The following is a 130,320-nucleotide window of genomic DNA, read 5'->3' on the forward strand; positions in this document are numbered from 1 at the left end:
CCTCCTCGTTGTCCATATAAAGGCGCCACATTTCTTTTATCCGTTGTATACCTTTGATTCGTTCTGCAGGGACCTTGACACCTATTGCATTATATATCTCGACATTGGTGAGCCAAAGAGACTTCGGGGGTTTCCCTGAGCCATGGACATCTTCGTCCTTAAGACAAATGGGCTTTACAAAGTTTCCTGGCTCATTGTCAGTGTTTTGAGATGTTTCATTTGGAATGATTTGATGATTAGTTACCACCTCAGAAAAAGACGCCATTTTTCTTTGTTTTGACTTTGTTGGTCCACTTCATCACTGATAATTTCACTTTCTTCACCTGGTAGAACATTTAACAGACGTTTTATATGACCAGCTGTCAAAAGTTGACACATAGATTCAATTTCTGAATCCATTTTACCTTAACTTCGCTATTTTATCAACTTTTTAAGCGGAGTGCTATCTCAACGAACCGTAGCAGCAAGGGACATCACTCTGTTCATATACTATTACATAAACGATTCATATCTTGTTCTATCTCAATACGGGTTAAAAGTAACCACGAAGACAAAAACTGTTGTATACAATATAGATAAAACAAAAGCTTTATTTATCATCCTTATTTTCGTTGGTCTTTGTATAAACCACGGAGTTCGAATAATGTCCTAGGGTTTTGTGGCATAGATTCTAGCTTATTGTTTTCTAAAGATCATAATGTAGTCCATTAAATCCATACTCAACCTCGAGTTGTAAATCTTATTTATCTAGCAAATACTGTTATTATGTTATCGTCCTGAATATGCGTGTAATATTTTACGCTGAACGTTAGGCATGTATCATTATCCTCTTTCTTCTATAAGTTCCACCCATTAAATTGTTGAAGAATCTACATCCTCTTTAGTATGTATGTTAAAAGGATTTATATTTCGTCCTCTTGGTCCTTCAATGTAAAGTAACTGACCTGGTAACTGCTCTTTTTCGTGTCCTTAATCTAAATAATATGCTTGTTTGTCTATCCTCAACATAGTTCATGGGAAGAGATATGTGTGCTGTTTGCATCGATGGCGAAATTGACGTCTTCAACAACTTTCAACATGTGTGAAGAGTTCAGTATAAGAATAACCACTTCTGCTTATGCCAGGTCAATGGAATTAGGTTACAAGTTGTATTTCCTAGTATCTATGGTGAGTTTAAATGATAATGACAATAACGTCATTAACATACATTACACTGTACATGTTTAAGAAAGTTGAAGTTTACACCATACACCCTGTGGCATTACACCATACACGTTACACCTTTGCACCATACACCTTACACATTACACCATAATGCAATTTAATTTCAAAGATAGCGTGCGACTACAAAATTATTTATTTATTTTAAAAAATGAATTTTGATCACAATATTGTAAATTAATGTATAAAATTAAAAATCATTTCACCATACACGTTTTTTTGGGAAGTTTACACCATCCAAGTGTAGTCCTGTAACGTTTTCTGGAATAACGATAATATTACAAATATTTTATAGGAAATCTTGAGTAGTTGACGATGAAACAGCAACCCAAAAACGAAATAGATATCTCGACCAAGTATTAGCAATTCTAGGATTACCGACATTGTTTTGCATAATATACTTGTATTTTTGTTGTGAAAAACAAAGTTCAACTGATTTAAAAAATAATAAATGAAATATGGAGCAATATTACATTACTAATAAAGGCATAATTAGAACAGATAATAAAATTGAGAATGGAAATGGGGAATGTGTCAAAGAGACAACAACCCGACCACAGAACAGACAACAGCAGAAGGCCACCAACAGGTCTTCAATGCAGCGAGAAATTCCCGCACCCGGAGGCGTCCTTCAGCTGGCCCCTAAACAAATATATATACTAGTTCAGTGATAATGAACGCCATACTAAACTCCAAATTGTACCCAAGAAACTAAAATTAAAAATAATACAAGACTAACAAAGGCTAGAGGCTCCTGACTTGGGACAGGCGCAAAAATGCGGCGGGGTTAAACATGTTTATGAGATAAAAATACATCACGACTAGTTGAAGTTCATGGTAAGGTTTTGTGATAGAATTGTACAAGATGATTTTGGAAACAAATAGAAAAAAAAAGAATATTATCATAAGTTATGAACATGTTTTGCATTAATTTCTACTTTGCTGAATATGTTAAAATTACATGAAACAAAATCCTTACAACCACTTCATAAAGCTATAAATCATTAACATGTAGTATACGTCTCTACTGACCGGTGTATCAATCAAAATATTCGGACACGGTTTTTTTAATATTTTATGTTAATAAAAAATAGTCAGTTCAAACGATACTAAAAAAATATTTTTTGGTTAAAGAATAGTTAATTCATAAATGTCGAGAAATGATATTATGAATCTTTAAAATAGAAATAACTCGAATATTAAAACCTAAATCTAACTCTTTCTTATGTCACATTGTGATTAACAGTTTTTGATAACATTTATGTTTGCCCTAACTATGATACATGTACTATAGTTTAAAAGGCTCTTGGTTAACATATAGGAACAAATTAAATAGTGTGTAAGAAATCAAGTTTAACATTTCTCAAAATAAGCCACTTGTAAACTAAGCTACATCGTACCCTGAAAAGGTGCTCGCTACTGATAGAACCAGAAATTGAAAATATATTTTGAAAAAGCAATATTTTCATTATTTTCTTTGCCCATATCGTAAACCATATATCGATGTTTGGTATCGAAGCTGAACTCTTATTTCACAATATACCGACTCCTTAGGGATCCGTCAACATGTGTTGACACGAATTTTCACACATAGTTGACGATGAAACAGCAACCCAAAAACGAAATAGATATATCAACAAGGTATTAGCAATTCTAGGATTACCGAAATTATTTTTTGTTGTGAAAAACAAAATTCAACTGATATAAAATTCTTTGAAATAAATTACATGACAAATGAAATACAAAATGCAAAATTCTCTGTTTCTTCACAGTGAAACGAAATGTAAAACCATCTTACTATATACCAGGCGCGGATCCAGCCATTTTTAGAGGGATGGTTCCAACACATGCGAGTCTTATAAACATGGAGGGGACCAAACATTTGTTCCAATAAAAAGCCTTAGCTGTCAAACAAAAAGACTGGTTGTAAAGCCCCCCCCCCCCTTTAGTTGATCCGCCAATGCTATAGACAGGGAATATACAGTAACATGGAGCAATATTACATTACTAATAAAGGCATAATTAGAACAGATAAAAATAGATCACGACTAGTTGAAGTTCATGGTTAGGTTTTGTGTTAGAATTGTACAAGATGATTTTGGAAACAAATAGAAAAAAAAGGAATATTATCATAAGTTATGAACATGTTTTGCATTAATTTCTACTTTTCTGAATAATTATGTTAATATTACATGAAACAAAAGCCTTACAACCACTTCATAAAGCTATAAATCATTAACATGTAGTATACGTCATTACTGACCTGTGTATCAATAAAAATATTAGGACACGGTTTTTTGTAATATATTATGTTAATAAAGCATGGCCAGTTCAAACGAAGCTAAAATATATATTTTGATCAAAGAAAAGTTTATTCATAAACGGTCGAGAAATAATACTTAATAGATTATTAATACGAGTATATTACTTTTCTTTGAAATAAAAATCTAACTTTTTCCTTGCTTTTGTGAAATCGTCATAAAACAGTTTTGGATAAATTTAAGGTTTACTATAAAAGAATGACGAAAGATACCAGAGGGACAGTCAATCTCATAGATCGAAAACAAACAAACTGACAACGCCATGGCCAAAAATAAAAAGACAGACAGATAAATAATAGTACAGATGACACAACATAGAAAACTATAATATGACATCATGGTTAAATAAGTCTCTGGGTTAACATACATGGTCCGAGGACACAGTTATCGTCCTCTACGAATATAGTTCCTAGTGTGAACAGTGTATAACTTGCAATTTTTTTTCATACACTTTCCCAATTTATTTCTTGTTATTTTATGCATGAACAATTAAGTAAGGGGATGAAATTACATTTTCAAAAAACTTGGGTGCTGAATCATTATGTTAAGTAGTGATTTCGTCCAGTTAAAAAAAGATCAACAATTAGTATGTCTGAAGCTGTCAAACTGAGTTTTAGACCCCTTAACATAGAATTGTCCATATTTTGGGTTAGAGCTGGTAGACTTTTCTATAATGTTGGTAATATTTCTTCCAATAGTAGTACACTACACTGTAAAAATCTTTTTGAGATAGAGCAGGTGCGATATTTTTAATTTGACTTTATTGTTTACAAAAAATGCACTAAATAACTGTGTTCTCGGGCCACATGAACAAATGTGATGCAACATTTCTCAAAATAAGCAACTTGTATACCAGGCTTCATTTATGGCAAGCCGCTTAACTATTTATTCGAGCTTCAAGATATCTCATATAAATATAATATATTTTATATAATATATAATATGGAACATTGTAGCTGTCTTATGTGTGAAATGTTTTGCCCATATTGATGATACTTTGTTATTATATACTGATACCCTATCATTATATGCTGATAATTTGTCATTATATGCTGAAACTTTATCATAATATGCTGATACTTTGTCATTATAATACTAAATAATTGTCGTTATGATATTTTGTCATAATGATACTTTGTCGTTATGATAATTTGCTATTATATGCTGATACATTGTTGGTATTGATGGTTTCAGTAGACTGATAATATTTCTAAAATGTTCCGACAACAACACATCCGAGATGGTTTTAGACTGTAACTTGTGTCTGGTGTTGCTTATTACGGTATTCCTCTTAGAGTAAGATCTGAGTAAGGACTAGAAAACATGTCTTTTGCAGACTATATATTTTACAAAAGGGACAAAGGAAGCAAAAGTAACCACATCCAAATGATAAAAAGACCTTGGAGAGACATTTTTTATGGCGTTCTGTGTTATTTTTACAATCTGTTTTTCCTATGGAAGATAAAAGTGTTATAGATCAATTAAAATGAAAACACTTAGAATTGTTCCTAATGTCGTAACTACAGTCCCGTCCCTTTTCCCGAATGTGATCTACCAAATTAGACTTATTACAGGGTGTGTACAAACATGAGCAACACGACGGGTGCCACATGTGGAGCTGGATCTGCTTACCTTTCCGCAGCAACTGAGATCACCTCCAGTTTTTAGTGGGGTTTGTTTTGCTAAGTCTTTAGTTTTCTTTGTTGTGTTTTGTGACCTTATATTTGTCTGTTTGTCTTTTGTTTTTCAACTGGCGTTGTCAGTTTATTTTCGACTTATGAGTTTGAATGTCCTTCCGGTATCTTTTGCCTCTCTTTTAGAAGCTCTACATTACATTTTTTAGGACGAGATAAACAGGAGGCTACAATTTTGAGCTTGTCACATAATCGGAACAGTACATTTATCTCCTCTGAACTTGTGGACATCTGGTCAATTGTAGAACACTTTATAAATTTCCCTCATTCAAATAGATGCAAGATCATGGTGCTGAAGATGGAAACATACCAATATTCGAGCCCCTTACACAAATATTTGAGAACAATGCAGACAGGCATTATTGAAGAATTAATTAGAACCAATACTAATTTTGGAATTAATGATTATAAAAGGTGTTTAGAGATCATAAATAGAACTTAGGTTTTCCTTTTATTATTACATTTGTTTTAGTATCAAAAATGATTAAACTGCAGTTATGATTTCAGCTACCACTTACAGTCAATTCTTTCTGAAACTTGTGTAGGAGCCTCCGTGACCGAGTGGTCTAAGTAGTTGAACTACTGTATGACTAGCCTGTCAACACTGAGGTTGTCAGTTCGAATCCCCCACTAGGGAGGTGCACTTAACTCTAATCTTAATTGGCTATGATTGTCAGTTTTCCTACCGAAGGTCGGTGGTTCACTCCTAGCGGGTATTCCGGCTACCTCCACCAATATAAATTGACCGCCATTAAATATAATGACACATCCCAATCCCATGATTCAACTGCATACCAAGTTTGGTTAACCTAAGTTTTAAAGCGCAAAAGTTATGAGCTGGACACGAATTGGATAAAGTTTTACTATCATAGTGGTCAAAAGTCTCAATTAAGTTCAGAATGACCGTACTTTAGTATGAGGAACATCCCTAGCTTGAAAGCAAAGTAGTACATGACCGACATACTTCATTGACTTTTACTAAGATTCAGATAAAAAAAAATAATTTTGTCTTTGCCTTCATTATAAGGGAAAATAATGTGAATCTTTGGGCAAGCAGACGTTTCCAATCACCCAATGACTCGTTCTATTTTTTATCTGAATCTGTCACGTGTTGTTCATGTTAGTACAAACCCAGTTATAATTCTGATTCGGTAGGTCACATTCAGGGAAAGGAGACTGGATTGTAGAAACGACATTAAGAAAATATCTAAGTGTTTTCAATTTAATGGATCTATAATACCTGTATCTTCCGTATGAAAAAAACACATTGTAAAAATAACACAGAACGCCTTGAGAAATGTCTTTCCAAAGTCGTTCTATCATTTGTTTGTGGGTACTTTTGCCTCTTTCGTCCATTTTGTAAAAGACACGTTTTCTAGTCCTTACTCAGATCTTACTCTAAGAGGAATATAGTAATTAGCAACACCAGACAAGTGACAGTCTAAAGCGATCTCGGATGTGTTGCTGACGGCACATTTTAGAAACAATACCAGTCTACTGAAACCATCAACACCAACAATGTATCAGGCTATAATAACAAAGTATCATATGACAAAGTATCATAACGACAAAATATCATAATGACAAAGTATCATAATGACAAAGTATCAGCATATAATGACAAAGTATCAGCAAATAATGAAAATATCAGTATATAATGACAAACTATCAGCATATAATGACAAACTATCAGCATATAATGATAAAGTATCAGCATATAATAACAAAGTATCATCATACCATAAAATTTTACACGTAAGACAGCTTCGGATTTCCATAATATAAGATATCTCATATACTTTATAAAAGAGGGACGAAAGATACCAGAGGGACAGTCAAACTCATAGATCGAAAACAAACTGACAACGTCATGGCCAAAAATAAAAAGACAATCAGACAAATAATAGTACAGATGACACAACATAGAAAACTAAAGACTAAGCAACACGAACCCCACCAAAAACTGGGGGTGATCTCAGGTGCTCCTAAGTCAATAAGATATATATGATATACTTCATTATAAATCTTCTAAAGTGTAAAGGATATCTTATATACGTGATAATATATATTATATATTGATTTCTATAAGATATCTTATAATAGTTTATTCATATAGTTTACAAGAGATCTCATTTAATTTATAAGACATCTTATAATATATAAAATATTTATGCCCCCGCCGTAGCGAAAGGGGCATTAAGTTTTACCCTTGTCCGTCTGTACGTCCGTCCTTACGTCCCAAAGTTGGTTTCCGTTCTCTAACTTTAGTTTGCCTCAACCAAATGTTGTGAAACGTATACACAATGCTTATTACCCGAAACACAGATCAAGTTTAAATTTTAGAGGAGTTTCTTAAACCGTTCTAGAGTAATGCCTCTTTACAAATGGAAAAATTGCTGAATTTTTTGTTTCCATTCTCTAACTTAGGTTTGCCTTAACTTAATGTTATGAAACTTACGCACAATGCGTATTACCACAAAATACAGATCAAGTTTGAATTTTGGGGGGTGTCACTTTTATTGTTCCATAGTTATGCCCCTTTAAAAATGGAAACATTGCTAAATTTTTCGTTTCCGTTCTTTAACTTAAGCTTGCTTCAACCAGATTTTATGAATCTTATACGCAATACTTATTACCACAAAACTCAGATCAAGTACAATTTTGGGTAGCATCACTTATACCGTTCTTCAATTATGTCCCTTTACAACTTTATATGATATACAAGCGCGGGCATCATCTGTGTCCCATGGACACATTACCCATTTATTTATATAATATATAAGAAATCTTATATGATATATGAAATATCTTATATAATCTAGTTTTTATAAGGTATATTATAAACTTTATAAGATATTTCATATACTTTATGAGATATCTTATAAACTTTATAAGATATCTTATATACTATATAAGATATCTTATAAACTATATGAGAAATCTTATAAACTATATAAGATATCTTATAAGCTATATAAGATATATTATAAACCATATGAGGTATCTTATAAAGTTTGTTAGATATCTTGAAGTTAAAATGAATAGTAAAAAGGCTTGCCATATTCATCGTACCTGGGGAAAAAAACCAAGAAATTGAAAATGTTTTTTGAAAAAGCAATATTTCCGTTAATCAAAAACCATATAACGATGTTTGGTATCGAAGCTGAACTATTATTTCACAATATACCGACTCCTAAGGGGTTTGTCAACATGCGTTGCCGCCTATTCAGTTCACGTTCTAAAATTATGTTGTTTGCAAAGATTTGAAAACTTCAAATGACATTTTTATTATATCAACCTCTACACTTTACAACAACCAGAATTTTATCTGTGAATTCTTTGAAACAGCAACATCTCCCAGTAATATTAGAACATTATTTAATTAGACACCCTTTTTAGAAATAGATTGAAATAAAGGTACTGTTAAATTTTTAATCCATTTGCTACGTAAAATTAAAAGTAAATTTGATATACTTACCTTTCCTAATAATTTAAGCAGAAGTTTTCATTTTGTTTCACTCTCGGGTCTTAATCAAATCGCATTGTAGAAATGAAGTGTATGAAGAATAGAAATGAAAAAAAAATCCGTATCATTTAGGTTTAGATGAAAAAAGAAATATGCTTCATGTGATCAAAATTAAGTTTACTACCAAATATAATATGCATAAATGTAGCCTTTGTTTTTTGTATTTAAGCATTTCTACTTTTTATGCTCCAGAACTAAACAACTTTTAATTTTAGGACTGAACGGTCAACCAAATCATAATCAAAACTATAAAAGGGATGACTTCCACTTTACAATTTGGAACCTTTGATTATATGTTTTTTTCTTTCTGTCAGTAGCAATTTCTTATCCACAAAATCATGACAGGAAACCCAAGCCTTTGAATATATTTTCACCAATAGTTTCCGGATAGTCAAAACTGAGATGACAAATTTTGAAAACATTTACTTGAACAAGTTTAAAAAATTAATTATCTAGACATCGCTAAGTTCTAACGTAGTATTTACTCCATAAACTGAGCAGATGTACAGATTTGATAATATCTATAACCAGGATTTATTTAACTTTAAAAGTTTTGAACTGCTTTGGTGCTTTTATCATGAATACGAATTTGGTTATATCTTTACTCGACAAGGATATGAAATATTTTTAGCCCTGTATTAACTTTTAGTGTTGAAGATTATTTAAAGGCTTCTGAGGCCCGCTTCCATGGAAGTCGCCCATTAAGCAAGAATGTCGCTTTGTACTGAAAAATATTAAGTTTTGAACATATATTTTTTTTAACATATGTAGAAAATATTGCATATATATTTGTATGTTTTGAACATAATTTATTTTTCAATTATTTGTTTTTTTTAATATTGAAACGTTTGACGTGCCATATGTACAACACAAATTAGATATATAGCATAGTGATTCTTGTATTGGAGGACATTGTTGAATCATTATGTATAAACTTGAAAAAAATGTTTCATGTCACACCAACTTCAAAATTGCAATGACAAACATTTTACAAAAACACCATTTAAACAAAGAAACAATAAAATGTCTTTAAGGCTTATTTTTGGTTACAATTAGGAAATCAAATAAAAATGTCAATGTTTAACCTACCAGCTGTAGTTTTTTAAAGCAACATAAAACGTCATTATCTCCAAATAACATATTTCTGTTATTCTGTATTAGAATAAATAATATCGTAGTTCAAAATGAGTTCCTGTTACTTGTCTTAGAAAAATAAGGAAACTAACTGCTGAGAAATATGCTGAGATCCAAAGAAATGTTTGAGATCCATGAGACAAGGGAAATACAGAAAGAAGTAGAATTATAAGCTCAGCCAAATTATTTTTTTTGCATAATTTTTATGCTTATTATTCATATACTATTACATAAACGATTCGTATTTTGTTCTATCTTAATACAGATTTAGTAAACCACGAAAACAAAACCTGTTGTTACCAATATAGATAAAACAAAAGCTTGATTGATCTTCCTTGTTTACGTTGGTCTGTGTATATACCACGGAGTTAAAATAATGTGCCAGGGCGTTGTGGCATATATTCAAGCTTATTGTTTTCTGAAGATCACAATGCAGTCCATTTAATCCATACTCAGCCTCGAGTTGTAAATCTTATTTATTTAGCAAATACTGTTAACATGTTATCGTCCTGAATATGCGTGTAATATTTTACGCTGAACGTTAGGCATGTATCATTATCCTCTTTCATCTATAATTTCCACCCATTAAATTGTTGATGGATCTACATCCTCTTTAGTATGGATAATAAAAGGATTTATATTTCGTCCTGTTGGTCCTTCAATGCAAAGTAATTGACCTAGTAACAGCTCTTTTTAGTGCCTTTAATCTAAATAATATGCTTGTTTGTCTACCCTCCACACAGTTTCTGGGAAGAGATATGTGTGCTGTTTGCACCTATGGCGACATTGACGGCTTCAACAATTATTATCATTTGTAAATAGGTCAGTGTAAGAATATCCACTTACGATTATGACAGGTCATTGAAATTTTGTAGAAAGTTGTATTTTCATCGGCACATCTAATTTCCGCAGTGATCATTTGACGCAGTCCCATTATTTATTTTTCATTGACATTAAATGACATTTTCCATAGCTTAGATGTAAACAAATTTTGTCTTTAGATTTCAAAGTTTGAAGTATACTATCGGAATTTTACACATACGAGCCATATCTCTACGTCAACATTACATCTTATAATCAGCAAATACTTCTCTTATGAATGCGATTAATGGAAAAGAACTTATTTTTACCTTTTCATCATATTCATTGTATTGGCCGACTTATCCATTATATAACATTTATGGTACCAATTTCACGGCACCAAATGTTCATTTCAACAATCAATGTCTCTTCAATGATGCTCGAGGCAAACGTATTTGAAAATCCAAAACCTAATATAGTTGATACAACCTACAACCAAAATGGTTCCAAAGTTTAGCCAAATTCAGATAATGAATCAGAGCTTTGCACGAGGAGAAATATTTCAAAACAAGTCTAAGGCGAACTTATTTCTGATTATTGGTGAAAATAAGATGAAGTAAAAATCTTCTTCTTACATATTACTTTATCTTCAGTCATAAACCAGAGGTCTAACATGGAAATATCACATATTCTTAACTTTAACGGGGAAGAACAAAGTATGCTGACACTTTTTATGTTTTAGAACTATGCAAGAAAAATAATAAGAACACAATAAGACAATTTTGATAAAATAACTTCATCCCCTGTACAGCGCGTCATGAATAAGAAAAGACAAAATCGACTCTTTCAAAGATTGTTTACGAATCATGATAAGGAAATTAACCCAAATGTCTTTCGTTTTATGTTTATGATATCGAAAATCGAATACTTTTTCGTCTTTCGTTTTAAGTTTTGGATTTATCAACACGAAACCCGAAAGGACGCAAACTATATACAATGACCTTCCACGTTATCTAAACAATTTAATGTCAATTACAGCAATAGTATCGGCAATGTTGAAGAAAGAAAGGTAACTCTCCTTTTTTTAAGATAAGTAATTTTCTTTACCTCACATACTCTGTAACATGTTATGTACTCTCTCATGTGAACGGAATATTGCTTTGTCGCTTGTATGTTTTTCTCTGAATAAAAGTAACTATTTAAAGGTACAATGCCAGAGTGAATATCATCGATATGGGTAACCTAATTTAAAGGTGAGTGAAAGTTCTAAATTAGGAAAAACGTTTTTGTTAGTTATATTGAGACAATTGAGTTATTCCAATAAATTAGTTTAGAATCCAAATGAATAATTGATATTTATTTGAAATGTCAGGGAACCTAACACTTTCATAACTAAAAGACCAACGTATGATACACATGCATGTGCTATATTCCAGTTGTGCTCTATTTTTTATGAAGATATATCTTATACTTTGTACCATTGGCTAAAGTGTCCAACTGAGAAAAATGTCAAACTAATCAAGACCTCTGTGAGCTGTATTTAGTTTTATTAAACAGTTAATGGTAATATACTTACCAACATCAACTTTTATTTATAGCGTAGCACAATTAAAAAAATATAAAACAAGGATTCTTTGTTACAGATTTTAAATTTTAACGGTATTTACTATATTCATCTTTCACTCACATCCATCGATCATCACCTCTTCTGTACTTTGACTATTCAATTCAAAGTTATCAATGGATTTTAATGCCTCTACTTTATAAGCTGTGAGTCTCAGAGTAAATTGAAGTACAGATTATTATAACTCTTTAACAATAATGCCAGTAAAACAAAGGCATTGTTTACTTTGAATTGCCCATTTGTTTATAAGACTTTAAACCCTACATGTAAAATACAAATGCCTGATATAAATTTAAAACAAATCGACACAGTTCTTGTCGAGATCAGGTATCAATGAACTTTAGATTGAACCGGACTTCTCCTCTCCGACTAAGTAAACCATTATAAAAAGGGAATCACGTTTGCATGGTTTGGTTGCGACAAGTTATAACACGATGCCATATCCGGTTGAGTTTGCGTTGAGGGCAATTTCAAAGAGGGTATATTTGCTTTATCTCTCAATATTGTCAATTTTGTCTTCGTATTCTCTTGTCTAGCATATATCATACATATACGGAGTTGTTGCGTGTTCCTGTGCTCCATACAGCTAGTAGAAACATAAAGTGTAGTTGGAACGTTTGAAATTTGTCAAAAATATTTCAAACTCATTTTTAATTACACAAATCTTCTATACCACGTTGTCCAGGAAAGTAATTCTACATGATAAACTTCTTTTAAAGGTTATTTGTTATAATTGTTACTATTTAGCAATGTTTTGTTCATTTGCAATGGCATTATTTGTTTTTGCTTTACTTCTATTTCTAATGCATACAATATATGAATTAATACGGAATCTATAAAACAGTGAAAGAATAATTTATTTTAATGATATAGTGTGAATATATATATATAAATTTTCAGTTGATCGGAAGACCACCAATCTCTACAATAATTGGATTTTTTTGTTTTTTTAAGTAAATGAGAGACAATTCTAGCGGAGAATTAATCTACCTGTGTACAAGTTCACTCTATTTAAGGTGGATGGGGTGTCTGAATTAAAATCCATAGAATTTTTATTAATATGTCAAAATTTAGTTTTTCTTATGCTTTTATCCAAAATATAATAGAAAGCATGGGTCACCGGACTTTTTTTCACGCTAAAGGTTGTTCAAAATCGTCAGATTTTGTATAGATTATGCATGGAAAATCCAATTTTGTGTGATAAAAATAACTTTATCTGAGTTATCTCCCCTTATGTGGCAAAGTTGAAAAAAAATGATTCAAACAACAATATCGTGTTTTTTTAGAAAATACAACCGTAATTTTATAATAAAAAAACATAATTTTCTATATCAACATGAAAAGTCTTACACGTGAATTACATACTACTCTCAAAATTTGCACATTTCCTTAAAGATCTAGACTGGTATCTGCTACTTCAAAATCCAAGATGGAGAAGACACCCCAGCCACCTTAAACATGTCTAATGTAAACAAAATTGAATAGGTTTAATCGCTTTTTTATGAGTATTTTTATATTGGTAAAATATGATCAACATAGGAAGATTGGATTTGATTTATTCGTCTTAGTTTTGTTTATCATTTATGTAAATCTAATTTATTTAAAATCATCGCATTCGATTACGCTCATTATTTTTGTGTGCATATGCTGTGCATTCGGTTTCGTACGTGGCTAAACTTTTGAAGTTATTGATTTAGTAGTTACTATTTTAGTTTTTGATTTCTTGGTGTTATGGACAAATTAACAGAGACCAGTAGCACTTCCACTGGGACCATCCCCTCTGCCAATAATTGGAAATATTCTTCAGTTAGGCGATGGTTAACAAACTGTGGACGTATTCCTTTCTTTCCGAAAGAAACGCGGTGACATTTTTAGTCTATCTCTTGGACCGTACTGGGTAGTAGTAGTCAATGGAAAGGAATGTCTTAGAGAAATATTTGTTAAGAATGGAGAATTTACTTCCGCTTTACTTCATGAATATGTTTCAGAATAAAGGTAGGATATTCATATGAATAGCTATGGTAGTATATGTATCAATAAAAACGAAAGGGCATTCACCTTTATTATTCACGAATACTCTATTCAAGATATTATACTATGAATCATAATTCAAAATAATACGGTTATCACATATAATGGTAAATTAACATACAATCAGAAAGACATATAAGTAACAACGGACATATTTTATGTTAAGAACATTAACGGTACCAATATGACTGCATCAGATTTTGACAAATTATGTCGTCTCTTCAGTTAGTGTCGTAATGCGTATCTGGTGCACCACGGGCGCATTTGTGGAGCATAAACTGGTGATCTTTCCGATTCATCATGAATTTAATCACTTCGATAGTGTCTGCAGTATTTACGTTTCACATATCCTCACATGCATTTTGGTGAATTTAATAACATTTTAAGTTTTCCAAACCTTTAAAACGTCCACTGTCACTGGGATCTGTGTCATATTTTTGCTTCCTATACAGGTAAAGATTTATCGAAGATACTAGGCACAACTCACTAGCTTTATAATTTGCATTTAATAACAGATTGTGTCATATGCCTATTTACTACATTTTGACTGAGTCTGGATTTGCATAGATTCATCTGAAGTAGACGCTTTACCTGTCGACACACAAGATCTCGCTCCTTTTGAAATTATTTGAAATTTCATAGTTTATTAATGAGATTCAAATGTAGGTAAACTACTGTTGCCTCTAACATATAATTTGACACAACAGAAACGCATTCCGTTTTTTTCACAAGACACAAAGTGGCGATCGAATCACGACATTCTATAGAGTTAGTAATTTGGACCCTTTGATATTGAAAGCTTACCATATTCTAATTTTTTATCATGACCTGTCGATTGAAACATAGTCAGGGGAAGTTTGACATATCTCGATGTATTGGACGATTAAGAGAAAATTTGATCGCACTCTTCAATAATAAATCAAATTAGCCAGAAATATTGGCCAGTACCACAGTCCACAACAACCATTAACACATGCATCTTACATAAAAAGATGTACTGACAATGAAAAACAACATCTAACAAGACTTGGTCCAGGAAACTTTGGACATGTACAAATTATGGTGCAGTTTAACCACGTATATGCATGCAAACAAAAACCCTGTTTTACCGGGCAAGACCATATGTCGTAATGTTAAATTACAAAATATACCTTGCACAGTTCAGCAACCAACCTGACTATCACTTATTTGAACAAACAGGGGAATGAAAGATTGTACATAAATTAGAATGTAAGATGTAACGTAGCAGACAGTGATCTACAACAATCCCCGAATTATAATAAGTTAATTTTCATGTGTCCAGATATTTATTGGGACTCAACGCTCAAAGCAACATATTTGAAAGGCAAGGATGTATTAATACGTAAAAACGCTAGTCTCTATTTCACCAAAGTAGAAATAAACAGATCATCCACATTCAGCTAAAGTCAACGTCGTATGAGGGAGATGGAACCTTGGTTTCTTAATATTTTCATAGTTTATCAACAGAGAATTTAAAAATCATTTCAGTACCTATTAGCACTGACCTCTGAGCTGATGATACCTTTAAGGACTAACTGCCCACCAGCAGTGCTAATACACAGAAACAGAAAATGATGATAAATTTCGTGGGTCCGAAGCCCTTTTCTAGGTTTTACTTCATCAGTTAATAACATTTGACATTCGTATGTTGGAATAAACACATCTCAAGCGTATATTTAACTTTGACTCACGATAATATTGTTCGAATGTATTGTCATCACCAAATGCCTACTTACTAAATATAATATATAATAATTTCCAATTCGTTTTATATGTCCAAAAAAAAAACCAGTTATGTTTTGCTATCATTTCTTTCGTATTAAGGGGGAAATCATAAACAAACTTGCAAAAAAAATCAACGAAATATCTCAGGAGAAAAAACGAACACAGGCAATCATTTTTTCTACAGCGTTCTCAAATTATTGCCAGTTTATTAGTTAAGTAGTTAATCTTTTATTTGTTTGTTACATTTTTTACGGAATTGTAAGTTCTAATGATTCAAACCGGAAGGCACAACGAACTTTTACCATATCCAAATTACGAGAATTCGGTTTTTGGAAAAGGAGTTTTGAATCGAGCATTATGGAAGAATTAAAACCATTTTTAAATTTGATACAAAATTAAAATGGACAAGCACTTACTCTTGCTTTCTCACGTCAAACAACGCGATTCTACGTCAGAGTTAATGTTAAAATTACGATTCGGTCCCAGTGCTTCAAATCCCTCGATCCTTTATTGGTTGATTTGGCATACATAAATAAAATACAAAAATAAGTAAGCAATGAACGAGGTTGTTAAATGTGATATATGCTTTTTTGTGCTTCTTTGTTAAATATTTGTTTGTTTTTTTTGTGATTAAGATTGTGACACGGTGTTGACTGCTGTACCCCTATTTTGACATTTTTGCCTTTTATGTCTGTTTGTTTTATTCACGCATCGTTGTCAATATAATGGAATTTGATGCGACTGTCATACAAGTGAGAGGTTTAGCTCTATAAAACCCGGTTCAATCCACCATTTTCAACATGAGAAAATGCCTGTACCAAGTCAGGAATATGACAGTTGTAATCCATTCGTTTGATGTGTTTGAGCTTTTGATTTTGCCATTTGATTATGACTTATATCTAGAAATTGACTATGAGGGTCGGTTGAAAACAAAACTTTACAACAAAAGAGATGATTTCAGCTTCCCAATTGTGACCTTTTCATTTCTAAACCAAAAGTTCCAAATGGTGAAGTTGAAATCATCACTTCGTAAATTTTACGAACGCAATCACGAGTTAGTTGACCGTTATGGAAAATCCGTTATACAGATGATATCGGATATGTTCCTCATGTCGTAACTACAATCCCGTTCCCTTTTCACGAATGTGACCTACCGAATTAGACTATTTACCGGCTTTGTAATAACATGAACACTACGGGTGCCACATGTGGAGCAGGATCTGCTTACCCTTCCAGAGAACCTGAAATTAACCCCAGTTTTGGTTGGGTTCGTGTTGTTGTTGTACCCCTATTTGTGATATTATGTTCACGCATCGTTGTCAATATAATGAAAGTTGATGTGACTGTCGTACAAGTGATAAGTTTAGCGATATAAAACCAGGTTCAATCCACCATTTTCTACATAAGAAAATGCCTGTACCAAGGAATATGACAGTTGTTGTCCATTCGTTTGATGTGTTTGTGCTTTTGATTTTGTCATTTGATTAGGGACTTTCCGTTTTGAATTTTCCTCGGAGTTCGGTGTTTTTGTGATTTAACTTTTTGCTCTTGAAGGAATATTGAATACAAGCACAGTTAATAGTTTAATGCAAATTATTGTTGGAAAACGTTTCGAATACAATGATGCAAAATATTTTTCAAAATTATTGATGAGATAGCGACGAGTCCTGCCAAGTTATTTTTTTGCAGTGGCTGACAAAACTGTCAGGAGATATTTTGGGAATAAAAGCTGATACTGTAAAATTTGATAAGCTAATCGATTACTTTTAAAACGAAGTTGAGAGCACAAGCAAACCTTTGACCAAGGCAATATCCGAGATTTCATAGTTGTGTACTTGATCATGAGAGAGATGCAGATTCAAAACCAAAACACAAGTAATATGTTGAAATGTATGTTAAATTTCATACTGTTAATGCAAGATAAGTACACAAAAAGAACATACATAGTGCGTTACCACAACTGATGTGTTTAAATGTATGTTATTAAAATTTACAACTTTTGAATGCTAGAATAGATCACAAAAAGAACAGATGTGTGTTTTCGTAGTCCGCTAGGGGTTACAAACTCAATTATGAGGTCAATTTGCCGTTCACTGGTTATCTCATGATCTAAATACATTAATGCTTTGTTGGATTACTTCTCACACAAAGATTACCATACAGAATGGACTCGAGGTCTAATGACAAGTCTAATGTAGACGAAACGCACATCTTTCGTATTAACTACAGTGTGCTACATTTATTAACTTTCGTATGACGTATAAATCATTATACAATTCGATTGTTTTGCTGCATTAGGCACAATACGTTATTTACCCTCGATAGACAACTCACTGTTTTAAATGAAGCTTGATAAACACTCAATTTTATTAAGTTTTCGATAGATTTCTAGGAATTAATAGAAAGAGAGTTAAATGTGCATATGTTCATAATTAAAGTTATCTCCCCTGACATAACCATAGATGGATTTGAGAATTACTTTCCTTTAGGTCCCTTGAGGTTACTTAGCTCTTCACGTGTTTCTGTTGTTTTACATCTTTGGCCTTCAAATATTTTGTTTTGAGCATTCCTATTGAAGGTACATGTTTTAAACAAGAGCGTCTATCTACAAAAAAAATCTAATATTTAAAACTAAGAAAAAGCTTTCGTCTTCTTAATGTATCCTATAAATCACACTTTAATTAACTATACGGAGAATAAGAATTACGGTATAGTATATTATCTACAGTAAATATTATTATTTTCATATGATTATATTAATTTCTAGTGAAGTTTAACAATAAATCAAATAAATCAGTACATTCGCATCAGTTGCAATGAATAAAATTGCAATAAAGGAAAAAAACATTCCATTTCAACCATGTGTAAAACCCAAACCGCAAAGCAATAAATACAAAGCCTTGACATGACAAATGTAAAACTAGTATCGAGAAAACTAACGACTGGATTTATGTACAAAAATGTAAACGACAAACAAATATTAATATACAGCAACAAACGACAAACAAGTATTAATATAGCGCAACAAACGACAAACAAATATTAATATACAACAACAAACGGCAACCACCTAATTACAGACTCCTGACTTAGGACCGACACAAACATAATCGGGCGGGGTTAAACAAGTTTGCTTGCGCCCTACCTGAACATTTTTTCTTGTGATAGTGGTGCAGTACCAGATACAAATTGACATTTACTTTTGGGCAATAAAAGCAATCGTCTTACAAAATACAACACGAATTTACAACGAAATGGCAAAAATTCATTAAATATAACTTCCTACTCGTTTGTATGTAGTTACAGATATATCTATTTCAGAAGTCAAGTTCAGTTTATAAAATTTTCTTGAAACACATGATAATATAATATATTTTCCTGCATTTTAGAGGACCAGCTAGCTTGTATAGTGAATGATTTAATAAGCACAGGAACCGAGACTACGGCAACAACGCTAAGATGGGCGATTTTATTGTTACTTAACAATATTACTGTTCAAAATAAAATGCGAAAAGAAATAGACGTTGCAGTTGGTACTGGGCGAGTACTAACACTTGCCGACCGACAAAATATGCCATATTGTAAGCGCTCATCTTTGAAACTTTGAGATTTGTTAATATTGGACCATTGGCCTTTCCTCATCTTGTTACAGAAGAACTTATTTACAAAGATTTGTATATCATTCCAAAGGGCAGTGTTGTCATACCATGTTTGGATTCCGTTGCTTTTGATCAAACGTGGTTTCCAGAAAGTCATGTATTCAAACCTGAACGCTTCATAGATGAGAAAGGAAAACTGTGTAATCAAGACAAAATTGCTACTTTTTCATTAGGTATGTAAACATATAGTTTGAATGTTCCTTAGGTATCTTCAGCATCTCTTTTATTGTATTAAAAATTTGACAATACTTATAACCTTACAACAGGTATCGTCTTTAATAAGTTAATCGATTTGACCGAAGCAATGTTTATAGTTTGATGCACGACCATTTGAGTCGCATCGCTGCTATTGGATGCGTAGGATTTTTAGACTTGAGGATATATTTCATCAACTTGTAGGCTGTGCTCCACCACTACAATGATAATGTTTATATAAATATTGAAAATTGATTGTAGGTTTTGTGTATTCTATGGCGTGTTCCACGTTCACCAAAAACTCTTTAAATATTTCATTGTATTTCTTTTGACAATAAACAGGGAACACCTAAAAAGAAACAATCCAACAGACACAAATGATAGTGTTAAATTTTAAAAAAGTATTTCACATCCCGTTTGTAATAAGGCTTTTCACATGTACAACCTATCTTAAAATAAAATATACGTATATATTAACGATTTGAGCAATGGTTATATGTTTGTTGTAACGGAATCGTGTATTTCTTTGATATTGACATGGACAACTTAAAACTAGAATCTATGACAAACGTGCTGATTTCAACTTTCCATTTGTTAACCTCCCATTTCTCAGCAGTAACATCCCCTCTGCTCCATCGCATGGCGTTTACATATTTCAATCATTACGTTACGCTCGTGCATTTTCACACTATTTGGACTCCATTAACAGGGGTGTGCTCCTTACACAAAACCTGTTTCAACAGAGTAATGAGGAAAACCGACAATAAATCGACACAACATACGTTTGATAGTCACCATCATCACGGATTGGTTCATCGATACGATGTGTCGGTGTCTTAACTCACTTACGACATGTTTTAGCGAGTTTTACATGTCAGTTTATAGTCGTCTTTTCTGTTATTTTATCGATTGTGTTCTATTCCCAATTATGACATTTTGACTTAGTGTGTATTCCCCTGTCGACGCAACTGATCTCGCTACTTTTGGAGTTCTTTTGATTCCCTCGGTATTTGTCTGCTACGTGATTTGGTTCTTTCTTCCTGATCGATGTACGAAATTTGAACATCGGTAAACTGCTGTCGCCTTAATTACAAAAAAAACTCTGAAACTTACATTATCAAGATGTTTGATTTCTTGATTGACAACACATTTATTACGTTTGTTTGGAGGACGTGTTTTTCAACAGCACCCGACATTTCCATGGGATCTTACTATGCTCCTCTACTGCCGACTTGTTCTGTTCCTTTATTCAAATGCGGCAGACTTAATACAGGAGCTTCTTAGCAGGAATGAAAAGAAGCTAGTATTACCAGTTAACTTCACATTCCGCTATATAGATGATTTCCTCTCACTTTATAATTCAAAGTTTGGTGACTTTGTTGAACGGACTTGAAATACATGATACAATAGATACAGTTAGGTCTGTCTCATAACTTGCATTGTTGACAATGAGGGTTGGTCGTGAACAAAACTTAAAGATAAAAAATAAAGAGATGATTTCAGCTTCCCAGTTGTCAACTTTTCTTTTCTATGTAGTAACATGCCAACAGCGCTTGCATATGGAGTTATATCTCCCAGTTGATACGATATTCCAAAGCGTGCGTTTCATACCATGATTTCCTTGATAGAGGGTTGCTGCTAACGAGGAAGCTACTAAACCAAGCATTCCATAACGATTAGGTTGAAGTCATCCCTCCGTACATATTACGGACGCCATCACGAGATGGCTGACCGTTATTAAATATCTGTTTTACAGATGACGACGAATATGTTCCAATAGTCCTGTTTTCTATTCCTCGAATGTGATTTATCATCGAGTTTGTACTTACATGAGCAACATGTTTGGTGCCAAATTTGAAGTACGATCTGCTTACCCTTCCGGAGCACATGCAATCACCTCCGGCTTTGAGCGAGGTTTGTTCTGCTCAATCTTTAGTTTTGTATACTGTTGTTTGATTTTGGTCGTTTTTAGTTTTTTCGTTTGTTGCCATGGCGTTGTCAGTTTGTCCTTTGTAATCTCAAACCACCTCTTTCTTTTAATCGATCGATTTCAACCAAAGATGAAGAACTGAATCTTCCATCACTGTATTGGATACCTAAACTACATAAGTGTCCTTACAAACAACGGTATATTGCTGGGTCTTCCAAGTGCTCCACGAAACCTCTTTCTAAATTAGTAACATCAATTTTATCAGCAATCAAAGCCGGGCTTCAAAGTTATTGTGAAATTACATATTCTACAGGTGGCGTGAATCATATGTGGATACTAAAAAAATCCAAAGATCTTTTAGAGTACATACAATCTAAGATTCTTTCATCTTGCAATAGTATTAAAACCTTTGACTTTTTTACACTTTACACAAGTATTCCCCATTCCAAACTAAAAGAAAAATTGAAAGAGTTGGTCCTGCATTGTTTCATTATAAAGAATAGCCAACGTAGATACAAGTATCTTGTCTTAGAAGGGATAAATCCTACTTTGTTAAAAATCACTCTGATTCCAACAAAAAGTTTTCTGAAACTGACATTATCAAGATGCTTGATTTCTTGATTGACAACATATTTGATACGTTTGGAGGCCGTGTTTTTCAGCAAACAATCGGCATTCCCATGGGAAAAAACTGTGCCCCTCTTCTTGCCGACTTGTTCCTTTATTCACATGATACTGACTTCATACAGGAACTTCTTAGGAAGAAAGAAAAGAAGTTAGCAGTATCCCTTAACTCTACTTTCCGCTATATAGATGATGTTCTCTCACTAAATAATTCAAAATTTGGTGACTATGTTGAACGCATCTATTACATCGAACTTGAGATAAAGGATACAACAGGTACAGTTAAGTCTGCATAATATCTTGACTTACATCTAGAAATTGACAATGAGGGTCGGTTTAAATAAAACTTTACGACAAAAGAGATGATTTCAGTTTCCCAATTGTGAACTTTCCATTTCTATGTAACAACATTCCAGCAGCGCCTGCATACGGAGTATATTTCTACCAGTTGTTACGATATTCCAGGGCTTGTATTTCCTAGCATCATTTCCTGTATAGAGGGTTGCTGCTCACAAGGAAGCTATTAAACCAAGAGTTCCAAGTGGTGAAGTTGAAATCAGCCTTTCGTAAGTTTTACGGACGCCATCACGAGTTGGTTGACCATTATGGAATATCCGTTTTACAGATGATAGCGGATATGTTCCTAATGTCGTAACTACAATCCCGTCTCCGCCTCTCCCGAATGTAACCTACCAAACTAGAATTATTACCGGGTTTGTACTAACATGCCACATGTGGAGCAGGATTTGCTTATCCTTCCGGAGCACCTGAGATCACCCCCAGTTTTTGGTGGGGTTCGTGTTGCTCAGTTTTTAGTTTTCTATGTTGTGTTTTGTGTGCAATTGTTTGTCTGTTGATCTTTTTCTTTTTTAGCCATGGCGTTGTCAGTTTATTTTCGACTTATGAGTTTGAATGTCCCTCTGGTATCTTTCGCCTCTCTTTTGGAAAGGACATTAACGCTTGATATGAATTGTAGGAAGACGTGTGTGTCCAGGAGAAGCTTTGGCTAAAATGGAGCTTTTTCTATATCTAACATCAATGGTTCACAGATTTGAATTTTTACCAGTGGAAGGGGAAGACCCACCCTCTCTTGAAGGAACCAAGAGCTTAGCAAAACAGTCCTCTGCCATTCAAGTTCAGAGCTATTCCAAGAGAATTATAATGTCCACTGATATGTACTCGTAATTTTTTGATAAGAAAAGGAAACAAAGGAGAAGGATTTATAAGAAAGACTTTATCAATAGGCATTCTTAGTTCTTTTGGCAACACTTAATATTATATAATACTCTTGTAAAATATTGTAGATATTTAATAATAAAAGATGTTGCAAGAACAAGGTAAATGCAAATAAATTGAAAGCCATCGTATAACTGTGAGGTATGAATTCAATTAGGGTATTAAAAAAAATATATCATTGGAAAGATACTATATATTTATTTTCATCTTCTTCGTATATTTTATCTTTTTTCGGTATCGTTGAACAAATCTTAAATTTTCTATAATTTTCCTGTGTTTGTGGCACGTCGTCGATCCGGTAAATTTTCTGGTTGATTGTTTTTCTATAAACTCATATATAGTTATTAATGTTTACTTCGTCTCATATTTGGCACAAGAATGTAAGATCTGCGGAGAGCAAATTTTACTCTTCCCTCAGCGGGATTTCAACCCATACTTCAGTGATATTGTGGCAGTCTGTAGCGACCGACTAGGCTGTAATTAGATGTAGCTTTCGTTAGTATAGTGATGTCTTTCCTCGTCGGCCTTATGTATGTTTCGAACACACAGTACATTATGTATGGTGACATCTAGATGGAATATCTTGTGGATCAGGCATTTTCGTAAAGGATGATAAATACTTAACAAACATTCATTAAAAAATTGTTTTGAATAAACATTGAATGACAAAATTTCTTCTTATGTGACGTTTACATTTTCTGACGTCAGACACGCGAAGCAATGAATGTGGTTTTTAATTTGATAGACGCTTTTGTTCTTTTTTGTAAATAATTGTTTGTTTTGACATTGTAACACAGTGATGACTGCTGTACCCATATTTTGACTATTTTATTTATAATGTCTGTTTTGTTCACGCATCGTTGTGAATATAACGGAATTTGATAAGACTGTCGTACAAGTGAGAGGTTTAGCGCTATAAAACCAGGTTCAATCCAACATTTTCTACATTTGGAAATGCCTGTACCAAGTCAGGAATATGACAGTTGTTGTCCATTCGTTTGATGTGTTTTGTCATTTGATTTTGCCATGTGATTAGGGACTTTCCGATTGAATTTTCCTCGGAGTTCAGTATTTTTGTGATTTTACTTTTCACATCAACATGTTTTCATGCGTCTAGATTTGTGTGACAACTCTACGACTGACTTTTTTCATATATACATATGTGAGTGAAATAACAAATTGTCCAGTGACTATCAAATTCTCTCAATAACAACAAAATAATTACGATTTGAAAATTATAATCTTGACGTGGTTCCTAATTTTGGACAGACACCTGTACATTTTGCAGGTTAATTCTATTTCGGAGATTTCAACCTCTCACACACCTCTTAATAAGCGTACTTATTAGAAGATACAATGAAAATCAGTATATAAAAAGCACTTGACACAATAATAATGGATATGAAAGATTACAAAACCAAAGGTCCAAACCATTCAATAATATTTAATGCAGTATGATTGAAAATACGCAGATACTGAAAGCAAGATTAAAGTACACAGGCTGCTGATAAGAAATCATGTCGTCCTACTCTCAAATCGATTGTTGAAATTTAGAGGAGATTTGATACGGTAACATCATAAAGAATGCAGGAAGATTCGAAATTCTACAAAGCTCAGAACAAACATGGGCGGAATTTCAATGTTGAAAAACATACGGAACATTTAAGACTTTCCTCAAACTTTAAATTTGCCAAATCACGTTCACACTCAAAACATACAGAAGCAATTATCAAACAACGGTATAATTGCATAAATATAACATTTATCAATAAGTCTACAAAACCACAAAAACCGAAGAGAAAAAAGCTAAAGGACAACCTCTTAAATGTAAGCCTTATAAATCAGATCATTGTAAAAAGCTGTTTGTGTTGTAATTTAAAGCAGCTAACGCCATGACAAACATGCAAGTGATCTCAATACCTCTTATTTCTTGCTGTAGTTTGTTCCTATTTAATGCATCTACCATACACATACAATGCGATATCATACACGATTTAAACAGTTTATCATCTATAATGTCTGGCGTGTTTTTTTTCCTTGTCGGTAACAATCAATTAAGTTTTGCCCAAAAAGAAAGCTGAGTTCTGAGAAATTAATATTGTGTTTGTATTATTAGTATTCTATATTATTCATATACTATTATATCAACGATACTAAATTTTATGTAAAATGTATATATCTCAGCAAGGTTTCTGTGAAATTCACGATAACATACATTTGTTTATTGCAATTTGAATTCTCTTTTGAATCGAATATTTACATATACTTTGTGTTGAACGCTGAAGCGTTCCAGCTGAGAAGTAATTCATGGAGTATTAGACTTTGAAACCTAATATACAAACGCCTTTCACAAATTTAAAAGACGACGAAATTCTAGTCGAGATCAAGTATCATTACGATATAGTGTTTATGTAGGAATTCGTCAGCATATTGACATTTCAAACTTACTTTACATAACTCATATATCCTACTGCTAATATACTAATAAGATGCTGTGGAATAATTGTCAATGACACAATTGTCCACAAGAGACCAATTAACAAGGATGTAAGCAACTATAGATGACCGTACTTTCTTCAACAATCCAATCGAGAAAACCAACGGCATCATTTTTGTTTAAATAATAATACTTCTGTAAAAAAACGGTAAAAGAGTGGTGAAAACAAAGAAGGTAAAATGGTTCAGTTCTAGCCGGTAGTCTGTACTAAACTTAACTTCCCTGTGTGTTTTTGGTGTACAAATGCATACAGAATTATTCTAAATGTGATCGGAAAAACTATCCGAGTACGAGCTTATGCTAACAGATAATCATCATTAGCACAAAAATACCTGATATTTAGATAAGATTGTCTGTTTATTCGAGGGAATATTGAATGTAAAGTCTGGCATTGTTGTTTTGAAGGGGACTTCGTAATCTTTGGAGAAAAACCAAGCTGTCATTCATTCCAACAACTTTTTAACTCTTGGCTACATTGTCAATCCAATTGTAAGATCTCAATCTCTGCAAGAGCTCACCAAGAGATATTACAGAGACAAAGCTAACACCATAAGACCGTTCATGATTTCATCAGTTTTAAGTGGCACCGTTGTTTGGAACCTTTATATATCACAAATTTTAATTAAATTTAATTCTTCCGTTTTGGACTTGAGCACCAGTAACCAAGGCGGAAGATAGCAAAGGGATATATAAACTCATAAGTCGATGCAAAACTAACAACGCCATGAAAATAAAAAAAATAAAAATGATCAAAAGACACACAACAGTATACAAAACACAACATAGAGAACTAGAGACTGAGCAAAACGAACCCCATCAAAAATAAGGTATGATCTCATGTGCTCCGGAAGGGTAAGCAGATACTGCTCCAGATGTGGAACCCATCGTTTTGCTCATGCAAGTACAAAGTCGGTGAAAAGTCTAATTCAGTGCTGTCACATTCGAGTGAAAGAGGACAGGATTATCGTTACGACAATTGGAAAATATCCACCGTCATCTGTAAAACAGATATTCCATAACAATCAACCTGTTCATGATGGTTTCCATAAAATTTTCGAATGAATGACTTTAACTTCACCACTTGAAGCCCTTGTTTGTTATAACTTGTAAGCAGCAACCCTTTATCAAGGAAATCATGACGGTATAATACTTAGTTTTGAAACCTGGAGTGTATTTGGAAGAAGGCGAAGAAGAAGAACAACCTTATGTAAGAAGAAGAAGAAGAAGAAGACCCTTCTGTATGGTAAATGTAGATATGTAGAATCAGCCCAAGGGTAATCATCCCTTAATGCATATTACCATATTTCCAATATAAATTTGACTGCAGTTGTAATTTAGACAATTTCCACTTACAAAAATATACTGCAATATGAGACCGTAGACGGTTTGATAGAAAATAAATCTGAATTTTGTTCAAAGATAGTTTCTTTTTTTTTCTAATGTGATCAGTTTGGTCTTCTGACCGGCATTTCAAAAGTGGGGCGTTCAGTTCATTTGGCTGTGCGGGATTTATAAATTCGCAGCCATGTCCGGTCAGAAATGGGACGTTAAATCTGAGAGAGAGAGTGCCAAGTTTTTTATACGATAAAGAATCTTTGCAAAAATTTTGCCACTATCCAGCATATATTAAATTCAAACCGCCTAACTAGTTAGATGATATTCGGTAGCTTTTAAAAAAGATTAAATTTTCATTGTCTGATAAAAGACGATGATACTTTGACATCATTTACTATGTGAAGGAGGATCTGCTAACCTTCCAGTTCTTGAACACCTGAACCCACCCACTGTTTATGTGGGGTTCATGTTAAAATGAAAACTTTTTCAATCTGTGAAAATCAGTTGGAAATGGGTTTTTATTTTGGTTTAATGTAAAACACCGGGTTTTGATTGTTTTTTTGTTTAATGTAAAACACCGGGTTTCGATTGTTTTTTTTTTTGGTTTAATGTAAAACACCGGGTTTCGATTGTTTTGTTTTTTTTTTCTTTTGGTTTAATGTAAAACACCGGGTTTCGATTGTTTTTTGGTTTAATGTAAAACACCGGGTTTCGATTGTTGTTTTTTTTTTGTTTAATGTAAAACCGCGTGTGTCGATTGTTTTTTTTAAGTAAATAGATTTGATTTGAAAACCAATGAGCCAATTATCAACCAGAGAACACTTGAAGTAGATGAAGCAACTATAGGACACCGTAATTATGCAAAATTTGATACATGGGTGAAAAGTTTGCAAATGTTTTTGTTTTGGTCTTAATAAGGATATAAAAGTATTTTGAAACTCGAGAATAATTTGTATATGGGTTCTTATCAGAATGATGAGATTTAAGTTAGAATGCATTATAAAACTCACGCATATAATTTATCCTATATAATCTCTGGTATAAGGTATGTCAATTATCTATCCTAGTAAGGCAGTAAATTGAAAATATTACGCATTCCTCTCATCTGTAACTGTACATAAATATTTCAATTTTGCTCAATTCTCATGCAGACTATTACTTTGACTTTCGCCTATTTGAAGTGTTTATGCATATCTCATCTTTTATTTAATCACATTGATGTAAACAGCGTCATGAATTGAATTCAGGTCTTTCCTTTCACTATAAGGAAAGACCTTACTGTATTTCTTCTTCTGTTTATTATTAAGGTCTTTCCTTTGAGTTTCACTATAAGGATCTGTTGATTTTAATAGTAGTTATCTCCCCTTGAATATTTGACGTAAGTGGTGTGTTTTTAAATCTCATAAACCGTTAGTTGTAAAGGCCTAGGACCTTTTGATTTGAGGTCCTTGATGCTTGACCTTTAAATTGAGGTCAGGTTCAAAGGTCAAGGTCATAATTGGTACTATAGGGTTCAATTGCTCAATTCGCCAATAAAGGTTTAGATGCTATCAATATTAGCAATATTTTCCACCAGAAATCTGTACAAAAAACTAAACCTGATTACTTCAAAAATAAAGCTTCACCTGTAATTTCATATACTTACACCAAGCCTATTGCATCAAAGATTTTCAACCACTAGAGGGTTTTAGAGGCCTTTAACCTCAAAGATGTGAAATCCAAACCTCCGGATTGCTCATGTGCATCGTCAAAATACAATTATAGTCCAGCTGGTCATGTTATTACTGGCGACCTTGGCATCTTAGCCAATGAATTACTAAGAGAGTTGTTAGCCAAGGGACCAAAATATAGAATTCCCCAGCCCATCAACTGGAAAAAGAATTTCAGTCTACTAATGAATGCAGTTGAGGACTATGCCAGAAAATGGGTAAAGCGCGAACCTGATGAACCAGAAAATGTCACTTTCTGTAAATTGATCAAAGCTATTCGATCAAGCATTCAGAACCGCATTCAAAAACGACGATGTACTATGAGCACAAGGGTTTCTAACCCATTCAAGAACCCGGAGGTTGTGGATGCTTTATCCTCTCTGCATGACAAATATGTCAGTGTTCCAGCAGATAAAGCCTCCAATAATATAGTCTTTATATGTAGCCATTACTTGGAATGTCTCACAAAAGAGCTTAAAATAAACAGCAAAACTGGTAATCCTACATATTTTTAACATCATTTACCATTTTTAAAAAGGATGAAATTTTAGAAAATCACAAATCTGTCCTTCTTTCTTTTGGTATTGTAATCAAAGAAAACGAAGAAAATCTACCGTCATTATACTGGATACCTAAACTTCACAAAACTTATAAAGAAGGATACATACGACTAAACATCTTTCTAAAGTGCTGACTACTATTCTTTCTACAGTAAAAGAAGGCCTTCAAAAATATTGTGATGAGATATATTCAACCAGTGTCAAACAGATGTTGATTCTTAAAATTCTACAGATCTGCTCCTAAATCTTAGATCACAAATTCCGCAATTTTGCAGCACCATTAAGACTTTTGATTTTTCTACGCTTTACACTACTATTCCACATGCTTAATTGAAAGATGACTTCACCATCTCACTAAACAGAGTTTGTTCTATAAAAAAGGAAATTGTAGATATAAATTTCTTGTTTTGGGTTATAATAATTCTTATTTTGTGAAGAACAACACTGATTCTATCAGAAAATACACTGAAGATGATGTTACCAAAATGCTGGACTTTTTGATCAACAATATATTTGTTGAGTTTGGAGGATTGATATTTCAACAGACAGTCCGTTTTCCAATGGGTACTAATTGTGCACCCCTTCTGGCCGATTTGTTTTTGAACTCGTATGAAGCAGAGTTCATTCAGAACCTTCTAAAAGACAAAAAGAAAAAGCACCTTGCGAAATTATTTAATTTTACTTTCAGATATTTTGATGATGTCCCATCACTGAATAATCCATATTTCAGTCAGTACTTACTTCTCATATATCACAGTGAACTTATAATTAAGGATACTACTGATACAAGAAGGACTTCTTCATACTGTGATCTTTACACAATAGTGACACAGATGGACGACTTCACACTAAAATCTATGACAAGCGGGATAATTTGTCACGGATCAATTGTGAAGCTATACAAACATAATCTATAATCATGTTAAATGTATCCTTACACAAGCGTTTTTTTAATAATTATTATTTGTATGATAGATATATTAAGTTTTAGAGTATTCCTCTTCTGTATATCAATATGTTTTAAATAGAATAAGCATCTGCTGTAACCCTCATGCAAAGTTGACTTTAGATGATTTTGATTAATCTTTAATGTCCCTTTTGATTATATAGCTCTACACATGCTTAGGTAGTTAGACATCCTTGGCTACCAATTTTTTTGGGAATGACCGTTCTTGCTGGAAGTAAATCAAGAAATGCACATGGGATGCAACAAATTTAAAGTTTTATTTTCATTCAACTATTCTCAGTTTTGTCGGTTTTATTTATTGTAGAATTGAAAATAATGAATAGAAAAGTATGATACTGATTTCTGTGTGAAATATCGAGACTATCGAGAACTAGATTTTTCAAATTTAAAACGAAAGGCTTGTTGAGTGTTTTAAATAATTGAAATTTTAACTGCCGAGAGTGAAGAAATATTTTATCGCACGAAATATCGTAATAAAATATTTTTCTCTTATGATTTTTAGACAAATTGAATAGGCAAATGTATCTTCCTTTTTCAATTATCTACAAAACTATCAGTGTTTCTTTTAAGAGGTATGGTCTATTGTTTAAGTGACGTCACGATTGCGAATTAAGAGTAAAGTAACATTTGATGTCATAGTTGAATTTTTGATTAATGAAGAATTGACATCGAAAGAACCAAGCATTGTTTATAAAAAAAAATATCGACCAGTTTGGGAAAGTATAAAACGGCTAAGAATTTAAAATAAGTCTCTTATCATACCTACCCGTGATATGCAAAAATAATAATCATCCACTGTAAACAGTGGTCAAAGAAATTTTTAAACTAGAATTTTCAGAAAATATCGATGCTGAAAACCCGTGTGAACGCCGTTTGTCTATGGTTATTTATATTATGTACGCATATTCTCAACTTTTCAATAGCAAATGATCTCGAAAAGCTTTGATTTCATGAAAAAAAACGGATGTTACCAGGGGGCAATTAACAAATTAAAAACTTTGATTTGAAACATAAAAGGACTTCTTTAGATATTGCAGGAAATATCAGATTTAATAAGCTTAAGTCTGTATTAAATCGTCAGATAACTGTCATTTCAACCGTCATTAGAATAAAGCTCTGTTTAGTGCACTATACATAAATATTACGTATAGATGATGCTGCAAGGATAAAATTATGTATTGCACAAACAATTGATATTCTACAATATTTACAAATATTTGTGCAATATATTGTAGGATATATCTTACATATTTAAATATAACAGCATAATGTTCATATATCTCACAATATACCAGCGATATTATAAACAAGTTTGCATATAAGTTTGACAGTAATTTCTGTTAGGTTTTATATGTACAGTATTTAAATTCTAGCACTTCTATGTTGGATTTTTTTTTACCAAATTCATAGAAAATAATTCATACAAACTTTTATATATTACATTTGTTTCAATTGACATTCATGTTTTTGTTATGTTACAATGAAAGATATGTGTGTTCAAGACGCTTTATCCTCTACGATTAAGTCTTGTTTTGGAATTCAAAAATAAATAGTGCTTACACTAAAAGATGATGTCCTATTCGTAGCTAGTTTGACATAAGACATAAATATTTTGTGCTCCATTTAGAGATCATCAGCACTCACTAAGTAGATAACTTAAATAATAAAAAATAACTTATAACATTTGAATGCAACAAATTTACCAGTTTTAATGTTATACACACAATGCTTGTAGAACACTTGATATGATAAATACGCACAGCAAAGTACATATCGAAAGTTTTACGTTTTACCCGGAACTGGTTGGGTTTTTAGAATGTTACGTCACAGATGGTAGAACCGATTTAGTTGGTGTAGTCTTTATCTCTGTTTTCATCGTCGTCGACGTTGTTGTCGTTATAACTTTGATAACGTTATTTGGATGTCGGAATGTACGTGAAATCCAGAATTCAGAGGTTATATCGATATCGATTCATTTATAATTTTGAAATATACATTTGCTGCTTCCAGAGAACATAACAACACTGTCACTGTAAATTTACATCCAACATATTCATTTGTCACCATGTAAATGATAGATAATTGTATTATCTATATCCCTATAAATTAACTCATCATATATACCGTGATTAAAATTTGTGTATGCCAGACGCGCGTTTCGTTTACAAAAGTCTTATCAGTGACGCTCGAATCTAAAATGTTAAAAAGGGCCAAATAAAGTACGAAGTTGCAGAGCATTGAAAACACAACATGTCAAAAAGATTTTGGAACTGTAATTAATGTTTTGAAAAATTGCTTCCGATGCACGTGACATATTTATATAACAAATCATTGTTCAAATGATCTTTTAAAATAGAATATTGGTATTAATCTTACTCCCTAAATAAACTAGAATCAAGTGATTTAATTATCACAAATACCCCCTTTTATAGAAAAACTCTTAAATAGGTAAATGAAAAAACAAAAATTGAACTTCAATTTGACCTGTATTTTATGATCATAGCATTGTGTTAAAATATATTTATAAGATGGTACTTTCATTATCACCTTGAAGTAAAAAATATATCAAGTGTTCAGGTAACTGAGGAGAAAACCTCATGAACGGTAATTGTCAAAATCATTAAAATTAAACTTGACCTGTATTTTATTGTACATGCCATTGTATTCTGATTTTAAAAGATTTGATGTTGTGGTACTTTAATAATCATCCAGAAATTTAAAAAAATAAACATATACTGTTAAGTTACTTAATGGGCAACGAAGTTAAATATCTGATCGATGACATCGCGTTCAAATTTCAAAGGCGAATATGAAGTGCTACTTTAATTATCATCCGGAAACCAAAGAAATCTAATGTTTGAAGGTAACTTGTATAACTCTTAAACAGTACATGTGAACATCATCAAAATCGTAATTGAGTTACATTTTATTGTCCATGACATTGTTAGAATTTCAAAAGATTTAACGGTATTTAAAATATCACCCGGAAATTCAACTTGTGACGGATAGACGAATATCATCAAAGGCAATAAACAAAAAAAAAAACAGTGTTACAGTATGTGTAAATCATTTCAACATGGCAGACACTTGGGGAAAAGCAGTCAAATTGATAACTATTATATATTTTCAATGTATTAAATGAATTAGCATAAAAGGCTTACGCCTAAAGATCTTTAGGAAAACTTGTACATACAGATCTGTATTGAAATACTGCAGTGCAAATCTGTTTTCGTAAAATCAGTGTGTTACAATTCGATATGAAATTTGTAACTCAGAATACCAGAATGCGCTTTATGTGATTTTCGGTCAACATCAGTAGTAGTTATACAAGTACAAACTTGGAAACAGTAAAGAAATGAAGGTGTTTTATGTTTGAGAAGGATATTTACACAAGTTTCAAATACAGTCTGAGAGGACGATCAGAAATCTGTCAGAAGTTATGAAGGGTGATATTTTCCTTATCGGTTACGTCATGATTGATCTAACGCGAAGTTATTATTTATATATATTAACGATGTCTTTTTTGTGTATTACGACAGTATCATGGCGCATCATCAAGATCAAAGGCAAAAATGTTAAGTTATCGATAAAAAAAAAATTCATTTATTTCCAGAAAATATAAATTAAAATGTTTCAATCTTGTTTACAATCTCAATGTAATATTTTACTTCAATATGTCTACAGCAAATGTAAATGGCCAAAAAAAGGACATAAAAGAAATACATTTGTGAATTGTGAATTTGTCTAATATTGTATTTCATAATGATTATAAAAATCGCAACGAGATTACATTCATTTAGTGTACTAGTATATGAAAATGAAAATTCTTAAGTAAGAGGTTAACAACTATGTTTAGATTCTTAGAACATATCCCGACTGCATCAAATAAGGAAACAGAACACTAGCCTGTAACTTGTTATTGCAAATGAAAATGATTTAATATCAAGCCGCATTGAAAATAGTCAGATAATCCTATTATGAAATGAAATCGCAGGATCGTGTGTCTGTTCAATTTCTAAATAACAGCCAAAAATCTAGATCCTCTAGAATATTTTTCAGTTTGTGTAAATTTTTGTTAAGTTTTAACTATTTAACATATCAATACATGTTTTGGTTGGACTGTTAAATATTTTTTTTTCTGATCCTCATACTTGTTTGCACTTGTATATAAAAAATTAATTTAGAAGATTTGAACAACGGTAAACCACAGCTTCTATTTTTAATGATCCAATCTTTGTACATTCATTTTTCGTCGTTGAACATAACTGATATGCAGGTGTTGTGCACAAGTATATTGTAACATTTGATTTATTGTACGTAAATGTATGTAAACTTTGTCATCTTTATCCCCCCTTTTTTTCTCCGAATGCGACCCACCGATTTAGACTTATCGCCCGGTTTGTAATCACATGAGCAACACGAAGGGTGCATCACCCTTCCGGAGCTTCTGAGATCACACGGGTCTTTGGTGGGGTTCGCGTTGCTCAGTCTTTAGTATTCTGTGTTGTGTTTTGTATACTGTTGTTTGTCTTTTTGTCTTTTTTCGTTTTTTGCCATGGCGCAGTCAGTTAATTTTCGACTTATGAGTTTGAATGTCCCTTTTGTATCTTTTGTCTTTCTTTTTTCATACTCATTATCCTAATACACATCATTAAATTGATGTACGTTGTTAAACTAGTACCGTATCTATTTGTTACCAATATCCATAAAACATGTATAAAAAACGTATGTGTATCTTTTTTAATTGGATTTATTACATAATTGGTATCTCTTGTGTACATTTTGTCATTTTCACTCACTCCGTTGTTTTCTTGTTATATAATCAGTTTTTTTTTTTCAATTATATTTTCAAGTATTGCTGGTATAAAATTGAATGCCAACGGTATTTCATATCTCGTTCTTTTCTTTATTTAAAACAAGATAAATCCCAAATGACCAAAAAAAATATTTCTCATTTAGTTTCTAATTATATTTTGATGAATGTGCCTTGCAAAACGCTGTTATTGGCTTGTAAAGTTTGCAATGAGATGATTTATTTGTCTGTATTTTATACGTGCAAGCTGTGAAATTATTCAAAAGTACTACTTGTATTCTACACATAATGCCGACATGTTACGAATAGACTATCATAATGTTACTCTTCTTCCATATCAGTTATTGCTTGATTGATTCAAATGATTGTACAAATCTCAGACATCAACAGTTCTAAACGATATTCTGTCGGGAAATTACTCACTAATAAATAAATGTTAGCTCTAAAAGGTCACTTTGATCTTTACTTCATCTGAAAAGTCTAAACAATAATTCAGTCATGTTCAGTCCTTCTATTAAATTCCAGACTTATCCACTGCGGTAAATTCAGTACTGTTCAGACAATTCGCTGGCAGTCATTTCAGTACTGTTTAGTAACTTTTCAGACAATTTAGTATGGTGTTAAAACATTTCCCTATAGTTTTTCCTATACACAATAATAAAACCTTACTAAACATTCATAGACAATAAACAATTAATTTAATGAGAAAGCTAAAAACAACAAAAACTGAAAACTATTTATGGGACAAGCTCATTTTTTAATTGATTAAATGCAGGTAAAACAATCTATAAATATAACAAAATCACTGTTAATGATTCGATATTTGGATTTCTTAAATTCTTAAGGGTTAAATATCGCTGCAAGTTTTGTTATCCGACATCGATTTTCGGATTGAAAAATACAGATTCAAGTTCGGCCCAACATATGGACTTTTAAACCAAATGAATGCCATCAAATCGTACCAGAAAAGCAATTTTTTGGCCGAAAGTATTGAGGCGAAATTAATTATAGTATCTATGTCGTTCAAACGCTTTATTGATCGTGAATTTTGAATGATATGAAACCATATACAGATCATCACAGATTGTTTTGGTCCAGGCATGCAACTTCCGAAGCAATTTTGTCGGCTCTCAGCACTTTCCCGAAGTCCTGCGTTTAATTGCCGAGTTTATGAGCTTCGGTCCTTGCTTGGAAGTTGCCAGGCAAGGTGGAATTCTAAAAACAAACTATAAAATTTTCTTTAATAGACCAGTTTCACATAAGCGACTTATCAACGCTGATCTAGAAATCCTATGCGCGTTTGAGTTTAAATCCCGCGATAATTAACGATATCATACATGACAGGGGGCTACATCAAATTGACTCTGATATTTAGCAACACAAAAATAAATCAACTAATAATACACATCTCTCTATCATGGGGTATGCTTGAGATTATTTAAGTTTAAGATATTAATAATCGTTTATTTGATTAACAAATTTAAAATAAAAAGATGTGGCATGATTGCAAACGAGACAACTATCCACCAGACCCAAATGACAGATGAAAGCAACTATATATCACCATACAGCCCTCGACAATGAAAAAATCCATACCGAATAGTAAGCTCTAAAAGGTCTCGACACAAAACAATTCAAACCTGAAAATAAGTCATCTTGTTGCTAACAGTTGTGTTTTAATATTAGTAAAATGGTTTTTAAAACAGTATTAATCTTGTAATTGCTTTCTTGTGCCTACTGCGCTATGTACATTGCAGTTTATCAGTTTGATTTTTCTTGAAAAGAGAAAAGTATTTGATAAAAAGAAAATACATTTAATTTCAGTTCTGTTCCAGTATCAATTCGCAGTTTTTCTGAAATATTTTTTTGCATCTTCGGCTTGTGACATGCATGTACAGGGGTTACGGCCTACATATAGGTTAAGTATCATAGACTCGACTTTTAATTTTCTTTCAAAAAAAACAGGTTACTATTATGGTGACTTTTACGTGAAATTTTATGGGTACAAGGACAAGTTACCGGCATTACTAAATAATCGAAATTTCCACTAATAGTAGTATGGAAGTGTAAACCAAAATTGATAGAATTTGTCCTTATATCCTTTGTCAAAGATGTAGTATGTATTGTGATATGTTAAAAATATGAAAAACACAATGATAGGTCACCGAGTTTTGTTTTTAAGCTACAGGCTGTAAAAATATGAAGCATTTTGTATGAACTATACAGAGAAAAATCTTAAGTTATCATTATATGAATATTTGAAGGTAAAATGAATGATAGAATATCAAAATAGAATGTGGGAAGATATAGCTCTTATACAATACTTTCAGAATACCAACCGAAAAAATTGACATGTAGTAGACAGGGCCTCGGCTCCGTGTTGAAACCCGTACTGTGACCTATAATTGTTAACTTCTTATACATTGTGACTTGGATTGAGAGTTGTCTCATTGGCACTCATACCACATCCTCTTATTTGAATGTACATTTGTTTCAAATATTTCTGCGTCAGTGATATTTTAAACGGCCATGATAATGAAGAGAGATATAAAAGCAGTTTTAAAATACGTATCAGAAATACAGGTTTATCTTTAATTTCAAACATCAGACTATAATACAATGCATTCAATACCATTTTAATTTCTAAGCTATGTTCATGATCGACTTCGTCTATGCAGAAGTTCAGTCCCAGCAACCAGAGTAATTTTCTACATATTTTCAACTTTATCATTTTTCATGCCATTAAAATTAATTGAATATCCTATATTTACCACGCTTTGCCATAAAAAAAGATCAAATTGCTGAATGACCTCCCTCCTAAATTATTAAAATATTCCCAGTGGCATTAAGGTCCGTACTGGCCATGATAAATAAGTATAAATTAGGTACTAGGGTTAACATTTTAAATATCTGTATAAGGGGTTGACCATTTGATTTTTTGCGCGAATTTGTGACAATTAAAGTTACAATTAAAGCCAGGCGGCATATCAGGTCGCATATTACCGCAACCAACAACACAGCAGTAGTCCGTTTTAAAATCTTTAAATATGCCATTGTTAATAGAGTTGTCTCGTCAATATAATTTTTATATTTTGATTCAAATGATGCTCATGTTGCTTTGACATGAAAACGCAAACATTTAATCAGATGATTTTTTTTCCAAGTCTGCATGGTCACTGCTTATCAACCGTTAGCCCCTAGTTGATGAACTCTCGGAAATTATCGCGTGATTTCATAGTTTGGCTAATTAGATTAGACATGCGCAGTTAAATGTGAAACTGGTGTATTATTTAATTATTAAAATGAAAACTGAAGTATAAATTCAAATACAATTTTGAGATAGTAGAAAAATATGACAGTGGTCAACAGACATTGAATAGAAATTACATAGATCATATCACATTCACTACATTCATTTTGGGATTGTACTTTTCCCTCTCTCCACAGTTGGCACAAATGCACTGCCCTGTCATCACCATGCATTTCAATGGATCACTATTTAGTTTAAAGCTATATTTTTTATATGAAACAATGAAATGTTTTATACTCATTTGAGAAAAGAAATCAAAACCGTAAACCCACAATTTAAACATGCCAATAGTGAGCAGATGAAAATTGCAGAATCCAATCTGACTGTTTATAAAATTATAATTTAACATGCCTTTTTTATGCATACTAAAAATACACATAACTTTTTTCCAATATTTTTTAAAAGTGATGTCCAAGTCAATATACAGAACAAACATACATTGTTGAGGAAAAACAGGACCCATGATACAAAAAGTATACTTTGAAAGCATATGCCCATATTGGTCAATCAATTTTTCCCAAATTAAGTTAAGATGGGGGGTGGGGGGGTCAGTGAAAAAACTATGTGGATTAAGTTTTTTATCCTACATTGAACTTTTGATGTCGTCCCTAGCAGACAATATTACTAAAATTATTTTTTTGAATTGCTATAGCAATGTCCAAACTATGGTTTCATACAGTTTTTCTTTCGAAAAGTCTTCTATATTCATAAGAATCGGACATCATTTGAATTAAAACATTTTGTATTTAGTAAAATATATGTAAAATTCCAATACGTTTGTTTAATAGGATTGTAATATGCTTTATTTTATCACCTTGCACTTTCACGACTTGACTGTGGTTTTCTACAGCAGTTTGTTCAAATTTCTGACCAGTTGAACAGTTTGGTTTTATAAACAAATTGCAATTTGGTCAGAATTTTGAATAACTTGCAATAGGTGGAGAGCGACACTTACAGTCATGTCACAGTAACACGTTAAAAAAACCTATATTACATGTACATTGTCATGCTGCTTGATTCTTGTTATGAATTGTAGGATTGAGTCATAGCATTTTTGTAATTATGTAGAATTGTAAGGGCGCTGTTGCTTGTATACGATCATAAAATAAAGCATTTAAGTTTTATGGAAATGTTTATTCCGATGCATAACTAAATAAATATCAAACAATCATATTTGCCAACAAAGCGGATTTTCTGAAGGAATTCTGGTCGTCTATGCTTGGATAGTGTCTGAAAAATAAAAAAAATTAAGTTAACATTTTATGAGAATTATAGTTATCCTTTTTTAGATTCTAAATACTTAGGTCCAATGTGAACTGAAGAAAAAAATAATACCATTTAAACAAAGGTTAAAAGTAGGAAAACCGAGTGAATAACCTATAAGAATATACAATATTTATATATAATATTTATTCAGTTACTTTAATAATATGAAGATATTAATCAAAAGGCAAAAATTAAGAATTTTATTTTTGAAATAGCTGAATCGTTTTCTAAATTTATTTTCTCGTTAATAAGGTTGACAGTGGCCCTTTATGTGTGGATCCTACTAAGGTAGATATATATATTTTGATAACAAAAACTCAAATAAATACCTTAATATTTGCTGTATCCTCCTTTGCCACCACCTAATCCTCCGCCGAATCCTTGGTTGCCACCACCGAATCCATATCCACCACCATATCCACCACCGTATCCACCCTTTCCACCATAGTTCATTCCATATCCTCCGAAACCTCCGCTGCCGTATCCTCCATAACCTCCGCCGTATCCACCTTTACCGCCACCAAATCCACCTCCGAATCCACCTAAACCACCTCCGAATCCACCTTTACCACCACCATATCCACCTCCGAATCCACCTAAACCACCTCCGAATCCACCTTTACCACCATATCCCCCTCCGTAACCACCACCATAACCGCCGTATCCACCTTTTCCGTATCCTAAACCACCACCGTATCCACCTTTTCCGCCTCCAAACCCGCCGCCGAACCCGCCGCCAAACCCGCCTCCACCTCTTCCTCCAAAACCACCGCCAAATCCACCTTTTCCATATTTGCGGTATCCACCGTATCCCCCAGCGTAAACTACAGCCAGAGAAAGACAGAGGACAGCTAGTTCCTTGAACATGATGATCAGTCTGAGAAATAATAAAGAAAAATTATTTATCATGTTTGTTAATTATGAAAAGATTTCCCCTTTTCTGCCCTGTATGCATTTTCAATTTTCACGTTGATCTATATATGATAAAGTTTGCCAATAAAAAAAACAATTGATTGTTTCTTATTCCGAACTTTAATTGCTATTATTTCTAATAGAACAAGAAGCAGTACTGGTAGTAGTAGTAGTATTTTTTGTTGTCACAACTATCTTTTCAGAGAGTTCGACTACAATGACAAAAAGGTACTATTTTTAAAAATTACAAGTAACTAATTAATATGGTTATTTCGTCTCCTCAGCATCAGACTTCTCAATGCAAACTTCATCAATACCAAACTCATAATTCATCATTCAAAGCAAGAATAAATTAGTAGTATAAATGGTTAACTCTGTATTCATCAAACTATTGCATTTCAAGATTCTTTCGTTTAATGTTTATGTACGGCGGATGCAAACAATTGAAATAATGCGACAAATGCTTTGTTCGTTGTTTTTATTTTCTATTTTGTAATAAATCAGTAAGTTAAGTTTTCGTAAATTACAATACACAGTTCTAGGATTTTCATTAATTACATGTACTGTTATCCGAAACCGAGAAATGTCCACAATGCATCATGTTTCCTGGATTAGTCCATGTGTGCAAAATATACTTGACACTTGAGATCTGTTCTAACTAATACTACTAAAAAAGTACAAATCCTTATAAAACAATTAAAATAAATCGCCGCCAATAAGTTTGAAAGAAAAACAAAATATTTACTCAATGATTTATCATTTTTAAAATATCTATGATAAAGCAGTAGGTTAAATTTGCCTATTTTTTTAATTATGATAGCAATGTCAACCAGAAAGACAAAACAATTGGTATAGTGGTGTATTGGGTTGCCTATTTATATAAATGTACAAAATAAAATAGGGTGAATGCATGAATATTGGTGAATATTGTCACGAGCAGATTTTTATATTGCTCGAGCTCGCTAGTGTAATAACTTTTGTACGAAGGATAATATGCATCAATATTCATTCACTTCAATTGTAAAGCAATGCTTGAAAAACTGTTCAAAACATATGTTGTCACTATGACGTCGATAATCTTGAGCTGTATTTCCACAAGTGCCATTTGACAGCATATTGCACGCTAATTTTTCGTTACATTCTATGGTAAAAATGTATTATACAATACATAGACTTATTTGATAACATAAGAACCAATGAAATGTTCAATAAATAAATATCTTAAAATTCTTTGACGGTAATTGTAATCTTATCAGAAGATAAAAAGACTTACATGGATGGACTTCGATGAAACTTGTGATAGAAGTCCTGTGCGAATTCCCCTTATATAGTTTGTATTTTATTACTGCTTGGTCCATTAGATATGACCAATATAGACTTGCCATAATCATTTTGATGTCCATTTCAGGTTGCAATAAAACGAAATACACAGTTATCTATCCGAGGTTGTCACAATAAAGACTTCGAGGTGTCAAATACATTTTTAGAAATATACAACGTTGTCCATCACAATGACCATATCGTATTACAATAGACATTTGAAACATATACCTTAATAAGCAAATATGTTAATAGCTACATTAATCAATTTATTAAATTATGTTCCTTTTTTCCCCTTTTTTCCTTTCTTTCCCAGACAAATTATCATTATTAATTTCTATTTAAACAAATGACAGTAATTAAGCCTTAAATGTTGCCTTCTATTGCACATAGTTTTATTGTAATATTCTTTATGGTGCAAATCAATTTTTATTTATGATTTGTGAAAATCATTTTTAATTGAAAATTGATGAAGAATCGACTCGAGAAGTTGACATTATATTTGTTAATGTTAACTAATGGTAATCGACTCAGTTATTGTTCTATGTCTCATCGTTTTATTTATCACAGTAGGTATAGTGTCCGGCTGGGATCGTGTTTTTTTTCGAGTGCTTTGATCAGGTTTTTTTCGAGTGTGACCACGTTTTTTCGAAAGAATATGAAAAAAATGTAAACAAACAGACTTCTTTTTCAGTAAAACGTGAAATAGATGCTTAAACTTAATATACAATATCATACAAGGTAAGTTAGTATTGGTGATAAAAAGAAATCATCACCCATACATAATGTTGTGTTCTAAAAGTTTAATTTAGCTTTACAATGCTTTTATTCCAAAATATAGAATAAAGCTATTTTTATACAAGTAACAATGCAAATGTCAAAGGAAATGTATATTTGGAATCTATATATCCTTATTCTTGTTACTGCATTGAGAAGTAAATTTTTAGAATAAATTCATTTTTATATGTCCGTGTTTTTTGTTTTTTGTTTTTTTTTTGTGCGGTCCAGGTTTTCAACTTTAATCGAGTGATTAAACAAAATTGCAATGTCTTAAAATGTGATGTATCAGTGCGATTACTTTTTTAAAAAAACAATAAAAAGGTTCAAATAAAGTACTTTCAAAGCACGAAACCAATGCATTTAACCAATTTGATAATACTATATTACGTAACACGTACATTCGTAAAGAGCATCGTATATTTAGATATAGGAAGATGTGGTATGAGTGCCAATGAGACAACTCTCCATCCAAGTTACAATTTATAAAAGTAAACCATTATAGGTCAAGGTACGGCCTTCAACACGGAGCATTGGCTCACACCGAACAGCAAGCTATAAAGGGCCTCAAAAAATTACTAGTGTAAAACCATTCAAACAGAAAAACCAACGGTCTAATCTATATAAAAACGAGAAACGAGAAACACGTATGAACTACATAAACAGACGACAACTACTGTAATCAGATTCCTGACTTAGGACAGGTGCAAACATTTGCAGCGGGATTAAACGTTTTAATGGTACCAAACCTTCTCCCTGTTCTGAAACAATAGTATAACATCACAACATAGAAAAACACGCTATAAAATATCAATTGGAAGGCTTAATTCAATCAAAAAACGTAAATTAACACACAATGAACGAATAAATTTGACCTGTGACACCTGAATGCAAATACACAGTTAATAAAAAATTACAAGGGATAAATAATTAAAGTCAAAAGTAAATAAACAGGTTTAAACAAAGTTAAAGTATGATATCACTGTGAAATGTCAAACAATTTTTAGAAAATCATCATTTTTTAAGAAACCTGCGTCATATTATACACAGGTTAATGAAAATAATTTTGTTGTTAAGTATATCAATAAAACTAATCTAACACTTGGTACATATGGGGTGAATATCAACAATAAAACTATACAATTAGTGCTAGATAAAACTTCCTGTATAGGTCCAAGAACAGCATCTAAGGAAAAATGAAATAATTTTGATGTTCATAGTACGAAGAAGTGAAAATTTGTAGTAATATTAAATAATAAAAGCTGGTATATAGATAAGATCCATGTTAACATTAAATAACAAAAAAGCATTACAAATAGTATCAACAGGTCAAATTAAAAAGAAAGTACGATTTGAGAGTAATCGCATTTACTGACAGCTAGTTAAAAGCCAAAACAATTAATAATAAAAAATCATGCATCAGAGACTAAAATCAACTAAATTACATCCAAGGGATTTAGTATTTTAACGTCATGAACAGCCAAAGAAGACATGACTTGTGCAATGCCAAAAATAAATGTATCGACAGGTAGTAGGATAGTTAGGAGTGACTTCTTTATAGATAAGAATGAACGTGTGTGTGTCTCTATACATCCCGTTTGAAAAGAAAATACAAATTTAGTTATGTTTTAATTTGCTAATGACAAAATCGATATTAGTGCCAATGTAAACTATATTCAGAGATCTAATTACAACATTAGTACGATAACCCTTAGTAATAAGTTTGTTTAAAGGTTCGATGAGTTTACACGGATCACATAATGATTTCCGCGCTTTAAGTACAATATTACCATATAATTTAGGATGTGAAATACTATTTTTGATAAGTTTTCTACAGGTACAGCCAAATTTACTAATCATATCTTTGTATCTATGAAAGAATTTAGTAAAAGTTTTAAGTAATTTATGGTAACGAAATCCCTGACTTAATAATTTACCAGTGATGCATTGATTACGTTCGTTAAAATCTATGACATCACTACACACACGGGCATACCGAACGAGTTGGGATATATAAACACCGTATGAAAGGACCAAAGGCACATCGCCGTCTAAAAAAGGAAAATTAACAAGAGGGAATGAAAAATCGTCTCTTTTGTCGTAAATTTTAGTATGGAGTTTCCCTTTAGAAATTGAAATGTCTAAATCTAGAAAAGGACAACTGCTGCTGTTTATGTTAGATTTAGTTAAAGTAAGTTCTTTTGGGTAAAATTCGGTAGTATATTAAGGGAACTCTGGATTATTTAACGAAAAAATATCATCCAGATAACGGTAGGTATTGTTGAATGTATCAACCAAATGTAACATTGATGTGTCTCTACTGAGTTTGGTCATAAACTGAGATTCATAGCAATACAGGAATAAATCTGCTATTAAAGGGGCGCAGTTAGTGCCCATAGGAATACCTACTACCTGACGATACACTTTATCGCCGAAACGTACATATATGTTATCTAGGAGAAAATTTAAAGCTTCAATCATATCCACACATTTCCAGTGAGTGTATCTAGCATACTTTCCTTTTTCGTCACAGAAAAAGGCTTTAAACGAGTTACAGCAAATAAATTTACAATGAGATTTTTCGAAAGATCATTTTATTAAATATGAAATTTTTTTCTTTATTAGATTGTGTGGAAGTGTAGTGTAGAGAGTAGAAAAATCATAACTGTCAACAGAACCAAAAGGACCATCAAAAGCATGTATTTTATCTAAAACCTCTAAAATAATTAATACCATTATTTGCATCAGCTTTATTACAAAAGTTAATAACCAGTTCTTTGATAGTTGTAAGGGAGGTAGTAAGAAGCACTGATATATTAGTAGTAGAACACTTACTAGATGCGGAGATGAAACGGAATTTAAATGTTTTTTGTGTAATATCGGTAACGAGTACATGGTACGGACTTACAAATGATCGGAAGAAACTTTAAGCTGGGTAGTGGCAGTGATATGCTTGTTAACTATTTGACTCTCAGTTGTGCGTACGGACCTGAATGTAGAGGAATTGGTAATTTCGTTTTGAAGAACTTCCGTGTAGTATATGCGTCATACCACCACTACATTATTGGCTGCCTTGTCTTCCGGTACGAACACAAACCGCTCTGCGAGTACTTGGAGTTCATTTTTTATTCTAGAAATGGGAATATCATGGACCCTATTATTAATTTCAGAATTGTTTTCAAATGAGATATTCGAATATTAACAGTATTCATAGATGTTTCACAGTCTCAAGTGGAAGGAACCTTATTTTCTATATTGACGTCTGCTGTAACTGACGTATAATTAAAAATCGAACTTCTGCTCGGTTTTTTATAAGAATACGAAATAATGGGTGGTTCTATATTATCAAAATATGGAGGTATTTGGCTATAGACGGAAGAGTCATTGAATATGCTAAATAAGTTAATCAAATCAATACCTCTATTTAATTTTAATTTAAGAAAATGTCGTTTATGATTTTCAGGTTTATCGATACAAGGAAACAGCATGTGATGACAAAAGGCTGTAATAATACGGGTGTATTCATAAAACGGGCTAAAAAAAGAAATTTTATCACACTCCAGAAAAATAGCATATACCTTACTTATTGGTATCTGACCCAGTTTGCATAATACTTGGTGTCTGCCATTATTTTTTATTATAGATAACAGATCAGCGAGTGTATAATTTATACGATTTTTAATACGTTGATTACGGTTTTTGAGTTTACCATGAGACCTATTATTTCTAAGTCGTTTATCAACAATATTAATGACATCGATAGAAGTTTTAGATATGTTCCCCTGTCCTAATATTTTGTCATTGAGACCGAGAGGATAAGATGTTTGAAGTCTTTTTATTCAAAATAATTCGCGAACTTCACGTGATTTTTCAAATTGCTTGTGTGATTCTCCTGGTTGTTCCTGAACGGTTTCGAGAGGTTGGAATTTTATATGTATATATTATTGTTTGCCACATCTTATAAATTGCATGGACACCGGCATTGGTATATTTGGATAGATCAAACATGTCCAACCCCATGTAAATATGGTGGAACTATCCAACAAGTCAACGGCCAAGAACACATGTTGTATCGAAAAAATATATGTATATCGATATCGATTCAACCAAATATGGATATCATACAGCAAATATTCGTGTTGTAATCAATATTAATGTGAACACAGACATATATATATATATATATATATAAAGAAAAAGAGATGTGGTATGATTGCCAATGAGACAACTTTTACAAGAGTTCAAATGACGAAAATAACAGTAAATATAGATCACCGTGAACCAACGACAATCACTGAATTACAGGCTCTTGACTTGGTACAGGCATATTAAGATTGTGGCGGGGTTAAACATGTTTGTTAGCCCTCAACCCTCCACTTAATTTGGACAGTGGTGTTACTAAACAAAGTAAGAACAAACTGTAGAAATCAATTACAATGGCTTTACTCAATAGATCAGCACGAAGCACAAACAAACCAACTAACATAAAAACAATAGAACAAGTATCGATAGCAGAGTACTCGCGGTTACTGAAAGCTAGTTCAAAGCCAGTTACAACTAAAAAATTAATCATTTTTTCCCAGACTAAAGTATCAAGCAGAACAGTGTTTGATTGAGACGTACGTACATTGTGTGTGTTAAGCGGTAAGTGTATTTTTTAAACAGAAAAATCATCCTAAATGTTTCATTTACTATTTGTCTAGATGATAATTTTTTTATCGTTCTATGAATGGAAAACAAGAATAATTTTCAAATGCTACTACTGTGATGAGGAGTATGATCAAGCGTATGTTATACTTGGCCACAAAGCAATAAACACCATAATAGCTTCCTTTCCATCAGTTAGTAGTGCTTTAAAAAAATTAAAAATACGGATCTCTATCTAGACATTCAATTCAAAATTTATTGTCAATCGGAAATAGTACAAGGGGTGGATAAAGTGATTTTTTTTGGGGGGAGGGGGCTTGGCTTGTCCCAGGCCTTTCTTAGTAGAATATTTGTGGTATATTGCATTTTACTTCTGCCCCTTTGTTTTCTTAACTCTATTTTAAAACTCCAGGTTTCGCAACTGTAATATATATAAATCATAAACTATAATTATTTACTGTAAAAAATATTGTAGCATGAAATGATATTGAAAAGATTACGAGTCAGCTGTTCTCGGTTCTAAAGACAGTTTTACAAAGAATCCAATAATTTAATACTGCAAGGTTGTGGTTAAATGTTTTCAGAACAGAAAATTATCATTAAATTAAAAAGGGTTAAATTTGAACAACATAGTAATATGTTTTGTTGCCCAATCCAATTCAATTTATTTGAATAAAATACTGTTTAAACTATAAATATGTTTTGTTACTTATTAGGAATATATAATATTGCCCCTCGCCAAATTGCAGATACAAACTAGAAAAAGTTAGTTTTTAAGCCTAGGAATGCCTTCTTTCTTAATCACATTTTCTTTGAAAAAGTCGGACAATTTGTTTAAAAACCCGGACGTTTTAAATGTTGCTCTCGAAAAAAAACGGACAATGGAAAACACTGAATTGTTAGTGAACTACAAGAAAATTGTGCATCGTTTGTGCTCAAAACAAGTTTAGTATTCAGAATAAGATGGACAGTCATGAATAAAACTACTATATACGCGAAATAGCAGTAAACTGATCTGATCGCATTTAATATCACAAAAACCTGATCTACAATCGAAAAAAAAGTGGACCGATTCACTCGAAAAAAACTATCTCCGCCGGACAATATACCTACCGTGCTTATGTTTTATTAAATGGACAAACATCGCTTCCGTATTCCGTTATTATCCGTCACTGTCCGGTGTCTTTTTAAAAAAATCTTGAATAACAATTTGTTACCTTTCATTGCGACCGTCCGACTAAGAGCATTACATTGTGTAATTTCTTTTGTAAGATGTTGAAAACATCCTCAACTAATTCTACTATTATTATTGCGATTTTGGTTTTTTATCTTAAAAAATATAATAGAAAGTATAGCAAACATTGAATAACAAAAATAATCAGAGACCAGATATTGTAGTAAATAAACATAGCCAACATCGTTAATCGACTTCTTACCACCTGAAACCGTCCAGAAAAAAATCAGGACAATTACATATATAATTTGAAGATTCCTGTAAAAAATTGCAAACAGTCTTTGATTAAACGGCTATGGATATCATATCCTTTTGGTCTAAATGACAAAACCATAGGACAAGGGGACATTTCTGAAATTTCCTCTATTTAAATCATGACTATTGTTGATAAAAGCAAACGTAAACATACGTCTCATGTCAAAACGTTGTTATAAAAATAAGAAGATGAGGTATGATTGCCAATGAGACAACTCTCCAAAAAAAGACCAACTGACGTAGAGGATAGCAACTATAGGTCTTCGAACGGCCTTCAACAATGAGCAAAACCCATACCACATAGCAAGCTATAAAAAAGCCCGGAAATGCAAAAATTTTAACAATTCAAACGAAAAAGCTAACGGCCTAATGTATGTACAAAACCATAAACAAAAACAAATATTATATACAGCAACAAACGGCAACCACTTAATAACATCCTCCTGACTTGGGACAGCCACATACAGAATGTGGCGGTGTTAAACATGTTTGCGGGCGCGAAAACTCTCCCCTAAAATGAAACAGTGGTGTAACAACTCAACATAAAAACAAACTATAGAAATCAGTTGAAATGGGCTTAATTAATCAGATCAATGTAACAAAGTCAAATACCAACTAGATTTGCCATTGCAAGCAAAACCGGATGGCACCCATCCCAAATTGCCACTTAACTGCAGCATTTTGAAAATTTTAAACAATCATTGCACATAAATACATCATAACACATCTGTCTGTATTTAATATAATTTTCAGAAAGTTTGAAGCATTTTTCAACTTTTCTCATTTTTTCTGTTTCCATGGCAACGGCGGCCATTTTGAAAATTCCAAGTTTAGAAGTCTCATCTTTACTTACCAGTCAACAATTATTTTAAGTTTCAATAAGTTTGGATAATTTTGAAATATTTGGACATTTTTGCTGTTTCCATAGTTACGGTGTCCATTTCGAAAATTCCAACAACAGCTGCAACATTGACTTATGCCAGGTTATATATTCATGATGTGTCATTGTGTTTGATCTAATATTATTTAAGAAAAATGCTGTTTTAATGTTTTTTCCCATTGGGTCAATGTTAAGCTTTTCTCCAGTTTCCATGGCAATGCAGCTATTTTGGAATATCTAAGTAATGATGGTACCTCAAGGCACCACTGGCAACATTTACATAAAGTTTCAATAAGATGGCTCTTATAACAAAAGATTAAGAAATTTGATTTATTTTAACATTTTTTCTGTTTCCATGGTAACGGCGGCCATTTTGAACCAATGTCTCTTACACAACTTCACATAGTGGTCCACATTATGGTATAGTTCCATCAACTTTGGTCTATTCAATTCTGAGAAATAGCTCGGACAAAAAGTGTGGAAGAATAAAAATAACTAGATTTGCCATTGCAAGCAATAGCGGATGTCACCCTTCCCCTATTGCCTCTAAGCTGCAGCCATTTTGAAAATTTTAAACAGTGAATGCACATATATACATCTTTCTGTAAATTTTCAGAACATTTGGAGCCTTTTGAAATTTTTTACACATTTTTGCTGTTTCCATGGCAACAGCGGCCATTTTTGAAATTTCAAAGTCAGAAGTCTCATTTATACTTGCCAGTTAACATTTATTATAAGTTTCATAAAGTTTGGAGCATTTTGAAATTTTTAACATTTTTGCTGGTTTCCATGGTCACAAAGACCATTTCCAAAATTTTAATGACAGATGCCACATTGGTACATTGGAGGGAACATGCCATCAAAGTTTCAATGGATTTGACCTACCATTTTAAGAGAGGAAATGCTACTTTAAGGTTTTTGGAGAATTTTGACCTTTTTTGCACTGTTTCCATGGTAACGGCAGTCATTTTGGAAATTCCAAAGCCAAATGCCACATCTTCACATGCCAGTCAACATTCCTGTGAAGATTCATCAAGTTTGGAGCATCTTGAAATTTTTGAAATTTTTGCTGTAGTTTCCATGGCAACATAGTAGTTCCAATGATTGTCAAAATCAGTCAAAACCTGTATATAGTGGACAACTAAATTGTATTAAAATTTAATGATTTAAAGTTAAAGTATTTTTAAATTATTCACCAAACTCCAAAATTTTATTTTTTCACCTTTTTTTCGGTTTCCATGGTAATGGTAGCCATTTTTTAGTTCCAAAGTTGCACTGCAACTCTAAAGACAGGTTTCCTTGTTATAGTGAACTATCATTAAGATTGGTTCCTTTGGCTCTGAGAAAACTTCCGGACAAAGTTAGGTGGAAGATAAATGATAATAATAATAATAATAATAATAATAATAATAATAATAATAATAATAATAATAATAATAATAATAATAAGGAAAAAGAAACTGAGGAAAAGCAATATGTCACCCGACATTGTCGATCGGGTGACATAATAACTAGAATTGCCATTGCGAGCAATAGCGGATGTCACCCTGGTCCGCCAATTGCCACTAAACGGTAGCCATTTTAAAATACGTATACATTGAATGAAAATAATATTATATGCATCACAACACATCATTCTGTGAAATTTCAAAAAGTTTATAGCATTTTGAAAATTTTCTCATTTGAACTGTTTCTATGGCAACGGTGGCATTTTGAAAGTTCCAAAGATGGATGGCATGGTTCACATGCCAAGTAACATTTCCACAAAGTTTCATTCAATTTGGAAGACTTTCCGATTTTTCACATTCTTTCTGTTTCCATGACAAACAACGGCAGCCATCTTGAAAAAACCAAACCCCGATTGCACATCTACACATTGGGGTTAACATTATGATAAAGTTCTATCATCATTGGTCCATACATTTCCGAGAAATAGTCTGGACAAAAAAGTGTGGAATAATAATAAAGATTATAAATAAAAAAAAAGAATGGAACAATAACAATATGTCACCCGACCTCCGTCAGGGTGACATAAAAAGAACGGAACAATAACATTATGTCACCCCAACTCCGTTGAGGGTGCCCTAACTAGATTTGTAATTGCAAGCAATAATGGATGGCACCCTCGTTCCCCCATTGTCAGGGAAACGGCAGCAATTTTTGAAAATTCCAGTGTCAAACAGCGTATCCACATATGCCTAGTAACAGATTTTAAAAGTTTCAATAAGTTTGAAGCATTTCGAAATTTTTGACATTTTTGCTGTTTCCATGATAACGGCAGCCGTTTTGAAAAGTCCAAAGTCAAATTGCAAATCAGCACATGCCAGTTACCATTTCTGTAAAGTTTCTACCAGTTTGGAACACTTTGATAATTTTCGCATATTTGCTGTTTCCATGGAAACGGCGACCATCTGTTACCATTCCATAGCAAGGTGCACAACTTCACATGGGGGTCCTCATTATAGTATAGTTCCTTCAACATTGGTCCATTAAATTGCGAGAACTAGCGCGGGCAAAATGTGTGGAAGAAAAATAAGAAAAAAGAGAAACGTAGAATAACAATATGTCACCCCAACTCCGTTGAGGGTGCCGTAATGAGAAAAAAAGAAACGTAGAATAACAATATGTCACCCCGACTCCGTTGAGATAGGTAATTTTGAAAACAAATGTCTGTTTTAACTTTAATTTAAGTGATAGACAGGTTGCCGGGACAGAAAATAAATATACACAACAATATACACCATTTAAACGAAACGTGTTTGAAATGAATAAAACGGGAAAAAGCTGACAAAAAATCTTTGGACTCTTTTTTTAATTCAGTAATGAACATAGTTGATATACGTATTCAACATTTTAAAGAACATTTTACTCTTAACAATAACCACAATAAACCTATTTCTCGTATCAAACATAAACTAAAAGAACTAGCCAAGGAATTTGTTTTTGTCCCGGCCGATAAAGCTGCTAATAATATTATTATTGTTTGACGTAAATTTTACATTGAGGTTCTGAAAAAAGAAATCACCAATTCACCAACATTCCAACTGACTCCATTTTCAGAAAACGACATCTGTAACAAACATAAACTTTTAGCTACCGCTTAACAAGCAGAACCAAATACAATGAAAGTCCCAACTATGTTTTGGCTTCTGAAGCTAAACAAAACACCTTACAAATATAGATCATTTCGTCTTCAAGCCATTGTTCCACTACTAAATTGTCTATTCTCCTTACCAGTACACTTGGTACAATCAAAAACCTGATAATAAATTGTTCAAATAAGGCCTTCGAAAATAGTGGAATTAATTACTTTTGGAGTGTCAAGAACTCGTTGGAAGTACTTGATAAATTACATGCATATATTGGTGATTTTGAATCTGTTCAAAGTTTTGATTTTTCTACCCTATATACCACATTGCCTCACATTCTCATTAAGAAAAAATTCACACACCTAATTAAATGGGCATTTAAAAAGTCAGAATGTGAGTATATATGTTCAAACTCTTTTAGGTCATTTTTTAGTAGCAATAAACAAAAAAACTATGTCAATTGGACATGCTTTGATACTATATATGCCCTTGAATTTTTACTAGATAACATTTTTGTTCGCTTTGGAGATTCCGTATATCGTCAGGTTATCGGAATTCCAATGAGGACTAACTGTGCACCACTTATTGCGGACCTTTTTTTGTATTGCTATGAGTTACAATTTATGACAAAAATCAACCAAGACCCATCGAAACAACATCTGACACACAAATTTAATAATACTTTTAGATATTTGGATGATATTTTGGCTCTCAATAATGACGACTTCAGTATGTATACTAAAGAAATTTATCCTGTTGAACTTACTTTAAATAAAGCTAATACTAACAATGACCACTGCCCTTTCCTCGATCTTGATATCTATATCATTAATGGAAAGCTTAATACTAAAATATATGATAAAAGAGATGATTTTTCATTTCCTATCGTTAATTATCCATTTTTAGATGGTGACGTTCCCTTGTCACCATCTTACGGTGTTTATATATCTCAACTTGTACGATTCACTCGTGTATGTAACATTGTTTTAGATTTTAACGAGAGAAATTTATGTATTACTGAAAAATTATTACACCAGGGTTTTCGATATCACAAACTAGTCAAAACATTTACTAAATTTTATCATCGGTATAAGGACATCATTCGTAAATATAGCTCAACATGCAGACTTCTTATACGTTCAGGTATTTCACATCCAATGTTTTATGGACATATTCTTTATGAAGCACAAAAATGTCAGTATTCACCTCTGAAGCTAACAAAACCTTTAAATAGACTTATTAAGAAGGGATATAGTTACGATACTGTTGTCAGGTCATTAAAGATTGCATATTTTGGCGTTAATATTGATTCACTTATAGGGTCTTTGCATCGGCACTAAACACATTTATTTAAAAACCAGTTGTTGGCATGACACGGGTTATGTTCTTCTAATATATGTTATGATGGTATGATACTAAACCCCTAACGGGAAGGATTGTGCCTGATATTCATATGATGAAGACATAATCTTTCAATCAGTTTAATTGAAGTCTGGAGCTGGCATGTCAGTTAACTGCTAGTAGTCTGTTGTTATTTATGTATTATTGTCATTTTGTTTATTTTCTTTGGTTACATCTTCTGACATCAGACTCGGACTTCTCTTGAACTGAATTTTAATGTGCGTATTGTTTTGCGTTTACTTTTCTACATTGGCTAGAGGTATAGGGGGAGGGTTGAGATCTCATAAACATGTTTAACCCCGCCGCATTTTTGCGCCTGTCCCAAGTCAGGAGCCTCTAGCCTTTGTTAGTCTTGTATTATTTTTAATTTTAGTTTCTTGTGTACAATTTGGAGTTTAGTATGGCGTTCATTATCACTGAACTAGTATATATATTTGTTTAGGGGCCAGCTGAAGGACGCCTCCGGGTGCGGGAATGTCTCGCTACATTGAAGACCTGTTGGTGACCTTCTGCTGTTGTCTGTTCTATGTTCGGGTTGTTGTCTCTTTGACACATTCCCCATTTCCATTCTCAATTTTATTTATGATGACTGTCGTTGCAAAAATCAAGGTTCCTGAGCTATTTTAAAAATCGAAGCGAGAGGCTTTTAACATTGCAGTATAAAATACAGGCTAAAATGGCTGAAACGTCAAATTTGCAAAAGAGGGACGAAAGATACCATAGGGACAGTCAAACTCATAGATCGAAAACAAACTGACAAAGCCATGGCCAAAAATAAAAAGACAAACAGACAAATAATAGTACAGATGACACAACATAGAAAACTAAAGACTAAGCAACACTCACCCCATCAAAAACTGTAAGCAGATCCTGCTCCACATGTGGCACCCGTCGTGTCGCTTATGTTATTACAAATCCGGTAAATAGTCTATTCGGTAAGTCATATTCGTGAAAAGGGAAGGGTATTGTAGTTACGACATAAGGAATATATCCGATATCATCTGTGAAACGGTTATTCCATGACGGTCAACCAACTCGTGATGGCGTCCGTAAAATTTACGAAGGGATGATTTCAACTTCACCATTTGGAACTCTTAGCTTAATAGCTTCCTTGTGAGCAGCAATCATCGATCAAGGAAATCATGATAGGAAACACAAGCCCGGGAATATCGTATCAATATATACTCCGTATGCAGGCGCTGCTGCAATGTTGCTACATAGAAATGGAAAGTTCACAATTGGGAAGCTGAAATCATCTCTTTTGTCGTAAAGTTTTGTTTTCAACCGACCCTCATTGTCAATTTCTAGATGTAAGTCAAGATATGAGGCAGACTTAACTGTATCTGTAGTATCCTTTATCTCTAGTTCGAACGGATAGATTCGTTCAACATAGTCACCAAATTTTGTCTTATTTAGTGAGAGAACATCATCTATATAGCGGAACGTAGAGTTAAAGGATATTGCTAACTTCTTATCTGCAAACTTCGTGTTGAAAATTGGCTAACAAGGTCATCACAAAAACAGGTTGCCGGGATGAAACTTGAAACTTGAATGTCCAAAGAATAAGCAAGTCCAAACCTTGTATGTGTAGTCGTTGAACTGTAGGTTCCAACGTAAAGTTAAAATGCCCCTATTTCAAGAAGAATAAAATCACGAAAACACGAAAAATTCACTAAATTCGCGTTCATTGTTTTGAATTTGACCTCCTGACAACTTTACGGAAATATCAGAGTGATTATAAACAAGAACTCAATGACGGGCAACTTATAATATCCGTATTTTAAATATTTTAATGATATCAAGCTAGTCCAGTTCAAACTATTATCACGTGGTACAATTCTCATTTACATATAATGAATATTAATTAGCAAAAGTACTACTAATTTCTGGCTATGATAATAGAAAGAAAAAAAAGAAACGAACAATAACAATATGTCACCCCAACTCAGTTGAGGGTACCATAATAAGTAGATTACATAACATTTTTAAAGAGTGTGATTCAACATCGTTTTTCAGACCACTATACTGAGTATACGCGTATATCACATAGGCTGTTCCATCGTATTGCCAATCTAAAAGGCAATTGAAAAAAAAACTTCAACAGAGGTTTGGATTTTATCCACAGTTGTTACTAGTACTTTCAATGATTGTACCGTTCAAAACTTTATACCTTATGCTATATATATTTATTGATAGCATAAACCCTTCTATATTTTCGTATGCATATTAAAATAAACGAAGTCGAAGTTTATTATTTTTATAATACGCTAGTTGCATCAGACAACAGTATATAAAGTAATGCGCCTTCAACCTGAGACTGTGAAGTATACAAGTTTAGATATGATCTTTATTGCCATGTAATTCCAGGGGCACTTATCATCGGTCAATACCAAGAGGTTATTATTTTTTTATAAAAAAGGACCAAAATATCGTCCACCGTCGAAAATAAACTGGAAAGAGTGTCGTCAGGTCTTTAAAGATGCTCTTATATCCTTTTGTAAAACTTGGTGTAAACGGGAGAAATCAGACAAAAAGTCACTTGATTCCTATTTTGATAAATGTCTGAATATTGTTGATATTCGCACATCACATTTCGAAAAAAAATTAGATTAAATAAAAGAGTAAGTAATGCGCCCATTTCTAAGATTAAAAAAAAATCAAGTACTCGCAAAGCGTTTTGTGTTCGTACCGGCCGGCAAAGTAGCTATCAATGTGGTGTTGGTAGTATTACTTTAATACTACACGGACGTACTTTAGAATGAAATTATACATTCAACTACATTCAAGGCCGTGCGCTCCATAGAGAGTCATATAGTAAATAATCATGAAATTAATTATTCGAAATTTGGTGGATAGTTGTCTCGTTGGCAATCATACCACATCTCCTTATTTTTAAATCAGTAATGAATCGTCTAAATTACATTTAATTGATAAATTTAAAAACACTAACCAATGATATTTTTGCTTGAAATAATCAAGAATTTTCGCATTTTAGTGCGCAAATTTATTCAAAGGAACTTACTTTGAATAAATCTAATACAGACAGCAATAAATGTCCTTTTTTCTAGATTCTGATATTTCAGTTGCACACCGTATTCTCTAACTATACAAATATTTACCACCAAAGAGACGATTTTTTATTCCCGATTGTTAATTTTCCCTTTTTGGACAGTGATGTTCCTTTGATCTCTACTTACGGTGTGTATACTTCACAACTTGTGAGCTATGACAGTGTCTGTAGTCGCGTTTTAGATTTCAATGAACATAACTTGTGTAATAACAGATAAATATTTCTTTCATAGATACAAAGATTTGGTTAGGAACTTTGACTGTACCTGTAGAGTTCTTTCAAAAACGGGATATCACATCCTGATTATTACGATAATGTTGTTTATAATGCCCGTAAATTTAGATGCGATCTATTCAAACTAATTAATCCTTTGAAAAAACTTATATTTAATAGTTATAAATGGCTTTGATCTAGCTTTCAGTAACTTTTATTTCGTTGCTTTGTTTTTATTGTTTCTATGTTACCTGTGTTTGTGCTTTGTGCCGATCTTTTAAATTAAGCCAATTGCTACTTATTTTGATATTAGAAAAAATGTTCTTGAAAGACCATAATACTTGAATATGGTTGCTACTGATTGGAATATTATGGATGTGGGTAATTTTAACAAATCACAACAAATGCAGCTCGAGGCTTCAAGAATAGTGGAACATTATTTCCTATTTTCCAATACATCATCACACATCATAATATGCATGTATGCTTTATAAATATTTTACTGCTACAAATTGTTTAAGCGAGACGATTTGAATTCAATAAATCTTCAATTATCAGTGATAAAACGGAAGATTTTATATATTGTATTTAATATAATAACTTAAGTAAATACGGAATAATAATACAGGGTTTTTATTAATTTTTTGTTTTCGTTTTTCAGGGATTATAAGCTCCAATGGCCCAAACTGGAATGCACAGAGAGCTTTCTCAATATCCAAATTACGGGAGTTTGGTTTTGGAAAACAAAGTTTTGAATCGAGCATCATCGATAAATTGAATACATTTTTGCAATGGATACAGCAGTATAAAGGAAAAACACTTGTGTTGGAAGGAATACTGAATTCAAGCACAGCAAATAGTTTAATGCAAATTATTAACGGGAAACGCTTTGATTACAAGTATCCAAAATATTGTGAATTTTAAGAAATCTTTAACCAGATAACAACGAGTTCAGCATTGAACGGACCAGTTAATTTTATGCCATGGCTAGCAAATCTTCCAGGGGATCTGTTTGGAGTAAAAAGCTGATACACTTAAATTAGATAAAATCATCAATTACTTTAGAAATGAAATTCAAGAGCACCAAAATACCTTTGATGAAGGCAATATCAGGGACTTCATAGACGTGTACTTGAAAGAGATGAAGATACAAGAAAGAAGTACAAGTAACATGTTAAACGGTAAGCTATATTTCTCTTTTTCTCTCTTTCGATTACTAGGATAAATCAAGAAAATCATATTTGGTCTGAATTCACTTCTCAAAACTAAACATCTTATATTTCTTGAAATATTTAGCAGGTATTTTTGTCCACCACAGTTAAGTATGGAAAGAGAGATAATGTTTATAATAAAAATTAACATTTGAAGAAAATGAGTTAAAATTTCCAGATTGAACTTGAGTATTTTATATCCTTTAACTTTAAGTGATAAAGCTGTAGCATAATTGTTATTGTCATTTTTATCTAGCTTGCAAGGAAAGTCGTAGAAGCGAAAGATAGCGATCCTATATTATGTCGTCATCGCCGGTTTTTGCTTTGAGCAAATAAAACATGTTTCAAGAAAATAGGCGTCGTCAAGTTTTAGTGTGTGGTTAAAGTTTTTTGTTAATCAATAAAGAACTTTGAAATACCCTCATGAAACTTTTTCGAAACCAGTCTTTGTAAGAATCATGCAATTTCAAAACTTGGCCGAAAAAAACCCACCGACCTAACAATCATTTTTTGAAGTTACCCTGACCCTGAATTAGAAATGGTAGGACTTTCATTTCTGCGCGTCTGTTAATTCGAAAAATCTGAAGAAAACTTTTGGTTAGAATGATAGCAAATAACAGAGTTAGCTCCCCTTAATTGGTAATTTCTAGTGCATTTCAACCAAATTATATCTTGAATTACCAGAACAGGAAAAGAAAACAAATGTTATATTCGTGTGCCATTATACATTTTAAACATAAATTGATGTAAACTTGAGTGGGTTTTTGTTTGTCATGTTTTCACCACTGCCTGATTCTTAGGCAGATTGGCACTGAATTACAATTAGCATTAGTTTTCTGAATTCAACATTGCAATTTTACTCTGACATCATCAATATCAAGCGAGACATATAGGATTCCACGGAAACTTTTGCGATTTAAAAAAATATACTCAGCAATTATTCAAAACGCAATTAAACGACTATCAGCTTTGTATAAAAACAATGTGGTACTACACAATTAAAGGGAAAAAGTTTTCTGAAGATGAGAATATTATTTATAAATGTGTTGCGTTCGAAGCGCTTTTCTCGATTTACCTTCAGGAGGGGATGCTTAATCTTCACAAATTGATATCCAAGAATTTATATAACCACACAACAAACCTCTTTAAAATGTTTTCAATTACATGCAGGAATGAGACATTTATTTTAAACTCAATGTGGTAATTTTTTTTCCAATTTTACAATAGAAATAAAACACTTTTTTCGCTTCCCTTCTGAAACAAGTTTATTGTTTTGATTTATGAAATAAAAATCAAATAATCTATGAAAAAAAACCCTAGCACCTCCTTTTGAAATTACCTTTTCTGTTCCAAAAGTGTCTTTCATAATTGAGATTTGTATTAAATCTAATTCATTATTTTTTTATTGCGGACTTTGTATATATTCATGTGTTCTCAAAGTAATAAATGATTATTATATAGTTAGAAAGATCTCATAAATATCATGAATACCTATAACTAATTGAGAATATGAGTCTACGAGTTCATTTCATACAATTCTTGTGCATTCAACTTGATCTGACCCGTTTCTGACAATTTATTTTTATAAATAACATGCTGATTTAATTTGTCTTTTGTAATTTCCCGCTATAACTATTCTTTTATTTAACGAGCACATATAAATAGAAACGACAATTTAACTATGGGCTAACACCATCGTTTCGAAAGACATCTAATATGTACCACTACCATCTTACAAAATAAAATTAAAATTCCCTCACAAAGAGATAACATATACATGAGTATAATTCTACATCGGTGTTATCTTTATTTACTAGCACTCGGTTGACTTTGCTGCTGGTAGGCTGTTCGCACCAGAAGCCAGTGGTTCAGTACTGACATGTTTAAGAAAACATGCATTACATAAATGTTACGTTGATGAAGTTAAAAAAAATTAAGAAACTACGGTTCCAACTCCCTCTCTAATGCAATATTGACCTTAGAAGGTTTTGGATATTCTCTTAAGGCCCAATTTAGAAATAAAGGTCTCAAATCTTAATACATACAGATGGTTGTCGGATTTCTGGTTTTGAGTGTTCCTGATGAAGGTGAATCCAGCTAGTGCTTTGGACATACCAAATTGTATTAAGTGTCATTCTAAATTAATTTAAAATAATAATATCTGTTCGTGTGTTTCGGTTTGTATACATCCTTGGCTTTGAGAGTTCCTGATGAAGGTGAATCTAGAAAGCGCTTCGGACGCATGAAATTTATAAAGTGTTGTTTTGATCTTTTAGAGGATCGGCTGGCTTCTATATTAACAGATTTATTTGGCGGGGAACCGAGACTACATTTACAGTGATAAAATGGACGATTTTACTGTTACTTAACAAAATGACAGTTCAAAATAAAATGAGACAAGAAATTGAAGATGTTGTAGGATCTGGACGACTTCCTACACTTGCCGACAAACCTAAAATGAAATATTGTGAGGCAGTTATCCATGAAACATTAAGGTTTGGTAATGTCGCACCATTGTCTCTTCCTCATCTTGTGTCAGAAAAAAATGTCTACAAAGATTTATATGTTATACCAAAAGGAAGTGTTATACCATGTTTGGACTCGGTTGCTTTTGATGAAACATGCTTTCCAGAGAGCCATGTCTTCAAACCTGAACGATTCATAGATGAAAAAGGAAACCTTTGTAATCAAGATAAAAATGTTATCTTTTCATTAGGTATGTTAGTATATTGAATATTTTACAGTTAGTTTTACTCTATATGTACATGCAACATCTATAACAACAGACCTTACTAAGAGTTGACGTGTGTACACAAATACGGATACCTGAATATATCTCTAAAACAAGAAAAGAAAAACATGTGAGTGGGCATCTGCTTACCTGTGCGGCATTTTATAACTCAATATCCACGTCCATTTATTGGATGTTCGTTTGTTCTCAGGCAAAATTGTTCTATAGTTAAATATATCTTATTCAAGTGGCAGTCAAAATTTCCGTCTTCGTACCAGACGATGAAATTTTAAATTCATACCAATTGATATGTTTTACTAGTTTTTTCTTGTCCTGAATATGCATGACATATTGTCGCTGAAAGTAAACTAAACGACAATCAATGATGAATAGCGGCGCAAAATTAAAAGTTAAATGAAAAATGAGCTTTATAGTTTTTAAATTGTCAATTTTCATTTCTCGATAATAACACCCTCTTTCCCTGCTGATGACGTTTATGTATCTCAGTTGATTCAAGATACACCATCTTTTTATCATGATGACGATTGAACATGTATAGAACCCATAATCCAACACAAATATCAACAGAATTATGAAGAGGAATTCGTGAATGAAATTGTATCTCCCTTGTGCATAGCTGTGATCCTTGTTTGGACCTTTCATTACTTTTTAGCATTCTCCGGTAATATCAGCTCTTAAAGATTGTATTATGTTCTGATCTTTAAGTATTTTGGTCTCGAGCATCACCGGAGAGAAAAAAAATAGTCGCACTACGCATCTGGTACTGTAACATTAGTACCTTTACTGTTTCTACATGTAGGTCGATATCTCGGTTCTTTACAGTGTAAATTTCTCAAATCACATGATACATTTTAAATCTCATAAATCTCGTATGTTGACTAATTTAAATTTAAAATTATTACCAGTAGTGCTCTGGTCACAGTTTTTGATACTCTGAATCGCGGAAAGAGATGTTAACCCTCTCGACACACCTAATCTAATTATGTTTGAAATTCATACAGTAACTTTGATTTTCACACTCATGTTTGTGTTTGAGATGCTCTACAATATGCAGAGCAACAACCGTGGCAAGCTTAATTATTTCAATTCATGAATCATACAAGTGCTTCATTAAAACGCGTAGCGTGAGTCTCCTACTTATAATTAATTGATTGTTGCTTGGCAAATATTAAATGCAAACTGAGGCAAGATCATTTTAAAATAATCAATACATTAGGTATGTCCTGCCAAGAAGGTAGTCCTCCATGAAGACGCAATTTGCACTGCCATTGAAAATGAGTATATGTTGGAACGTGCAAACAATTAAACTTAAATATGTCACCTACGGACCCCTTTGAAAGTTTTTTTCTTGTGGCTTCAATGATTCTTTAACGCACAGACAGCTTAACATTGTCAGTGCAAGTCTAGCCTATGTACAGTTGAGGTTTAATGCAAGGGAAAATACATTTTTAACGCAGTGATATCGCCGCTTCTGGGTTTTAAATTCAAACTGGTTTAACTAGCCAAAATGTTGATCAATCACAACGTTAAGGGTTTTAACATTACAAAATGTGTTAATCAATGACTGCAGTTATATTTCCTTCCTATTTCAATTTTTGCATTGGTTTTTTATAACTAATTACTGTCTTTAAAAGCAAAACCAGGCGGATGCATACATGGAGTATATAACCCGTATATTTTGTGTACCTTTAGGGAAATTCGTATTGCTCTGTTTCTGGTACATTTTTCAATGTTTCTATAAACTCAACATAGATACCAGTATTAAAATATGGTACGCAAAAAGCGCGTTTCGTCTAAGAAAGACTCAGCATTGACGCTCGAATAAAAAATGTTAAAAAGGCCAAACAAAGTACGAAGTTGAAATGCATTTAGGACCCAAAATTCCGAAGATTTTTGACAAATACAGCTAACGTAATCTTTTTTTGGGTAGAATATCCTTTCTGTGTATTTCCAAAATTCAAAGTTTTGTGTAAACAGATAATTTATAATTATGACCACATCAATGATAATTCATGCCAACACAGAAGCGCTGAAACTTGGCTGGTGATCACGTATAGTTTTGGCATATCTTCATTATAAATTTCATATTTATCTGATTTTTTGGAATTCATTTTCAATGGATTTGAGTCATTCTAATTTTCTGATGTTTTATTTTATGTTTTTTTTTATGTCTTGTTTTTTTCTATTCTTTTATTTATTTTGCAAATGAAATTGCCTTCATTTAAAATTTCCTTTTATTGTCGAAATTACACAAGCTTAGATACCACATAGTCCGATGAAATTCCCGTGTAAAATTTCATAAGAAATTGATAATGATACAATAGTGACGTCATGTCCAATTGAAATCTTTGCTATTTTTAATAAAATCTTACGATTAAAATTGATTGTAAATTATACTGAGAAAATACGTACAGTTTAGTGTATTGGCGAAAATGTTTTTCTTTGAGTACATTTTCTTGTTTCTTGATTTTTGTGTGTATAAAATCGGTTTTTAATTTTAGGAAGACAAGTGTGTCCCGGAGAATCCTTGGCAAGAATGGAGCTATTTCTATATATTACATCAATGGTTCAACGATTTGAATTGTTGCCAGTGGAAGGAGAGATTCCACCTCCAGTTGATCCAATAAAGGGCCTCGTAAACACTCCTCAGACATACAAGTTTCGGGCTATCCCTAGACAATAATAATGTTCACTAAAATCTATTAACTGCTCGTTTTAGAAAAATAAAAACGAAGACGGTTAACGTAAATATACATTATAATAAACTGTTTAAACAGTTGAGCATAAGTTTAATTCTAAATTGTAGAAAAAAGTATACTATACTCTATTAAACGTTGAGATTATAACCTGCAAATTTTACTCTACTTCTATAATAAAGCTTCGTTATTATTTATGAAATTATTATTGATTTTAAGACTTCTATAAAAAAAAATGAACGAACCGTGAAAGTAGCTTTCCATGAAATAATTAATAACTTGTCTTTAGATTTTATGTAATATTTTGTGTACTGGTTTGTTTTTTTCGTCGTCTGTCTTTTTTTTTTTTTGCAATGGCGGTGTCGGAATCTCGTCGAGCTTTAAACATCCCTTTGGTCATGTTGGTATCTTCAGTCTTTTCTTTGTTTAATGTAAAACACCGGGTTTCGATTGTTTTTTGTTTAATGTAATAGATTTGATTTTTAACCAATGAGACAATTATCAATCAGAGAACACATGAGGTAGATGTAAGCAACTATAGGACACCGTACAGTCTTCAACATTGAGGAACACCATACCTTCTAGTAAGTTATAAAAGGCTATGACATGACAACATGTAGAACAAATCAAACGAGAAAACGGGGATATGCGTACAAACAATAAACAAATATAAAAAGACAGCGACCAACAACAGCATCTGAATGACAGGCTACCGACTGTAACTCAACAAAGTAATGTCAGTTTGCGTTTTAATGCCAGAGATGATTAAATAACTCGATCATATTGGAATACACCTTTAGCTTAAGAACAAATCCATTTAATAATTATGCAAAATGTGATTCATGGGTGAAAAACCTGCAAATGTTGTTTTTGTTTTGGTCTTAATAATCATATAAAAGTATTTTGAAACTCGAGAATGATTTTTATATGGGTTCTTACCAGATGAGATTTAGGTTAGAATGCATTATAAAACTCACGCCTATAACTTATCCTATATAATCTTGGGTATAAGGTATGTGAATTATCTATCCTAGTAAGACAGTAAATTGTAAATATTACGCATTCCTCTCATCTCCACCCATACTGCAACTGTACAAATATTTCTTTTTTGCTCAATTCTCATGCAGACTATTACTTTGACTTTCGCCTATTTGAAGTGTTCATGCTTATGTCATCTTTTATTTAATTACATGTATTCACATTGATGTAAACAGCGTCAGGAATTGAATTATTCTTATTCTTATTTCATTATGTATAAACAGCAAATATTTACAATCAACTGAAACACGTGTACAAATATTATTTTTTCTAGCTTTTAATTTAAAGTAAGAACACATCGTCTGTGTAGTCAAAAAAAATCTTAAACACATCACATAAATTTGTTGATTTTTTCAAAATCAACCTGAAAATATTTTTTAAATCTATGTAAATGGAAGTAAACATTCTGTTTATTCACACTGCAGCATCTATTCCACATGAAACATGAATATATGGCTTTTTCTTCCCGATGGTCTAATGATGATTTTTTCCCTTTTATATGTCGTCATATCATATTAAATTTGCATTAACAATCCATCTGATAAATATACCTCCCAGTTTTATGTAAATGGTTAAGTTTAACGTGTGCAACATTTTAACAAGGCTAATAAAAGCCTGGAAAGGAAAAAATATAATATCAGAACACTTGTATAAGTTTAAACACATTTTCATAGTTTGCTTCTAACGGCCTGATGTATGTACAAAACAATAAACGAAAAACAAATATGATATACAACAAACGACAACCACAGATTTACAGGCTCTTGCCTTGGAACAGGCACATACAGAATGTGGCGGTGTTAAACATGTTTGCTGGCACAAAAACTTTTACCTACCCTAGGACAGTCGTTTAACAGTGCAACATGAAAACAAACTATTTAAATCAGTTAAAATGGACACAAAGCATTAAAAAAAACTCACAAAAATACAAAAGACACAATTTACAGATCTTAGAGTTCTCACAGTTACTGAAAGCTAGTTGTCTGTTTTTGCTAACTGTTCATATTTTGTCTTAAAGTCAGTGACGTTTACGCATCATTTTTTTTTTTCATTTTTGTTATTAGCAAGACAAAGACATGACAAGGCATACAATTGAAGCAAAAACACAAAAGCCCTTTTAATACTATTCGCAAAAAAACTTCTTTATAATAACTGTAAATATGCCATTTTGTCCTTATATTTGTCATAAATCACAGTCAAGCATATCGCAATCTTTCAACACAAAAGTGCTTGGTATCGGTGAAACGATTTCTGCTGTCAATTTGAGAATGGTTTTCAAAACAATGAAGTTATGATACATAGAAGGAATGTCGATTCATGCATAATATTTTGAACGTTATTTCTTTCTTTCATTTTATCTGTTCATATATTTCTTTGATAATTAGAAATTATACATGAGTTATCCCTCTTACAATGTATTTTGATATTTAAATTCTCAAAATAGGACAATGTATTTTGCCAAAATTCAATAAAATCATCGATCACTACGGTTTTAGTAAGGAAATTCTATAAATTATATATGCTCATTTATTCTTTGTGTATGTTCATTTTTTTCGTGTCTCGGTATTAATACATCCAACATTCATGTATTTATTTATGATGTTTCTTTTGTAAGTCTGGTTAGATATTGTTTTATGTCATATCGTTTGTGGTTTGAATTCTATATTTTCGGTATGTCTTATTTGTCAGTATAGTCGAGTTACTCGTGGTTTGTCTACAGTGTATTTTTGTTTTATGTTGTTTGTTTTCAAGAGTGTTTACTGTTTGGTCTTACATGATCTTGCCTTATATTACAGTTATTTTATTTTTATTTTCTACATGTATGTAAAAGTTAAGATAATTAATCAGCTATTTCATTTGAATGATTTTTAGTTTAAAGCAACCATATGCACAGGATTTTTTTGTTTACACAGTTTTGATTTAGAAGAAGAACCGACATGGTTAGAAAATACAAATAATATTACCATTACATACAGAATTCCATTTTAATATTCTTGTTATGGTTAGAAAATACATAAAATAACACCATTACAAACTCAATCTTATGTTCTTGTACGTGTCTACAATAAAACAAATCTATTTTATTTGTAGAAATTTACCTGTGATAATATAAACGTCACAAAAAATACGTCACTTTTTGTGGCGTTGATACATTCGTGTGACGCACAGTTTATAATCCGTTTGTGGTGTCCTGGTGTCCTGTCGTGGATTCGTGGGAGTTGTCCGTTGTTATTCTGTAGTTTACATGTTGTAATGTACTATTATTTATTGATGTGTTTCTCTGTCTTGAGTGTTCTTGCGTTTATTTGTACTGTATTCCTGTACCGTAAAGTTCTCATTTTAGCGATATTTTTAACATTGCCATATAAGCGGGAGGTTTGGCTAGCCATAAAACCAGGTTCAACCCACCATTTTTTCTTAAAATGTCCTGTACCAAGTCAGGAATATGGCAGATGTTAACAAATAGTCCGTTTCTATGTATGTTGGCGTTTGTTTTTGTTGCAGTTCAGTGTTTCTGTTGTTCCGTTGTTTTCCTCTTATTGTTGATGTGTTTCCCTCGGTTTTTGTTTGTGACCCGGATTTGTTTTCGCTTAATCGATTTATGACTATTGAACAGCGGTATACTACTGTTGCCTTTATTTAGTTTTCTTTCAGTCATGCATTTTGAAACGATTTGGTAAACATGTTGGTCAGTGTGTCTATACCAAAGACATAAAATGTGAAAATCATTTTACTTTTTAAATCATTTATAAGTAACTCATATTTTCATAAGATTAGCTAACGTAATTACATGTCCACGGTGGTCCCTGTACCTGCATTTGTCATATTTAACAAAAAGGCGGATGATACCAAGAGGACATTCAAAACTCATAAGTCGAAGCAAAACTAACAACACCATGACAAAAAAATAACGAAAAACCACGAAAAGACGAACAAGTCCATAAATCACTACATAGACAAATAAAGACTGAGCAACACGAACCCACCTTAACTCAAAAGTGTGATTGATAACATAATTGTTACGGAGAACGTTCTTTTTCGACAAACAATCGGTATTCACATGGGACCTAATTGTGCACCTTTTCTTGCCGACTTGTTCCTTTATTCATATGAGACAGACTTCATACATCTCCAAGTTAATACAAAATTTTATGGTGCCATCAAGAGTTGGTTAACCGTTATGGAATATCTGTTTCACAGATGACGACGGATATGTTCCAATTGTCGTTACCACAATCCCGTTCTCTGTTCCTCGAATGTGACTTACCGAATTAGATCTATCACCTAGTATGTTCTCACATGATCACCCCTGGTTTTTGGTGGCCTTCCTGTTGCTCATCTTGAGTTTTCTATGTTGTACTGTTGCTCGCCTTTTCGACTTTTTTTTTTTAAAGGACATGGCGTTGTCAGTTTGTTTTCGACTTATGAGTTTGAAAATTGCTTTGATATATTTCGCCTCTCTTTTGTAAGAGAAAAAAACTAAAACTGCATGTACCCTTACAGATTCTTAAAATTTTTGAGTATCCACATCTGATTCAAAACGCTGATAGAGTATGCAGTTTTACAGTTACTCTGAAGTCCGACTTTGGCTGCTGATAAAATTGATGTTAATAGTTTTAAAAGAGGTTTCGTGGAGCAATTGGCTGACTAAACACAAACAATATAACTAATTTTAATATATACCATCTCCATAGCTCTAAATTTTATCAGCGCAACACTGTTTCCTTCTTTCTGTTCGTTCCTAACTATATGGTGTGTGTTATTGTAAGTTTAAGTTTTTATAAAAGCCTTCCTTACATATGTTTTATTACGACTACAATCTAACTTGGTTGTTCAATAGCGACCATCTTGTTTTCGGACCTACGAGATATGTCATGTTATACAATGTATTGTATGACTTTGAATCTCTATCTGTTGCTGACGTTTTGTAATAAGGATAAATCCAGAAAAAATAGAAACAATTTGTTGATATTCAAATGCATATTGTATGCTTTGATAAAGCGGCATACAATTCTGGACGACTGAATTGACTTGAAATCTGAATTTTTATTTATAACATGATAAACCGTATGTGAGAATTACAAAAGTTTCATAAGAAACAATAAACAATGCATAGAATCTTTATAAAGTATCAACATTTTGGGACTAGATGGCATTTAAGTAACCATCGACATTGACCTTCGGAGATGGCCGATGGGCATACATATAAATATGTAAAAATAATATGCTTAATTTAATAAAGTAAATAAAAAAAATATACATTAACACTTTACAAAAAATAATTTTGGCGGGCCTTAAAAGTCAGCGAAATTGGTCTTCCTGTTGGTTTCCTTAGTTTGACCATTTCAGCTGGCATACTTTTCAGTACATACTGACCATATCATAGATTGCATATACGTGGATCCAAATGAAGTTGGAATAATGTTTTGTAATAATGTATCAGCAAAGCGTTGGAACCAATCTGACTGATTATAGATAATTATAATTCAAATATTCAAACGAAAAAAAACCTACTTTATTTCCTTTTCGACTCATACTACCAAAATCGTAGCTAACACTGATTTGATAAGTAAAAAATAATAAGATTCTTATCAAAGATTTATTATAACAAACATATCATATTTACATTTATACATATTTTTTACATTTTCAAATAAATATTTAACAGATATAAACAAAAAACGGCTCATTGTCACGGATCAATCATGAAACTATACAAACATAATCTATAATCATGTTAAATATATCCTTACACATGCGTTTTTTTTAATAATTATTATTTGTATGATAGATGTATTAAGTTTTAGGGTATTATTCTTCTGTTTATAAATATGTTTATACAGCATACACATCTGCTGTAACCCTCATGCAAAGTTGACTTTAGATGGTTCTGATTATCCTTTAATGTCCCTTTTGATCATATAGCTCTACACATGCTTAGATATTTATACGTCACTGGCTATCAATTTATTTGGGGTATGACCGTTCTTGCTGGAGGTAAATCAAGAAATGCAATTCGGATGCAACAAATTTAAAGTTTTATTTTCATTCAACTATTCTCAGTTTTGTCCGTTCTATTTATTATAGAATTGAAAACAATGAATAGAAAAGTATGGTACTGATTTCTCTGTGCAATATGGAGACTATCGAGAATTAAATTTTCAAATTTAAAATAAAAGGCTTGTTGAGTCTTTTAAATAATTGAAATTTTAACTGCCGAGAGTGAAGAAATATTTCATCGCATGAGATACCGTAGTAAAATGTTTTTCTCTTATGATTTTTAAACAAAATGTATAGGCAAATGTATCTTCCTTTTTCAATTATCTACAAAACTATCAGTGTTTCTTTTAAGAGGTATGGTCTATTTTTAAGTGACGTCACGATAGCGAATAATGAGTAAAGCAGGAACATTTGATGTCATAGTTGAATTTTGATTAATGAAGAATTGATATCGAAAGAACCAGGCATAGTTTATAAAAAAATATCATCCAGTTTGGGAAAGTATAAAACGGATAAGAATTAGAATAAGTCTCTTATCATACCTACCCGTGATTTGCAAAAATAATAATCATCCACTGTATACAGTGGTCAAAGAAATTATTACATTAGAATTTTAAGAAAATATCGATGCTGAAAACTCGTGTGAACCCCGTTTGTCTATGGTTTTGTATATTATATATATTTTTGTACCGCATATTCTCATCTTTTCATTAGCAAATGATCTCGAAAAGCTTTGATTTCATGAAAAAAAAACCGAATGTTACCAAGGAGGCAATCAACAAATTAATAACTTTGATTTAAAACATAATAGGACTTTCTTAGATGTTGCAGGAAATATCAGATTTAATAAGCTTAAGTCTGTATTAAATCGTCAGATTACTGTCTTTTCAACCTTCAGTAGAATACAGCTCTGTTTAGTGCACTGTACATAAATATTGAGTAGATATAGATGATGCTGCAAGGATATAATTATGTATTGCACAAACAATTGATATTCTACAATATTTACAAATGTTTGTGCAATATACTTTTATTGTAGGATATATCTAACATATGTAAATATAACAGCATCATGTTCAAACATCTCACAATATACCAACGATATTATAAATCGTTCGATGACCGGAAAAAATATACATATTGCTGAACAATTTTAGTTATATTACACATTTCTGAGACTGCATATATCAAATCAAAAGAGTTGACATTCACAAACTATTTGCTATAAATCGTCTCCTCCTACTATAAAAATCATTGGTAAGAAATGAAAACAGAATAAAAAAAAAGTTTTGACGTGCATTTGTTGCTTGTTAATTTGGAGAGAAAATCTTTGTTCTGTTAAACTTGTTCTGTCTGTGTCAATTCAAATAATGACGTGTATTCAGACTTAATTAAAAAAAAAAACACATGCATATTATAGCCATGAAATTCATACAAACACTACACTTTTCTAGTGATTCAAATTATTTTTGAATTTAACATTTGTATTATAGCTTCATGTTTATAAGTATTTAAATTGAACGGACAATGCAGTAAAGTGCATTCAAATTGCATGGAGTGTCTTTACTAAAGGCGATGATATAGGATTCTTATGTTGCATAAAATAAATTATGATGGTCGTTTCATTTTGCATTTGTATGTACCTTTGACAAAGTAACGATGCGTTATTCAAATCACTTTATGCAATCATATCAGTGTAATAAGAAATAACGTAATACCGGTGTCGAGAGTGGGACACGAAAACGTCTCATTTCCTCTAGCTAGAAGTATCTGACTTTCGAATTCTAGTCCTTTCCTTCTGCTAGTGGCCATGTTTATTGCAGATATGTGTAAATAGAAACAATCTTGCATATAAGTTTGACAGTAATTTCTGTTAGGTTGTATATATACAATATCTAATTTTTAGCACTTCCATGTTGGATTTGTTTTTACCAAATTCATAGAAAACAATTCATACAAACTTTTATAAATTACATTTGTTTCAATTGACATTCATGTTTTTGTTATGTTACAATGAAAGGAATGTGTGTCCGACACGCTTTATCCTCTACGATTTCAGGTCTCTTATAAGTCTTGTTTTGGAATCAAAAAAATAATGCTTAAAAGCTGATGTCCTATACGTAGCTAGTTTTACATAAGACATTAATATTATGTACTCCATTTGGAGATCATCAGCACTCACTAAGTAAATAACTAAAATAATAAAAAACAAACTTTTAACATTTAAATGCAACAAATTTACCAGTTGTAATGCTATACATCCAATGCTTGTAGAACACTTGATATGATAAATACGCACAGCAAAGTACTTAACGAAAGTTTTAAGTTTTTCCCGGAACTGGTTGGGTTTTTAGAATGTTGTGTCACAGATGGTAGGACCGATTTAGTTGGTGTAGTCTTTATCTCTGTTGTTATCGTCGTCGTCGACGTTGTTGTCGTTATAACTTTTATAACGTCATTTGGATGTCGAATTGTACATGAAAATCCAGAATTCAGAAGCAAGAACGATATAGATTCATTTATAATTTTGAAATATACATTTGCTGCTTCCAAAGAACATAACAACGCTGTCACTGTAAATGTACATCCAACATATTCATTAGTTACCCTGTAAATGATAGATAAGTGTATTATTTTTTTCTTTATAAATAAACTCATCATATATACCATGATTAAAATTTGTGTATGCCATACGCGCGTTTCGTCTACAAAAGACTCTTCAGTGTTGCTCGAATTAAAAATGTTAACAAGAGTGCACACACTGAAATGTCTCGCCTTCTTTACTAATCATTGATATTATGTTGATAGTCCTAAATATAAAGCTTTATTACAACTGTCACATAAACTTAACATTAACCAAGAAAACTAAACATTGACCAATGAACCATGAAAATGAGGTCAAGGTCAGATGAACCGTGCCAGGCAGACATGTACAGTTAACAATTCTTCCATATAACAAATATAGTTGACCTATTGCTTATAGTTTAAGAAAAACAGACCAAAACACAAAAACTTAACACTGATCAATGAACCGTGAAAATGAGGTCAAGGTCATATAAAACCTACGTGACTGACATATAGATCATAAAATATTTCCATACACCAAATATAGTTGACCTATGGCATATAGTATTAGAAAAAAAGACCAAAACTCAAAAACTTAACTTTGACCACTGAACCATGAAAACGAGGTCAAGGTCAGATGACACCTGCCAGCTAGACATGTACACCTTACAATCATTCCATACACCAAATATAGTAGACCTATTGCATACAGTATAAGAAAAGCAGACCAAAACACAAAAACTTAACTAAAACCACTGAACCATGAAAATGAGGTCAAGGTCAGATGACACCTGCCAGTTGGACATGTACACCTTACAGTCCTTCCATACACCGAATATACTAGACCTATTGCTTATAGTATCTGAGATATGGACTTGACCACCAAAACTTAACCTTGTTCACTGATCCATGAAATGAGGTCGAGGTCAAGTGAAAACTGTCTGACGGGCATGAGAACCTTGCAAGGTACGCACATACCAAATATAGTTATCCTACTACTTATAATAAGAGAGAATTTAACATTACAAAAAATGTTAACTTTTTTTTCAAGTAGTCACTGAACCATGAAAATGAGGTCAAGGACATTGGACATGTGACTGACGGAAACTTCGTAACATGAGGCATCCATATACAAAGTATGAAGCATCCAGGTCTTCCACCTTCTGAAATATAAAGCTTTTAAGAAGTTAGCTAACGCCGCCGCCGCCGGATCACTATCCCTATATCGAGCTTTCTGCGACCAAAAGTCGCAGGCTCGACAAAAACGGACAAATTAAGTACGAAGTTAAAGAGAATGGAAAACACAAAATTCAATACGGTTTTGGAACTTTAATTGATGTTTTGAAAAAATTACACCCGATGCACGTGATATAGTTATATAACAAATCATCTTTTGAAATAGAACAATGGTATTAATCTTACTCCCTAGATAATTTAGAATCAAGTGATCTAATGATCACAAATACTACCTTTTATAGAAAAACTCTTAAAGGGTAAATGAAAAAATTAAAAAAATTAACTTGAATGTGACCTGCCTTGTTTTATTAATTTTGTATTTTCATTGTGTCATAGATCAAAATAATTCGTTCAGTGTATGTTCACTTGTTTTTGTTAATATGTCTTTTGATTGAGTTAAGCCATTTCAATTGATATTTTATAGTGTGTCTTTCTATGTTGTGATGTTACACTATTGTTTCAGGTAGGCTGAAGGTTGGAGCCTATTAAAACGTTTAAACCCGCTGCATTTGTTTGCACCTGTCCTAAGTCAGGAACTTGATGTTCAGTGGTTGTCGTTTGTTGATGTGGTACATAAGTGTTTCTCGTTTCTCGTTTTTTATATAGATTAGACCGTTGGTTTTTCTGTTTGAATGGTTTAACACTGGTCATTTTGGGGGGCCTTCATAGCTTACTGTTCGGTGTGAGCCAAGACTTCGTGTTGAAGGCCGTACTTTGACCTATAATGGTTTACTTTTACAAATTTTGACTTGGATGGAGAGTTGTTTAATTGGCACTCATACCACATCTTCTTATATCTATGTATTTTATGTTTCATAGCATTGTGTAAAAATATATTTGTAAAATGGTACTTTCATTATCACCTGGAAGTAAATAAATATCAAGTGTTCAGGTAACTGACGAGAATAACTCATGAACGGTAATTGTCAAAATCATTAAAATTAAACTCGACCTGTATTGTATTGTCCATGTCATTGTATTCTGATTTTAAAAGATTTGATATTGTGGTACTTTAATAATCATCCAGAAATTAAAAAATATATATATACTCTTAAGGTTGATAATGGGCAACGAAGTTTGTGACCGATGACATAGTGTTCAAATTTCAAAGGCGAATGTGAAGTGATACTTTAATTATCATCCGGAAACTAAAGAAATATAATATTTGAAGGTAACATGTATAACTCTTAAACAGTACATGTGAACATCATCAAAATCGTAATTGAGTTACATTAAATTGTCCATGACATTGTTAAAATTTCAAAAGATTTTGCGGTATTCTAACTACCACCCGGAAACTAAACTTGTGACGGATAGACGAATGTTTGGACATGTGCATCACTGTACACCCCTTCTTCAAGGTGGGTTTGGGGTATAATGAAATACATGTAAATATCATCAAAGGCAATAAAAAAACAACAGTATTACAGTATGTGTAAATCATTTCAACATGGCAGACACTTTGGGAAAAGCAGTCAAGTTGATAACTATTATATTTTCAATGTATTAAATTAATTAGCATAAAAGGCTGGACACTTAAAATCTTATAGTCCCTTAGATCATAGAGATGCAAGTGGGCGATATCCACATGTATTCTTATACACTAAAAGTATAAATGGCCTTCAACTGACGTCAAATAACAAAATTAATACATACGTGCACATGTGTAATTTATAATGTATTGCATCAGGCTCTTGCATATTTAATTGTTCTTGTCTATGTTCTTGACACTTTTTATATGTGCGTTGCAATCGTTGAAAACAGCTTCTTTGTTTAATATATTCTGAAATTATATATACAGACTTGAAAAGTTCCAAAAATATTGTCAATAATAGTAAAAAACATTCTGTCATAAAAAAGGAAATTGTATATTAAGTCTTACGTCTACAGACTTTTAGGTAAAATTTTACACACAGATCTGTATTGAAATACTGCAGTGCAAATTTGTTTTTCGTAAAATCAATGTGCTACAATTCGATATAACAGAAATTTGTAACTCAGAATACCAGAATGCGTTACATGTGATTTTCGGTCAACATCAAAAGTAGTTTTACCAGTTAAAATTTGGAAACAGTAAAGAAATAAAGGTTTTTTTATGTTTCAGAAAGATAATTTCACAAGTTTCTAAGCCAGTCTGAGAGGACGATCAGAGATCTATCAGAAGTTATGAAAAGCTGATATTTTCCTTATCAGTTACGTCATGATTGATCTGACGCGAAGTTATTGTTTTTATTAACGATGTCGTTTTTATGTAATACGACAGTATCATCAAGATCAAAGGCAAAAGTGTTAAGTTATCGATAAAAAGAATTCATGTATCTCCAACAAATATAAATTAAAATGTTTTAATCTTGTTTACAATCTCAATGTAATATTTTACAATCTTAATGTATTATGTCTACAGCATGAACAAAAAAAAGGACATCACAGAAAACTTGTACATTTGTGAATTGTGAATTTGTCTATTAACAGTATTTCATAATGATTATAAAAATCGCAACGAGATTACATTCATTTCGTGTACAAGTATATGAAAATAAAAATTCTTAAGTAAAATGTTAACAACTATGTTTAGATTCTTTGAACATAAATCCGACTGCAACAAATAAGGAGACAGAACACATGCCTTTAACTTGTTATTGCAAATGAAAATCATTTAACTGAAACCGCCAAAAATCTAGATACTCTAGAACATTTTTCAGTTTGTGTACATTTACGTTAAGTTTTAACTATCTAATGTAAATGATTTAACATTTCCTTACATTTTGTGGTTGCACTGTTAAATGATTTATATATGATCCTCATACTTGTTTGCACTTGTATATTCAAAATGGATTTAGAAGATTTGTACAACTGTAAACCACATTTGCTATATTTCATGATCCAATCTTTGTACATTCATTTCCCATCGTTGAGCATACCTGATATGCAGGTGTAGTGTGCAAGTATTGTAACATCTGATTTATTGTACATGAATGTATATATGTAAACTTTGTCACCTTTATCCTCCCTTCTTTCCACGAATGTGACCAACCGAATTAGACTTATCGCTTCTGTGATCACACAGGTTTTTGGTGGGGTTCGTGTTGCTCAGTCTTTAGTATTCTATGTTGTGTTTTGTACTGATGTTTGTATTTTTGTCTTTTTTTGTTTTTTGCCGTGGCGCAGTCAGATAATTTTCGACTTATGAGTTTGGATATCCCTTTGGTATCTTGTGTCTTTAGTTTTTCATACTCATTATCCTAATACACATCATTAAATTAATGTACTTTGTTAAACTAGTACTGTATCTTTTTGTTACCAATATACATAAAATATGTATAAAAAAACGCATGTGTATCTTTTTTAACTGGATTTATTATATAATGTGTATCTCTTGTGTGCATTTTGTCACTTTCACTCACTCTGTTGTTTTCTTGTTATATAATCAGTTTTTTTCAATTTTATTTTTAAATATTGTTAGTTTTTGTTGAATGCCAAAGGTATTTCATTTATTTGTTTATAACAAGATAAACCCCAAATGACCAAAAGATTTTTTCTCATTTAGTTTCTAATTATATTTTGATGAATGTTCTTTGCAAGACGCTGTTATTGGCTTGTAAAGTTTGCAATGAGATGTTTGATTTATTTGTCTGTATTTTCTACATGCAAGCTGTAAAACTATTCAAAAGTACTACTTGTATTGAACAAAGCAGACATGTTACGAATAGACTATCATAATGTTACTCTTCTTCCAAATCAGTTATAGCTTGTTTGATTCATATGATTGTAAAAATCTCAGACATCAACAGTTCTAAACTTTGCTGATGTTTTGTCGGAAAATTACTCACTAATAAATAAATATCAGCCTTAAAAGGTAATTTTGATCTTTACTTCATCTGAAAAGTCTGAACCAGTATTCAGTCATGTTCACTCTTTTGGTCAATTTCCAGACTTATTATCCACTGCGGTATATTCAGTACTGTTCAAACAATTCGCTGGCAGTTATTTCAGTACTGTTCAGTATCTTTTCAGACAATTCAGTATGTCGTTCATAAGTACAGGTAAATAACACACTAATAATAAAGCCTTACTGGACATTCATAGACAATAAACAATTACATTAATGAGAAAGCTAAAAAAACAAAAAACTGAAAAGTATTAATGGGACAGGCTCATCTATCATTTGATAAAGTGCAGGTAAAACAATATATAAATATATCAAAATTACTGTTAATGATTCGACATTTTGGATTTCTTTTTTTATTATTATTCTATAAGACCTAATTTTTTTTTTGTTATTAGACCACATGCAAAATGTTATAAGTCAATTGCTCGTTAATACTCGCATACTGGATTTACCTGCTGCTAAATGACCACAAATAGGCGAAAAGGCACTGTCTAAAATATGGAATTCTGTTAAGGTTTCTTGGTCACAGTTCATGAAGAATGGCTGTGAACAAGTTTTATATTCCTGAAAAAGACTAAAGGTGGTACTAAATTAGTAACGTATAAGATAATTATTACAACCCTTTGTCATTATACTTGTATTAAGATATTAAAACATGCATTTGAATGAAAGTTTACAAAGACAGATACCCGGAATTGAGGCTCTCGGTCTTTTTGGAATTCATCTATTATCTTCGTTTTTTTTTTCTATTTTTGCGGTTTTTATTTTTTTATTAAACATTGTTTTTCGATTTTTGAATATGGTATAAATAACAGACAATATTAGGTTACAGATGTTACAAAATCGTAAATCTATACATGAAAAACCGATCGCAGATAAGATCAAAGACTAGGAAAACATATGTCTCTCGTGTGCTGCGAAAAAGACATTTCGCATAGGCCAACCAACTAGTAATGGTGATCTTATAATTTGAATTGTGTCGATTTCAGTAGTTCTTTCTCATAACTTTGCTGGAGGAGTTTTTGTGATAGGCCCAAACCTCTGTTACTATTAATGCCTCGTATATATCTTTAACAGCTCTATGATAAAAAAGTAAAGCTATATTGTGATTTATTTTATACATGTATCTCCAAATTTAGTATTATTTGGAGGCACCTGGTCAAACTGTATTTCAATCCCATGTTCGTATACATGTATTTGGACAAATGATATGAAACTGACAAACTTCTTTTATTATGAGAATGATTTTGATTTTTACTGATGTCAGACAAACATAGTTATTACAAATTCAACGGGTATCTTGTTATTTTGTTAAGTAAAATATCAACATTTCCGTATCTGACTTGATTGATCTGAAAATGTCGATTGACATATACAGACAAATGTTATTATGTATACTTACACAAAAATGGATGTTTTTCCAATTTAAATTGTCCTAAGAAACTTATTTTTGTCAATTATTTTAAAATATTGGCGCCACATTAAGGTTATTTCGATCATGGTCCATAAACATTTCTAGTTTTTCTTTCTTCCTTATCGTTATACTTTATTTTAACCATAACATATGTTCAGATCTAACTGATAGTTCAAATCTACTGTCTTCAAAAACTATTTGTTTAAAAAATAACTATTTACAAAAGTGTTAGGTAATTCTAACATTTTATACATTCAAGGTTCGATAGATATCTTTCCACATATCTTTTGTATTTTCTTTTGTTTCCTTTACAGTTTTTTTATTCATCTATTATCACACTTGTCATTGTTGGTGGTGAATTTTCTACTATCAGCTGCACGCAATTCTTTTTTATATTCAGATATGCAGAAATAATTCTTATTGAATCTAATCGAGCTTTTCTCATTTCCTTCATCACTAATACAAAATATAAGATCAATTTCATCTTAGTAATTCGTAATGTTAATTTCTATCCAATTAACATTCATAGTTAGCTACGGTAGCTGTATGGTTGAGTTCATAACGCTTAAATGATTATACCATTGTTTCTAGTTTCTTGGGAAATTTTTGTAATACAAAATAACCACACATAAAAGAATTAAACTTGTTATTTTATAAATATTTTATCAGAAAAACTCGGTTGTTCATTTCTTAAAGAAAAGACATTGTAACACCTTCCTGTTTTGTTGCTTTTTTTATTTGGATGCAATTATTTCGATCCAATCGACTTTTTCCTGCACGTTGGTTGAGGCTTGATACACATTTAAATTATCGACATAATTTAGAAATTATTACATGTATTTTTGGTATAACATGTTAGTATTTGAATAGATCTCGATAATGGAAATAGCTGTATATTTTGAAAATGAGTTTATTCATAACATAAGTAGACGGTCATTATCAAACATTAATAATCAAAGTACTGAATATCGGATGACCGCAAGTTATGTTGGATGATGAATAAATGACAGGCGGTAATATGATACCTGCCAGACAAATATGTACACCTTACAATTTTTCAATACACATGATATAAATGACATATTCATCCGCAAACACAATTTTTCGGTACGTGTGCATAGATATTAAGGATTTTTTTACTTATAATATATAAACATTATATATATTTCTCACGACAAAACATTTTCATGTTATTTATTTATGTTCTTAAAAATGTTTTCATGAGTATTCATTGAAGAAATGAATTTATAACAAGCGATGAGAAATGTTATTTTGCACTCGATAACATCCGCGTATTTATACGAAATACGTTCGGTTATCAGTCGAAAGCGAAATTTCTGCAACAACAGAATACCGGTATGACCTCTCAAGGTCACATCCGACGTAAAAATTAACTTGTTTGTCATGGCCGCATGATACGCCCGTCCGCAACAATCTGTTTATATAAATAATGTTTTTATCTGTATAAAAGTCATAGCTTGAAACTAAAAGGAGGATATAGGTACACAAAACATATATCATATACTGAACGGTCGGACACGTATACAATATGTTCCTCTTTCCAACTTTGATAGTATGCGCATAAACAAATTCAAATAACTGAAAAAAGAGGAAATCGTTGTAATGGAAAAAAAATTTATTGATTGATTCATAGTTGGTCTTTAGCGCCACTATCGACATTATTGGTTATATCGTAGCAGTCAGTTGTTATTGGTAGAGGACGTCGGTTTTCAAGGCGAGAACCACCAACCTTTGGCATGAAAACTGACAACCCTAGTCAATTAAGATGGAGTCAAACGCACCTGCCACGTGCGAGGTTTGACCTCACAATATCATTTTTAACAGGCTAGTGATACAGTAGATGAACTACTTAGACTACCACTCGGTCTAAGTTGTCGCCCAAAATATGAAAATAGACTCTCAGTAATAATTCGAAGTTTGAAAGTTGTTAGAAAATTACCTGCGTAAGTATGCCACATATGAAATTGTATTTATTTCGATCTTTAAATTAAAAGAGTCTGAAACGATAAACTTGAAAATCGCCATAATTACATACTCTTAGATTACCATTCTTAATAATTAAGGATTTTTAAAAAGAAAATTCCTTAAGGCGTTCATTAGTTAGTGTGCTGGACTGATGGGCGGATGGATAACGGTATACAGTTAAATGTCCGTCGTTGACGGGTGTATAAAAACCAACACTGACTGAAACCTTTTTAAAATCTAAATTATTGTTTCAAATTAAGAGTAAAAGCTAAAGACTGCTCCAAATAGACAAATCAAAGTAAATACTTAAAGAAGTCACATCACAGAACAAGGGGGACAACTGGATACCAAATGTCATTCTTATATAAATATGCAGCTAATATTCCACAACTGTAGTCGTTTACTTATTTGATGTATGGTGTTTCATATAAATATATAATGCGATTTATAAATAGTGTAAGGTTCTATTTTATTTCAATGCTATATAAATGTCTTGGACTATTTGAATGATTTTGATTGCTGTGTTATTTGTACCTGCAGATTTGATGTAAAGTAGTTTCGTTGTAGTCTGGAATGAATCCACCAATAGGATACAGGATATCGTCATAATTTTTCATTTGAATAAGCGGCCAAGAACACGCCATGTTGTGGGCTTCCGAACACTGTGACATTACATGTTTCCATAAGGTCACTGAAATTAAAACATGTTAAATTTTCTTAGAATTATTTTTTAAATCTTTTCAGGGAAAAGCTAAAAGCATATATTTCAAAAGCTGATAGAAATTTACCATTATTTTTCCAGCAGGATCGTTATGCCTCGCCTCCGCTTAGGTCTCAGGTTCGACGAAAATAGTTACTGTACATGCATTATAAATTTATTCGGAATCGATCTATATTTTGCACATGCATATTAAAATTGTTTAAAATAAATGAAAAAAAACTTTGAAGTTTTCTTTAACTGATTAAAAACGTCTATTTTGTTTGTATTAAATTAACTCTGTCAGTCCTTCAGCAATGATCCTAAAAAGTCCTATCAGTCAGCAATATCAGCTTGTTTAATAAGTCTCTAAAGCATATTGTAAATAATGCGATTATTAAGAAAAGTGCAGTACTTAAATAAATCACTGATAGTAAAATCTAGTTTTCCGGTATGTTTGTTGCTAACTTTTGTATCTAGATTGATCAAGTCACTTCTAAAATGACTTCATACTCTCGGAATATTCTAGGTGATAATTTATTTATTAACATGGTACGTTAATGTCTAAAATGCATTTCTGTTATTGCACCAAGAGGGGAATGAAATCGAATTATTTTAATCAGAACACTCAACCGCAATGATTTTTGTATCTGTTAATTGTTTCCAGTGTTATTATTATCTCATTTTTCATTTCCTTTCATATTTCCAGTTCAAAGAAGAATCCCGGGAAATTTTCGTTTTTTATATTAGTAAAACTTTCATATAATTTTTGGATGTTGCATCTTTCGTTATTGGAAATTTTACAATAGAGCGATGGATAATTGATAGCGAGGTGCACTTCAATGTCAAAATATTCCAAATGAAGAAAGGCAAAGTGTCAGCATGTATGGTATTTGATAGAAAGCATGCAGAGAGTTACGGTAATTCTGCCGATAAAATCAAACCTCGTGGGCCACTTCATGACAAATACGTATATTTTATGACGATTAATCAATATATTATTTATTGCTTCATTTACTCATTCGATTAGTGATAACTTGCAATTTGTTTCTCATTTTCTGAATTGTTCATATTTTGTGTTTTTCCTATTTTCATATACTCTAAAACGGATCGGTCATATAATAAACCAATCAAACTTGACATCCTTGTTCTAAAACAGAGAGAAACTTATTACATGTATGACAAACAGATCGAAATGCAAGCAAAAAAGATTGATACTCGTAAGCAATTTTCAATCATGCCTTTCGAAACTGTTGAACAAACCAAAGATTTGCTTTTATAAAATTCGGCATTGCTTTTTAGACATTTCGTCAGAGGCGTCAATTGTTTTGTCTCCTTTTTTTCTGTTAGTGATCCAAAGTTTTTCTCTTGATAAATTTCAGCATGATTGGAAAACAACTGAAGTGTCCAAATGCAAAATTCTTATTTCAGACGAAAAATAATTAACCAACAAGAAAGCAATGGACAGAACAGTGGACGAAAATGTGACCATCTTTCCCATAACATGTATTTACAGAGTTCGTCATACTGATTACATACGTTTGATGCGTAAATTGCAATTCACAGTAACTGTTTGAAAATAGTCTATGATAATTATATATTGAAGACCAAGTATAGAATTAAGATAGAATCATGAGAAATGAACATTCTAATAAAAGATGGCATTCGTTCAATTATTTCGAAGACAGTCCGTCATTAATCTTAATAAATAACCTCATCGTAAATATCCCCCTCCTTATAAGTATGGTCAATACATAAACAATGACACATGTTTTAATTATCGGCTCCTTACCGAGCTGCAAAATCGACAAGGGTAGGTCAAAGATTCCCGCCAAGATGCTTTGATTGATGTCAAAGTAATCAACAATGTCTTGTGAAACAAGCGTCTTAGATGATTTGGTAGATGAAGCAGACGTACATTGGGCTCGCGACGTTGGACAGGACGTAATGGAGTGTTACAGTTACCTTATTTCCTCTTTTTCAATTATGGTACTATCAGAACTGATTAAACGGTTAATAAACAGCTTCGGTTCTTATTGATTCAAAGATGATTGCATGACTTTCAGCGCGAACATTGTTAAGATTTGCCCTTAGCATAAACTACCCTATGGATTTATGACTAATTATGGATCGTCAGGCAATTTAAGTATTGTTGGATATAACGAGTGACAAACTTCTATCAAAATTAGCGTTCTATATACGCTATTACAAAGCAGTTAACATTATGGCATTTTCTGAAATATACTGAGAAAAAAAATAGTTTAGCAACAAATATTTTAACCGGATTTCCGAAGGCTTAAATATCGTTGTTGAGTTGTAGACATTAAGTAGCGAAAAGTGATACTTAGATTGATTTTGCCCTTTCAATTTCTGAACCCTACAAAAATTCATTTATTTGTTTACTTGATCCTGTTTAGGGGTCCAGATTTGCAAATATCATTTTCATGCAGGAAAATTCGGTTTGAGGTCAATCTGACAGCCTCTTGTTAATTTTATGTTTTATATTTTAAAAAACAATTATACTTCTAGACATATCAATAAATGAAATATTGTAACAAAGAAAATAAACCATTAGGTGCAATTTTTACTCAACAAAAATTTGATTATAATGATTTAAACTTCTTACTTGATTTATTTATGTTGCCAAACTTTATTTACTGAGTATATTTTAAGGTTTTGGTTGCTAGTATAAGTTTTTGAGTTTTAATGTAGTTTATCAGATTTATAAACAAAGCACATTTTCGTAAATCACAAACACAAATTAAGACATGAAATCACTGCTTATAAAACAATGTTTGCCTGATTTTAATTTTCTGGTAGTTAAAACTTATACGTGTTTTAGAGCACCAGAAATCCTGAAGAGTTGTTCTGCAAGAACGTCCAGAAAAGTATAGATATAAATATCTAGCTGAAGAGATGATACATCCGTGCAATAATACTGATCAATAATGGTTTTAATTAAATGTTTTTTTAAAATTCGAATGAAAAGTCTTTGCTATCATATGATTTCATCGAAATATAAACGAACATAATTTCTTTGATTATCATATAACATTGTCATCTTTCAAAATCCATATTTCTTTTCATTTTCAATTTTCTTTTGAATATAATGTCGTGGTCTGCCCTTTACAAACAAAACCAATCAATACTTAATTGCCGAATGCTCGTGAACTTCTACTCCTTAGGGCTTTTAGTGCTTCAAAGTCAAGTTTTGATTGACATATAGTTTCAAACTCACATTTTCTCTCCATCTTTTGTTGACTTTAGTTACATCAAGACGTATAATTGTTTTGTGCAATTTAGACAGCTAGTTAAGGATAGTTATAACTGTGATGTATGCTTTTTTTAATCAATCATAGTATTTGGTTAAGAAGGCAGGTTTGGTGTTGTGACACAAGTAATTACGTTCTACAGCTATGTCTATTTTGATTTAGATTAAAAAGCATTAGTTTTTTTTTTATCATATTCAGTTTTTTTCAGAAGCAAGATCTTCAAATTACAAGGTTGAATACTTATCCCCTTATCCATTTACACCTATGTTAAGAAATCTGACAAATTTTACATTTAAAAGTAACCAAAATGCATATGCCATTGAACAATTTTACAAAAGACGTTTTTATCGGCCGCAATGAAATAGGTACCAACCTAGTCCAAGATTGCTCTGAAGTATGACGGCCTTTTTAGGACTTGTTTGGACCATGGGACGTCAAAGCAATCTTGGACTAATACCAATAAAGATATAAGCAAAAGGTGTTGCAATTGAGCAATATGAAAAACCGTAAAGTTAATCTGATTGATTGATTGTTTAACGCAGCACCAACGTCCATGACTATTTCTTTGCGTAAGAAACTATTTTATTCAGTATTAAAAGACACCAAAAATCATGAAGTATGACGTTAGTTGATAACTAAAAACACTTTAAAACAAGAATGTGTCCATAGTACACGAATGCCCCACTCGCACTATCATTTTCTATGTTCAGTGGATCGTGAAATTTGGGGTCAAAACTCTAATGTGGCATTAAAATTAGAAAGATCATATCATAGGGAACATGTGTACTAAGTTTCAAGTTGATTGGACTTCAACTTAATCAAAAACTAGCTTGACCAAAAACTTTAACCTGAAGCGGGACAGACGGACGGACGGACGGACGGAAGGACGAACCGACGGACGCACAGACCAGAAAACATAATGCCCCTCTACTATCGTAGGTGGGGCATAAAGACGTTCTTGCAATAGTCTATAGCAACAAGTACCAATTGTTATATAATGTGTCTGTCTCAATTTACACCTTGAAGAAATTAATGTTACACGCTCGATGCCATATTTATTCTTCTCAAAAGGAATAACGTTTTGATTTCAGGAATGGGCATTTGATTTTATTTCCTTAACTTCTACGATTTACGATTAGGTCGAATGTACTTAAAACTTATTCAGACCATAAGTTGTAAACCGCGAGTTCCTACTTTTAAGCTAAGATCTTATCTACCTAAAAAAAAAAAACTCCTCCCCCCACCCCCCCCCCCCCCCCCCCCCCCCCCCAAAAAAAAAAAACAACAACTAAATGATGAAAAAAAATGATAAAAATATCATGTTTAATAATAAAACCTTCTTTTGCTTCAATGAAATTCCAGAAGTCTCATCACAGAGGCTAATATATTTTTATTAGACGGTGTCCTGACCCTTTAGCCCTTTCTGGAATAATTGGTTTGCCACACATGACTTCGTTGAAACATTAATCGCTTGGAAAACCTCTAATTAATTAAAAATTTCTAAAACTGTCTAATGGTAATTGAGTATTGTTTGATTTAAAATGTCGATCAACAATGCATCATACTCTCTTGGGGTTTTAGTTTTCAATTTGTCTTTTTCAATTTACTTGTGCAGATTTAGTGAACGATTGAAATAGAAAATTAAAGTCTCTCGTTGTTTAAAAAAAGTACAATGAGGCAAATTTCAAGGCAGAAAGACGGTCTGAGAATTCTGAAATATAACTATTTCTCTTTCTTAATACAAAAAAAAACACCTAAAGAGCAGACAGTTGTTGGATCTGCGGATATTCTGTCTGAATAAGAGGATACCATATAAGGTACATGAACAATTTAAAGATGGTGAATTTAAAATTTTAAGTTAGTTTAACAATACACTCAGGTGGGTAATACCATCAAAAGTTTTTGTCCTGACATTATTTGTGAAATCATGCATTTTCAAAATAAATTTCCTAGTTGTGAAATTATTTCAAATTATATTACATTTTGTATGCATGTATGGTACCCCTGTAAAAAGTTCAACTTAATTTGATTTGCATATAAGAAAACAAAAAATTCAAAGAAGGTGATTGAAGGTCTTGACATTTTCTTCCTTCTCTTTCTATTTTTATTGTAAAAGTAGCCTTTCGCTGATGTTGCACACTATTACACAGAGTAATGCGTTTTATAATGTAATGAAGTGTCTACTTTAACCCACACTGCAAGTTTAGAAATTCTATTTGTATATGAAATCGGAAGTGATGTTTTCGTTAAAGTGGTATAACACTTTCGATGCAAATATAGAATATAATACATTTTCGAAGTAGATTTCAGATTCATTTAGAGTGCAAACAACTTCGCAATATGAAAGCAAAAACGAATTATGACTTATACCGACTTTCGCATATTGTTTTAAGCATCAATCAGGCCGTTGGTTTTCTTCTTTGAATTGTTTAACATTTTGTCATGTCGGGGATATATAAGGGTTTTGCTCGTCGTTAAAGGTTGTACGGTGGCGTATAATTGCTATAATTTACGTCATTTGGTCTCTGGTGGACAGTTATCTCACTGGCAATTATACCGCATCTTCTTATTTTCACATTACAATTAGAAAGCCTGCAGTCCAGAAGAACAAGCCAGCGGCTGATATTTCTGTACAATGTGGTATGTGGTTTAGAGTTTTGGTTTGGTGTCAGCTAAAAATCCTGAGAAATTTCTAGTCAAAAGAAAATCGTAATGATTATAAAACATTAACTCATTAAAGTCTTTGTAAGCGCCAATATAGTGAACAATTCAGTTTAGAACAATAGATACCTTAATTATCAGTTGCATTTTAGATTGCTCCCAATGAACAATATGAAATATCGCTGTTTGGTCTTATCAATATTTCCCTCGGATGCAGCGAGGTTACGTGCAATATCAGCTTGCATGCATTGGTATCATTATCTACTCGCTCCGAAATAGATTGGTCAAATTAAACATGTTATATTAGTGACGAACTTTCGACAATAAGAAAAGAATAAGAAAAAATACTTATTGCCCATTGTAAAAATGATACCTTAGCTTGCACAAACAATGTAGTTTTTTTATAGAACCAATTTTGTTGCAGTCCCAAGTCGTGTCATTTTATTTATCATATCTTAGAATTAATTCGATTGTCGACTTCTTACTTCAAAAAAGCTGTTGATGTTTCCTATTCATCAGAGAGAGAAATAAACAAAGAGAAGATTGAATCCGTTACCATGGCATATTCATTACAGAGAATTATGGGCCTTGGTCAAATGTCAGGCATAAATATCGGACTCCATGACGTATACACGCCCATTGTTTGCTAAGTATTAATAGAGATGTTCTGATTTATGAACAGCTACTAAATGATAGTCGTTTGCTGAGTGATGCTTTTGTTAATAACATGTTATAATCAATATGAATTTCCTTTCATCTTCAAGAGTGAAATTTATATCGTTTTTAAAAACAAAGCTTTTTGCGATCATTTAATTTTCTTCCATGTTTCAACATGGCATTTCCTACTGCATTTAATAAATACTGAAAGATATTAAACATTAAGTTCGATAATTAAAAACAAAAATGATTCCATTATACAATTTTTTACGACGATTTTCAAATTCAGTTTTCAATCATTAACGATGAATAATAGAGAAATACTACAATGTCATCAGCATTCGTTCATCATGTTCAGTTGCTGTCGCCTTTTGCAAATAAATCCTCAAGAAAGATGTGATATACTTATTTTTCCAAGATCGTTTGAAACACTCATTGTTGGTTACGAAATGTAAAAAATGCAGCAAATTTTTCGCTCGTGATTAAAGTTTTAATCAGAGGCCTTCAGAATATATAACTTTATGTTTTGAGATATTGTTTAGATTTTTTACAGTTTGTATTATGTTATGTGCTTTCATTAAAATAAGGATATTGGGGGTATACTAAAGGATATATATTTCGTCAGTTCGTGTGGTTTACACCTACAAAGGTTTTGTTCTAATATGACATCTATATATGCCATCATACATTGTGTACTCTGTTACATCCTTAGATGAAGGCAACGAGAAAAGGCATTATTCGAATAACGAAAGCTTAATTTTATATGGCCAAGTTGGTCGAGTTACCTCAATGTTATAGAAGAATAGGTTCAAATCCCGCTGAAGGAAGGACGCAAATTTGCACTAGATCTAACATTGTTGGACTTAATTTATATATAAAAGACCAATGAACCACGAAGGACAATGACAGTTAAGGTTCTGTGAATTTAAAGTGAATCATGTCTATAATTTATATATGTAACCTGTAAATAAAAAGACCTTCATGCAGGTTTACAGACATTCGAATTTAATCATCTGAAAATATTAATCATAATTTTATTTATTTATTAATCTTTTTGAAGAAAGCGTTATCGTTTCTATCTTGTATTCATATATGTTTTATATTCAAGTAGAAATTATGTGTCCATTCAACTTAATGTATTGAATTTTAATTAACTTTCGAAAGTTTTGTGCATTGTAATCCAAGTAAATTATAAAACCTATTACCTGTACGTGACCGTAATTCACGATGAACCTATAGTTTGACACATTTGCAAGAATACCCAAATGTTTGTTTAAAAAATCCTGATTGTTATTTTCTGATGTTTATTTGAATTCTACTGAAACCGAATTCCCCAAGTCATTTTAATTGTCATTTGATATCAAATTAAGTTAAAATATCAATGAAAAAGCAGAATAATGTATTGTTTATTTTTAAAATGTAGTTCTCAGTTTCGTAAAACCTTTTAACAGGTGTTCTCTTCATTTAAAGAAATGTCAGTCATTCGGATGCCTCCACCGTCGTCCCCTTTTTTGAAAATTCAGTTTAAAAAAATGAATGGTTTAAATGGAGCGGAGTTAACCAATAACATCTTACTTGGGTAACTCTAATTGGCTTCGAATTAACATTTTATATGACAAAGGTTTGTTAAAATAATATATTGGAATGATATTTGTTTATAGTATATAAATTTTATAAACATTTTTAATAATATTATACATTTGGACATACATTTAGATTTGACCACTAGGAATGCTGTTAAGTTAATAGTAGATAATCTTAGCCATTCTTTCAAGTTCGTTTGTTTTTGTAGTTGCTTTTGAAATAGCAGACTCTTGTGTCTTTTATCCAATTTTATCATGCACAAATCACTTTAAGAATGTACTCAGGTCAGGTATATGCATTTTTGTCAGATGTTCGGACTTCTTGGGTTTTTTCCTACAATTCAAGGTAAAATATTTTGCCCCATATCACCCACTTCAAGACTTCAATAGCTAATAAAAAGGTCATTACCAAAATTTAAGCAAATTCTAGATTTCTTTCTTACGATTTGAGACCCAAATAATGTCAATGCTAAATATAAGGTAAAATTCTGAGTCAGCCTTTTCCCGCCATTTAAAAAATTCAAATATCGCAAAAAGGAGTTCCATAACCTATCAATATTTTTAGCTTATTTTGTTTCATTACTAATGCTCTTCTGACTTATATTATCAATTTCTAATTCTAGAATTTTTTAGTTTCACCTAACTACATGCATAAAAGGACCGATAATAAAACGTATAAACAATAATATTATAATGGTAACGATAATTATAATGATAAAAATCATTAGTTTGGTAGGTTAAAAAAAGTCGATGATTGTTAAACAGTTTTTGAAAGCTTTTTTTTTCATAACAGCTCTCAAGATGCAAAACAATATCAATGGGAAAAGGTAGAACAAGTTTCCCGGGAGTTTGTTTCACTGACAGTCAGAAGGACTGGTAAAGGTATTAAATCCGACAAAAATAGGAATATAAAACAGTCTTGATAATATATAACAACATTTTTCAACAATTTTGCATATTTCAAACATAATTTTGTTTTTGGTTAAGAATGGCCGTCTTGTACATTTCTTGGATAGTCAATGATATTTTGCCAAAATCCATCAAATTGGTGTTTCGAGCCATCTCTAGCCGTGACATGCTAATATTGTCAAATGTTCGGAATTACGTCAAAATTTTGTTAAAACCTTTAAGAATCTATGATACTGCGGAGTTAGTAAATATTGAAGGACTTTAGAAAATGCCTCTAGTGGATATCATACATGTACGACTTGAGCAGTGGTCGTCAAGCCAATGCCTAGAATGATCGTCAAACGTTTTAAGAATGCAACTTTGAATCATTTTTTTTTTCATTTTATTTACCAAATTGCGTACATGAAGTGATGTTTAGTGTAACACAAAACACCTGTGTTTCAGTTATAAGAGGCTTTAAAAATAAATAATTGCAATTATAGACTTTTTCTAATTCTGATTATTACTAATACTATATTTGTCATTTTATATTACTTCATATTTATGAGTCTTCCATAACACTTCGTACATGTCTCTATAATAACAACAACAACAACAAAAACACATTACAGCTCTAAAGATTCAAAACAAAATCAATGGAAAAAGTTAGCGCAAATTTCCAAGGATTTTGTTTCACTCAGTCACAAGGATTTAGAAAATTGTTAAATCCCACTAAAATATATAAAGTAAGCAAAAATAAGACGAGTTACTGATAAAAGGCTAAAAGATTTCTTTTTTTTTCCTTGTCGAGACATATAGTACCCGACATTGCACCCAATCGCGCATTATGTAATACCCCGTAGATACTTCTATCAAGGAGCTCCTTGCTTTTATCAAATGTTAAATGATATCTATTCAATCGAAAATTCAGGGGAAATATGAATTTATTTTATCAATCAAAAGTATTGCATTTATCTAAATCGTTAGCTTGAATACAAATTAATCAAATACGACAAAGGCGCTAGTTGATTTCCTTTTTCCTAAATGGGAGCAAAACAAATAAAAATAAAAACAAATATTTATCAAAATTTGTTGAATTGTACATCCAAACTGGAAATAACATTTACGAAATGAATACGAATTTTTCATTCCTCTATTTATTTTCAAAGAAGACCATATTAAATTAAAGAAAATGTAATTACCAGTAGGCTTGCTGTTATATAAACTTATTTGACGTTGAAATTACTGTACTCACAAAAAGCTGGAACAAAGTTTAGCAACAAGCTGACCCCTTTCATGTAGGCACTCAGAACATCGTCCAAATGATCTTCAATTAATTCACCCCGATACAAAACATCGGACATTTGTGCAAAAGTTTTCACGCTCCCGGAAACTTAACAACTTAATTCTATGAAATGGTTGAAGCAAATGATGGATTGACTATTGATTGGACAAAATAACACACGGCTTGTCATCTCGTCTGCACGCGATTTACTTTGATTGCCTTCTGCTCGTTCAGAATAGATGGTGAATTGGCTTTTACCGTATAATTCCTATCGTCTATAATTATCTCCGTTTTAGTTATGTTATTCCGTTGTAAATAGACATGTACCGCATTTTTCCTGACGTTTCAACTGTTTGCTTTTATTTTACAAATAAAAGAAGGAAAATCCAATAAGCTAAGGTTAAATGGTTGCGATTTCTGGATTTTGTTTGGATACAATGCGGAAACAGTTATGGTATAAAAGCTCCAATAAACGGTTACAATATGAATGCATCAATTCAATAATATGATGACATAAGTATAGTAATTCTGGTAACAGAACTGACAATTTCTGTAACAAGTGCTTGCTTTCGGGAGTTATAATGTTTACATTGAACAGTGCTATCAAAACTTCTGTAATTGCAATAACCAAATGTGTAGTATTGGCGAACTTAACCGATATTGGTTTACGTCAATATATTACTATCGAGGTAATTAAGTAACATGGGAAAAAACTAAATGTCGAAAATCTCCAGGTTGTGATACAAGACCGAAGCAACCCACCCTTTAAAGAAAGCCTGCACTTAATAACAAACACATATATGCATGTACATTTGTAAACATTAGGGATCACTGAGCAAAAGCTTGAACAATTCCAATTCGTCTAGGAAGACATGGTTTATTTAATGAAATGGGCTTTGCACTAGCTTTCAGTAAATGCAGGTACAGTTGCTTGGTACTTGTCATATCGAAACCATCTAATATGTAATTCCGCCACATTTTATGTGTGTCTGTCCGAAGCCAGAACCTTGTATAGTTGTTTCGATTAATATTATTGGCTTCATCAGTCTGTTAGTATCCTCTTTTGAATTATTTCACTTTTTTCTCAGCGTCATTCATAGCTTACTATACGGTATGGGTTTTGCTCATTGTTGAATGCCACACAGTGACATTAATTGGTGTTTGGTGGATAGTTGCCTTTTGGGGAATCATACCACATCTTCTTATTTTTATATTAATACATAGCAAAAACATAGGTACAAATAACAATTTATAAACAGTATACCAGACCAAAGAATGCTCAAAATTACTGAAAACAAACTATAAGTTCTAACCTACTTACATACCTTCCTACACTCTTATATTGATGGACACTTTGCAGTGGATTTTATATAGAAGCATCATGATCCGCATTGAGAGAGAGAGAGAGAGAGAGAGAGAGAGAGAGAGAGAGAGAGGGGGGGGGGGGGGAAGGGATCATATAGCGTAAAAATCGTGATGTCTGTGTAATCAAACAGTATGAAATAGTAACATTTAGAAAGTACAATATTCTATTTATTGAGAAACAAATATTCCCATCTTTTTATATAATAACCTGCTTAGAACTGTAGTGAAATCAAATTGTTCTTAAAGGAGCGTTTGTGTAGATCGTTATAGCTGTCTTTATTAGTTCCAAATAAATAAAAAAAAATGACATTTCATCGATATGTTAGCCGTCTGACCAATCGCTTAAATCCCCCTTCTATCCTGTTTGATGTTTTACACGATACTTAAATATCAGATTTCAGCCTCTTCGTAAAAGCCTTGTTCAGCTTAAGTGCCTTTTTATCGTAAGTCGGATTAACTCCCTTGAGTAGGGTTACATGGACTTCCGATAACATACACCAGACAAGCTGTTACATAAAATGATAATTATTATATCCTTTTAGTTTATCGAAGTTGACTCCCTCCTAGAAAATATTTCAAATGTATGTTCCGATTTAATAATACATGATATTGGTTCATAATGTGTATTTTGATTTCCATGAAAGTATCCAAATTTTGAGTATATCAATCTGAAAATACTTTGATAAATCAAACGTAAATATGTGTAACCAGTTTAGAATGTCACAAGGCAGTATGCATGCCTTTCTTCTACGACTTCGTATCATCATTTCATGAATATGTTATAGTCCCTTCTTGTGGTCTTGATATTTCTATTCGAGTGTTTGTAGTAGCGTCTTTGGTGTTTAACATATTTTTTAAGATAAGAAGATACCGAGGAGCAATAAAAATAATTATTGTGAGTCAATGAAGGATAAACAACAAAAAGACAAAAGAATGACGACGAAAACACACAGTAGTCCGGGAAACTCCACACAGAAAACATAGGACTGAGCAACATAAAATTATACCAACAATTGTTGGAGAACTCTGACATACGCTTCAAAAAGGGAGGAGTTCATGTTCCACTCTTGGCTTCTGTTGTTAAGCTAATTCAAATCCGGTGATAAATTGTATTGTGGGATAAATCATGAACGGGATCTGCCTATGACATTGAACATATTCATTTGGTAGCAGAATCATATTCTAAACTGTAAGAATATGTTCTAGGATAGAACTGTCAGAATCTATTCTAGGGTAGACTAGTGAGAAACTTTTATATATGTGACTGGAGAACTGTTCTACAAAACTTTCGAGAACAGGTCTCCTGACAGATTTTAAGAGAAGTTAGAACTGACCCCGACTGTATTCAGTACTTAGTCATAATGGTGTCATGATATGAATCAGAACAAGCTGTATATCCTTTGTGTAAAGTTGGTTATGAGGATTGCATTTTAAAAATATGGCCACCAAACAACACATACATTTATTTTATTAATAGGCAAGGGTACTAGTAAGTATTTTGTCGCGATGTCAGTTTGAGGAATCTTATTGTTAAAATGAGAGTTACAGTAACTGTTACCTTTTTTTTAAAAATCGACAATATAAACAAAATAACATCAAATAAGTTCACCGCAAATAAAGGTACGGTACTACCTATTATTGGAGTACGAGTCAACATGCTTTAATTTGAATATATACAAAAAAATCCGCATTTAATTCTCAGTATTTTTATTCTAATGTCATTAATAAGCTACCATGTTTAAGAGTTGTCTTCTAACCTGACTATTTTGTTAACTAAAATATACTTATTGGCAAAGATTTGATTTTAACTGTCAAATTCGGTTGACTCAGTTCATTCCCATGCGTACATTCCATGGCTATTTACTACTTGCACTATAGTGTTGGCGATTGTCCTGACCTAATGATAAACTCTAGATTTCTATTTAGGTTTCATTATGTTGTTAAGTCATGTGAAATGAGTTTCTTATTATTATAATGTTAAAGAAATTTATTGAACCAACGCATGCATTTTTTATTAAACTAAGTTCTCTATGCACGTTTTTTTTCCACTATTTTTACGAATCGATAACATATCGACAAAATATATTTTCTTCAGTAATAGTTGATTGAAAACTTTAGCTGCTAATTAACATTCGGGTTTTGTTGCCGAAGTTTACTGATCGTGAACTTGATAAACAATCAGCACAGAATCACGGAGCACGTGAATAATAAGTGAGTTGATAGAGCGATGTTAATTTGTGTTTATGTATTTTCTATGCATTTCAATTTGGTAATTAAACTTTGTCATAATAGTTATTAAAGGATTTGGTGTATTATTTTCTTCGTTCAGAATCACTCAACACTATCTACCTTCTAGTGCACATTTGTTTACCTTTTCAATAATCCCATTTTCTCCTTGCACTTGAACTTTGTGGACTGGTTACCAAAGTTCTAACGAGAGGTCTCGTGGTAAAGGTCACTGCATACGGAAAAGCTATTGACGAATTAAAAGGACGAGAAGACAATAACGCAATAGCAATATTTCTCTGAAGATTTTGAAAGATCAAAGATATTCTTTACAATAAAGTCCATGTACACTTGTTTTATAGTAAAACTTAGCCTTTCAAGTATATAAAACATATCATTTTTTTAAATTTTAAGTATCCTATGACTTTAAGTGGCTGTCTAACAAACGTTACCTACATCTACTCTCATACATGAAGCACCAAATCAAGTTCTGAAAGGTGTATTATAACATTGTACATTCATTAAATATAAATCAATGAACTGACAAAGAAGGGTTTTCCACCTATTATATTTTACAGCCCTTTGCAAAAAAAAATCAAAAAATAATCTGAAATTAGAGAAATGATCCTGGTGGTTAAAAAATATTTTAGCAATAAATCTTCATTTTGCAAGTAACAAACCCTACATGGACGTGCATTGTACTTTAATAATGATTCCTAAAGTCAAAAAGTTCGCTACATCAAATGATCAGTTTCTGCCTGAACAATAATCTTACATTCTACCGTACAATTGTAATGATCCGGAAAATGATCAACTGACTAAATCATGTCAATTGCAGAATGTCGATTTCAGAGATGAAATGAACTTCGGGACCCGTGATGCACATTAGAAACTTGAGAAAATTGTGCCTTATGAATGATATCAATAGAATTTATCATAAAAGTGAAGAATAATAAGATTTTTCATGCCACAATGTGTAATTAGAAAATATGATCAATAAAATTGTATTGGAAATAAATTCACTTATAGCTGTTATCCACTTATTTTCTTAGACTTTCAATTGAATTCATAATCCGATAAATAGTTAGAATTGATTCTACACGAATCATTTTCAAAGAAAGTCCAGTAAGAAAATCAAGTTGTTTACTGGATAGTTAGAGAAAATGTTGACATGAAGGTAGAAAGTGTCATTTGTAAAACAATGAAAGAATCCGTCGGAAGTTGCCTAAAACATTTTCGAAATTTCTAATGAGCTTTGAAATTGTTATCGCGTGGTATTAGTCTATGGAGCAATGCAATCTTCTTACAAGGGATGTACACGTCGAGGTTCGCTAACCATATATTTCAATTTGTAAATGAGAAATTTACCGCATATTATCTGTAATTTTTTTGTCATGTTGGAAAGTCCATTTTGATAGTAAACAATGATAAAAAAAAAATGAAGAAACATGAATAAAATTAGGTTTTCCATTTGATAAAATCATTTCATTATTCTGTCGTCTTTTAACAATGTGGCGAGTCACAAAACAAAAACAGAACAGCAAAGGAATGCTGGCTTGAATAAAAACTCAAATGACCACTTTACAATAGAAAGTGAAGCATGCTACAAAGTAATATGAAGCTAAAAAGTAATATGAAGCTACAAAGTAATATGAAGCTACAAAGAAATATGAACTACAAAAACGCACGTTCGTTTGTGTTTTCAAAGAGACAATTTAATAAATAGTTTTCCAAACATTACCTATAAAATAATTTGAACTTTTATATGCTAGATGTGACTTAAGGTGACGCATAACGCATTGGGTGTTGTACAATTCAAATGTCACAACCTCTACACGTTTTATCTTTTTTCCAGTGGAGGTGAAAATTACAATAAAAACATTATAATATATCACACAATAATATAATATGTCTGTTCTTTTCAATGAAAACTCATTGTACAATTACACATTTCCAATCTATAACATTAAAATTCTGGTAATCACCATACAAAAGTAATATTAATTCTGATAGTATGCTACACTTTTAAGTTTAATAACTACCGTTATCATCTTTCAACCCGTGAAATTACAGAAATATGGATTTTCTACCCAAGGGAATGATTTTCTCAGCATGAAATATTAATTTCGTTGTAATTACAATACTTGTATCTCTATTCTTTTATGTTCATTTAGAAGAAAGTAAATGGAGAAAACCGTTAGATTTGATTATTGACTACCTTTTCAATTTTAATTTTGTCTCTGTAATATTATAAGGAAGCTGTCAATCTCGAGTAGAACGTAATCTAAAAGAGACAAGTTCTGATAAAAATCACTAACGAGTCCAAGAGGCGACATGGTATGGTGCTACAATGGCTTCATTATTACTTCCTATTAAACATCTCTCAAAACATTGACAAGAAATTAAAACAGGCACAAATACAGAGAAGGCACGTACCAGTTGACATGAAAATTCTTCTTGTTGTATTGCAAGCACGAACATTTCAATATGAAATGTCAAATTAAACTCTTTTAAGTGTGTGCATCTTGAATATTTACATTATTATTGCCATCCAAAATAATCTTTAGCTTGTGTACAATAGTATACGCACTAATGCTGGTCTAGGATCTAATTACTTAAAAACGGAGATATTGTATAAGTGACAATGAGAAATCCATCGAACAAAAAGCAAAGATCGAACAAAATACCCATAGGTCACTCTGCGGTCATCAACAATTTGCAAGACCGTTGCTGTTATGTGAGCTTGTAGAGAATATGAAAGAAATTGAAAAGTGACAAATAGCACCTACTCTTATTTAAGTCAATTACAAAAAATAAATAAAACAAAAACAAAAACAAGTAGACAACGACAGCCAATAGACTTTTGATTCATGGCATCGGACATGCGCATTAAGAATGTTACACGTTTGTGGGTGATCAATTCTCCATGAAATAACAGCAAAATATGCAACAAAATTTATTTTGGTTCTGAGCCGACCCCGTCTTCGCTTTAAACCCTTAATGCTGCATTCTTAGCGAAGATAAGTAACAAATACATGTTAAGTTTTGTTTGACCAAGCCGGGGTCCGAATCCTCAAGTGTAGACATCTAGGCAAGTACGCTATAACGAGACAGTCAAGAGGGTTAAGAGGGTTAATGTCTTGATACTGACAACAACTATTTTAGAGGTAACATGAGGCAGCTTATATAGACTAACGATTATTAGCCTTATTAACCTTCTCACGACTGGTATTTTCACAAATATCCCTCCTTAACATGATATATCTGTTCAATAATATTATTAGAAAAATAAGGAGATGTGGACTATTTGCTAATGAGAAAACTTTCCAATGACGTGGATGAATCAACTATTGGTTACTGTATAGCGTTCAACACTGAGCAAAACCCATACCGTATAGTCAGCTATTAAAGGCCCGACACGAAAAAATGTGAAACATTTCAATCGAGCAAACCAAAGGCCTGATAATTAGTTGCATGTTTACTTTTCTGTCATATATAAAATCTTTGTATACCCGGTATCATCGATTACCTCAGGGGGGTTCAACTAAATACAAATATTTAATGTCCAGAGAAAAAATTTGTACTCAATATCGTGAAATGATTGTGGAATGGAACAATGCTCGGGAAGGGTTATCTCCTTTTTTTATGAATTAAATCATGTTCTAGATGTTTTCTTCATGTTACTCATATTTATCTTTTAATTGAAGTAATTCAATCAAATCAGATACCAACTCTTTCATGATATAGATAGGTACATATTGAAGAGAGTAATACGAAGCTAGTAATCTTGAACTTCTACACGAAGATTTTTAAAGACGATTTAATTAAGACGTATCAAATTATGTTAATATCTTCATAATTAGGCGTTTAAATCATAAACTACAACGTATCTCTTAATGTGATGATAATTCTACTTTGAATTGATTTTAAATGTTTAAACGAGGTTTTATTCTGAACTTTTAAAACTTTTGAAAAATGATATATAGGATTGTTCAGTCGTTTATATGCTTGTTTGGTCGTCGCTTTGTTCAAATACCAATGTACTATAGAGCATTCTATTTCATGTCTCACATTGTTATAACCACCGTAACGTTTTATAATATCAAAAAAGTAGTTTTTAAAATTGAAATCTGGCTTTATTAGGTTTATCGTTATTACGCTAACTTCTTCTTTATTTTCGTGTATACAAGTCATTTTTAAGGTAAAGAAATCGTTACCAAAGCCTATATAATGAATCATTTGCATTAAGATTTCTATTTCTATCTAATTTGTTGTTTGTGTGAAGTTTTATGTATCGCTTTTTACTTGTAATGACAGAAATACCAACATGAAAAACCAATATCTCAAGAAATAAAAACTGAATGAAAACTTCTCAAAACTCATTTTCCAATTCTAAGTCGACATGATGCTTTGTTTTTAAACCATCGATTTCATTTTAACCCATTTGAGTATTATTGAGGAGTTAACTACAGCGAAAGGAAATTAAACGGCATTTCCTGTAAAATGGTAGGGCTTTGATTGACAGAAAAATACATGAAACTATTAAAACGGCAATTGTCTTTGCTTCTCATTCCGAATGAAACATTCCAAAGTGAAACTTCGTTACAAAATAATGATTGGGTATCCCGACCATGAATTATCTGATTTCTTACTACTTGGAATCGATAAAGCACGGTCCATCACGTTAAGAATTTTTTTTAAGTCGGAATCAATCTGTTGGAATTGTTAATCTAATTTATCTAATTCTCACAAATTGGGCACCTGAAGTCCGGTACAAATCATAACGTAATGTTTTCGTATCATTAGTTTCGGATCTATCGCGGCGTGTACACCTGATTGTCCGACAATAACCCTTAAAGGTGTTATGAACATCTTCGATTATTCCTTATAACGTAATTACTATGAACATTTTGTTTGTTGGAATCTACTGAAAGATTTTGGGATGCATAATTTACAGAGTAACTGGATTTTATCTCAAATTAATGTTATTACATCAAGTTTTATTGCCGTTGAACAGATAAGGAATCTGGCAGCGTGTAATATTCTTTAAAAGAAAGAAATCGTGTCTTGTCTCCAGATTACATATACGACTTTACAGAAAAATCATCCTTGAAGTATTATAACAGTTATAAAACAGACAGACTCTAATATTTCATTTGTATAGTGAAGTTTAACAAAATTACACCATTTTGATATCCGCCAGATGTCTTTATGGCTTACTGTGCGATGTGGGTTTTGCTTATTGTTGAAGGCAGAACGGTGACCAGTAAGTGTTTAAATCGTTGTCTTTTGGTCTTTGCTGGATAGATGTCTCACTGACAATCATACCACATCCTCTTATTTCGATAACTATTATTTCAGTTAAGAAACTTACAAAAGTCTAAAGTTCCATATTAAATACCCTAAATACTACAGAATCTGTTTTAAATTGACAAATATTTAAAAGAGATCCACAATATTCTCACAATTGTATATGGAAGGTGTATCGGATAGAGGAATATAAGCATTTTGTCCGAATTAAAAATCTGTTTTGTCTTATATTGGTCTGAACACTTTCATAACTAGGTAAAAATAACTACTACATAAAAAAAACGAATTCAAATTAATTAGTTGGCAAAAATTGCAATGCCGAGAACATTTCATGTATTGTATGATCTACTACAAGTTTACAAGACAGCCACTTGTCAAGTTGCATGTTTTAAAAAAAACTTTGTTGCTCACGACGGTCACATGATTCAAGTTTTTATATCTCAGTGACATTTTCTTTTACATGACTGAACTCTTCTTGTAAGATTAAATAACGTCTTTTCAGTTATGAAACTTTTGTCTTTTATGATGAGTGTATAACTTAAGAGTGTACAGACAAGAACCCACAAGCCAGATTCAAACAAAATATAAATACAAAGAATTTGGGCGCGAAAATGTAAAACATAATTCGAATCTCTCTGAAAAGTGACGGGAACTGTTAAATGATGTAAATATTACAACGTTTGTATATGACAAGGTCAAATGGTTCAAATCCCAATGAAAATATTCCTTAAAATGTATAAAAGTGTAAATCTTAGAAAATAAATGAAGAATGCGTCTATGGGCCACAGATGCCCCGCCTGTAAATATGCATGGGCCAACTTCCACTCACAGATGCAGGATTCACGTAGTTAAGACCGTTTTGTGATTATAAGCATTGTGTATAAGATTCATAACATTTGGTTGAGGCAAACAAAAGTTAGAGAACAGAAACGAAAAATTCATTATTTTTTATGTTTATAAAGGGGTATAACTCATGAACGGTAAAAGTGACGCCACCCAATTTCGAACTTGATCTGTGTTTTGTGGTAATTAGCATTGTGATTAAGTTTTATAACATTTGGTTGAGGCAAACTAAAGTTAGAGAACAGAAAACAATTTTGGGGACGTACGCGACGGACGGGACGGACCGACGGACAAGGTTAACACTAAATGCCCCCTCCGCTTCGGCGAGGGCATACAAAAAATGCGTTTTATAATCTAATTTAATGTACAAGTATAGTTTGTACTCGTCTTTTGTTTTTCACATGGTATCCTACAGATTATCGAATTTGTCAAGATTACCGTCGATAAATTTGTCGCTTGCCACTGGCGGAACATGATCAAACTGTATAGCCTTAAGAAATTATATGTTCTGTTCAATTTTTATTATGTTTCGTGTATAATTGTGGAAGTTTGAAATTCATTTGTGTGCATCAAAGCATATTCTATGTAGAAAAGGCAATTCGCTGATATGTAATTATAAATAAATCATAAACCATGGGATTCAAATAGATTCATGATTTTGTTTTTGTCTTTTACTTTTTAATGAAAAAATATAGGAAAACCAGAAAGACCAAATTAAGAATTTGATTTATTGCGTGATAAATCATAACTGTTGGTCATAGAAATAATGTACTGGTGATCTTTTATAGCTGATGTGTAAAATTTAATCACGTTACATTTTCAAAATTGTGATTTGCATTGAAATGATTTGATACATGTATCACTAGTACAATATAGTACATCAACTTGATAAATTAGTATGAAGAAGCATTTGACAAGAACATGTCTTTCTGTATATTTTTCTTGTTAAGATATTATCTCTCAATGAGAGTAAGACGGTCTCTATTTTCCTTTCAGCTAGAAAGGTTAACATACTGAATGGTAATATTTCTTCACGCTTAATAATTTTGTAAGAATAATTTATCTTCCTTATTCAAATGATATAATGATGAAATATAAATCTTACAGTTAGTACAAAGGCGGTGATAATGATAGTAAGTTTCATAATGAAATACATTAAAAACATATAAAGATAATGAATTACAGCCTTGCAGTAAAATTTATTTCAGCTTTGTGTTGAAGAAAGACGTTTCGAGTTCATGTAATGACGCTTTTCTTCTCCACATTTTCTGACTAGATTTCTTGCTGCATTGCTTATACAAATTTTCTTTAAAATCTATTAATATTTAATAACCTTTGTCTTATATTTTTCAGTTGTGACTTATACGGAAAATTATCATGCAGAAAAGAATCCTATACATATTTTGAAAAAGAGATGAGTCTAATGACTACATCGAAAAGAGGGTTCAAATCTGAGTTTTTGCCATTTAATGGGTTTTATTTTTCCTGTAAAAAGGGAAATTATCCCCCTTTACTATATATTAGATGAGGGTTGTTATCAAATTAAAAACCAATTATTTTTTCTTGAAGAAATCTTTTAATTTTGCATTAAAGTCATCTGTTTTGTGCAGGGTTTATATTTATTTTAGTTTTTGATAAAATCTTTTATTGGAATCCTCTATACTTCTTTTAAAAGTTATGAAATCTTAAAGTAGAGGTGTAACCACAGGCACATAAATTTGCGAGGACATTTAAAACATTCTAGTCGGAAGTCAATTATGCTGAAAATGAGACGGCTAAACAAATAGAACAATGCGATCCATTTGCTAACATAATGTGACAAGTTTGATAAAGAGATGTTTATTTCCTCCAGATATGTCTATTTCATACTGTCCATGTTCATTAGATCTTAATCGGACATAAATGTATATAATTTTCCCTCACCTATATAAAAGATCGAACTGATATTTCGTGACTTTTCGCCAATATAAACGATATGACGTCTTTCGAATAATTTTCAATTCGTTTCGCCTGGTCGTAAATGTAAGCGAACGTAATGTAGTCAGATTCACACATTTTCATTTTATTTGTCACAAAACTTTGACATTTTCCCTTTATTTGCATTTATATTATGTTATTGCAATTGACTAGGGCTCATATAGATTCATGTTTGGTCCGTTATGGAGTTCATAATTACTTTTTTTCTCAATAAAACTCGAGTGTGTGATAAACCGCGTGAGCATTAGTTAATTCTGAATTAACAACTGTATTCGTTATTCTTAATATGGTTACTCCTGAATACAGCATAAAAAGTTACGGTGATTTAATAGGAAAAAGGTAGTTTAATCATATAGGTTTTAGATAAATCCTATGCACTCGTAAATGGAAATTCCTTTCGCTCGTGGTCGATTGAATTTTATGCCAGAAAATTGTTCGTGGGAAATTGTATTAGAAACGGAAAGTGTTTTCTGTTATGCATTAAGTTAAACACGCTTACTAAGAATCGTCTTTTGTGATGTTTACCATAAAAAGTAAAATTCATTAAATTCACTTTTCATGTGGTACAAAACTCATTAAAAAAATGAAAATAACACTTTAAAAGAATTGTATGCGCTTTTCTAGATTTACAACCTCAACGATGACTAGGGAATAGAAATGTGGTCAAACTGGTCTTTTTCCGACCGGCAGTAAAACCCTTGCCATAGATGGGAGCCCGTTTTGGTTGTGCGGGATGTATAAATTTGCAGTCACATCCGGTCAGAATAAGGACGTTAAATCTGATGCCTTGCTTAGAGAAAGTGCCACGCTCTCTGCACGTAAAGAACCCTTGTAACAATTCTTTGAGGGGTTCGTATGTGGCCTGTTGCAAGGCTAATATAATGCCCCTGTCCAATATCTATCCTAATTTTCCAGTGACAGTCCGAATTTCCCGCCCTTTATTCCGGTCGACCCTTATTACTGGCCCTATCTATTGTATTTATTGTTGATTTGTTCTTGTCCTGAAAATGCATGAAATATTTCCAACTGGACGTTAAGCCACCAACATTAAATCAATCTAAATTTACAGAGTTGTCTCATATCAAAAGTGGAGATAGGTAAGAAACGTGGAAGCGTACATTCCCTACAAATACGTATCAAAGACAAGTTCAATACTTCTTTTGGAAACATATGTGTCTCCTGTTTTAAAAGTCAATATGCAGTATACAAATTACATATTATTATATATGTCTTATGTTATTGGTCCTTATAGTTGGGACAGATAGTGTACGTCATTTTGGTATATAAGGTCATCTTTGTAAAACCAAGGATTTGTAAAGTAAGACTTACTATACAAATCCTTGGTAAAATATAGATAATATAACAGTTATAATGGTTGTAAAAATTCTTTTACAGTTTTTAAGTTTTTTTTACATCAAAAGATTGAAGTGAAGTTCAACAACTAGTAATAATAAAAAAATGTCTAAACCACTTGACCGTTCGTCAATTGTTACGTCGGGAAATTCACTTCAAATCCCACTTTATACATCCGCCTAAAATAATTGTTGTTTAAATCCTTAAAATAATTATTATGCAAATTTAATCTTGTTTGTCAATAAGTTTAGTAACAAGACTACACGTTACATATATATCCGTGTGATTGTTTGTACAATGTTGAATATATGCTCACCTACATTTAATATGTACCAATTTTAATGTACAGAATCAAAACAATTATGTCTGTAAGTCTGATACTATTTATCAGCCCAGTGATTTTTTTTAAGTATTACGTTTTGTACGTAGAGCTACGGGTCTTTTGTAACACTTCCTACTTGTGTGTTTGTGCATGTTTAAGAACACACTGCACTTATGTGTTTGTACATGTATAAATACACACCCACATACAGCTTTCTTCCTTTCATTTGAAAAAAAATACTACAATTTCAATTATGATTGGACTCATGGGTAAGGATCGCAGATGCACATGTCGTATAAATTTATTTTTAAGGCAAATTAAGTTTAAAACTTAACGTCCAGGTACTGTAATCTATTTTTTACAATTACTTTTTTATTAATAAATTCAGGTTTATTGAGCAGAGGTTCCTTAAAGACTTGCAAAATTCAAATATTCATGTTTTTTTTCTCAAAATTTCAGACTTAAAAACTGCGAGATGTTAAAAGTTTGAAAAATTATGAAAAGTTGATTTAACACTATGTCGTAATAAACACCCACGGAAACGTGTGTCCTTTTCTCTTTGTCTTCACATGTGCGAAATATTTTACTATAGAATATTTCATTTGTATACATGTACATGTATTCAGATGTCACTTCAGGCAACTACAAGCACTTGAAATAGGCGTTTCTTATTGTATGTGTAATTGGTATGAAAAGGTTTTAAACATCATGCTGCTATGCATACAGTTCAAAAAGTATGACTGATCTCCTGAAGAACATTAAATTGCACCTTTTATCGTAAATTTGTAAATTTATAAAGCCAATTCATCATCTTTTTATAGTATTAATGAAAAATTTTGAGAAGTGACAAATGTGCAGCACATAGCATCTTAATATATCCAAATGAATATTAGAGGCAATTTGTACAAGACATGTGCAACTGCATTACAATGATTGATCAGAGTATGTGCTTGTTTTAGTGATTGGTCCAATGTGCTGTGTATACTTTAGAAGTTTCTACAACTTCGTCAATAATATAAATCTATTAGTTATATATTTGGTTAGGGTCAGATAAGAGATGAATAAAGGTCAGTCAATTAAGAGACATTAACCAATCCTCAGTCATCACATACGACGTTGACCAACACATGTTACATCTCTAATTTTAACACGACTAATAGGACTGGTATCCCATACTGAGCAGGAACCGGAGTATTTTGAATTAACAACGGTTTCTAGTTGGATTCGTCTTGCTCATTCTTTAGCCTACAATACGTTGATTTGCATACTGTTATTTGTCTTTTTGGCACCGAGTTCTTTTCTCCTGAAAATTTTAACTGACCCCTTTGTACCTTTTTATTGTTCCGATAAACTTTATTTCAGGGCCTAATTGCTGTTTGATTAGGGTTCCTTCCCAATACGACGAAGATATAGTTAAATGCTAATCGACAGGACGATGTACTACTGTATGTTCGCTGTACAGTTTAGTCTTTGGAAGTATAGCATACTTGAAGAATATCCAGCAATTAATTATAAAGAAAAACAACTGCGATAAAAGTGTTGGCTTGATATATTGCAATTGCCAAATATTTCCCGAGATTGTATCAGGAACACATAATATCCTTTCTTATCCAATTAAATACAATTTGTAGCATGGTTTTAGTTCATGGCTCTGGGTTAAGTTAAATATTTCATAAATAACAAAACAAGGTTAACATGTTGCATGTTCTGTTAGAGGTTTTGACCAGGATATATATATATAAAATAAAAGATACTACCGTCGGAAAAAAAGAGGGACTAAGGAATAGAATTTAACAACACATACGAATCCGAAACCGAGTTTTGAGATTGTTCATTCCATCTGGCTCACAATCATGTATAACTGCCTTTAACACAGGCTAGTCGGTTATGTATACGAGAAGAATGCGTTTTGAATGCTCCTGTGTTTTTATAGGACCAAAGATTTAAGAGTTAGGAGCTGGTATTCTAATGTCACAGCAGTTGTATAAGACTCAAAAAGTCAATAATGGAAGATATTTAAACAGTTAAAGTTTGATGGTTAATAATTTGGGAAAGGAAAAAAGGGGGGGGGGGGGGGTGGGGGTAAACAATGCTTTAATAAAATACTCGTGTGTACTTGTACATCAATCGATTTTATTATGTATTTCAATAAAAGCTGTAAACGACTAAGTTATATCTATTTATCTCTTCCTCATAGTTTAACGTATATAACGATAGATTGAATTATAATACTATAGGTTTGACAACGGCTTTAAAATAAAATTATGCACTTATATATTTCATCATCTTAGGAAAATGTTTTATAAACCTTTAAATGAGATAAGCCCATTTCCAACCCAAAAGATTTTCAAATCATATTGTTAAGACATTTACACTTCAATTACTGTTATTATCCAAATACACATAGCTTGAAAGAAATCTTTTAAAAGTGCATTATACAAACTAAACATCAAATATGATATCATATTTCTAACTCTTCTATTACTCCGTTTATTTACCCTCCAAAGAACATATTAAAAGATTTAAATCAATATTTGATTTAGGTTCTAGGTAAATATGATATTTAGTATGAATAATACACCTGCGTTTCTTGTTTCATGAAAACTACGAAATTTCACTTTCTTTTTAGACAACATAGCAATATTTTAAATAAAACACAGAAATCATTCTTAAAATAAACACGGACATATTGATGTTAATTTTCACATGAATATTTTATGTTTCAATCTTGTCAATGAGAAAATACAATGCAACCGTAAAAAATAAACATTCTCTATAAAAAATCGATGCAAAGTTAAAAATGGAAAAACTCTACTCACCTGTAATTACGACTAAGGTATGATAGTTGTAAAGTAACTGATTAAATCCCATAGCAAAATGTCCCTTGGTTGCAAGAAGTTTTTAATGCCCCATGTCCGAGTACATGTTAGTCCGAAATTGCCTCCTTGTAACACACCTGGAATTTTAATAGCTTTTAATATCTTTTACAGATAACTGCGTTTACCTACAGTATATATTTGTTGTACGGACACGGTCGAGAGCCTCAGAACATAACGAACTTTTGAAATGATTTAAACATTCATCGGTCGTTCTAAATTCATATGCAGATCTACACTGTATTAAAAAGCTAATGGTACACAAAGTACAATATTTTCCCCATTCAGACCGGATTCGCTTCTTAAGATAGGCGGAAATTGTTGTTGTAATTAGCTTTCGCTTCACAAGACATACATAATGATATATTACAAATTTTTCAAAGTTTGTTGATGGAAAACCGTTAGCACATTGTCTGGTTTTTAACGTTTTTATCCAATAAGCTTCATTCACAATGCTTTTCCTATTTTTTCCACACTGATTATTGAGTAATGTCCAATGATACGGATAATCCTAGCTTCGTTTTGTTTGCATTAGAGATCAAAATCATTAAACATTTATTCATAATATTTTTGCTTTTAAATATCATTTATTTGAGATACGCCAAAAGAAGCAGCTTTCTGGAAATATCCGTATACGTTTTATGATGAAGAAAGAAATTACAATCCATATGAGTAGATTGGCCATGAAGAAAATGATTAGCATACTCTAATTACACATTTCTTTATCGACAACCCGGGTAATTCCTAATTTCAGGTTTTATTGTCAGAATCGATTGATAAAATTACAACTTTTATAAATCAAATATTATTTGTTTTTATGTATAACAATGTGTTAAGACATCTTTCAATTAATTACAGGCGTGATATGTACAATATACATGTACCAAGTTGCGGTGAAGACAGATAGGTTACTACAAAGAGGGAAAAAAGATACCGAAAAGAAATATATTATTAAACGAAAAAGATGAAATCGGAAGCTTATTTACGTATACCCCGACTTTCTTTTAATTCATATATAACAATAACAAATAAAACAAACAAACAAACAAACAAAACAAAAAAAACCAAACAATCTATTTGAATTTTTCGGATAACAAATATCATTGAACAGTAATTACGAAATTGTCAATAATCGTTAGGAATTCTGTTCATAACTAATAGATTGAAGAGGACTATATAAGCATTTAAGTAAGTTAGCCAGTTTATTTCAATCAAATTGAATGACTTACTAGAAAAGATAACACAAAAAAAACAAAGCTCAAGGTATATTTTAAAATTTGTTAAATGTCAATTAAAAAAATATGCGATTGAGTGCCACACAGTCTTTACTATAAACAAGCACCTTCAATACCTCTCATCTACATTAAAGTCATCTTCTCAATTTAAGTAACAAGGAATATGTGGTAAGACAACCCCTGGTCGTGCATTTACATTGTATAAACCCACTGTGGCTGCGTATCTATACATCCAGGATATCTTTGGTTAGTTCAAAAACCGGCGAATTAACTTTTTACTAATGTCCAATGGGGTATCAATGTTTTCTTTTTTATTTTCTAATCTAAACCTCTTTCCCGAGAGGTGTTCGCTCTACCCAGGACCAAGCCATGTCGTTATTAATGGAAGTTACTTTGTCGATATCTCCGTTAGTGAGATCAATTTAGCTATTTCGAGTGACGATTCAGGGGAAGGTCAGACAGAATTACAACCAGTGATTTTGGATGGGCATTAATGAAAGGGCTGTTCTAACTCACGACATACCACATCTACAATATTATTGGAGAAACATGTAGTTTATCAGCTATTTTAAAGATTATGATAGAAGTCTTTTCGGTTGAAATTATTGGTATGGTGTATGTAGTTTTGGGTGTATTTTTTTTTTTTTTTTTTTTTTTTGGCAATAACTTATTCGGCCAACATCTGTTTTATAAAGTGAGTAATAAAAGCTTACCTTCGGACGCACCAAAATTATAAACTGTTTTCATTTTCAAACACTGGGTCGATACCGCTGCTGGTGGACTGCAGGTCTCCGAGAGTATCGGGTCAGTAGTCACTGCTACGGTACTGACCCGATTTATAACATACCTTTATTCAATACATTCTTTATAAATTTATGAATTATAAAGAAACTAAGGTTCCTACTTTTTTACACCTTAGATAGAATTGGCTATTCTTTTTATGTCCCTTTTGGTTATGTGCGTATTCAAGCAGTTGTACATCCTTGGCTTTAAACACTTAGAGCATTCTTGTTGAAGGTAAAACCAGAATAGCGCTTCGGAGGCATGAAATAAATAAAGTGTAATTTTCATATATTTTGGCTAAAAATTGTCTTTTTGTATTCAATTTCCTGTAAAGCATAAACTTCAACTACAACATTCAGCAAATTTCTTTTATATTTATATATGATGTTCTTATATAGAGCACGTGTTTGAATCTTATCTTCCTAGGCTTACAATGTCATTACTAACTTTTGACCCAGAACAAACCTTTTAGTCTTACACCGTAGTCGTGGAATAATACGGTATCACAAATTAGTTGATGTTATTTTTTTTACATGTCTGCCATTTGTGTAATATAAACAAAATATCAAATATGTTAATTCTTTTTCAATGACAACTCCCCACCAGAGACTAAATACCATACTTAACATTTCATTAAAAAAATTAAAGGGGTGGTGGGGGGAAACAGTAAAATAATCATAAGTCCGCAATACAGACGAACACACATAGAAAAGACAAACATCAGTCCAGAAATCATTTATACTACTGCAGGTGCGGATTTAGACGACAGCGCACCTGGAGCGCACTTCTCTGAAAAAAAAAAATAAAGGTAAAATAACAGCCAATTTTGTGTCAATATAAGGTCTGCTGATTCCTGATACACATGTGCGCCTTTTCCCTAAATATCAAATCCTGAATCCGTATCCGATCTACTTTTACAATGAACGCAATGTTTTGCTCTTGAAATATATTATCATCGGCTGACGTCAATGTCTGATATGGGAGTCTTAGGATGATGTCGATAATGATTTAACTAGAACTTTGAGTGAACTCATTAAAGGATACCACCTCACCCCTGCCCAGCAATATTATTAGTATATTGAATTCTTTAAAATTGATTATCTTCCCTTAAACATGTCTTCAGGTTGTGTTCTAAAGTGATTGGCGCTCACAAGGCTCATGGACAGAGGAACTGACGGACGGACGGACGAACGCCCTTGGTGATTCATATAAGCCCCCATAGTATTGCTTGCCGGGCAGAAGAATATTTTGCAATTATACTTTCATTTTTGTTTTGTTTTAATTGTTGTATCCAGTACGACTGTTTTGGCAAATTCACTGCGTTTGTTATGATGTAAGAAAATTTTGATCTGTAAATATATGACAATCGGCTCATGCATTGAACTGATATTGGAGTTTTTAGACAATATCGATACCGATATGATAAATGATGTTTACATGTTCAATTATATTTATTTTTATGTTGGTGTAAAATTGATGTTACATAATCAAACTAAGAGAAACAACTCCATTTTTTATGAACAGTGTATGAATCAATACAAATATAAATCAGGAATAAAAGGCCTAGGGGTTGTAAAAAGGAACAAAAATGATGAAATCTTTCATTCTTTGTACGTTCAATTTTCTTATTCAACCATCTTTTCCATTCCAATTCTGACACATCCATCGTTAATATTCCACACATCAAAAAAAAGTCTCACATTTTAAAAAACTTAGAAACGGTTCATGTTTTAACTTTATGGTTTTCGTCCCTCGTTAATTGCTTAGCAATCACTTAAACCAAGCAGATGGTTTGATTAAAGAACAATACCTACTATTGGGATTCGTTAAAATCAGTAACAAATTACTTCTCCCTATATTGTCTAAAACATATTTACACGAAGCCTCATTAATTTTATATAATCAGTTATATTAACACCTGTCCCTGATGAGAAATATAATGTATAGCTGCTTTGTGTATTCTGTTCAATAACTTATGAAATACACCAAGTCATTTACAGAAAAGTGATATTTCAATACTGAAGTTGTAATAAACATACTTAGTTTAAAATAAGCGTATAAAGGATGCTGTCCATGAAATACATTTGTTGTGATCTGCCAAAAAGCATAGATTATGATTAGTATATATATATATATATATATATCTTTTTTATTTAATAAATTTGTCTTTTTTACATTACAATTGTGAACCTTTAACCTTGGATCTGTTATCTCTTTGTTTAAGGCTGTTTATTCAGATATAATTTTATCAAAATGTTATTTAAAATGGTAGTTTTTGTTCGTAAATGGGTCATTTTCAAATTATGCCAATATTCCAGATTCAATTTGAAATTAAAAAAAAAGACTGTTATCTGAATCCAACTTTAATAGTATTACAATGAAATCTTCATCATTTACATTAACAATGGAAACTTGGAAATATCGTTTTAAAGCCAAATTAAATTAAACAACCGGTCATAACAAAAAGTAAAATAACACAAATACTGAACTCCAAGGAAAATTCAAAACGGAAAGTCCTTTATCAAATGGCAAAATCAAAAGCTCAAACACATCAAACGAATGGAAAACAACTGTCATATTCCTGACTTGGTATAGACATTTCCTTGTGTAGTAGATAGTGGATTAAACCTGGTTTAATAGGTATATTAACCCCTCACTTGTATGACCGTCCCATAGTATTCCAATGTCAACTACGTAACGATAGGAATTCTGCTTTCTTCTGGTACTAATAAATGCTATCTTTTAGCTAACACATAATGAGATAACTTTGCTTTTGCTTAATAATACGGTGATCATTTAATTTAGAGTAATCAAACATAAATTTCATTTCCTTGGTCGGTTTTTTTTTCTTTTGTTTATTTGTAACTTCAAAAATTACCAATAGTTGCACCAGCAAGTTTTTGTGATTGTTATTGCATACCACACATTATTTAACAATGCTTTGATGATGTCTTTCTAAAAGGTTATGATATACGTGCTTCAAATCGAAGAAATACAAAAAAGTATGTAGTGTTATGTAGCTAGCATTTGTGTTGCGTAGTTGACAGTATCGTAATGTGGGGGACCAAAAAAAGCAAATCTCGCTTTTACTAAAATCTAATTCAAAATAAACTGACTGACTACTTAAATTTTTTTTAAATGTTATTTGTTTTGTGATTTATATCTGCGACACATTCCTATTTGGCCAACTGTATCATAATTTCTTACTTAACAGATTCATTGACTTTGTAGTGTGAAGATGATCCTATGATTGGCTCTGGTGTTGAAATGACTCAAAGTATGTCGTTTATGTTGTACCAATTTTTATCAAGGACTTTCTTTGGCCAAGAGAAACAGTTGTATTTTAATCCTACTCTTTATACACATTAAAAAACACTGACTGGGCTTCAATGTCAACACTCTTGACGAATCCAGTGTTCGCTCGCCAATTATAAAAAATAAGTACGAGATTCCCGACACAGTCGTTGATATCAACATTTTCATTCTTGTGTTCTCCTGTTTGCTTTTCGGATCCCGTTTTAATCATTTTTTCTTAGTGGAATTCATGAACTCTTTGTAGACGTTTTTGATTCAGAAGTTTTCATCAGTTGTGCTCTCGAAAATCACTCCAGACAAAATTAGCATAAAGTGATTTGGGATCCAATTACTTATAGTATTGTTTTACATATCAGTTTTCGAGGTCGTCTATAAAATTTTGCCTTGATTCTGAACGTCCCACCCTTAGATATACAATTCTATTTAGATGCACCCTAACTTCAGGGTTACCGAGTTCTGGATGTTTGTTTGATTATGATTATTATTCCGATTTCTATTGGGTGTCTGTCATCGCCAAAGGCAAACACACTACCGCACACTTATTCACAATCACCGTCCGTTCGTACTTTGACTCTCTAACAGACTTAGACTGGTTCTATACCTTGCAACATACGGGTATCTGAGTCACCCTGTCGAAGCCAACCAGTCTATGACAGACTATTTTGAACGTGTGCAACTGGTAAAGGATCAACAGAATAGCACTACTACTTCTCTCAGAACCTTTTACCACATCTATTTGACAATAAATATTGGCGCACATTGACTGCAGTTCCTCAAAGGTCTTTCACTTCTGTAATGACTTAAGAAATCGTCTATACTTTCCTTCCTTCCTTCCGACTTCATTGTTGTCTTCAAATGAAGATATTTCAGCAGCAGTTCTACATTTCTCAGTCTGATGTCGTACTTAGTGGCATATTCTCTATTGCTGTTCTGCTGACATTGAACTGTTTTGATGTTTGTTTTACATGTTCAGAAGAGCTTTGTGTCGACTCCTCTGTACAACTCGAAGACGTGAACGAGCATAATCCATGATCATTGCAACACTTCTCATAACATACCTAACTTATGTGCCTGTGTTTAACTTCCTCTGATTGTTCTGTCGTCAACTGGTGAATTTGTATGATTCTAGCAATCGCCTTAAGGTTATTATTCTTTCGTTAAATCTCACAAATGTCCTGTTCTTGTGTTTTGTACATTTCTACTTTACTACTAGATTCATGGATTTGGTTGATGAAATCTGAGGCGTTCATTACATCTTCTCCATATTTGACACATAAGTCCGCTGATCGTTTTAAATGAGGTTTAATACCTTTCCCGTGGCCAGCTACATGGAAATTCCAGAATGCCTTCTTTAATCCATGTTGAAATGTTTTTGTGCTGAACAAGTAAAAGTTAAGTTTCTGTTTATATTGAGATGTTGGACCGTCGCCGAATAAATGTAATGTTTCAACTTCTGGATGTTCATCTCTTGATCTTTTTTAAAATGGAGTTAGGTATGCCTATACTGATATTTGGTCACGTTGAAAGCTGTCCAACACTCCGCAAAAAGACTGTACCGTTTCCATATTTGCAGTTATTTCAGCCATAACACTGACATCACCAATATTTTTCTGCACATCTTGACCATATCACATTGTATGATCAAGATGTAGTATCAAATATTCCGATATTTTTACTGGTCTTCCTTTATAGAACTACATAATAAGTCTAGCATTTCCCATGAGTTTAAACTATTGCCTCTTGATCGAAAATGCATTCCGAACTTTCTCCTTAAATTTTTGAACGCATTAAATGTTAACTAGAAGTATCATCAGTTATCAGAAATATTTGTTACTATATTATACAAGAGTTTGTATACCAATATTGAGGAAAACTGTCCGTCGCAATATATCATATGGTTTACTGATCTGGACAATATCCCAAAGGAAGTTCATGTGATACACTTCTCAGAACAATATTCTTTAATATCTGTGCTATATTATTATAAATAATACTTATCACTAACATTCACAGAAATTTAATGGAACTAAATTATAGGTGACAACAGTTACAATTGCTTTTGAAATGTCTACCCTTTTCCAAGGTAAAAATGAACTGACAGTAAAATTTTAATTATTGAATGTGTATGATACAGCTATCAACTTTTATTAACTAGTCCAATATTGGATTTTTGATATTGTTTGTTTTAATTGAAAAAATAAATATTTAACTTAAAAGAATGTCAATTGAATGATATTTGAAATTTTGATAACTTTAATAGTGTATTTAATTGGTCGCTTTTCAATATCAAATGACCATGAGGTATTTAAATTATAATGTAAAATTTACTCAATCGATCAATCTAAATATATCTATAGAAAATACAGATTTTAAAATGGAAAATAACTTTATAAATTACATGAGTCCGAAGGGTTTTTTTCTGGATTAACCTTCATCAGGAACGCCCAAACCTTAACATTTGCACGACGGGTGCCACATGTGGAGCAGGATCTGCTTACCCTTCCGGAGCACCTGAGATCACCCCCAGTTTTTGGTGGGGTTCGTGTTGCTTAGTCTTGAGTTTTGTATGTTGTGTCATCTGTACTATTATTTGTCTGTTTGTCTTTTTATTTTTGGCCATGGCGTTGTCAGTTTGTTTTCGATCTGTGAGTTTGACTGTCCCTCTGGTATCTTTCGTCCCTCTTTTGAAAGCCAGGGATGTATGTATACGTAGAAACTGTATGAGCTATATGACCAAAAAGGTAAACATGATTATTTCGAAATTCTCCACATTTTCAGTCATCATCCTTTAAAAACAGGTATATGTCTAATTTTATTTTATACATTCACATAATCATTTGTAAAGCGTAGTTTTTAATACTTACAATAAATTCGCATCTACATTCATAACTAAGTAATTTTATATAATGTTAACTAGTACGAAATATGAAATAAAAAAAGATCATTGCGTTATCGAAAAAGGCATAAAATGTTTCAAATTTCAGTATATATTTTAAACTCAGGGTTGTTGTGCTAATATTGAGGAATATTGTCCCGATCAGTATATCATACTGCATGAACTTTTATAATATATAATATCAAATATGTCAGCAACATTGATGTTACTTCGACGAATAACTGCAGCTCTGATGCCTGAAATAAGGAGGTAATCTTGTCTATCTCTCGTCTGCTGATTGCAAATATCGTTTTCTCGGAACCTCTCTTATGCACATGAAAGTATATCATGCTATATCCGTCTTAAACTCATCGGAAATGATTTACGTTCTTCGTTTATTTATAAAGGAATACCAGTAAAAATGTCAGTAAATACTGCCATTTTATTTTACAAAGCAATCAACAGAAATATTTGACACTTTACTGTAAAACTGGTGAATTATGGTCTCTTAAATCAAGCACAAATGGAAATATGACTTCCTCCTGACACTTTAAAATGTAAAATGTCTGATACACTAAAGTAAGGATATGGAGTAAATGTACATGGGACAAAATCGCACACAATACATAGAAAACATAGAAAATTATCAATGAACAGGGCTTTTATTCCTGTTCTTCATCTTGACAGTTGATGAAGGGTCTTCAACAATGAACGAATCATACCCTACAACAAGGTCAAGACGGCCCCAAGCGTCGACTTAAGCGGTACTATTGATAAAAATAAACCACAATTCACCTTCTTGCTCCCCATCCGCCTCGGAGTGCCAACTTGTTTGATGCTTGTGTACGATTGAATGTATTAGTCCCTGACAAAAGGCTGTAGTGGCGAAATAAACTATATATTGCTATAGTAAAACAGAAATAGAAAACTAATGATAAACTTGCAATTCTAATTTTAACATTTTCTTTTTTGAAAAATATACATGTTAATAACCCCACTTTCAGCACTATTGTGCTATTTCGTGGCAGTCAGTTTTTATTGGCAGAGCAAGCCATGGTGGCCGGCAAGAGCACCACCGACCTTCGGTAGAAAAACTAAAAAACCTAGTCAATTAAGATTGGAGTTGATCGCATATGCCACGTGCGGGATTCGAATTCAGAACCTCAGTGCTGACAGGCTAGTGATACATTAGTTCGACCACTTAGACCACTCGGCCACCGAAGTCCAAACACGTAATAAGAGGTGCATGTACACTTTTGAATATCATCATTGTGAAATTCTATTTCTTCATTAAAAACCCGAGATGAATTTTAAGACAGAACATCTATCATCACCTTTTTCTAAAAGAATTTGAACATTTTTTGTAAGATTTTGTCAACCAATGATCTACCAAAATATATTCAGCATAACATGCGTTTACAAAGCAGTGACTAATACGTGAACGAAATTTCCGAGGGCTGTTATATCGACCAAGTGTTTTTTCAGAGTATTACATGAAATTTGCTGTGTTGCAAGCGCCTTTCTGTATTATGATTCATCAGAAACAATCACATGCAAAATTTTGAAAATTTCAAGATCTCTAAATACATGCGGAGATTTGTAAACAAAGATGACTGAAGAAAATAACAAAATTAATCTGAATCAACTCTTAGGGCGCTTGCACCTTAGTTTATACCACAGCCGATGACACCTTTTCATTAAATTGCCTATATATAGTGTATTCCGTAGATGTCTAAAGGCTTAAGGTGACTTGGTTTGGCAGGCGAAGTGCACTGAAATAAATGCAAGATTGTGGTATAAGTGCCAATGAGACAACTCTCCACCCAAGTCACAATGTGTAAAAAGTAAACAATTATTGGTCAAAGACGGCCTTTAACACGACGCCTTGGCTCATACCGAATAGCAAGCTATAAAGGACCCCAACATCACTAGTGTAAAACAATTAAAACAGGAAAACCAACGGTCTAATCTATATAAAATACGAGAAACGAGAAACACTCAAGAACCACATCAACAAACGACAACCACTGAACAACAGGTTCCTGACTTAGGACAGGTGCAAACAAATGCAGCCGGATTAAACGTTTTAACAGGCGCCAACCTTCACCCTAACCTGAAATAGTAGTGTAACATTACAACATAGAAAGACACACTATAAAATATTAATTGAAATGGCTTAACTGAATCAAAAAGACATATTAACAAAAACAAGTAAACATACACTGAACGAATAAATTTGATATATGACACAATATAAATACAATATTAAATAAAAAAAGGGTTGATGTAAAACAATGTCAAAAAGACGACTATAACCTTGGACATAATGGCGTTAAATAAAATAACGTACACAGGTAAATCTAAATACGATAATTTTGTTGTTAGGAGTACGGAAATATTTTTACAAAATAAATAAATTTGTTGTTCATAGTACGAGAACAGAAGTGAAAATTTATCGTCATACCAAATACTTATCAAAGGTGTCACATATTAAAAATAGTGAGACGAGATATAACAGAAAATAATTAAGTAAACATTGAATAACAAAAATGCATTACAAATTGTGTCAACAAGTCAATTTAACACGAAAGTACGATTTGAGAGTACCCGCAGTTACTGAAAGCTAGTTAAAAGCCAAAAACAATTAATGATAAAAAATCATGCATCAGAGACTAGAATCAACTAAAACACATCCCAACGCCATGGGCAGTCAAAGAAGACGTGCAATGCCAACATAAAGGTATCGACAGGCAGTAGGATAGTTTGGATTTAACCTTATAACAAGTATGTATAATGTTATATATAGATAAAGCAATCTCTATATAGAAAATGAACTGAAAGCACGGATAGTCAAATGGTATATTTGGAGTTGCATTTTCAAGTTATAGTATCCCCCGAAATACAGAAAAAGCGTCCAAGACACTTTTCCGTCCAAAACGACAATTCTAATGTCTACAGGTCACTTTATCATCTTCAATAATGATCGTATATGTAATTCTAATGTCTACAGGTCACTTTATCATCTTCAATAATGATCGTATATGTTTGTATGAGACTTGATATCATATTCATATTAAAAATTGCGATTGATTGAATGTAGAAAATAAGGTTGATAGGGACTGACATTGTGCCTTTTAAAAGTCAATCTACGAACCCTCGGAGAGTTATTTCAAGGGTTCATAAAATTTATGTGCAAAGAGCGTGTCACTCACCCTACATGAGGCATCGAATTGTCCGCATTCCGACCGGACCTGGCTTTGTATTTTTACATTGCGCACAGCCAAACAGACTTCCCACTTTAGTAGGGATTTGACTGCCTGTCGCAGAAGTCCACACTTGCAGGGATGGCTATATGTCCAAACCCCAGTAAACACTTGGAGTCAGAAATTTTTTTTAGGTTTCTTTTTGGTTGTGTTTCTCCTAATGTTTCTACGTATTTACACATCCTTGGCTTAAACATGTTTAGGATTGATCGTTCCTGAACAAGTTAAATCCAGAAAAGAAAAAAACGCTTCGGACGCACGAAATTTACACAAAGTGCTATTTTTCACTTATAAGCATTGGGTCGATACCGGTGCTGGTGGACTGTTAGTCCCCAATGTATCATCAGATTTAATAGGATGAACATATCTATAATTCTTGTGTATCGTGCAATGAATGTTTCTAAATGGCCTGTGTGATATTTTATAAAAAAAAATAAATAAATTGGTTTATGCCGTTGTGTACAGCTTGAAAGTGTTTATCAATAAAAGTCGCCAGAAACATGCATACATACAATGAAAAGCGAGACAACTGCAATAATTAAGTTAGTAAATCAAATGAAAACAAAAGATATTTCAAATCAATTTTTGTTAATCCCCAGTTTTTGTGGTATTGCTAGCTCAATGTTAAGTTTTCTGGTGTTTTGTTGTAGGAACGATTATTTGTCTTATAATCGGTTTTTGTTTGACATACTTCTATCTGTTTTTCTTCAACTGTTTTTATTGCGTCGTGGTATTTTCTCACTTTTATATATGAAGGAATTCAGAAATATTTTTAAAAAATTCACTTCTATTACACTGATTTTGGGTAGCTATGCTAAGGCTTTTTCGCAAGCTAACTAAAAACTGTTCGTTCTTTTCTTAATAAATGTCAAGCTTAGTATAGGCAATTTACAAATTCGTTCATATTATTAAAAATGAGAAGGATAAAATAACTTATTAAAATATACCATGCTAACAATTTTGTTCCCCAGACGAGCGTATCGTCTACAAAAGACACATCAGAGACGCTATCAAAAAAAGACAAAAAAGTTGAAATCAAGTACGAAGTTGAAGAGTATTGAGGAATCAAAATTCCGAAAGATTTGCCGTAATCGGGATAATTAGGAATGCAAATTCGGATCATGTATGCTATGAACACGTAGCAAGTCGTGCAATGATTTTTTCTAAATGACCTGTGTGATATTTTATAAAAAAAAATTAATAAATTGGTTTATGCCGTTGTGTACAGCTTGAAAGTGTTTATCAATAAAAGTCGCCAGAACCATGCATACATACAATGAAAAGCGAGACAACTGCAATAATTAAGTTAGTAAATCAAATGAAACCAATAGTCATTTCAAATCAATTTTAGTTTTTTCCGACATTTATTAGAGTTAATCCCCGATTTTGTGGTGTTGCTAGCTCAATGTTAAGGTTTTCTGGCGTTTTGTTGTAGGAACGATTATTTGTCTTATAATCGGTTTTCGTTTGACATACTTCTATCTGTTGTTCTTCAACTGTTTTTATTGCGCCGTGGTATTTTCTCACCCTATATGTATGAAGGAATTCAGAAATATTTTTAAAAATTCACTTCTATTACACTGATTTTGGGTAGCTATGCTAAGTCTTTTTCACAAGCACACTGGAAACTGTTCGTTCTTTTCTTAATAAATGTCAAGATTAGCATAGGCAATTTAACAGATTCGTTCATATTGTTATAAATGAGAAGGATAAAATGACTTATTAAAAGATACCATGCTAACAATTTTGTTCCCCAGACGAGCGTTTCGTCTACAAAAGACACATCAGAGACGCTATCAAAAAGAGACAAAAAAGTTGAAATCAAGTACGAAGTTGAAGAGTATTGAGGAATCAAAATTCCGAAAGATTTGCCGTAATCAGGATAATTAGTAAAGCAAATTCTGATTATGTGTGCTATGATCCCGAAGTAAGTCGTGCAATGATTTTTTCTAAATGGCCTGTGTGATATTTTATAAAAAAAATTTAATAAATTGGTTTATGCCGTTGTGTACAGCTTGAAAGTGTTTATCAATAAAAGTCGCCAGAAACATGCATACATACAATGAAAAGCGAGACAACTGCAATAATTAAGTTAGTAAATCAAATGAAACCAATAGTCATTTCAAATCAATTTTAGTTTTTTCCGACATTTATTAGAGTTAATCCACGATTTTGTGGTGTTGCTAGCTCAATGTTAAGGTTTTCTGGCGTTTTGTTGTAGGAACGATTATTTGTCTTATAATCGGTTTTCGTTTGACATACTTCTATCTGTTTTTCTTCAACTGTTTTTATTGCGCCGTGGTATTTTCTCACCCTATATGTATGAAGGAATTCAGAAATATTTTTAAAAATTCACTTCTATTACACTGATTTTGGGTAGCTATGCTAAGTCTTTTTCACAAGCACACTGGAAACTGTTCGTTCTTTTCTTAATAAATGTCAAGATTAGCATAGGCAATTTAACAGATTCGTTCATATTGTTATAAATGAGAAGGATAAAATGACTTATTAAAAGATACCATGCTAACAATTTTGCTCCCCAGACGAGCGTTTCGTCTACAAAAGACACATCAGAGACGCTATCAAAAAGAGACAAAAAAGTTGAAATCAAGTACGAAGTTGAAGAGTATTGAGGAATCAAAATTCCGAAAGATTTGCCGTAATCAGGATAATTAGTAAAGCAAATTCTGATTATGTGTGCTATGATCCCGAAGTAAGTCGTGCAATGATTTTTTCTAAATGGCCTGTGTGATATTTTATAAAAAAAAATAATAATTTGGTTTGTGCCGTTGTGTACAGCTTGAAAGTGTTTATCAATAAAAGTCGCCAGAAACATGCATACATACAATGAAAAGCGAGACAACTGCAATAATTAAGTTAGTAAATCAAATGAAAACAATAGTCATTTCAAATAAATTTTTGTTTTTTCCGACATTTATTAGAGTTAATCCCCGATTTTTGTGGTGTTACTAGCTCAATGTTAAGGTTTTCTGGCGTTTTGTTGTAGGAACGATTATTTGTCTTATAATCGGTTTTCGTTTGACATACTTCTATCTGTTTTTCTTCAACTGTTTTTATTGCGCCGTGGTATTTTCTCACCCTCTATGTATGAAGGAATTCAGAAATATTTTTTAAAAATTCACTTCTATTACACTGATTTTGGGTAGCTATGCTAAGGCTTTTTCGCAAGCACACTAAAAACTGTTCGTTCTTTTATTAATAAATGTCAAGATTAGCATAGGCAATTTAACAGATTCGTTCATAGTATTATAAATGAGGAGGATAAAATAACTTATTAAAAGATACCATGCTAACAATTTTGTTCCCCAGACAAGCGTTTCGTCTACAAAAGACACATCAGAGACGCTATCAAAAAAAGACAAAAAAGTTGAAATCAAGTACGAAGTTGAAGAGTATTGAGGAATCAAAATTCCGAAAGATTTGCCATAATCGGGATAATTAGGAATGCAAATTTTGATAATGTGTGCTATGATCCCGTAGTAAGTCTTGGTAGTTATTTGAAGATAATAGCCTTATAGGCAGGCATGACGGTTAGTCCTAACCAAGTTTTTGTGAATTTATTTAAATTTGATTTTGGTACCGTCTTAATCTAATCATAACACATAAAGCTACAACATATATTTGTCTTTATATATATATGTATGTACATGCTTGTTGTAAGTAATTATACACACGATTCGTTTTTTATACATAAATATGGTTTATAGAAGTAACGAGTCTTTACCCAAATAGTAAATGTTAAAAAAAATAAATTTGAAAAAATGAAACTAACATTTTAATTAAGTATATGAAATACTCTTGGAATCACCTATTTTTTTACCACTGTAAGTTGTATTATCGGTCTAAATTTAGATCGTTAAAAATAAAATTACTTTCAAATTTATTTTTTTAGAGAAATACTTATCTTACGTTTCTATGCGAAATGCAGATCATTCATTGAATACATTGTAGTGCATATGTACAAGAGGGAGAAGTCGCCAAAGTGGTATTTACAAATCATTAGTTGAATTGAAGTCATCGTTCAAAACAACATCATGGTTAAAACGAAATAACGACAAAAAGACAATAAAAGTCAACAAACAGTACACAGAAAATCAGTTTAAGCGTGAACAACACGAACCCCATCAAAAGTCGTGCTTAAGCAAAGGTGTCCAGGAATGGAAAGGAGTTCCTGCTCCACTAATGGCAGTTTTCGTGTTATTCCTTGCATTTCAAAACTCGATATGTCGCATTCATTTATGTTACAATCGAAGAAAAGAGGAAGGGATTGTATCTACAAGAAACGCAACATATATGTTGCAGTCCGTCACACAGATATTCAATAACGGTCAAACAAATCAGAATGGCGTCCGTAAAACTTTCGAAGGGATGACATCACTTTAACCATTTCGAACCCTTGGCCAAAACGTCAAGCAGCAACCCTCCATCAAGGAAATCACGATAGAAAACACAAACCCTTGAAAATCGTATGATTTCGGAGATATGTATTTTATACACAGGAACTGCTTGAATATTGCTACTAAGAAATGGAACGTTCACAATGGGAAATTTGAAATCCTCTTCGTAAAAATTAGTTTTTAATCGATCTTCATGTTCAATTTCTATATATCAATAAACATATGAAGAAGACTTAACATTATCTGTGGTATTCTTCAATTCAAATTCAATGGGTTATAATGCCTAAACATCATTTTTTCAAAAATCAACGTAATGATAACATCTATACAGCGAATAAAATAAAGGCTAATAACAGTAATAGTATTAACACATTTGACTTTTCTGCTGTTTACGAATATATTTCCCATTCCAAACTAAAAGACAAATTCAAAGAATTGGTCCCGCTTTGTTTCATAGCAAGAATGGCCTGCGTATTTACATATATCCTGTTTGATAAATCGAACAGTGTTAAAAAACAAACACTCTGATTCAAACAAAAAATTCTCTGAAAAAGAGAGGCGAAAGATACCGAAGGGACATTCAAACTCACAAGTCGAATATAAACTGACAATGCCATGGTTAAAAAAGAAAAGAAACAACAGACATACAGACAAACAACAGTACATAAAACACAACATAGAAAGCTAGACTGAACAACACGAACCCCCACCAAAACTGGGGTTGATCTCAGTTGCTCCGAAAGGGGAGGCATATCCTGCTCCACATGTGACACCCGTCGTGTAACTCCTATAAAATACTTTGATAAATTATATCAACTGAAACTAAGACATAGGGAAGATGCTTGATTTCTTAATTGACTTATTATTCGGGGAGGCGTGTTTTTCAACAAACAATCAGCATTCCGATTTGAACTAACTAACCTCTTCTTGTCGACTTGTTTCTTTATGCATATGAGATATATTTCATACAGGATCTTCTAAGGAAGAATGAAAAGAAGCTAGCATTATCCTTCAACTACCTGTTCCGCTATATAGATGATGTCCCATCACTGAATAATTCAAAGATTAATGACTATGTTGAACGCATCTATCCCATCGAACTTGAAATAAATCATAACACAGATACAGTTAAATCTGCCTCATATCTTGACTTGCATCTAGAAATTGACAATGAGGGTCGGTTTAGAACTAAACTTTACGACAAAAACAATGATTTCAGCTTCTCAATTGTAAACTTTTCATTTCTATGTAGCAATATCCCAGAAGCGTCTGTATATGTAATATAAATCTCCCAATTTTTAACGATATTCTAGAGCTTGCATTTACTATTATAATTTCCTTCAAAAGGGGTTGCTGCTTAGAAGGAAGTCAGAAAACGAATGGTTCACAGTGGTGAAGTTGAGGTTATCTCCTTCAAAATGTTATGGACGCCATCATGAGTTGGTTGACTTTGTTTCATAACCTTAACTTCAAAATAATAATGGATTCCATTGAGGACTACGCCAGAGTATGAGCTAATCAAGAAGAAGTTGAACTGGACACTTTGTCAGAATGAGTCGAATCAATCAGGTCTCTGATAAAACGTCGAATTCTTAAGTTGACAAAGTGTGTGAATGATCGATCAAAGTCCGTTTTTAGAGACAAAGAAGCTGTGAAATGTCCATCATCTCTTCACGATAAATATGTTGTTGTTCATGCGGACAAAGCTTCAAATAGTTTTCGTATGTAAACCTTTCTACTACGAGTGTCTTGTAAAAGAATTAAGAATAAATGAGCACTCAGGTAATCCCACATACAAAAACATATCATTTGACAAGGATGAGATTTTGACTAATCATAAATCCTTCATGGCTTCAATAAACATTACATTGAACAGCGTCTGAGGACATCTTGTTTGTATTGGATACATAAGCTTCACAAAACCCCGTACAAACGATACATTGCCGGCTCATCTGCATGTTCTACAAAGGAATTATCCATTAGATTGACAAAAATTCTGTCCGCAGTGAAAGAGGGTTTTCAGAAATATTGTGAAACTGTTTACTCGCGTAGTGGTATTAACCATATGTAGATTAAGAAAACTCTAAAGAACTTCTGGATAATTTTAAATCTCGATCTTTCTCTGAAATCAATTCTATCAAAACTTTTGATTTTTCAACCCTGTATACCACCATTCCCCGTGTGAAATTGATAAATGGTCTAAAAGAAAAAATCCACAATGCTTTTTAATATAAAAATGGTAGCATATGCTATAAATTTATTGCTTTTGGGATACCATACAGCATATTTTTGTTAATAGTGAACAAAAAGGTAAAACATGCTACACGGAGGAACAAGTGATCAGTATGCTGGAGTTTCTTATTGACAACATATTTGTTGAATTTGGAGGTAGACTTTTTCAACAAATTGGCATTCCTATGGAAACGAACTGTGCGCCTCTCTTTGCCGACCTTTTCTTATTTTCATATGAGTCGGAGTTCCTTCAGACACTTATAAGATCAAAGAAGCCAGATCATTTATTTTCACATTCAGATGTATTGATGATGTTCTTTCTTTTAACAATCCAAACTTTTCTGATTGGGTTCTATTAATATATCCTCCAGAACAAGAAATTAAAGAAACAACAGACACGGCTTCCTCCGCCTCATTTTTAGACTTATACTTCGAATTTGACATAAATTTTGAAATTATAAATTTCCCCCACCTTAGCAGCAATATACCAACTTCACCTGCATATGGGATATACATTTCCCAACTCATTCCGTATTCAAGAGCTTACAACTGCTACTCAGACTTTATACTTTATAAAACGTCACAAGTGTCTGAGCGGATTGATACACCAGGGTTATATCAAAGAACGTCTCGACCTTTCTCTAAAAAAGTACATCGGAAGATACCAAGACTTTGTTGATAAATATTCCGTATCAACTTCACAAATAATACATGATGGTCTCGAAGTATAGATTCTAGGTACTGACATTGTTTATCATCTTAATTATGTGTTAAAGTGTTCTTTTATTTGTCTTTGTAAACTATCAACCTTTACTTTTTAGTCCATTTTTGTAGGGATGTCAACTCGGTGAACAATTATTAATCGAGTACTCGTTGGTATTATCGAGCGATACTCGAGTACTCGCTCGGGAATATATCTACAACACGGAAACACAAAAATACGTATTTTACATTCTGTGGTTTGTTGTTCAACGGACGAAAAACCATCTACATAAGTATCTGGGACAAAGAATTACACACCATAATTAATAGCTAATTACCTACAAGTACTAATTAGGTAAAAAACAATAATCTAATCAATATAATTTAATGAACACCTATTTAAAAATTATAACAAGGAAAAACCACATCTAACATTAGTATTTCATAATCGTTAAGAAAACACATTTATATTTTTCCAAAGGCGTATGGATTAGAAGTTTAACTAATCACTGAGGGTCACCAGAGGGTGCAACGAATTTATTTTATTAGTAAACATTTTCTTTTCTTTTCAACTATTATTGGAAACAGTCGGTTTTGCAACTTTGTAAATTACAGTCTTGCAGACACAAATATTTCCTCTGACGGTATCGATGTGACGGAATGGCTTAGTTTAAAGTGTTAGCTGAGGCACAGCCCACGTATTTTCAAACGCATTTAAAAAATGACAATTTAGCACAAGCATTCGAAACAAAATGTTTTTTATTTATTAGTATGATTAATCAGAGATGCCTATTTAATTTTCCAAAAGACGTTCTCAAGAAGATCAATTTTATAAAAAGAAGACAGCAATATTTAATAGGAAACCAATTAGTCGAGTATCTTTTTGATATTCGATACTCGGTACTACCGAGCGATACTCGAATACTCGAGTACTCGTTGACCTCCCTAATTTTTTGTAATGTCCTTTTGGCATGGCTCGGTACTTATACATCCCGCCATTGTGTTATTGTGCTATGGTCTTTTTTGTATTCTTGTCTTTCATTTTTGCTTATGTGCTTTGTCTATATGCAATTTTGGGGTTTTTTTGTTGACATATTTCTTTGTTTTTATAGTGATTAAGATTATAACACAATGCTGACTGCTGTACCACTATTTTTTACATTTTTTCCTAGTATGTCTGTTTTTTTTTTTCGTTTTTATGCGACTGTCATATAAGTGAGAGGTGTAGCTAGCTATAAAACCAGGTTTAATCCACCATTTTCTACATAAGGAAATGTCTGTACCAAGTCAGGAATATGACAGTTGTTTTCCATTCGTTTGATATGTTTGAGCTTTTGATTTTGCCATTCAATAAGGGACTTTCCGTTTTGAATTTTCCTTGGATTTCGGTATTTTTGTTGTTTTACTTTTCCGATGACGACGAATATGTTCCAATTGTTGTAACCACAATACTGTCCTCATTCCCTCGAATGTGATCTACCGAATTAGACTTATCTCCGGGTTTTTACTTGCATGACTAACACGACGGGGTGCCATATGTGGAGCAGGTTCTGCTTACCCTTTCAAAGCACCTGTGATCACTTCTGTTTTTGATGGGGTTCATGTTTCTCAGGGTTCTTCAGTTTCTATGTTGTGTTTTGTGAACTGTTTGCCTAATGGTCGTTTTTCATTTTCTGCCATGGCAGTGTCAGTTCGTTTTCGACTGAGTTTGACTATCCCTTTGGTATCGTCCGTCTCTCTTCTATCTGATTAAAAAATTGCGGCAAGTTTCTACTTCTACTTCTACCATTACGCAGCCAGCATCAATAAACTGATTATTCGGTCCCTTTTGGGTGCGCATTTAAACAATTTATAAAGAAAGAGTAGACTGTGCTATACAGTTTTATATACAGTGAAGTTAAAAATCCTGGATGGTGATATAGTTCGTCTCATGTATGCGAGTCTTAAAATATTCTAGACTTCCAACACTTGTGGTGGCATGCGATAGGGCGCTCCAGTCTCTAATTGTTCTTTGGTAGAATGATTCCTTCGTCACTTTTGTTCTACTTGATAGTACTTTGAATCCGTCGACGTTTGTATTACCGGATGGTCCGTTTGAGAGTGAGAATGTTTTCTGTGTAAAAGTTGACCATCCCGTTGGCACGTTTGACCATCATTGTGAGTCTGCATATTACATATCGATCTTAAATAGTTTTCCATTCAAGTTGGTTAAGCATGTCGCTGACAGATGAGGTGTTATGAAATCTGTTTAGTGACACATCTTACTGCTCTTATTTGTCCCATTTCTAGTCTGAGTTTGTTGTTCTGCTGGAAAGGGTCCCAGGCTGTACATACATACTCCAATGTTGGTCTGATCAGAGAGTTGTAAGCAGTTTCCTATATTAAAGGGTAATTGAT

General features: G+C 32.3%; 2 protein-coding genes and 1 pseudogene across 2 annotated transcripts; 2 read left to right on the top strand and 1 right to left on the bottom strand.

The window, feature by feature from the left end:
• Positions 1 to 1,044: 1,044 nt before the first annotated feature.
• Positions 1,045 to 23,668, top strand: LOC127706634 (cytochrome P450 2C31-like; annotated as a pseudogene).
• A 34,676-nt stretch (positions 23,669 to 58,344) lies between these two features.
• LOC127706635 (cytochrome P450 2E1-like) lies at positions 58,345 to 64,643 on the top strand. Its single transcript, XM_052211290.1, is given in 6 exon segments — positions 58,345 to 58,378; positions 58,659 to 58,800; positions 59,063 to 59,163; positions 61,485 to 61,520; positions 61,523 to 61,924; positions 64,462 to 64,643. Coding segments are annotated over 6 exon segments (897 nt in total).
• Positions 64,644 to 70,280: 5,637 nt separating this feature from the next.
• Positions 70,281 to 109,593, bottom strand: LOC127704451 (uncharacterized). Its single transcript, XM_052208536.1, has 5 exons — positions 109,044 to 109,593; positions 82,320 to 82,476; positions 78,838 to 78,959; positions 76,153 to 76,279; positions 70,281 to 73,303 (listed from the first exon to the last, which is right to left on the bottom strand). Exons 1-5 carry the CDS (start codon positions 109,093 to 109,095, stop codon positions 72,949 to 72,951), a joined length of 813 nt encoding a protein of 270 aa, XP_052064496.1. The 5' UTR covers positions 109,096 to 109,593; the 3' UTR covers positions 70,281 to 72,948.
• Positions 109,594 to 130,320: the final 20,727 nt, after the last annotated feature.

This window comes from Mytilus californianus, unplaced genomic scaffold (assembly GCF_021869535.1).
Source record: "Mytilus californianus isolate M0D057914Y unplaced genomic scaffold, xbMytCali1.0.p SCAF_6, whole genome shotgun sequence".
Lineage (NCBI taxonomy): Eukaryota > Metazoa > Mollusca > Bivalvia > Mytilida > Mytilidae > Mytilus > Mytilus californianus.

What these genes read in the sequence shown, in the direction of transcription:
- LOC127704451 (XM_052208536.1), bottom strand. Translation starts at nt 109,095, where the DNA reads ATGGGATTTAATCAGTTACTTTACAACTATCATACCTTAGTCGTAATT. An exon ending in TTGTGGTCATTTAGCAGCAG is followed by an intron (nt 76,280 to 78,837) that starts GTAAATCCAGTA and finishes ATATAATTTCAG; the next exon opens with AATATATTAAACAAAGAAGC. An exon ending in TATAAATTACACATGTGCAC is followed by an intron (nt 73,304 to 76,152) that starts GTATGTATTAAT and finishes TATCATTTACAG; the next exon opens with GGTAACTAATGAATATGTTG.